This window comes from Neopsephotus bourkii, unplaced genomic scaffold (genome assembly GCF_033783945.1).
Source record: "Neopsephotus bourkii isolate Nb327-2 ecotype Australia unplaced genomic scaffold, CSIRO-AGI_Nbou_v1 NB_678, whole genome shotgun sequence".
Taxonomy (NCBI): Eukaryota; Metazoa; Chordata; class Aves; order Psittaciformes; family Psittacidae; genus Neopsephotus; species Neopsephotus bourkii.
The window spans coordinates 1,969,830-2,112,863 of record NW_026901177.1 but is presented as its reverse complement, the minus strand read 5'-3'; the positions used below and the strand labels follow the sequence as shown (position 1 = coordinate 2,112,863).

At 40.1% G+C, this 143,034-nt stretch overlaps 5 protein-coding genes across 22 annotated transcripts; 3 read left to right on the top strand and 2 right to left on the bottom strand.

Moving 5' to 3' along the window:
• Positions 1–11,335: 11,335 nt before the first annotated feature.
• ZMAT3 (zinc finger matrin-type 3) lies at positions 11,336–22,156 on the bottom strand. Of its 3 annotated transcripts, none has more exons than XM_061353547.1 (6): positions 21,991–22,156; positions 17,241–17,566; positions 15,610–15,729; positions 13,668–13,834; positions 13,451–13,551; positions 11,336–12,467 (listed from the first exon to the last, which is right to left on the bottom strand). In XM_061353547.1, the coding sequence occupies exons 2-6, from the start codon at positions 17,508–17,510 to the stop codon at positions 12,256–12,258; spliced, it is 870 nt and encodes a 289-aa protein (XP_061209531.1). In that variant the 5' UTR covers positions 17,511–17,566; positions 21,991–22,156; the 3' UTR covers positions 11,336–12,255. The 3 variants fall into 3 exon arrangements, with proteins under 3 accessions (XP_061209531.1, XP_061209532.1, XP_061209530.1); XM_061353548.1 differs by having other exon boundaries at positions 21,998–22,156; XM_061353546.1 differs by having other exon boundaries at positions 21,995–22,154.
• Positions 22,157–24,186: 2,030 nt separating this feature from the next.
• On the top strand, positions 24,187–66,227 carry PIK3CA (phosphatidylinositol-4,5-bisphosphate 3-kinase catalytic subunit alpha). Of its 10 annotated transcripts, none has more exons than XM_061353533.1 (24): positions 28,686–32,173; positions 33,011–33,111; positions 33,405–33,529; positions 35,794–35,949; positions 41,232–41,645; positions 43,172–43,381; positions 44,130–44,380; positions 45,980–46,225; positions 47,092–47,177; positions 49,126–49,231; positions 50,305–50,457; positions 50,560–50,694; positions 54,334–54,458; positions 54,852–54,933; positions 55,394–55,558; positions 56,114–56,217; positions 57,412–57,583; positions 57,910–58,016; positions 58,487–58,608; positions 59,145–59,223; positions 62,193–62,363; positions 62,874–62,991; positions 63,158–63,309; positions 64,475–66,227. In XM_061353533.1, exons 5-24 carry the CDS (start codon positions 41,294–41,296, stop codon positions 64,743–64,745), a joined length of 3,207 nt encoding a protein of 1,068 aa, XP_061209517.1. In that variant the 5' UTR covers positions 28,686–32,173; positions 33,011–33,111; positions 33,405–33,529; positions 35,794–35,949; positions 41,232–41,293; the 3' UTR covers positions 64,746–66,227. The 10 variants fall into 10 exon arrangements, with proteins under 10 accessions (XP_061209520.1, XP_061209519.1, XP_061209517.1 ...); XM_061353531.1 differs by having other exon boundaries at positions 33,405–33,754; XM_061353534.1 differs by lacking the exon at positions 35,794–35,949.
• An 8,371-nt stretch (positions 66,228–74,598) lies between these two features.
• On the top strand, positions 74,599–79,255 carry ZNF639 (zinc finger protein 639). Of its 5 annotated transcripts, none has more exons than XM_061353542.1 (7): positions 74,599–74,693; positions 75,879–75,983; positions 76,073–76,151; positions 76,346–76,413; positions 76,661–76,768; positions 77,613–77,747; positions 78,021–79,255. In XM_061353542.1, the coding sequence occupies exons 3-7, from the start codon at positions 76,120–76,122 to the stop codon at positions 79,166–79,168; spliced, it is 1,491 nt and encodes a 496-aa protein (XP_061209526.1). In that variant the 5' UTR covers positions 74,599–74,693; positions 75,879–75,983; positions 76,073–76,119; the 3' UTR covers positions 79,169–79,255. The 5 variants fall into 5 exon arrangements, with proteins under 5 accessions (XP_061209526.1, XP_061209528.1, XP_061209529.1 ...); XM_061353541.1 differs by lacking the exon at positions 74,599–74,693 and adding an exon at positions 75,112–75,225; XM_061353544.1 differs by lacking the exon at positions 76,073–76,151.
• Positions 79,256–82,737: 3,482 nt separating this feature from the next.
• On the top strand, positions 82,738–106,993 carry MFN1 (mitofusin 1). Of its 2 annotated transcripts, XM_061353529.1 has the most exons (18): positions 82,738–82,872; positions 83,386–83,507; positions 84,296–84,431; positions 87,295–87,457; positions 87,869–87,993; positions 89,621–89,729; positions 92,782–92,889; positions 93,607–93,760; positions 93,889–93,956; positions 98,452–98,573; positions 100,075–100,201; positions 100,485–100,589; positions 101,536–101,638; positions 102,910–103,139; positions 103,641–103,796; positions 104,306–104,502; positions 105,757–105,891; positions 106,898–106,993. In XM_061353529.1, exons 2-18 carry the CDS (start codon positions 83,390–83,392, stop codon positions 106,965–106,967), a joined length of 2,226 nt encoding a protein of 741 aa, XP_061209513.1. In that variant the 5' UTR covers positions 82,738–82,872; positions 83,386–83,389; the 3' UTR covers positions 106,968–106,993. The 2 variants fall into 2 exon arrangements, with proteins under 2 accessions (XP_061209513.1, XP_061209512.1); XM_061353528.1 differs by lacking the exons at positions 104,306–104,502; positions 105,757–105,891; positions 106,898–106,993 and having other exon boundaries at positions 93,607–93,757; positions 103,641–104,214.
• Positions 106,994–109,117: 2,124 nt separating this feature from the next.
• On the bottom strand, positions 109,118–142,181 carry GNB4 (G protein subunit beta 4). 2 transcript variants are annotated; one of them, XM_061353526.1, is made up of 10 exons: positions 142,070–142,181; positions 124,735–124,831; positions 120,214–120,252; positions 119,385–119,491; positions 118,345–118,408; positions 117,378–117,540; positions 117,113–117,179; positions 116,750–116,951; positions 115,317–115,533; positions 109,118–114,079 (listed from the first exon to the last, which is right to left on the bottom strand). In XM_061353526.1, exons 2-10 carry the CDS (start codon positions 124,789–124,791, stop codon positions 113,973–113,975), a joined length of 1,023 nt encoding a protein of 340 aa, XP_061209510.1. In that variant the 5' UTR covers positions 124,792–124,831; positions 142,070–142,181; the 3' UTR covers positions 109,118–113,972. The 2 variants fall into 2 exon arrangements, with proteins under 2 accessions (XP_061209510.1, XP_061209511.1); XM_061353527.1 differs by lacking the exons at positions 118,345–118,408; positions 120,214–120,252; positions 124,735–124,831; positions 142,070–142,181.
• Between the last annotated feature and the right edge of the window lie 853 nt (positions 142,182–143,034).

Below are 143,034 nucleotides of genomic sequence, written 5' to 3'. Positions count from 1 at the left end.
GAATACTGTGCTATTTTTATTCATTCATGAAAAAAAACAGCAGCCCTTTCGTCTGGATGTGAGCAACTGCTGTTTCATTCTCAAAAACAGTCAATGCACTCTCTATTTGTCAAAAAAGAGCTGCCCTCTTCTGTTTCCAAGGGGATATTGCCACCTCTCAGATCCTAATGGGTGTGCTGTTGAAATCAAAATAAAAGACCATCACTTCGCCTGCCTCAGAACAACAAACCAATACCAATAAAGCACTGCCACCTTTCTTAAATCCTCTGACAATGGGGCAATATTAAATAAGAGCTTGAATTATGGGTCTAAGAAGGAAATGGTTTGGGATTCCTAAAAGTATGTCTGCAGTGCCATCAGGAGGTGTGAGCACAGCATAAGAAAGCTTGCCTGAGCTGCAGCTGAGCCGGTGTGATTAGGCAGTACACCTGGCAGGACAGACTGACACTGGTGTATGGATGTGGGGACAGGCATCCCACACACATCTTTCAAGGGACAACTGCATCTTGGTAACTCCAGGCACCCATAAGAGCCACTGCAAGGTACCAGCCACCTCTGCAACCACCACTCCGGCTGCAGCCAGGACTTCAGAGCCTCTGTCCGGCTGAAGACCGACAGGATTTCTGCAACCAGAAGGCTCAACCACATGAAAACATGTAGCTTCTAAGGGCTTTTGAAGATTTCACTCTTGATTTTGTGTGTAGCCCATGTGGAAAACATGGGCTGAATCTGCAACAGGCATGAAGTTGGCTGATGCTTACCAAGCAGCATATCGCAGCCTGCATCAAAGCTGCTGGACCAGAAGTTAGGTGGCAAGAAACGGAGCCCAGGGAAGTGGATATTAACTAATGTGAGTTATTTTGGAATTATGAGTTACTGTGACCCATCTTCTCCAAAACTGAGTCATCTCAGTACTCTACTGTTCTCAATTTTTCAGTTAGTAAAGCCATTCCTCCAAGGAATAAAGATTAAATGGTTGTTAGACCATTTCAGGAGGGAGACTTCTGATCTCACAACATGATTGCTCACTTGTTTCCTCTTCCTCATAAAATCAATCAGAAAAATACCTGAACTGCCCAGTAAAAGTCCTTAGAAGACAGACCAAGTGCAGCACTGCATTTTCATAAACATTAGGCACAGTCAGATTTGCCACTCATATATTACACCTTGTATGTTATTTATATCCTTATGAAATAGCAATGAATCCAGTCACCCCGCACTTGCTCTTTCCCCAGAGGGACAGGCAAGATTCCCCTGTGATACAGAAATGTCACAGCTTCACCAAGATTCCATTAAAGACAGAAGAGTGGCTCAAATAGGTGAAGATGGAGCAAAAGCTGCTCCCCAGTCTCTGTGCTGAAGGAAGTCTGGGCATGTCGATGCTGATTAAAACTGGCCTCATGCTGTCTATGTGGAAATCTGATTGGACTCAGGGCACCTGGCTTTGTATATGTGCTGCAAATGAACAGGCACAATAAATACTACATTTTATTACCAGTTTAGCTTCATAACAAGAACCTCCACTGCAGGTGGTGATTCAAGTTTAAAAAAGGTAGTAACATAAAGGTACTAAAAAAGAGGAGTGAAGCTAAGTGGATGTACCCATCCTCAGCTTGGCTCTGAACTGACGCAAGCCTAATAATTCATCTCACAGCTTCCATTTTGCTTTTTCTTCCACAGACTTTCCATGTGCACCACTTGACTTTCACCATTTCCTGCAATCTCAGCAATAGATTAAGCCCTTCAAAGGCTGAATTTTTGCAATTTTGCAGAAATCAGCAGCAAAATCTAACAGTTTTCTTTGATCAAACAGTAACTCCATGGAAGCAAAATGCTACAGCCATGATTTTTCCACAGTGCTGTAGATGGAACCAGCAGTATTGAGTTAAAGGCAGCACTTCCAACATAGATAAGTAATTTCTAATACACAGAAATTGGAAAAGCCTCCAGCATGAAAACAATATTAAAGATTGAATCCTTCTGGGAAAGACACGTGGTATTTGTCTGGTAAAACTGCTGCCAGCTATCCAACACTATAATTGTAGAACATTAAGTTTTATCCCAAATGCCAAGCATAAGTGATGCTCCTGTATGATGTGACACAGCTTCCTTTCCTTCTGGAGGAAACCTAGATCATCTTCAGCAGCACCTGCGAGCACAGGGTGACCTCAACCAGCCTCCAGGAAGACATTCAAATGTTTATAATTTGACTGTGGCACTGCAGCATTGAGATGATGGGTTTCCATATAGAAAGTAGCTTGACACTGGAAACCAGTAACGCAACCTAGCAAAGGCAGGGGTCTGTAGTCTTTAATATAGGCAGTTCAGGCAACCCCAGCTATGTGCAGGTGGTTGTCTTGTATAGCTCTAGCTAGGCTTAAAGGCTGCACCCACTGCAGTTGCACAACCACATGTTAATGACTCTCCTTGTAGGGTTAAAGTTTGTAAAAGACTAACTTACTTGGGGGTTTAAGCCTTGTTTTCAAAGACAACTTGCAATCAGATTTACAAAAATGCTCCAGACATTTAAAATGTCTACTGGGATTTATAAAAACACCCAAGCAGATAGCAGATTAAGGTGCTAAATGTTTTTAAATGTAACCCATGACCTATGTCAGACCTGTGTCCAAGGTTTGCCAGAATCACCCAAGGGAACCTCAAATTTTCTCTCACTTTCTATTCTCATTTCTTCCACTGAGTATTACTTTTCCCTCTGGGACACGTACATTATATTCTCTTTAAGTATTACAGCCTGAGATCTGGACCATGTGTCTTTGGGTTCTGATATTTTAAGGAAGCGTGCTCTGATTTGGAACACCTGGACTGTATTCGCTATGGGAATATTAAGTTGTATGCCAATGACAATAAATGCTGGTTGGCATTTTTGTAACTTCAAACCTCTCATGAACCGTTTCAGAGAGCTTGGCTGCTCATCCATTTACCATGCAGTTTGTTAAGTGGGCAGCCTGACAGTCACAGTAACACAGCTCCACTTTTTCCTAACAGCTTTAGGACACCATTTCTTAAATCAAGACAATGCCTTTGAAGTTAGTGAGAGAAGAACACAACGCTGGCTTTGTTACTGCAATCAGAAATGCAAGATAAAAGTATGCATGCTAATTGTCAAGACTGTTACCAGATAATTAGCATACATAGTCTGTACCCAAATTAAGAACTCCCTTGGAAGCTTATTATGTCCTAATATATACCCAGCACATATATACATATAGTTGTGCTCTGATCCATACTTGCATTTCTTAGCAGCAGTGAGAAGGTGCATGAAGATTAATGCTAATCTAGATAAACAATGCGTCTTCAGAAATCTGTTCCACATATTAGACAGTAGGCGATGCATGAAAGGACTCCAGGCTGATGTGAGTGTCCTTCTACCGAGAAACCTTTCAAGAGGAGAGATACTGCTCCGTGCATCCACATCCACCCTGAACTTCTAGAGCTTCTCTTCACACTCTCTTCACCCACAACCTTCAATGTTTCCTTCAAAGCTTCAGGTATGTGTCTACAGCTTATGTTTTAACAATTGTCATGTCTTCTGTGCTGGTATCAGGCTAACACACAACCCACGCTAATGACAAGGGCTTAACCCAGCTCTGCTGCATTTTCCCTCTGTGGAGAGAGGGTGCAGGGGAGGTGCAGTGTGCTCAGCCACATGTAATGATCCCTGAGCTTTCTGCATCCTGCCTGTGGGTCGGGACTGCAGTAGATCAAGGAAGGCTAATACAAATAGTCAGCATTGCAACTCAGATTTATCAGACATTATTTCAAGGGTATAATTGCAAATACAGCAGCTGAACATCCCGCATGTGTCTTGGGACCGTGGGATAAGCAAAAAGGAGACTGACACTATCCACTGCTGCCTCCCATTTTTAACTCCTCAGTTTTGTGTGCCTGGGGCCACCACAACCTTGAAATATCTGCCTTATTTTTATTAGTATTCTTCTGTTAGCACTTTTCTTTGTATTTTTCAATAACATTCATTAGAAATTACTTGGACTTTGTGAAAGAAAAGTCTGTGCTTCACGCAAGTAAACAAACCTTTATTAAAAGCTGTTCCATTAATTATACTTCTGTGACTGTGACAAGGTAAACCAAAAACAGAGTAGTGAAAAACAGAACCTCGAAGGCACAGTCACTGGGACCAGTCATAAGATGAGGCATGAGAAACATTTGGCTCTAATGCCTGGGTACTTTGGTGATAGCTACCAGATAGACCAGCAGAATGTACAACAAACAGCCCATAATCCCACCTGACATAAATCAATGTGATATACTGGAGATGAATTGCATTGTTCCTCTTTCTGAATTTGGACCTGCTAATCTAAACATCCCCACAGCATCACTGTTACACAAGTAACAGGTGCTCACCAGCTTTTACAAACAGAAGCTACTTGTCTGAGGCTCCCAAAGAATTCAGTAGCTGTCCATTTCCTAATTAAACCAAACATGATGCTGCCGAGATACTGCAAAAGTATTAGAGATAGCTGCATTAAAGAGCTACTAGAAAGGAATCTCCTATAAAAAGTGGGAAATACCAAGGAGGAAGAGTCCTTTAAGGGACTGCTTCACATGCATGCACACATGAACGTGGTAGGTCAGAGGGGAGAAGGATGAACCCATCAAGGCTATTGAGACAACAGCCACTCTTTCCTTATACAATCCCCATCTATACAAGTTCACACACAGCAAAACCAAGCCATTGTCATAAATGACATCTCGGCTAACGAGCTCTGTAGTCACCACAACCAAAGATTTTTGCCATCATGTTGTTATCAAGTCCCTTAAGTGTGAAGTGTTCTTTACAGACTCCTCAAAATACTAGGTGTTAACCCATATGTCTTCATCTCTTCTGGTGCACAGTGATTTTGCCATTTGACTGTTCACATTCCTTTTTTTTAAACTACAAATCATCTTCAAAAACCCAGGCTAATACTCACACTCACAGTGTTTTTCAGACTGTTGGTCTCATTGCATTTAGTTAAGCATGTAGTCTGCCTTTTTCAGGTAAACACTGCACTCCTACAAAAAAGTCCAGAGATGCAACAAACGCAGCATATTATTCAACTATGCTAATTTCTTAGAACTTTATACCTTGCTCTTTCATTGTTCTTTCTCTTTATAACTTGGTATGAAGAAACAAGGCATAGCTTAATACTTTTTTTAACATCTTTATATGTACAGCAAATGCCAAAGACACTCTCTAGTCCCACGTAATACACTGTAATCTTCCTATCTCTCTTTACCCGTGTGTAATTCCACTGACTTTAAATAGATCTGCTCTTGTTTCATGCAGGTAGAGAAGTGAAGCAACTGCAGTGGAAGAAAGCCAATTGGAAATGTCATTCATTGAAGGATTAGGCCAATGAATTCCAGGTATTATCTGTTACAGCAGCTCATTACTATTCCAAAACAGACAAGCAGCATTCAAATGCTTTAGGAGAAGCAGAAGTACGAATAAAGAGAATTTATGTGAAGTGGTCATAAATGGATACAAAAGAGCCTCCGGAACCTGTACTTCACAAACATGCACCTGCTACAATCCTCCTCCTAAAAGCTGTTGTTTTTTTCCACCTCTCCACTAAAATTTAACGGCAGAAGCAATATTGAGAGATCTCTCTGCCAAATTTCATTCCTTCTAAATCACGCGCTAGAGTCCATTTCCTAATGCATTGTAAAGTCATCATATAAACAATGAAAATCCAACATTATTAATCAAATGGTTTATAAAATCCAGCCATTTTCATCACCCTGTAAACAGGGAGGCTAAATGGAGATATGGCAGGGTCAGCAGCCTGGTATTGAGAGGCCTTGGGTTCAATCTTCCTTTTGAGACATAGACTTTCAGGACAAATCACACACTTCCTCCCCAAACTTCACTTTCTCAATTGTAAAATGTTGAAAGAAAATTAAGTGAGATCCTTAGACATCAGCATAAGAGAAGAAGCAGCAGGACTGTCCATGCTTTCAAATAACACAATTAGTCTTAGATTTTCATCTGTTTTTTATACCATTTTATTTGCTGCCTAATTTAATAAATGCCTGTGACTCTGGATTAGGTTGCCCAGGTATCTCTGCATGACACTATGGTTTGGCTGTACCAAACTGCTATAGAATTAATATAGAATACAATTACCACATGTAATATTAAAAAAGGCAGTGTTTTAACATCCAGTAACAGGGAAACAATGCTCAATATAGGTTTGCTCCTCTCTGGTTCCCAGGATGGCTGAAAGTATCTTTATCTGTATGGGCATAAGACAACAAAGGGCTGCACTTACAGGCTTTGACAACTCTACTATACGTGAGAACACGTAAAGCCTCCTGCATGTTATTGTTAACACAGAAGCAGCACTAAGGCAGCTCTCAGCCCATCAAAAAGGTAAATCAGAATAACTCCATCACAGTGTCATTATTCTCTGTAATGGTTTGATGCGCTAAGTAACAGAGGACAGGCGAGCACAGGGACAAATCCCTGTTCACAATTCCTTATACACTCAAAGCTGTGCCTCAACAGCACACCCTGAACATCTTACCTCTGCCACCAGGATACTGCCCTTGAGGTCAGCAGCTCAGTGCACTTACAGCATGGCTACAGCACCAAGGAAGAGCAAAGTTTTTCTCTTACCTGGGTCAAACACAGCATACCCCAGATTTTGCTGTTTTAAGGGTCCAGTTCAGAATGTCCTTTCTGTTTGGAAAGTCATTTATGTTGCATAAGCATACGCTGCTTTGGTGCCCTCGAGTAATGAAAGAGTGGAAAAGCACACTGGCAAAAAATGTATAAACACAAGTATTGGGCTCAGCTTGTCGCCACCTTTTTACAGCTAGAGTTGAAAGTCAGTCCATGGTTCAGCCTGGGGCTGTCACAGAGCTTGTGATGTCTACTCAAGAGGAAAGAGCAGCAGAAAGAGCCCTTCCTGTACCTTTTGGTTCCCATCCCATCAGATGCCAAGCAGTCCCAACCCCTCCTGAAGCCAAGACAGCTCAGAGGGAGAACTCATCCATCTTTCAGTAATAGCTGAAAACACACTGACCCCTCTCCAGAATAATAAATTCTACAGTGGACAACAGTCCTTTATCAGTGTATTAAAACATATTATTCATGTAATTGCACTTAATGCTAGGATAAAATAAGTTCAGGCATGCCTAGTCCACCCATACCAAAAGCAGTATCAATACCAAACACTAAGGCTGTACAATGATAACAACAAGATGATTTATTATATACTGAAGAAGAAAAACAAAAATAAAAAGCAACCTCCCTCACAGGGATTAATACAATATAAAGAAAATAAGGACAAATGTACAAAACCAACCTGACAAGAAGGCTCTAGATGAAACATGTTCAAAGCACTTGCAAATGTCACTGGACAGATGCAGAAGGAAATTAAATCAAGTCATTTTTCCCCTGCAAAACACAAACTGAAAAACTGATTTTGTTTCTTAAAATCCACAGTCCTGCCTTTACCTGCAGATACTTCACATAAAACACACCATTTTAGTTGTGACACATTTTTTAAAGGACACATTCCCAGAACTATTGTTTGACCACATTTATTTCAAAGTGGATTTTAGTTTCACTTCCAGCTTTATACATGAGGCAAAGAAGCCAGATCAGCTCAAAACAACAGGAGCTAAGCCGTCTCATCCAGAGCAACCTTGTATATATGGTTGTAAAATTTAAAAAACATACCACAAACCAAAAACCACATATATGAGAAAACAACTTCATTATGAAATTCCTGAAGGGTTTCAAGGCTTGCTCCTACTCAACTGAAGTCAATGCACTTGAAATGATTTCAGATGGAACAAGATCAAATTCTTACCTAACCAAATACACATTCCTCAAAAAGCAAAACCTTAAGAGTGTTGTAACCCAAACACAGAAATAAAAGACAAATTTTAGCCACGTACCTTGCCTGGCACTAGCCAACATAACATATTTACCTATGGTATTTCATTTACTCCTGACCTGGGCAAGATTCCTACTGGTTACAGTGCATATTACTTAAATAACGTAGCAAAAGGACACCATGCATTAGTAAGGTAAAATATGAACCCGTGCTTACAGCAATAGCTTTCCCTTCTAATGCCCTATAATGAGCATCTAGAAAAGGAAAAGACAAGAAGCTTTACAGAAAAAAATCTGCACTTAGTTACACTGATGACCATCCTAAGCAACTCCACAGAAGTTTTCAGGGTTCATTTTGATGTACATGAAGAAAGCAGAAAGTCAAAAATTGACCAGTGTTGGGCAAGATTATAGCACATCTACTATTAGTGCAGAATGCAAAATAACAGCTAATGCTTAATACAAACAAAATAGTATCACTTTCAAACTCCTCAGAAATACATGGATTCCACATAGTTTACTTCCTCGCCTTAAAACAAATGCTTAAATGTAGTATGAATTTCATATGCATCTAAAAATGTCATCCCATATCAAAGGAACGGGAGGGGAAAAAAACAAGAAAAAGAAATGGACATTTAAGAGAGAGAGATGCAAGGAAATTCCCAGTTTGTTTGGTATGAAAAGAAACAAAGAAGATCCCCTGACTGGATTTGGGGTTTTAATTCATTTGTTTTGGGGTGGGTTTTGTTGTTTTAGATTTGTTTTTTATTAAGGGAAAGAAAACAATACATATGTGGGAGGGAAACCATTTTCACAAATATAATAAATACCAGTTCTGATCCAAAAGCAAAGTGCGACATTGAGTTTTCCATTTAAACAAAAACAACCTACAGAATAATGCCTTAAATATTAACAAATCTATTAGTGGTCAGCACAGTAAAATAAATATGAACATGATTTATATTTTATTTCTAGCAGCAACGGTCATTAACCTACTGGCCAATGTGACAGCTTCACAAAAGTCCTGTTTCTTGGGTTTGGTACTTTGTTTAACATGAAAAAAGATTAATTGGGGAAAATGGTACTACAACTGTATGGTATTGTCCCCAGCCCATCTATGTCAAATAGGGTTTGGTCAGGACATGTTTTCAATATGTGTTTTCAACACTGATTTATAGAACAGCTTTGCATTTCACAAAAAACCCAAAAACCAAAGAAGTCAGGATCCCCCCAGTTTTTCCATCTGACAGTAGGAGTTTGGATTGTCCTGAACCCTAAAGATATCAGTGAAGTGGGGTGTTTTCTCTTTGCAGTCAACAATTTTCTATGCTAGAGGGACAGTAGGAAAATAGCAAACTGTTAACGCTGAGAAGGAAAGCTTTGTCACTTGTAGGGAAAGGCTGCAAAAGAGTTTTGGGGCAAAGCGAGTCAGCTGCTTCTCCCAGCAAGAAAGACCTTTCCTCCCATGTAGAAAACCTGTCCTACACTTGTCACTTGAGTCACGCTGTCTGCTTTATGCCTGTTATACAACCCACTACTTTGGAATTCTCAAGATGACATTCACTTGTTGCACTCCCTTGCACGAAAGCAGATACAGACCTCTCTGTTCAGGGTAGACTCAAGCCATTCCTCAAAATCAGATGTGGCCCCATGCAAAGAGGAGCCTGGAGAGCTTCACACCTCATTCGCACACCATCCCAAATGCACTAGCACTGGCAGGTTTGCACCAGTTGTTACTAGGAGGTAACAGCATGCGGAGCAATCTGAGTTTTCACACCTCTGGCAGTCACTGGAAATGCCAAATGTGGAGCAGATCACTGGGCTGGGAGCAGGGGCAGCAACCAAAGCACAGTGGTGAACAGCTGATTTTTGGGACACATGAAAACAAGAAAAAATGCCTTCCTGGCCCTAGCAACACGCTTGACAACATTAGTACCTACAGCTCCTCCAGCTCATATTTCACAGTGTTGCTGTTCTGCTACTAATTGCAGCCTGTGGGAAATGCCACACTGTAATTTGCAGCAAGGGGGATGTTTAACCGTAATGCAGGAATCAGTCTGGTGAAGCACAGTGTGGTAAGGCTCATCCAGTTCCCTCTGCCCCTGTACAGTGGTGTTAGACTGGCAACACAAAAGGCAGAACACAAAGAGAAAACCAGAGCCCTTGTTTGACTGCAGAAGATGAGGGGAAAAAGCTGATGAGAGATTTTTGCAAGGGGAATGTTCTTCAATGCTGCACAGAGGATGAGCCATGAGCAGGAAAGCACAGAAGAAACAGACTTACAGGCTGTCAAAACTGCTCAATTAGTGCTTTGCAACTTGAACACGTGTCCTCCTACCTTCTAATGTGCTCCAGTGCACAAACCCTTGGGCTTTGCACAAAAGAGGGGAAGGAATCCCAGTCAAGAAGATGCCCATTGCTATGCCTGTATCTGCAGGGCAACGATCACCATGGAATCATGCAGAGGGGTGCTTCTGTCTACTATGCAAGAGTTCACTTTGACTGGATTTAGGAAGACTGCATAAAGGTTGTACCTGATGCTCTCAGGTAGCTAAAGATAACAATACTCAATCTCTGAGGAGCAGCCAAGTCCAAGAAACCTTTCTGAGGTGAACTAGGAAGATGAAAAAAAATTATCTGGATTTTTGGTTAGTTTATTCATTATTCATTTTTTTTAAGGCAAGCAGAAAATCCTCCTTCAATGCAAGAGGCAGGATCAGAATGGCAAAAAGGAGAAAAAAAAGGTGGTTGCTGGGGAGCTATCTTCACCATTACAAAGTAGATAGAATTTATCCCTGGTAAAATGCTACTGAAACCAATGGAACTGCATTTAATTTAATGTAATGCCTAAAGAAGAATGAGAGACAAGCCATGATGCTTCATTTACCCCTGCTGTGCACCTGCCACTGAAGTCAATGAAGCTTTACCGGTGTACAGCTATAGCAGCACAGTGGTGAATCAGGTCCAACAGGGGTTACCTACATTCTGCACTTGCCACTGAAGCCAGTGTTTTAGAAACATTGTGAACTGGATTCCAAGCACAGCTCCTCACATCTACCCAAATAAGCAGAAAAATAAATGTCAGCCCTACTTCTGCTCCTTATCCCCTTTCTACTTTTGCTAAGGAAAATCAAAGCAGACACACCTTTGGGCTTGTCTATCCTTAAAAAAGGTGCTTAACAAATTTCATGAATACTTCTGTATGGCCAAAAAGCTGTTACTCAAACAATCATCACCCCTGACATTTACATTCTACCTAACTTTGGATTTTTTATGGTCCCTAAAACAGTGAAGTTTACATCAAGGAATGGAATTAAAGCCCATTCTGAGATGGGAAAAGATAGAGGGGAAAAAATTCATCCAATATTGGTAGCTCTAATGCAAAGGAGTATTTCAGCTCTCCTCTATAACACCTATTGGGCTTTTTCCAGGGAATGACATGAAAGTGAGACACACCAGTATCTGCTCCCCAGAGCAATAGAGCTGTGGGCCACAGACCAACACTTGCAAAAAAATTACAGCTGACAGCTCCTTTCAGCCGATTCTCAACCCTACTCAGTCTAAGGCAGAATCAGAGCAGAGCACGTATCACCTGAGCAGGTTTGCTTTCCAATTCACTTCATTGCGCCACTGAGATCCCCACATACTCTCTTCAGGGAGATGAGGTACAGCCATGGTGTATTAAGGTGACCAGTCAACAACATTGAGAATCTTTTTTCACTGTTAACTGGTAGAATAGAGTATTTCTGAATCGAGCTAATCAGCTGATATCCAATGTCAGATGTTCAAATGAAATCTGCATCACGGAGGAAGCGGTAAGAGGCAAGACTCTCCAATGTCTTACACAGCTTTTCTACAGCGATGTGGAAAGAATCTACTCTGGGCTGCTAATGGGAGCCACAAGCAGCAATTCATGGGCAAGTACACCACCTAATTCATTCATTCACAGACCCCATTGCTGCCTCTCTTTTACAAGCTGCCCAGAGATTCAGTCTGCATTCTGGAGCACTGCTCTCTGGTATGCGAACAGGGGAGTAGGCTTTGCACATGGTCCACCTGTGTGGTAGAACCACAGAAGTTCCCAGCACTTCTGGGCTTTGCATATTCATGCAGAAGGCTGAGGAGCAGACAAAGTCCTCCCCGCCACTCAATACAACGAAGAGCCTTAGATAATTAGCAAACAAACATCAAAAACACTCATGTCCTGCACAGCATCATCCTGCCAACTATGATAGAAAAAAAATCTAACCATACCATTACGTTTGCAGGTGTTACATGTACAGCTCGAGAGCATACTCCTATCAAAGGGAGCACAAAGCAGGGCATGTGGCAAACAGCAGGCAAGAGACAAGCTGCTCTATTTGCAAATTACTACCAAGGGTGGCGCATCATTGTACATAGCCTAGGTTCTCCATCTCATTCCTATACCGCTGTTCGGACACCTTGCTTTTATGCTGTTTGCTTTCTAAGTGCTGTCTGAACTCCATCTCCTCACTGGCCCCGGCGTTGCACATGGAGCAGTAGAACTGGCCACTGGGGGTGACACACATGGCCAGATCCCGAGGAATCCTCTGGCGTGAGCGGGGATTGAAGTAGGGACCTGAGGAGTCAACAGAAAAGTCTATTTTACCTATAAGAAAAAAAGCTTGAGGCAGCTCAGTGACAACTTCTAAACCCAACAAACTATTAAAAAATAGTTAAAAGATTAGCTTCCTCAGCTGACCCTGAACTTTATTTTCCTATGACTATTCCACCGAGATCCATATTTACAGGGATATACAACACCAGGGAGCAGTACTTGCTGGTATTTTCTAAAGCAGTAGAGTAGGCTTAGTGCCCCAGTCTTATTAAGAATCAGTAGGAATTTGAAAATCAGAGATAATTTAAGTGATGAATCGGTTCTTTATTTCTTAACCTTCCCATTCCAGAATTAGAACAATCTTTGATTAAATTGCCTCACTTTAAAATTATCACAAAATAATATTTAATAGAACTTCAGAAGATTTCTCTTTTCCACATGACAGTGATTAGAATGACACAATTAAACCAGGCTTCACAAGGAATCAGGATTTAAACTAATATATGCTCCTAACACAAAATAAAAAAGATGCTGGGCTGGACACTACAAAACATGCTTTAAATCATAGTAAAGAGGCAAAGTTGGTCTCTAATACCTGAAGAAGGACTTCACTCTAGGAACAGATGGTCCTGGAGGGAGGCTAACATGCTTTCTCATTCTGATCATGAGAGTGCAAGTACAGGTTGATGTGCTACAGCAGGAGTTAAAGCACCTGGCCACTTGCCAAGAAAATAAAGCAGGAAAGTTGTTACCACTTAGAGTGGCCTTAGAGACAGGCAGATGGCAAATTACATACATACAAAGAAAATGAACCAAGAAGTAGGCTGAAAAAACAAAGCAACTCCAGTAGCTGGGAAAACACAGGCAGACATGAAGGATAAGCAGAGCTAGGACCAGCTCCTTTCACATCTGTCTTTGCTAAAACAGATCTCAGCAAAGAAGAAAAACAAGTCTGCTTATTATTCATTATTATTCCAACTATAGAACAGATGCAACTCAGTTACCTGTGTTGTTTTGAACCGTATACATATTTCTTCTGTTCTGCATCATTTTATATTCATTCCCTTCTTTCCTTGCCCTTCGTTTGCCTAGCTCTGATGCATCCCTGAAGATAAAACAAATGAACAGCTGTAATTCAGTTTTCTGAGGAAAAAAAAAAGAAAAGCCAGAGACACTGCCACATGCTTTCACAGCCTGAGCGTGAAGTTGAACAATACCTACGAGAATGAGTTACTCTGTGCTTCTGCAAGACGCAGCCGCTTGGCATGATTTTTCCCCTGGTAGTGAGCCTGTGCAACAGCTGGAGAACTAAACGAGGCATCACAAAGCTTGCAGTAATCATTCTCTGTTGCCAAGATCACTCGGCCACCTGGTTTACTGGATCCCATCTAGCAGCAAAGGGAAAGAGAGCATATGAAATGCAAGAAGGTTAAGTTGTTGAAATATCTGAATCACAGGGACTGAAATCAGTATCATCATCAGGCAGCAAGAGAGCTAGAATTAGAGCATATGGATTAGGGCACTCTCAAGTAACTCCCCAAAGTGTTCTTACACAAACTTTTTTTCCCTGCCTCAGCCTCCAGGAGAATCTGCAAAATCGAGATCTAGGCAAATCCCTAGCCTCATACGGAGAGGAAAGCACTCTGAACAAACACCCTGTACCTTTGCCATAGCTACAGAGGCTTGTTTACTCCACAGCAATGATTTATTTCCTCTACTCCCGATTGCTGAGAACTGATGAACAGTAACATTCACACTAAGGAAGACCCACCAAAACGTAAAGGTGCTCCTCTCTCCTATTTACAGTGTACCTGATCTCTGTGCAGTATTCTGTCCATACACAGCTCCCTGATCACATGAAAAGATAAAAGAACACCAACAAAACAGTAGCAGACATGACAAACCTCTGACCCTTACCCTTCAGATAGGAGGGCACCAGGATCAAGACTTCAGAGGAAGAACCCAGCCTCACATGGGTAGCTCCTGCCATATGAAGGATACCTTGCGTGTCTAGTCAGACCACACACTGACTGGGGCAGCAACCACGTCTCCTCAATGTGTATCATCCAGAAAAAAGTGCTTTGTGAACAGTGCAGCAGCAGTGATTCATACAGCCATGTCACTGCAGCATTTGCCAAGTCAAGTTTCTTTCACATCTGCTTTGATACTGTTCAAGCTTCTAGATATAAACACACAAGTCTGACTTTCACATTACATGAATGCTCATGTAGTCCCAGAGCAGTCCTTTTATTACCATGGACCATTTCCTCCATCAAAACCCATATCAGATACCCTGGCAGGTACAGAACCCACATCCCACTAACTAGACTGGACCTCATGTCATCCCAATTAAGTTCTGTGAGTTCTGAATGGTTAGGGTTAGAAAGAACCTTAGGATCATCTAGTTCCAACCCCGCTGCCATGGGTAAGGGCACCTCACACTAGATCATGTCCATTTACATGGAACCAGTTCTCCCTTTGGCAGCTCCAGCAACATGTTTATCTGCCACTTACAGCAGATGCTCTTTGCTTTTCTACAGACAAAAATGGCCTATGCTTTGGAAAACAACAGGCGCAGCTTTGATCTCTGCAGCTGAGCTTCTAGAAGAAGAAAGCAAAAATTATCTCTTTTGCCTCTAATGTGCCCAAGACAGAATTAATCTGGATCACTGAGAGAACACTGTTTACCCTACACACAGGAACGATCACCTCAAAAGGAACAATGTAAGAGGAATTAGCCAACAGCCCTGGGCAATGGGTGTAGGAGCACCTAAGCACTTTTTCTTTGCAGGCTTCCCTCATGCAATGAAGGGATGATTGTGCAGAGCAGATGCCACACCCTCCTGTCCAAACCCAGCTCCGGCAATGCTGTTTTATACCTGCCCTTAAGCATACTCAGCAGCACATCAGATTTACCTAGCAATCAATGTATTTGCCATGCAGAAATAGAATACTTCAAGTCCAATATTCTGCTGCGACAGCAGATCAATACCTGCATCTTCAAAAGAAAGCAAACAGCTCACAACAGGATGTTTCTATCGTCCTGTGCCATCAACACATCCCAACTCCTGTGGTAACCCTCAGAACATGAGATCTAGTTATCCTTACTGGGGGTTAAGTGACAAGTAAGCAGCACGATCTCAATCACCCTCCCCTGCCTTACCTGAGTTGGAAGGGAGACAATCTGAGGTGGGGCAGGCTCAACCAAATTACTCATTCTGGCAGATGCCGGACAGCTATTGGCAGCATAGTAATTTCGGAGTTTTTTACTGTGGTTTTTACCCTGGAACGAGAACCCAGATTAATCACTGTTCTAGTAATAGCATCTTACATTGAAAGGAAAAGGATCCAAAGACCAAAATAATAGCCATGAAAATGGCAACTCAGGTAAACGAGCTATCACTTAGAAAATAACTCTGAACTTGAGAGATGCTGGAATCTCCCCCTTTCTCCCAAATGCTAATCACCCAGCATGACTTGGCCTCATTTTCAACTAATTTTCCCAAATCAGTAAGGTTACAATTAGTTCATATTCTGTTTGCATTTCACATAAACCCAGTATTTCACATTTTAAACATGAAACACTACTTTGCATAGTTTTAGCCTGAACACATACAATTCTTCATGACAGTGCAAGTATTAGTTAAAACATGAGATTGAATATAAAAACCCCTATTTCATGTTTTACTTTTTCTTGGAAAACACATGCTATACACTATTTTTTGGTGGCCTGACAGAGTTCCATGAGACTATGTATATGCATTGTCGATACATAGTAAGGCATATGTGTAAATGCAAGTTATGTAGGATAAACGCACTTCTGTCCCCCCTCATGGCAGATACACTCCATAAATTAGTGTAACACTAACTCATCCTACCCCTTCACTAGCAGGATACCACTTTTTCAGGGCCAACAGCAAATCTGCGATCCAGGTATGGTGCCCAAAGGATATGGACAACCAGTCTTTTGGATTCACTGGTAGAGAAGGTCGCCATATCGCACACAAGTATAGCACTAGGCAGAGAGGGCACTAATAAAAAGGGGTAATGTAAGACAGTGACATATTCAGTCTCTCAGCAAAGAAGTATAGGCAAATAGTCCCCAACCTATTTCAGACAAATCAACCAGATCAGCTTGAACAAAATTTATTTGATCTGAGCTGACCCAGCTGATGAGAGTGTTTGCATAAATGGCCCCACCACATCAGTGCTGTGCATAATCTCAGCAAGGAGACGGGAATAAACACCTGGCAGCAGCCCCCCTTCCTAGTGAACAGCTGGATCCAGCAGAAAACATCTGTTCAGGCCCTACAAAATCATGTCTGTGGAATGAGAAGTTCAAGTTTATTGGAAGAGGTGAAAAATGAGTTGCATAAAACAAAGGAGACATCAGTATCTGCTTTTTTACCCATGCCATCTTGGTACTACTTCTCTGTCTCTGTGAACAAAGTTTTTGCAAAATGCTCCAGTGATGACACCTTAAATAAAATCACTGCAGCACATCCGGATGATCAGCAAATTCAAATAGGGTGAAGACATGTCTACAGAGCAGCCTTAGTCCATTAAATGGTGCAGAGGTAGCTCCAGGTGAGCTAATTCAAATGCTGCTGCTGGTGTGCAGTCACCTTACACTCAAAACCCCTTTGAGGGGGGTTCATCCTTGTGCATTAGCCCATGCTTAGCTCTGTGCTACCGCAGCAATGTTACTGGAAATGAACATGGTGGCACAGGTACTTCTACACAAGCTGCAGATGCAGCAGCCCTGAAAGCTGTGCCTTCTGCTACTCTCCTTACCTGGTAATGAGCCTGGGCTTGTTGTGCTGAATTCAGAGTGACATTGCAAAGCTTACAGCACAGAGGCTTACATAGTTCCTCCAGTATAGGGTCCTGCTCCACCACCTTTGCAAGCTCTTCTTCTTGTGTGTGATGAAAGGAAGGCCCCAGTCCAAGAGATTTTGGTGGGGACAATGGTGAGGTGGCTTTTGGCCTTGTAGCCACTGACATAGGAAGAGATGAAGGCTTCTCACAATGAGGAAGAAGTCCTGCTTGCTGTAGAAGAATCATTGGCCAGGAAGACTGTGGGCATGCAACTTCTGAAGGATAAGGAGTCGTCTTCAGATCTAGACCAGAGACACACAAATGATGAAATAAGCAGTGCTAACAGGAAGACTGACCATCCTGGGGACAAATTCTGAAACTTCATTGCCTCTACCTTATGACTTTTCACAATGCCAAACAGGATGAAGTCAGTTTATAACACTTTATCCCACAGGAACAGCAGCACCCCAGACAAGCAAAGACAGATTAAAAGATACACGTGTTAGTGGGCTGAATCCAAAACGTGGTTGTTAGTACCCCATGGCACCCTCCTGGGGTACTAACCACCCATAGTACTCAACCAACAGCATGCACATCTCACTGCTCTGTAACCATAAGATGTGACATACAACCCACACAGCACATAAAGCTGTGTTAATGGGAATAAGAGGCATACAGCTGTTAGCCACATCCTCTTTTGGCAGCTCAAGGTCAAGCTCAGACTCCAAAACTTAAACAAGTATTACAGGAACTTGCCAATGATGTACTGATGTACAAAGTTTTACAAGTATAAGCCAACAATGACTTAAAATGAAAATGAACCCAAATATTTCAAAACAGATTTATTATATATAGGTATATATAAAATGCATACCCACATACACATCATCCCTCAATTACTCCTTCCTGAGGAAAGATATTCTACAGTTAACTTTTCTCGAGCAAGTCAACAAATGTGGACAAGTGGGAATCAACTTGAGCATACCTTGCTGTTCACAGTCAAGACCCAAGGGCTCTTTGACATGGTCTTGTTGAATGACCTTGAGCTATTTCTCATGTTTCCTTTGCTAACTATAACCGATGCAACATTTAGAGCCACATCTTCTGCAAAATGGACAGCTTATCCCATATTAACCTTTATGCAATTATTGCTCAGTTAATGCAAGTTCTTAGAACTAAGCTTGCACTTCCAATAAGTAGTTCTGAGAGGCTTATAAAATTAAAAGTCTATAAATCACATTTAAAGCCCCAATGAATATTCCTAGAATAATGCAGAATAGTGATATTATGAATCAAGGCACAGATACTTTTGTTAATGTCTTATTAGCTTCTTATCATAACAAATCCTATTCACTGCTACACTGGGATCAAGAGAAGCATTATCTTGGCCTTTGCAGATCACTTCCAGTTAGGGCTGCATTGGTAGCAACTATGTTTATGCTATAGGCTTTGTTCATTTGTTTAAGCAAACAGTAAGTCACATCTACATTTTAAAATAACACTTCTGGAAAATTAGGGGAAGGTAAACAAAATGCCACCTAGGAACTCTGCTCCCGAGTCACTTTTGAAAACAGAGTTCAAATTCAGACACATTTAGGAACCTGGAGAAGAGGATAGTATTTATCTGGGATAACTTCTGGAGTTTTCAATGTACTAAAATTAACAGGAGATAAATACCTTACTATATCCAAGCTATGTAAAATCCTAGCTGATGCCTGCATTTTTAGGTACTCTATTACCTTTGAAAATCTGGACAGAATCTTTTGTATTAGCAAAAATAAAAAATAAAAAATAAAAAACAATAAAATCAGTGGGACCAAAGTGCTTAAGTAACAAAAGCATTTCTGAAATGTTTACCGCTAAAAATGGACTTCCAAATATTACAAGACTGGAGGCAGTTATTACTAGAAACTAAAGGTAAGAAAAAAAAATAAAAGGGAAAAAAGAAACCAAAACAAAAAAATAAGCCAGCATGCACTGCCCTGGGGACAGACTTTTAAGACAGCAGTAGAGCCACCAAGAGTTTTTATGGTTTTGAACAGCCCATCACTACCAAAGCTGTGTGAAATTCCAGGAGAACTATACCTAATGTGGTGTCACCATAAAGACAAAATCAAAACCTCTACCATGAAAACTAACTGAAACAAGATAAAATGGAATCCACCACAAAGAAGGAAGGGGGCACACAGGAATGGAGTGGTGCCAACCACCCACCAGCACTCTAAATTCTGTAGTGTGACCTGACTTCTCTCCAACTTTCAGCATATGTGTTCCTGTTTAAACAGAACCATGGAAGATTTTGCTGTCTTTAGTTTCCTCAAGTAGTACTCTGTAGATCGTCTAACTCATTTCAATGGGGCTACAGATGGAATATGTTCAGGCTCATGACAGTTAAATGTATCATAATGCAGGCCTATTGTGGTAGTTTAGATGAACTATGCATGCAGGTAAGCATGTCATCCAATTTCACAGTTTTATTACACCAGCATATTGGGCCTCCTGCCTTAAAATGGGAGTAAATGATAGCTAAATACTTCACAGAGCAATATAAAGAGATCTGCAGTAAATGGCAGTTGGGATCCATCTGCTTAATTTTGCATGAGTGTTTGTTGTACTTAGTCTTCCATATGCAACTGTCACTGACGGGATCTGCCATACACAAGAGAGGATACAGTACTTAGAGGATCTGCACACACAGGGGAAAAGGTATAATGTAATATTGTTAGAAAATCTTTAATTGTAAAGTCATTTACTGATTCTTACTGTAAGCAGTAATTTGAAGGTAAAATTAACGCTATATGGGCAACTTTAAAATTAGAACCTCTTGACTTGGCACAGGCAACTGATTTACTTCTAACAGTGACCTTTCACCACTGAAATTGTTCAGATTATGTTGATTTCTTTCTTATAGATACTATTTAAGAGGGGAAATTAAAAAAAAAAAAATCTTATTCAGTTTATTTACATGCCTTTTTAACCCTCCACTGCTGGGTGTCACAGATACCCTGTCCAGGAGAAGGTAACAGGACATTTTTGACTCCTCCTTTCCTTTTACATGAGAAGCTGCAAAATCTTTACACTGCAAAACAGCAAGAGAATCTCTGCCACAAAGGACTCGTAACAGTACAGCCTGAGGCAGGGTAAGGATCTGCAGCTCTCCAGGGTGAGCTGAGGAGACATAACGCTCAGGACAGCATCTCTCAGATCTCAGCATGCCTTCTCCTACAAGCTGTACAGGTGAGAATATACTTCCACTCTGTGCCAGTTGTCCTCAGGTGGATACAAGGGAAACAGGGGCACAAGCTCTCCACGTTACATTCAGGTTGGGGCACCCCAAGGGCAGCACTGAAGGAGAAGACCCAGTCTCCATGCCCCAAGTACCACAGCCTGGTAGTAGCCAGGCACTGCTGGTGGCACAGGCAACAGGGAACAACCTCACGAGCTGTCAACAGCACATTTCTGGAAAAGGAACTGGAATAGCCTCAAATCACCATTTGATGGGGAAGGCATATATACACAACATGACCATCCTTGGCTGTAAGCGTAAACCACAGTGAAACATCTATATGTCATATGTTCCCATCAAAATTAAATTTTAAATGCAGTTAAGGCAACTAATAACAGTGACAGAAATCTATACAAGTGATGAACAAGTTGTAGGTTTTGTGGTGGTTTTTTTTTTTCAAGACCAGAAACTTCTCAAGACCCCTTTTATCTCAGACTATTGACACCACTTAACCTAACTTTGTTAGAAAGTTTCTGTTTGGCCATAGACTAGGCCTACAGAACTTCACCATGAAGGGCAAGGTCATTTTATAATGCTGTAGTGATGGAAAACAGCACACAAAACAAATACACATCATACACAATTCTGCATCAAGGTATAAGCCCACTAACCCTCTGCTGATGAGGATACACATTTAGTAACCCAGAAACAAGAGAGCATTTAGCAGCTCTTACATCAGCATCAGAAACCACAGTGTAAACCTTGACATCCTGGGCAGACATTTCATAGAGTCAGAGAACAGTTACGATTGAAAGAGACCTTAAAGATAATCTAATTCAAACTTCCCTGCCATGGGCAGGGACACTTCCCACTAGACCAGATTGTTCAAAGCCCTGTCCAACCTGGCCTTGAACACTGACAGGGATGGGGCAGCCACAGCTTCTCTGGGCAACCGGTGCCGGTGTCTCACCACCCCCAAAGTAAAGAGCTTCTTTCTAATGTCTAATCTAAATCTTCCCTCTTCAGTTTAAAGCCATTCCCCCTTGTCCTATTCCTACACGCCCTTGTAAGTCCCTCTCCAGCTTTCTTGTAGCCCCTTTAGGCCCTGAAAGGCTGCTCTAAGGTCTCCCCAGACATCTTATTTTTGTAAAGCTTCATGCCTTTCAGAAAGGGCGATGGGGTGTAAGGAAGAAAGCAAGCCCGGGTATGTACTACCTTATGATACCTTGTAAAAACGCAACTTAAGTAACTATTCACCGTACCAACGCACGATTTGGAAACGCAGAAATGAAAACCAGCGTAGAGCAGAGGCAGATGCAGAAATCCGCATCACCGAAGCGGCGTAAGCACTCCCGAGCAGGGCAGGGCACTGCGAGCCCCCGCAATGCCGTACCGACCGGCAAAGCCGACCCCAACCCCGCTAAAACAACGGCGCCAGGCGCTGAGGCCACGCCGTGTGCCCGCCGCGCACACCCCGGCCCCCCACTAACCCTGCCGCACCTACCACCGGGCGGGGGCTAAGGGCGACTGCCCCAGCCCCCAGCGGCACCGCAGCCCCGTACGGCTGCACACAGCGCTCGAGGCCGCAGAAGGAGCCGGGACCGGCAGCGCGGCCGGGACCAGCTGCAGGAAGTGACGGCAGCGCGGCGGGGAGGGCCCTGAGGCGGGCGCGGAACGTCACGCGCACCCACCGGCAGTGCCAATAGGGTTTGTTCCGCCGTGGGTCGGCGGTGTTGCAGGAAGCGAGTCTCGAAGCCTTTGCACCGACGACTTTAGGTGGGGTGCGACCCTGTCGTGCTGTGGCCTGTGTTTTCTCCTCCGGTCCCAAGTAGCTGCTGGTATTTCCCGTCTGACTTCTTGCGAAGTGAGCTTACAGAGCCGCACGGCCGTTGAAACACGGTATTTGGCATTGCAGGCTATAACGTAGTATAAAAGTTGCTCCAAATACTGAACTGTTCGGTCAGATCACAGAATCATAGAACGGTTTGGGTTGGAAAGGACCTTAAAGCTCTTCTAGTTCCAACCACCCTGCCATGGGCAGGGACACTGGTTGGTCAAAGCCCCCTCCAGCCTGGCCTTGAACACTGCCAGGGATGGGGCAGTCACAGTTTCTTAGGCAGCCTGTCCCTGTGTCTCACTATCCTCAAAGTAAAGAGCTTCTTTCTAATGTCTAATCTAAATCTTCCCTCTTCAGTTAAATCCATTTCCCCTTCTCCTATTCCTACATGCCCTTCTGAAAAAACCCTCTCCCACCTTTTTGTAGGCCCCTTTAGGCATTAGAAGGCTATTGTAAGCTCTCCCTAGAGCCTTCTACAGGCTGAACAAAACAAATCCTAAGCTGAGGTTTTGTATAAGGTCATGTAGTGGTCTTTCTTTATTTTTTTTTTTATAGCACCTTTTGTTTATGACAGCAGAAATTGCCATTAACCTATATTTGCATAGGTAAACATCTTCAGCTTACTCCCGCTAATCGTAGCCAGGGTTGAGTTAATTTCCCCTGAACCACGGAGGGCGGCAGCGTTGGTCTCACCGTCCCAGCTGGGCGGCCCTGCCCCAAAGCACAACAGCATCTGCTGATTTTCGTTCATTGCCCTGGAACAGGAAAGCACCGAGCAATCTCTGCAAGCTGAAACCATCACCAAGACTTCCCGGTAGCAATCAGGCAACCTACCCAAGAACCCATTAGTTAGCCACACGCACTAATTTTTGTGAGATCTTAGAAAAATTCCCATTTATCGGATAAATCACTACAGGTGGGAATCACAAGCCGCGGCAGCTTCCAGCAAGAGCAGCAAACGGGCGTTTCACAGCCGGTGTATTAACGGGTGACATCGCTGCCGCACGCTGCGCTTTGCTGTCACCGGCGAGGCTGGTGCTCCATCATCAGTCATCTGCAGCAGCTCAGACTGGCCACGGCGGCGAGTTGAATCTGTGGTGGCCCCGGGCAACGCTTCAAGAAAGAGAATTCTGCGGTGATAAATACCCCTTGGAAAACATGGTGACTGGCCGAGATGCCTCACTCGTCAACCACTCGGGCCACCCCCGCCACTGCCTCCACACCAGCCCCACTTGTTGCGCCTAACGTTGGCTCCCCCCGAGCCCAGCTGTCTCTGCACCCCGAACCCCCAGCCAGCACGGGCCGACGCTTTGAACGCTGCCTGACTGCTTTCCCAAGGGTGAGGGTACTCGCTTGGAAACCGCTCTCCATTAAAGGGATGCCGGAACCGCTTACAGTGACTGCATCCCGGTAGCGGCTCAGGTTTTAAGGAAAACTGGGCGTTGCTGGCGATCGCCTGGGAACAGGGACCGGGTGGACAAACCCGTCCTTAATCCTTTTCCGTAGTGCAGCGTAACCGCCATGAGGCGCTTTAAATAAGCTTGCAGCAGTAGGTGGGATAGGCGCCAGTTCGGGGTAGCACAAGCCCGCTGTTCTGAACGCTGGCTTCCAGCCAGGCCACCTCCGGGGCCCCGGTGCCGTAACCGTTCGCACGGGCAGCTGCTGCCTGTGCCTGAGCAGGCCTCGCCGCCCCGCTAGGTGGCGCAGCGGGACATACGCGAGCAACCCCAGGACACCGCCTCACTGCGCGGTGTTGTGACATCACCCGGCGCCCCCTCTCCGGCACTCAAGACGCGACCCTAACCATACCCCTTCTCAGCCGCGCACGCGTGTTGCTTCCACCTACGCTCTGCAGTTGCACTTCCGGCGGGAGACACCATCCCCATCCGGGGTCAGGGCCCCGCTCCCTTCCTGTTATTGCCCGTGCGGGAGGCGGTTCTTTGGGATTGGGGTGGTGGCTGTCGGTGTTGTTTCCGTTCGTGCTCGGGGGCACGGTGGCCAAAGCTTAGGGGGTGCAGTGGCGACTGCAACGTGTCTCAGGTATTGTGAGTGCTGCGGAGTGCTGCCCGGCCCAGCCCTGCCCAGTGGGGCGGTGGCTGCGGGCCGGCTCGGAGGCGGAGAAGCCGTGTCTGTGAGGTGAGTGAGACGAGGGTCGGGGCCGCCTGGCTCTTTCGCAGCACGGCAGTACTCTCTGGGGCGTCCCGGCCGGCGGACGGGGCTGCCCAGCAATTTGGCTGGGTGGCGGCTGAGGGGAGCGCCGCTTTTCATTGACTGTAAGGAGTCTCGCTGGTCTTCGGTAGCTGGAGAGGCAAGCGCGGCCCTCGGGTGGCTGGGGCGAACGGTGGGGTTTTCCTCGGCTGGCACTCTTCTGCCACATCATGCTTTATGGGTCTTCTCTCCTAGAGTTGTAACTTGGAAGAGGAAAAACCAGTAGCTTGTCGCTCTTGAGCGCGGCTCCCTCCACCCCTGAAATGTAGCTATTTTCTGTAAATATGTTTCAACAGACCTTGTGATGGGAGTGCATTTGGGGTCACGGTTCGGCTAGTTACTGGCACTGGCAGGAGAGGCTCTTCCCACTCCGTGTGTGTGTTTCGAGCTGCAACCGACTTGCTGTAGTAGTGTCCCATCTCTGCTACCTGTAAAAAAGTCTTACTTAATACTATGCAGAGATCTGTCTTTATTGAAATCAAATATGAAACTGCTATTTCTTACTAGTCCTTATGTATTTTCTAGTAGGCTGAATGCTTACAAAACTTTGACCAAGCTAATACGAACTGCATGCTTGTTTTTCTTTAGGGATTTTGTTGGTGGTTTTGATATTCCTGAGGTTAAGGGATTAGACCTATTGCTTCTGCTGTTGCTACTTACATGTTTCTGTATGGTTTTTTTTCTTTCGAATTTTTACTAACTTTAAGACCATGATTGAACATAAGTTATTTATAAACAGTGTTTGTTCAGAGCAAGCACAAGGAAAATGTACATTTAAAAGTGGGCAGTATGGACTATAAATCTTTGCTTAAGTTAATTCTGCAGTCATGAGCATTCTGCAGCAAACTTATAGAAGAGTGGAAAACTGGTGTCTGAATCTGAATTCTGTAGTACTTAATAGAAGAAATCTGGACTCTGTTCTGTCAGTTACCTATACTCTTACATCCCTCCTTTGAGCTATAGCAGGCTTTGAAATTCATCACATTGGATAAAATTAGAACTTTCCCATCATAATTTGAATCATTCCTTGATTTATTGCACATCACAATTAATTTATAGAGCTGTTCTCATGCTTGTTGCTTCAGTTGCTTCCATGCTGCAATTCTGTAATGCAGTATACTAATCAAAGTCCAGCTCTTGTTGTATGTAAGTATTGTTAGTTCCTAGTAATATTTCAGTACTTGGGATGGCGGACTTTAATGGTTTGTCTGCTGTGGGAAACTGGATAAGCCGTACTGAAATAAATCTCCATGTGAACCTAAAGTTTCACAGTAAGTTACTTTATTCTCAAAAAGTAACATTGGCAAACTTTTCCGTAGTGGTTAGTTATTTGGAAGCATATTTTGGCCAATGTCATCATGTAGGCAAACAAGGCATTAGCCAAGCTGGTAGTGCTTACAGAGGAATTTATGAAACCACACAATTCCTTATGTGATCCATGAAATATTCTGCCTTTTTATTAAGACAATGAATACAGTGATTTCAGAGCTGCAGTCGAAATTTGATTGGAGCAGATACCCTGCATTTCATGGGTGTTAACTTGATGCCAATCTGGAGACAGTTTTGTGTTGTTCTCCAAAGTATGCTAAGCCTAACGTATAAATCCATACCTTCAGTTGTTCAGCTGCTTCAGATTTTTATTGTGTTAGGCCAAATTTGTTTTGCTGCCTGTTGCAACTTACTTGTGTGAATAATGACACTGTTGTGTGTTTTGGTTTTTTTTTTTCTGGACTATTCTTTGGGAAAGGTGGTGTAGCTGGGCTGTTTACAAAGCAATTTTGCTTTATTGGAAGTCATAAAGTAGTTCAATACTTAGTTAACTGTTTCTTTGACCATCAGGTCATTCCTGCTTTCTGGAAGCAAATGAAGGATATTTATTATTGGCTAAATCACTTTTTAAAAGTTGCTTCAGAATAGGAATTCCAACAACAAGCAGAGGGTTCACACTTTATCATCATGCTGCCTCACAAGACCAAGTATATAATAAGAGGTTTCCAGTTATTGGAAGAAAAATCACACCTTTTAAAGATGTTATTGCATAAAGAATGACTCTGCTCACACTAGCTCCCTCAGATTCAAATGTGAGTTGTGCTTTTTAATAGCTTGGTCATATATTATATAACTTTGAGAAGGCTTGATTATCATCATAATTTTAACTCTGTAAGAAATTCAAGTTACCTGTGAATGGATAGACAAGAAGCCTAAGGCTGATATTTGGTCTGCAAAACAGTATTTTCTTAAAAGTTTTGCACACAGCAGGTCAATCCGTTATGTAGCCTCCAGGACTTATGGTACAGATTCTCTGGGAAGCAGGAAAATGCAGGTATCTGAACACCTTGCAGGTATTCCCAATAAAAAATGGTTGCTATTGCTTTTCTTGCCTTTTCTGGGGGAAAGGAAGTCTGGGGGATGATACATTAATTCCACATCATGCAAGAAATACTGGATCTTGTAGATGGTTATCGTACATGGGTTTGCTTTGTCTTGTTGAGTACGTTAATGAAGACAAAGACTGCAGTTAATAGGAAACTAAAAAAATGTTGTATTTGGGCTAGGGGAGGCTAATGGGATTTTTAACATTGATACTCATAAGGAAGCTGATTCTTATGATTTATAATTGGAACGGGAATAATCCTGCAAAACTAAGCTTTCCAGTTTAGTTATAGAATACCATTATAAAGTTTTGTGATTACTGAAAACTGTGGGATTTCATAAATCTCTCAGTTGAAGAAAAATGGGCCATTTGCGCATTTGCTTGTGTGTGTGTGTGTGATTGAGTTGAAGTGGCAGCATGAGAGAAAGAAGAGTTTGTACTTTGACTAACTGAAGAAATGGGCTTGTGGCTTGGAGTGTAAGCTAAGGTGGAGTTTGTTGTTGGTTTGTTTTGTTTGGGGTTTTTGCAGCTTTTTATGCATTGTTCTTGTTTGTGGGAGCTTTGTCTCATCCTTTTAAACAGCCAGACATCAGCTGCTCCAAGTGATGATGTCTGTCTGAAACTGTAGCTGTGGCTAGAAGAGGCCAAAAAAATATTTATGCTAAAACTGGATGGAAAATTTAATTTGCTGTTTAAGTTGAATATGTTAAATGAAGGAAAAATAATACCCTGAAGTATTAACTATTTTTTCCTGAGCACTGCCATAGTATTAACTTAAGAAAACCCACCAAAAACAAAAAAAACAACAACAACCAAAAACAAGCCACAAAACAAACAAAACAAAAAATCCCCCACACACCAAAATGGCAAACCAACAAAAAAACCCAAAACCAAAGTGGGCCCCCCCCAAACTAACAAACAAAAAAACTGAGCACAAAACCAAGCCCACCTGAGGGATAGAGGGGGTTAAACTGTTTTAAAAAGGCTAAGAAAATAAAAAGGGGGGTTGGATGGGAAATGACCCTTTTATAAATCCTGTAATGTAACTTGTGGGCAAATGGAAATGCAGTAGACTGAGTACAGATTTTGTAATTCTAGATCTCTCTTCACAGTCTAAGCAGTAGTTAATGTCTTTGCAGCCACTGTGTTTTATTTTATATAGCATGCTTTTACACTTCAATTCTAGAGAATGTGGGGTTTTAGTTAATTCTGGATGCAGGGGTTTCAAAACGCAATTTAAAAAGCTTGTGTATTTCAAATAAGGAATGTGAGGGATGGTGGACACCATCACTTGTTTGAGAGTTCCCTTAAGTGTTCCCATTTGTTAAGGCCTGTGAAACAGAATAAAAGCACTTAAGTCAATTATACCTGCTAAGTACACTTGCTGGAGATGTTTAGAGTCCCTTTTCTTTTAAACAAACAACCAAAACAAAAAACCTGGAAAAAACCTAAAGAAAACTAACAAAAAAAAACAACAACAACAACAACAAAAAAAACCAAAACAAACCAACCCTGTGTTCAGATACCTCTAGAAATGTAAAAACAAAATTCAAAGAAACCAGCTTACCATTGTGAAATTGAAGGGGAGAGAATGATGGTGTACTGGTGAACCTTTCATGTCCCTGGCATGTTGCTAACTTGGAGCAATAGAAGTAAATTACTACTTCAATCTAATTTAAGAAATTTGGGTCAAACATAGAACTTAAGGTTCATTGGTCTCTTGTTTCATGTGCCATTGCTTTTTACCAGTAGATTAGATATACCTTGATGATTGTGTTCTGTTGAGTTTTTTGTCTACCTATTAACACAATTTCTTTAACTTATGTAGGGAAATTTTTGTAGTTTTGCTTACAGCTTCTGATTGTAGAAATGCTTATAAATGTAGCTTTTGAGGATTGTGAACTACAAAGCACATTTCCTGAATACAGGAGACTTACTGAATTGACTAAGACTTACTGTAAAGTTCCCTGGAATTTTGAGGCATCTGAGTCACACTATTGGCTGTACATTATGACCCTCTTTGGCAAAGGAACATAAAGAAGAAGCAAAACTGGAAGGTTGTCTCCAAGATTGTACATGTCAAACTTATCTGTCATTGAGACTTAACTGGTTTTGTTATTTCCATTCTAATTAGTCTTTTGCCAGTCCTTAATGTGGCAGTTAATGGTGATGAATGACTCTTGCCCAATATTTTCTAAGACTGTTCCTGACTTTTAACTCTTGCTGTTAACTTGAGTTATGTTTTTTCCAGAAGCATGTTTTTTTTTTCTGCTGAGATTGATTTTATTGTATCTTAAACTATTAGCTCCTTAGCTGTGGATCCTTGCAGAGGATACTAAATCTGTTCAGCAAAAAATTACCCCTTGTTGCAACCATATTCCTTCTTTTAGCTGTTAGTAGTCACCGAAGAAACAAGCTCTTGAAAATCCTCAAAATGCAAGAAGTCTTGCACATTACTGAAAATACTCAGGATTCAGCATTTCATCTGAGTCTTATCAACCATAAGAAGAAATATTTGGCTGTTCTGCAATATCAGTTGACTAGAACAAAATTTTCTTTACCTTGGGACTTTGACATCTGACTTGCTAGAAAAGTGATGAGACTGATCTCTGCAAAGATCAGTAGGCAAACTAAACACTGAACACTTGAAAATGCAACCACAAAGACAATAAGAATGATCAGAGTAAAGACTGGCTTGCCAAGCAAGTAGAGTGGAGATTTTGTTCTCAGACTCAACAAATATGCTTTGTGTGATGAGGTATGTTATGATACAGCTTTGGTGCTTGTGCCGTTAAGTTACTTTTCATTAAGGCTGGGAAACACTAATATGACTCTTGACTACAGGCATAGTTTAAAAGATTAAAGTTAATAGTGGTAACATAAGGAGAAGTTTCTAAATAGAGCTAGCTCCCTTTGGGAAAAGGGAAGTAAAAACTTCCATTCCAAATACTCTAAAATATGCTTGTTGTGGTCATTGAGCTGCTCGTATTTTAAAGCATACCACTTCATTGTTGTCTTAATGTTCCCAGCTGTTAACAGAATAATCAGCAAATGTAGCTGGATTTTGAAAATGAAAGTGATACTATCGAATTGTTTTTCTGCCTTCTGAAAAGTTTATATGGATGTTGGACAATGAGTTCCGCTTATCAGTTTATCAAAGTAGTCTCCACTGGTGGGAGGAAAGCAATTAATGTAGTTATTTTATCATCTTGCAATTTCATGCTGTTGCCTCTGAAACCTCCTTCAGTTCTAACGTTGAGTGCTGTAGAAGAGCACTTGTCCCAAAAAAAGAGCTAATGTTTAAAGAACTTCCAGACATCTTGGATAGTCTTGATTTTGGTGTATAATTGAGGATGTGTCCAAATAGGGTGCCTGTGAGTGCCACTTTAAGTCTAGAAAGTTTGTTACAAAAAATTATTTACAATTAATTATGTTTGTGTTTTGGTGTAAAATAGTAATATGTGAAATTGAAATGCTGTCATTGTAGATGATAAACGTAATCACTTTTGTGACTTTTTATAAGTGGTAGCTAGGTAAAAGAAAGCACTTAAGGTTTACCCTCTCAATTAAAATGTTAAAATTTAACTGGTTTTCTCATGTTTACCAAGGTTGTGATTAGTAAAATTCTAATAACTTGTTTTCCTCTTCAATTTCCTCTGAAATGGAGGATAGAGCCCTGATGTCGTTATCACTGCTTAGCAGCACTCCCTTGATCTTAAATACCTCCGACTTGGAATGGTTTGACATGTGGGGAAAGATGGCATAACTACTGCCAAGAGATAAAGGATGAAAGCGGAAGCCAATGAGCAACAAACAGCAGAGATGATGCATAAACAAAAGGGTGGCAAAACCTACTACTGCTTGTGGAAACTCTTTGTAAATGTGTTGTCAGGTTACTTAGCAATTCAGCCCTTGAACTCCTCTTTAATCACCTGTTTCCAAGCCTTTCATTGTACATCAGCAGATAGGATAGCACCACAAGTAACTTCAAGGCAATATGAGAAGTAACCATTACTGTTGCTTCTCATCTCTTTCCGTCCTTGTCTACGGGCGGGTTATTTTAACAACAAAAAGGTGATTTGCAGTATAGTCACCCTGCCCTAACTGGTGGGTTTTATGGATTGAAATTAAATCCAAAACACTTAAGCTTTTGTGGTCTTCTGTCCCAGAACAGACTTAAAAGTGATTTCAGTCTTTTGGAACATACATACGTAGAAAACATGAACAGAATGTTTCCAGAGGACTATTAAAATGGAAATGTATTAAAAATACTTCCTTGTTTGTGCAGATGTGTAAAGTTCTCTTAATAGCAGTGACTGACTACTGCTGGTATCTTTCTGACCTTTTTTTAAAATAAAGGTCATCTTAACATATCCCTTTTACAGAGCTCTGATTGTAGTAGTAGGCAGCATGTGTCTCTAGTCTCAGTGTTTAATCTGGATATGAAAGTGACTTTCCAACCTGGGAAACTATTGTAGAGATGTTGCTGTTATTCACTGTTTAAATACTTATGAGCTTATGTCACTTTCTTCTTTGGAAAGTTCATGTTAATTACAAACATTACCCGTTTAGGCAAATATTAGCCATTTCTTTCAGATGTAGTCAACATAATTGCTGGTACTCTGACCTCATTAGAGAAACAATTTGGGTAACAGCTTGAAGTACAGGAAAAAGAGATGCACTAACAACAAGCTTAATATCTGGGTAGCCCCACGCTAGAAATGGTGCATTTGTGTTTGCACAACATAAGTTTTGCAAAGCAGATTCTTCTAACAGATACGTAGTAAAATGATAAACATTTCATTAAACATGCTGAAGAATCATTTGTCACAGTTTACCATAGCTGTTTTTATACTTCAGGCTGAAGCATGCAGTACCTAATGACATACATAGTCACAGTGAATCATGTTTGTTTGCACTTCTTGAACACAAATGCAAATATGGTAGTGTCTTAAGTCATGATTATTGCTTTGGCATTCAGCTATAAATGCAGAGAAAAGTCCTACTCAACCAGAGTCAATAGCTAGAACAAGAATAAATCTATATACCTTAAGGTTTCAGAGGAACTTTGTGTGTTTTGTGATGTTTACGCTTGCTTTTGTAACAGTTACGTATGCTTACAAAATCAGTAACTCATTCAACAGTATTGTTTCACATAGAAGGCTGGGTTTCTGATGGCTTGGGAGCAATACAGCTGAGTGATGTGTGACCTTCAGGGTGGTGAAGCCTGATGGGAGCATGTAGTGGTGCTAAATGTTTTGCAGGTGAGTAGTATCCCACTGTGCTGCTCTGTTAACTTGGTGTGCAGGGTAGGCAGGATGGGGGAAGATGAAGGTCTTTATATTTTATGGAAAACTGTTGGTGCTTAACTTTCAGCAGGTTATAATCTGCTAAATGAATATTTAGTTAATCACTATTGACTGTATCACAGACAAGTCTGCTAGGAAGTGGTACTTCATTATTTCTGACTGACTCTTGAAAAGCCATGGTATTTTCTTGTTGCAATTACAGCTCATGTAGAAGTAGGACTTGTTTGCCTGCTATCTTATTCCATGTGTCTTTGCATAGGAAAACTTGCTAAGAACATTAACTTCACCTCTTTATAGGGCAAGAGTATTTAGCTGCCAGATTGAAATTTTTCATTATGGTGGCTGTGCCTTTATGTTAACTCCACCACAAACTTCTTTCACCAAATGGTTTAAAAAGGGAGTTGAAATAAAAGGAAAAACAAAACACCCTAGAATTGCTTCCACACTGCTTTCGTGGGTTTTGCTGAGGGATGTGGTTCTTTACAAAAGCTCTATCAAAAGTGAAGTTGCATCCCATCCTCTGTTTACCAGTAAATAGAAGAGAATGGTTTTTGCTAATGGAATTCAGTACGTCTATGCAGACTAAACCTGTACATCTATTCTGTTTGGCTACAGAAGTCAGTTAAGGTAGAATAAACGGAAAGTGAATTCATATTGAAACTATGGAATAGAAACTCTGTCTTTCAGTTCACTGTTTTATACTTAATATTGAAAATCTGCAAAACTGTAAAAATACTGCTATCCACTGCCGCTCAAACTTCTTTTGTTTTTACACACACTAACTGCTTTCAGGATCTGAAGTAATTTGGTACCGAAGAAACCTTTTGTTTCAATTTAAAGTTGCTGTCAGACTCCATCCTAAGAAATGTTCTGTGGGAAGTACACAGTATGCTGTAAGTCAGAGTTTGATGTCTTACCTGTTTCAAAAAAAAGGGAAGGGCTGGCAGGAGTGGGTCTTTTAAGTAAAGATGGATATAAATTAGTAAACAGAAGTGGGCCTAATCTCAGCCATATTTTCTTAATGAACACATTTCTCTGTGTGCCTTCCATCCAGAGGAGCTGGTCAAGTTTATGCTGTAGATTGAACCCTCTTGTTACTGTTTGTTGTGGTAGAGAGGCAAGCATAGAAGTGTGAGGACTGCAGTGCCTCCTGTGTTTCATTGCAGTTCTTTCCCTGCCCTTCTAGGTATGGACAGTAGGAGAGGAAATCTCTGCTCTTTTTCAGTAGAACTGAAGATTGATCTTGCTGCAGCAGAGAGTTACTTCTGAAAGCCAAGGTGACATGCCTGGGGGAGATCAGCACCAGGAAAGGTCCAATATCTGTCTGAATTAAAGATCTGCTACACAACTGCTCATGTTAGATGAAGATTCAGACTAGACCAGAGTGCGGAACACCTGGATTCATTCTGCTCAGGCTCCTTGTCTGTGTGCCAGCCCTTCCTGTTTTTAAAGATCCTGTTTACTGTCTGTGTTCCAAATATCCCAGGGAGATGGCAGGATGGGAAGAAACAAGGAAAGAAAACAACATTATTTAAGGTGGAAATTTATTTTTATATATAGTCAGCATTTGTTACCTATCTAATCTAATTTCATGAATAACATTCTATGGTAATTTTTTTTTAATATATAATCTTACACTAATTTCCAAAAGCAGACTATTTTCATGTGAAAATTGACACAAGCTCTTAGTATTTGTAGCAAGGAGCAAATATGGTTTGTGGTGTGTTTTTTTTTTTTTACTTCACATTCTTTCTTATGTTCACATAAAAAATGCTTATCATCCATATAAAATAGAGTATGTAATCAGAGGAAAACCTTCTATTGGTATGAAATATTATTCTGAATTTTGCTAAACTTTAAAGGTTTCCAAGAGCTTGAAAGAATTCTGAGTTCTGTGCAGTATGTTTCAGAGTGCACACTTAGCTGTGGAGGAGCAGCTCCAGCAAGAGCCAGGCAGGAGAGTAATTTTCATCCTGCTACACAGCAAACCAAGCTAATCGTTGAAATAATGAGTAAGCAGATACGTGAAGTGTAAAGAGAAAATATGTTGGGTTTGTAATTTTGTTGTGCTTCATGACTACTAGTCTTTTAGAAATAATAAAATCCTATGTAAGATGAAGCTAGAAATAGAATTATGGAATGTTTTAGAACTAAAGGGAAGATTTAATTCCAGGGTTTCCTTTGTTAACAAAGGGGAAAAAAAATCCGCCTTTAAGTCGAAGAAAATGTTCTAGGACAGGCATTCTGCTCTTGATATGTCATGAGATCCCTGGGGAAAAAGCACCATCACAGTGGGAGTTGTAGAGGTCACCAGCAACTTGCAAATGTTTCTTTCTCGTGATCCTGTTTTCATGGTTCCCAGATAGTGAGTGAAGCTATAAACATTATGCCTGCATGGATGGGGGAGGGCAAGCAAGGGGATTTGGAAACAGGAATTTACAAAGGTCTTTTGGTTTTCTTGGATAAAAAAAATAAACGAATAAAAAAATCCAGCAATAGTAAATCTTTTTAGTTTGTTCAACTTGGTTTTGGTTTAGCTGTTTGATTCTGTGTTCTTTTCAGCAATAAGTAACATAGAATTGCCCAAGAGGTTTTTTATGTATATATATATAGTGCATTTTTTTTTTCTTTTCAGGATGACCACACCATTAATTTTATTCATGATTGTCTGAAAGTCACTACAACCAGAATCCAAGAATATTATATTTTGAAACAAACAAAAAAGTCTGCTTGTAAGATAACTTCAAAGAAAACAGCATTGAAACATAGCTAACTCATGTTCCCATGTCTAATAAAACTGAAATTTCTTTTCACTGCTTTCCACTGAGGTTTAATATTCACAGGGAAGAATAATTTTAAATTTTTGGTGTACTAGAATTCTATGGATGCTACCAGTAATGTTGTTGGTTTTTTGCTCTGTGTAGAAGACAAAGCTACTCAGCACTGTTTTGCAGGGGGGGAAGAAGTAGGTAACTACAAATAAAATAGATTGTGTTTGGAATACTTGCCTGTTTCAGAAGGAAGCTAAATGCTATTAAGATGTGTTTTTGACAGTGGTAAGTCCTTCTGTTTGTTTTGGTTGAGCTGCTGTTTGTGGTCAGATAAGCAATTCCATGTATCTGAGCCTTTTCTGTGAAATGACAGTAACACATAAGAAATAAGATGACAAAACTGCAGTACAAGAGTCTCCTGTTTCTGTTCTAAACAAAGCAGTATTTCTGCTTTTTAAATCTGTGTGTAGTAATGTTTTCATAGAGGACAATTTCAGACCTCTTTGTATCCACTTCCTGTGTTTTGGCAAATTGCCAGCTTGGCAATCAGGAAGAACAAAAGGGCAGTACTGAAAATATCTAGTCCGGGGCAGTCTTACTGTCACCACACAGCAGGTTTGGACAGCAGCAAAATTAGGCAGTTCTGTCCAGTTTTCTTTGTGGCAAGTTTTGGAGTGCATGGTATGTCTGAAGATGAGAATAAAACATTTTGCTCTTTAGAAAAGTTTCAGTGTATCTTTCATTCTGAAGTGTTACTCTTGTCCCAAGAATCTTTTTATCTCCTCCCTCTCCCTTTTGTTTCAGGAGTTGCACAGAAGTTTAAAAAAAGCTTATTTGGGGATATACCTGTGCCTGATACTGTTGGTTTGATAGAGCATAGATAACCTACACGAGTGCTCAGTAAATTAAAATCCATAAACACAGCTGGATTGTTTATTGAGTAGAAGGCATTTTCTTAAGGTAATGCTAAGAGTCTAGAGTAAACTTCTACATGGAAAAGAAATCAAATCTAGACAAAAATCCTCATGACCAGCTCTTTGGTACCAAAGATACAGCAAATTATAAAACATTGCTACATCCTGCCTATAAAAGCAATGTAATGGTATTTGTGCTGTGACTGGAGAAAGTAATAGACTTCAGTTAAACTGTTATAGTTTACTGAATGACTAATTCAGTTTCAGATACGGACTGATAAAACTGAGTGTTTAGTCTATCATTTTGAATTGATTTTGAAACACTAGCTGATGTTTATAGCAATGCAAAATTATTCAGCTATCAGTCACTGAAATGCTTACCTCTTTACATAAGCAATGCCACACTTTATACATGTAACACAGCATTACAGCACAGTACACTTCTGCTTCTTGCGTCCTTCTGTGCTTGCTAGATTTCTTGCTAGTTGGCACATTACAGATGGAGGAATTTGCTTTTTGCAGAGCCTGCCCAGTAACCGTAGGTGCTTGTGCTTATGACAGACAACTGTAACAATGTCTCATAAATTGGATAAATTTTTTTCCCTCTGGACTGGCCCACAGACTTTCACTATGGGTGTTTACCTGCTTTATAAGCTTTATAATGCTAGATGGAGTTCCTCTCTTTGGCGAACATGCTCAGAGGTAATTGACAAAACAGGGTAAAAAGCTGTATCAGTTAACTGTGGTTTTAATATATAATATGTTAGTGATGGAGAATGTGCTGAATGGATCAGGAAGGCTGAAAAGAATGTGGATTTAACCAGTGAGGTTTTTTGAGTTTGGCCTTTCTGATCATCTTGTGATATCAACAGAATCATAGTATGTTTTGGGTTGGAACCCAAAGATCACCTCGTTCCAATCCCCTCTTCTGTGGGCAGGGATGCTTCCCACTAGACCAGATTGTTCAAAGCCCCATCCAGCCTGGCTTTGAACACTGCCAGGGATGGGGCAGCCACAGCTTCTCTGGGCAACCTGTTCCAGGTCTCACCACTCCCAGCAAAGAATTTCTGCCTAATACCTAGTATAGATCTTCCCTCTTTTAGTGTAAATTGATTCCCCTTTGTTCTATCCCTACATACTCTTGTAAAAGGTCCCTCTCCCAGCTTTCTTGTTGGCCCCCTTTAGGTATTGGAAGGCTGCTCTAAGGCCTCCCAGAGCCTTCTCTTCTGCAGGCTGAACAAACCCAACTTCTGCAGCCTGTCACCTTGGGAGAGGTGCTCCAGCCCTCTGGTCGCCTTTGTGGCCTCTTCTGTACTTGCTTAAATAGGTCCATGTCCTTCGTGGTGGCAGCTTTAGAGCTGGATGCAGTGATCCAGTTGGGATATCATGAGTGGAGTAAAGGAAGAGAATCCCCTCCTTTGATCTGCTGGCTATGCTCCTTTTGATGCAGCCCAGCATAGGGTTGGCTTTCTGGGCTGCGAGCGCACATTGCCAAGTCATGTTGAACTTCTTGTTAACCAGCACCCCCAAGTAAACACACCGCTTGGTGTCACTGGCAAACCTGTGAAGGTACACTCAATCCCAGTCTCTGCATTGCTGACAAAGATGTCAAACAGTGCTGGTCCCAATACCAACCCCTGAGGCATGCAGTTGGCACTGATCTCCACCTGGACATCAAGCCGTTGATCGCAGCTCTTTGAGTGCAACCATGTCTCACCAATTTAGAAACGTGGATGTTGCATGGGGCAGTGTCAAATGCTTTGTACAAATCCAGGTATCCCAAAGCTTTTGGCAGAGGAAAACAGTTTAAGGTGGTTTTGGAAGGTATGGGATTGTAGGTGTGGTGTAGTATTCATTTGAAGTGTTTGGATGTACTCTTAGTGGGATTTAAATAACATTTCTCTTGAATTCTCTTACAGTCCTTTTACTGTCGAAGAACATAATTGATTCTGTTTATTCCAGGCAGCCTTCCAGATTTGAAAGTGTACACAGAAACACAAGCTGCCAACTATACTTCAGAGCAGTTTCTGTTTACATTTTTGCTTTCCAAATCCAAACCCTGGAGGCGTGCTTACATGTGCAAGTAAAATGAATGTGCACACAGAATGACTATATACACCATTCCGGCATGTCTGTACCCCAGTTCAAAACAAGAGCTACTGTTTTGTTGCAGTTGCTCTAAAAAGATTGTAGGTTTTGGACCGTTTACAAGTCTTTAAGTGAATGGTATTGAGTTGTCATTTAATGTTTGAAATACTTAAAAAGCCAAGGTTGACATTTATTTTGAAAAGATACTTGCCTAAAAGGATTTAATACACGTGTGTGTCACCTAGTCCTGCCTCTGGTTTTTTTTGTTCGCAATTATTCGTGGGAATGGAGGAAAAACTTGCAGTGGCTCAGACTACCATTGCTAAAGCTGAACTAGCTCAGGACTACTGCAGTCATGCTCACTCTCCTGTGCAGACTGTGGCATTCATCTGACTCCATGGTGATCTCACTAAGGCAGCTAAAACAGCAGAAGCTAGTCCAGAAGGGAGGAGTAGTTTTCTGCCACTTTAATCCATTGGACCCTCTAACAAGCTGGCTCCAATGCCAGCATGATGAAGAATGAGAATGCATGCCTTGGGCAGGGAGAAGATGGGTTCTTAAAACTGTCAGTTCAGAGGAGCCTCAACAGGATTGTAGAACCGAACTTAAAAGACTGCTGGTATAAACTAGTCTGTGTTGTGACTATTTAATTTGATTGTGGTCCATCTATATTATCATTGTTTGTATGTCTAGACAGAAAAGTTCTTATAACTGTATGGTCTTGTTTTGTTGTTTTGGGGGTTTTATGCTGGTATATGTCTTAACAGTAATGTGTTTCTGCCAATGCTTGTAATTAAGAAATAGAAATAAGCATGTGATTCAGCAGAATTAAGAGGGAGTTGTGTTCATGCTTTGCCTGATCAAAAAGATGTGATTTAATCCTCTGTGTATTTCTTTCTGTCTGTAAACTGAGGATAGTTATTGGTAATTCAGAATTCTCCTAAGTTACTCTAAATGATGTTATTTGGGTTCATTTGAAGAGTTTTGTAATTGATAAGCTTTCTAATTTTTTCTCTTTACATGCACCGTGAGTGTGCTTGGAACTTTCAGTTTCAGCTTGGAGATTTCAGTTTCCGCTCACTAGAACTATTAGAATAATGAGGAATATTAAATAGCTTCTTTAAGCTCTTGTTAAAAAAGTCAGTTGCAAAGACCTTGTAAATATGCATGAAGTGTTGGTGGAACAGCACTTTTCTAAACTTGCAGTGGCACTTCAGTACTCTTGTTGATGTTTTTAAAAGCCCCAAATCCAACTATAAAGGGGGTTTAATAAAGACAAACCTGTTGCTATTCAGAGTTGCTTAAGAAGCAGTAGACACTTTCATTCTAATGTTTGGGGTTTTTCAAGAACCAAAATGGGGCAAAATCATGTACTGGATGTACTTGGAAGAAAATTCAGAAAATAAGCACAAAGGCATAGAAGTGCAGAAATGAGGATAATTTTTTTTTTTTTTTTTACATATAGACAATGTTTAGACATTTATAATTTTATTTATATATACATTATATGTTTTTAAAAATTGTTCAGCAAAGGGCAAACAGCATTCATTGTCTTTCCGCAGTGAGGGTTTACAGAAAGTTGATGAAACAGAAAAGATGTGAAGCTTTGGATTTGGATTTTTTCCTCATTTCTTTTACTACAAAAAGAAATAAGGCAGAGCAGAAGTCCTAAGAGGGTTCTTGATTGAAAAGGTGACTAAGAATGGCTTTAGTATAATAGTCTGGTATAGCCCTGTGTTTTCGGGACACTTGCTTAATGGAGGAGGCATAATGGATAAAGGACTGTTCTTTACAGGTCTGTTGTTATTATCCTCTCATAATGTACATGCTAAAGTTAATGAAATTATTGTCTAAGTGTAAGTAATGCACTGTTTGAGATTTGCTTAATGTATAATGGTAACTTTGTGGTAACTTATTCTGCAATGGGAGCTTAAATATATGGTATGCAGTTCAGCAGAAATGTCACTGAGCAGCAACTGCTTATTTGGAAAGTGACAAAAAATATGACACTGCGTAAATGTGTGCTCAGTTTGTACCTTGAATGTGGCATGGAGATATGGTTGTTCCCAATCTGCATTGCAAAAAAGGGCATGGTAAATATGGAAGAGGTACAAAGAAGGTAACAAAGATTAACAAAAATATAAAATGACTTTTGGGCAGAGGAGGGCTAAATAATCTGGGACTATTGTGGAAAAGAGGTAGTGGGGAAGACTTAATGGATTGCAATAAGATTAAGAGCAATGGATGCAAAGATAAGGAGCTTGGTTTCTTTACAAGGTATTTTGGATATCAGGTGAAAGTAACAGGCTTCAAAACAATGAAAAGCAAATACATTGTAACATGGAATGTTAGTCACTTTTGTCACAGGATGCCACAGTTTGTGTGTGAAAACTTCATGATCAAACTCAGGAATTCCTGATGGATTTCTTTCACAAATACATACATATTGTCTCTGGTTAAGGAAATGAAGAATACATAGTGATTAGGAGAGTTTACTGATGCAGTATCACTGTGTTCCTGCCTAGTTGTTCTGCTCTTTGTTTGGCATCTGCTCTTGGCTGCTGGTCTATAAGACCTCTCTGCTCTGTCCAGATACAGTTTTCTTGTACCTGCTCTAGGCTGGCATAAGGCAGCACTGCTAGAAGGTCAGCCACGTGTTCCACTCATTTCCTTTGGCTTCATAAAGACATTCATGTGGCTGCCAAAGGGAACTAGAACAGGGAATTGATCCTAAATAAAACAAGTTCAACCAAAAAGTGTTAATGGAGTTCAGTTCTTCTGTCTCATTCATGGAAAAATGGTTTTTTTGCTGGTGTAAGTAGTTTATACTCATCATTCCAAAATAAAAATGTGAAGAATTTAGTTTGAGTTCTGCTTAAAATTTGCTGTAATAATAATGTGAATATTTGACATTTTCATCCTCCATGCTATGTAAGCGTTCTACTTACAAATTATAAAATTCAGTTTAAAAAAAATCTTTTTTGAGACCATATGAATATTGGCTTTTTTTTTTTTTACAAACTAATGTGATCCTGCTGTTAACTCTTTTATTTGAGTAGATATTTACATCAAATATACGTTCCTTAGAAATCAGTTTTATCAAGTACTCTTCCTTATGAATGTAAAATATAGCTATGAATATTCGTCTACAATTATAAGTGGTGTTTGAATAATATTATCTGAAATGCCTTGTGATGTTAATATTTTAAATTTTAATATTTAAATATTATTTTTACTTAGGTTTATGCCTATGAATCACTGCTTGAAAAACTTCCCATACGAAGTTATCTAGAGACTTCAAAATGCCTCCACGACCATCATCTGGTGAACTATGGGGCATCCACTTGATGCCACCGCGGATCCTTGTGGAGTGTCTTCTCCCAAATGGAATGATAGTGACTCTAGAATGCCTCCGTGAGGCCACCTTACTAACTATTAAACACGAACTCTTTAAGGAAGCAAGAAAATACCCCCTCTATCAGCTCCTTCAAGATGAATCATCTTATATTTTTGTAAGTGTTACACAAGAAGCAGAAAGAGAAGAATTTTTTGATGAAACACGGAGACTTTGTGACCTGCGACTGTTTCAGCCTTTTCTAAAGGTTATTGAACCAGTAGGTAACAGAGAAGAAAAGATTCTCAATAGAGAAATAGGTGAGACTATCTTTAAACATAGCTAATCTGTTTAACTGGCTTTTCCTCTTCAACATACAAAATGAAGAGTTGAAATGGGCTGTGTTTGTCACTTGTGTCTGTCAATTTGCATTTCGTAGCTGTCAGTTGTTGCATCAGATTTCCAAGGGTGCTGATCATAGTAAAGCTGACATTCATAAACTGTGAATTAAGCTAATTTTTACTGTTCTGTTTCATTCACATGTAGTGTCATTGCTTTGTATTTTTTGTAATTGTATCTGGGTTAGGGGACATTTCTTGCTTGTCTCTTATTAGCAGGGTTTTGTATTACTGCAGAGCAAAGCTTGTTTTGTCATTTGGGAAGTCCATCTTCAATTTGTTTTGAAGTTTACAGAGCTGTAAATTTTGGTTTAACTACAAATATAAAGCTAGATTTGCAGTAGCACATGCTTAATACTGCTCTATCTTGCTTAGGAAGTAAAGTTTCAGAAATGTGGTGTTTCTCCCTCCTGCCTTCTAACATGGGGAGGGGAAATAAACAAAAACACCTGAAGTTGGAGGGCAGAATGGAGGAAAATTGTCATACTTTGAGTCATTGAGTCATCTCTGGAGTAACTTAGGATTTTCCATATCCACTGAGAAAGCAGAGGGAGGCTAGCATGTGTTTGAGCTAGGTTAAGTATCTAAACTTGGGCAGGACAAACATACCCCCACACATTTAGTCGCTAACAGATGTATATGGCAATGGTAAAGACTTGTCAACTGGGAATACTTGTTCTGGGGTGCTTCTAATTGTTAAATTATTTAATTGGTATGAATTCATTGTATGTAAACTACTTCTGTTTTGGAAAGCTTAACCTGTTCAGGACTTAAGGAGAACACTGGTTAGCTAACCATGCAACAGGACAGTTGAAAGTTTCCATTTGAACATTCATGCATAAATAATTATTTATGCAAGTAATCTTATTAAAGTAAATGGAATTACATCTGAGACTGAGGACCTGAGAGAAATGTGCTCCTACTGCATGAATCTGTGCCAAAGAGCTTAAGTTCAGTGTCCCTTGGAGTGCTTGTCACATTTTTTAAAACAGTGTAGCTCATTAAAATAAACTGAATAGCTGTCATTCAGTTGTAAGCAAAGTTGATTATGGTCCTAATAGCTACCAGTAATCCTTCTAGGATTTTAGGAAGAAAAACTGGACCTCTCTTGTCCACTTAAGAAACTTCAGGCTGACTTCAGAGGAAATTTATTAGTGATTCTTTTCCTCCAGGAGTGTTAGCTGTGAGAGTGCTGATTTAAGGATCTTCCTTCAGTGTGAATGTACACCTGTTTTCTAACCCTTTGTGACTAAGTGCACTAACTGTAGAACCTTTTATTTTCCTTTAATGACAGGAAACAATTATGTGTAAAAGTAGAAGCCAATAGTTAACACAAATATTTTAGGTTATGTTTTGCTTAAAGCATGCTTTTTGTGTCACTGATGGAAAGAATCTTTAGCTTTAATTATCAGTTCCCATTATTTCCTCATGCTGCTTCAATGCTGTAGGTTTTGCTATTGGAATGCCTGTCTGTGAATTTGACATGGTTAAGGATCCAGAAGTACAAGACTTCAGAAGAAATATTCTTAACGTTTGTAAGGAAGCAGTGGATCTTCGAGATGCCAATGCACCGCATAGTAGAGCATTATATGTCTGTCCTCCAAATGTAGAGTCTTCACCTGAACTACCCAAACATATATACAATAAACTAGATAAAGGTAAGATAAATATTTACAGTAGAAACATAATGGGTTATTTTCAGTGATTGAAGTAAGAGTACAGCTGGTTACCTAGGTAACTTCAGTAAATCACTTTTATATAGACTTCACCAGTCTTACACCTTAAGTTATTCAGAGTAACTTTCTTGATACAGTGTAGTTTCAAAAGGGAGGCAACATTTAAAATTGCATTTTTGCTATTATGACAAAACTTCATAGAATCATAGAATAGTTTGATTTGGAAGGGACCTTAAAGATCACCTAGTTCCAGCCCGCATGCCATGGGTAAATAGAGGTGATTTTTTCTTTGTAATGGACAGAAAGCTTGTTGGCTTTGCTTTTTTTTTTTTCTATGACATTCAGAAATCTGGAATTAAATGATGCTAAATCACTAAGTTATCTTGCAGTCCTCAAATATGAAAGTTACTGCTGTTTTCTTGAAGATTTAGTCAAGTGTATTTGGTTAATTAAGGTATACTTAACCTCAAGGAGTAAAAGTTTGAATTTACAGTAGAGTCAAAAATGAACTGAGTGTAGTTCCTTGCATATTAGAAACCCTCTGTCAGTTTGTGCTATGAATCCTGTTCACATCTTTAATATTGCAAGCAATTCTCTGTGTTGGGGAGGGGTGAGAGATTGTTTGGTTTGGGTTTTTAAGATTATTTTGTGGGTTTGGGGTTGTTTGGTTTGTTTTGTTTGAAACTACACTGAAAATTATAGGCCTGACATTATTTTACATTTATCCTAGGGCAAATTATAGTGGTGATATGGGTAATAGTCTCACCAAACAATGATAAGCAGAAATACACCTTAAAAATCAATCATGACTGTGTGCCTGAGCAAGTTATTGCTGAAGCAATTAGGAAGAAAACGCGAAGTATGTTGCTGTCATCAGAACAACTGAAACTTTGTGTCTTGGAGTACCAAGGCAAATACATTCTAAAAGTGTGTGGCTGTGATGAATACTTGCTAGAAAAATATCCACTGAGCCAGTATAAGGTGAGTAACATGATGGATTTATTTTGAACTATGCTAACGTAATCCAAATCTGTGGTGGAGAAAAGTGATCAGTTTGATGACTGGCTTTCTCTTTCATCACATTAATACAAAACATAATAAATTAAAGTGTATGCTCTTGTAACTGGCTAATGCATGTGAGTAGTGTGCATATTTGTTGCTGTATGTGCTTCAAAAGAGAGAGGGGGAGAAGAGGTAATTTAAACTAGAATTTTTATCACTAGTCTTTTGTCCTTGAATGGCGTAGTTTACTCCTAACACTGATGGCAAAACAGTGGTAGGTACTCTCAGAAATATCCTAGGTTTCTGGTGGTAAGAGATGACTTACGCTTGAATGGGCTGATATAACACAAAAGGCAATTCAGTCAGGTGTTAAATTGAGACAACCATTGCTACTATGAATCTTCTTCCTTCCCCCTTTAGGGGTGGAAAAAAATCTAAACTACTTGTTTGCCTTTTACTTGTAATTTTTTTTTCCCCTTTTTCTTACATCTTATTAAAGGAGTGATAAACTTCCAGCACTGTGCAAACTATTCTTAAGTCTTCCTTGTGGCTGACTGTCCTTCATTTTCTGGGTTTTGTTAGTGCTGTGAGTGTGAGGCAGAACTGCTGACAGAAGAGCATCTGAGCAGTCCCCTCTCTGGAGCAGACAATGTTCCCCTGTAGATTTCCTGACAGACTGCTGCTGCTTCCTCTTTCAGGAATGTATTGTTGTAATAAACAGCTTCCATTCCTTTATCTAAAATGGTTGACAGTCTGCTTTCCAGAGCAATGGGGGAAAGAAGGGGGATAGGGAATCCTGATTAATGGGAAAAGCAGCTCTGTTCTTTGGGAGCTGGGGAACAAGTGCAGGCATACAGAAAAATACTGCACAGACATCTAAAGATCAAACACCAGACCTATTTGATCTAGTATGGTTTCTTCAGATGTATCTGGTGTGCCTTTACTGTGCTCCAAAAGAGCTTGCTAATTATGCTCCAGGGCTGGGCCTGTCTGAAGGCATTGTATTTTATGGTACTGTTGCTAGACTAAATGCTCTCAGCACTCAATCCTGAATGGACACCATACAGCCTTACAGCTGGAGTCAGCATCAGTGCTGAGCATAAGATAATAAGCACAACTGAACCAAAAATGACTGTCTGCCATTTGCCTTGGGCTTTCTGCCTATGGCTAGCTCTGCACACCAGGTTAGTACAACACCTTGGTATTGAAAAACAGCTCAAGCTCTAATCTGGAAGCAGTCTGATTTGTGCTACACTGTGATGGAGCTAAGGAGCTCTACAAGAAACCTCTCATCGTGTTGTCAGCTCTGTTCTCTAGCTCTTCCAATTCAACCTTCCACTTTGTAGATGCTATTCATATCTCAAAATCTGTACGAAGTGCTGCTGTGCAATCTTACCCTATGTTTTTAAGCTGTTGGATGTTAAAACTTTAAACACAGTAAAGGTTGTACATACAGGGACAATGATAAGCTCTTTAAATATGCTTTTACTTTTATATTTTCCTGAATATTTTTAAGTATAGATGATCAAGAGTATGAACTTTGAAAACATAATGAATTTTGGTTTGGTTTTCTTGCAGTATATAAGAAGCTGTATAATGCTTGGTCGCATGCCCAATCTGATGCTGATGGCTAAGGAAAGCCTATATACCCAGCTGCCACTGGACACCTTTACAATGCCATCTTATTCCAGGCGTATCTCTACAGCTACACCCTACATGAATGGAGAAGCTACAGCCAAATCCCTCTGGACTATAAACAGTGCTCTCAGAATAAGAATCCTCTGTGCAACCTATGTAAATGTGAACATTAGAGACATAGACAAGGTAAGGCAAATGCTGTGCAGGTTTTTGGCAACTCAGTTTCTTTCCTCAGTTTTCTATTATCTGTTTACATTGGAAAACTAGTGTTATTTAACATTTTAGAAAATTAGACTGCTCTGTTATGTAAGTACTCAGCTCCATTAAAGAAAATAGAAGTACGGCCGTATTTTAGCATCTGACACCTTTTGTATACTACTTCAGAAGTGAGTTGTAGTACTTAGATAAATATCCTGCCCGATAGGAGCAGGACTTAGTTTGCATAGTTCACTTCAGCTACGTATGTAATAGAAAAACAAACCCTATGTTATCTCTATTCTAAATAATAGTTATATTATGTTTAAGAATGTATTACGGTAATTAACAGTACTTCTGATGAGAGGATGCTGGATAGTGTGCTGCCGTCTTTGTTTTTGGAAAGGGAGGTGTGGAGAGATCAAAAAGACAAGGCAGATAGGGTTCAGTCCTATTGAACTGCAAGCCTGGCATGCTCTCTCGTAATTTCTTCAGTCTTTAACTATACCTTGACAGGGGAGGAATTGAGAATGATTTCAAGGGTTTTTTTTAGTGTTCATTTCAAGGTTATTACTGCATTTTTAAAGAACTAGTTTTGCAATTGAAAAGGGAAAAGACCAAAGCATTTTTTTCTAGAAAGGTATGTTTATATACTGTGCTTCCCACCTTACAGAGCATGAAATAATTGGGGTTGGGGAGTGATGGAGCTGTTAGGTTCTCAGATTTCTTTTTTTGTTTCTTTTTAAGTGATGAAAATGAAAGGATCATATGTTATAATTGTAGTTATGTTGATAGGATTGAAAAAAAATTATAGTAAAATTTCAAAGGCAGTACTAATATCAACATTTGCTTTTCAGATCTATGTAAGAACAGGTATCTACCATGGAGGGGAACCTCTGTGTGACAATGTGAATACGCAAAGGGTACCTTGTTCTAATCCCAGGTAAACTAAATAATTGAGTGACTGCTGAAAACCTGACTTCCAGGGCATCATAACTGAAGGAGTAAAGGCTTGCCTTAGCTGTTATTTAAGTAGTGCTCCTTTCTGGGAATTCCTTACCTTAAGCTTTATAAAAAAAATTATACATATCCCTATATTTATAAACAGAAGTAATTTAATTAAAACACAAGTATTTTATCTCACATCTGTTCAGTAAAGAAACTATACTATCTGTTTTACATGTGAATTTACAGTTGCCACTGAAACTCCAATATAATTACTTATTGATGACTTGGTGTTCAGAATGCCTGGGTAAAGGTCTTCCCGAATCTTCGTTAGTGAAGACAGGCGTTCCCCATAGGAGAAGGAACTACTTATTAGCACTGTGAAATCAGCATAGCTCTGGGTAGCTGAGCTCTCTTTTTCACTGTGAATCAACAGCAGGTGTTCCAGTTGCAGGTTCAGATTTTACTTTGAGCATGGGGCAATGTGATGTCATGTAACCTACAGATCTGTTTCAGTGAGGTTGCATGGTGTGTTCTAAAACAGAACCACCGAGTGTGGAGAGGTGGGTATCATTTGTTAACATGGAAGTGATTTCCAGATCTGGGCTGACTATTTTCGGGATATTTGACCTACCATCAATATTATCTGGAAAAATAACATGCATGAATTTAAAAGTGCACGTGAACTAAAGAAGCTTATATGCACTTTTAGGATATATTCAGAACAAGTATCTAAAAGATGTTCCTGTAACTTTGACTGAGGAGGTGTGAAATTTCAGCATCTGCTAGGATTAGAGGCAAAGTATGTGTTCAGAAGTAATTATTGATTTGCATTTTCTTTCTGACTTCATGTCTTTATGAATACATTTTGAAACTTATTTTTGTCTCTTTTCTATAAATATGGTTAGGCCGTATAGAGGGCTTACTAATACATATAGTTGTTGAAAAATAGCTCTCCTTCTGGGTTGCCCCAAATATAGCTATACTTGAACTGATATTTTGACTGGTTTACACACAAAATCTTGGAAAGGTGATGATGGGTATGGCTTGAAAACATGGGTTTAGTCACACAAATCTGTGTTATGAAATGAACAGATAAGAAAAGTGAATTAAGATTTATCTGCTAATTTCTTAATTCTTAGAGCAGGGTTTGGACAGTTATTTCTTTATAAAACTCTGCTTTTAGTAGCTACAGAGACATTGAAAAATTAATGCTGTCCTTGGAATCTGCTGCCTTTTCCAACTGAGAAAATTCACCATGGCAATTGGTTTAGGAAAAGAAACTACTCAGAAGTTCCTCTTCAAAAGCATGGTTCCACCAAGTGGGAAGTCTACTTAGAGAAGTTAACAAAAGCAAAATACATATTCCTGAAGAACAAATCTGTGCTCTTATTACTATGATAAATAGAATAATATTTGTATTAGGAATACTGGTTTGGATTTGTGTCATATTTCTGTTATATTCCCACCTTGCAGTTACCCTTTTATTTTCCAGTAGTTCAGATTCAGTTGCATTCTGAAAGCTCTGCCACATTTTTTCCCACTTGCTTTATTCCTGAAGTGAAAAATATTTTGCTAACTAAAAGTTATATTAGTGTAGTACATATGCAAATCCATTACTTCAGATTATGCCTACGCTGACAGTTGCAGTCAGTAGGTTTGCAAGACTGGAAATGAATGAACCTATTACTAAGTTTGCAGAAATTGAGCCTACCATGACTTTTTAAACAGTATTGGTGCTAGGATGCTACCTGGGGAAGTTTCCATTCCCAAAAGGAACGTGGGTAAATGCATGTAGGAGTACCCTTTTCCAGTGCGAAAGTGTACTTTTTGTACATGTATATAGTTTATGGAGGGATATAACAAATACCTGTTTAGTATAACTTTGATTTAATACAGTTGTCTGTCCCTTAACCTGGTTTTATTTTGCTTTTTAAATCTTATAGATGGAACGAATGGCTATTGTATGACATGTACATTCTTGATCTTCCACGTGCTGCTCGTCTGTGCCTTTCTATCTGTTCTGTTAAAGGCCGGAAGGGTGCGAAAGAGGTAAAATACTTCATGTCTTTAGTACAGTAATGAACAAAAACAACTGAAGTCAAGTTTGGGAAGATACTTGATAAATGCTGTACTGGCAACGAGTATTAGGACAATATTTGATTTTAATCTTATTTAAAAAAAGGGATTTTCTTTTCTTGTACCTTACTCAGACTACCACTGATGTTGTGATCAGAAGTTAACATGGAAAAAAGCTTACCTGATCAACAGTGAAAATAGCATCTACACTGTATTGCCAAGCTCAAAGATCAGTTGTTGGTGTTTTGAGGTGCAAGTGCCTTTAAACTCAAATTTCTAAACCCATATGTTACTTGCCTGTTAACTAAAAATGGCGATATTTATACTTGTATTTAGAATTGATCTTTAAAGAAAACTTGTATTACTTTAGTATTTGATGCAAGATCTCAGGTAGTCTTTTTTAAGAATCTGCGTATGGCATCTGATCTAGCCACAGCATCATTACATTATGCATTTGACTGTTACAGGTACTATACAGTTACTTTTGTCTACAATCAGATTTACAAATCTTACAGAATTGTAGGATGTTTGGGTTGGAAGGGACCTTTAAAGATCTCTGCCCATGGCAGGGATATCTTTCACTAGACCAGGTTGCTGAAAAGCTTCACCCATCTTGACCTTCAGTGTTCCCAATGATGGGGAATCCACAGCTTCTCTGGGCAACCTGTTTAAGTGTCTGACCACCTGTATCATTAAAAAAACCAAAAACTTGTCCAATCTAAACTTATTGTATGGGAGTTTAAAACTGTTACTCCTTATTATATTACTACAGACCTTGGTAAAATTTCTCTCTTTGTCAAAAAAACTTTGCATCATCTTGAGTTACTTTTGATGTGGGAAGATGTTAGCATGTGTTTGAAAGTGGTTTGATACCATTTTGCAAAATGACTGCCATGACAGTCATTCATGGTACAGCTTCCACAACCTGCTTTTCTGCTAATCTGGGAGTGTAGCAACTTGCTTTGGGGTGGAAATGTTATTTCTCCTGACTCACTCTACAGTAATTACTAGATGACACTAAAAAAAAATCCTTTAATCTCTTTAAGGAGCACTGTCCATTGGCTTGGGGAAATATAAACATGTTTGATTACACAGACACTCTTGTATCTGGGAAAATGGCTTTGAATCTTTGGGCAGTACCTCATGGCCTGGAGGATTTACTAAATCCTATTGGTGTTACTGGATCAAATCCAAATAAGGTAAATATTTGCATGCCAGCTTCCTCCTTAGTAGTTCAAAATATGTCATATTATAATTAGCATCATTCAATAGAAAAAGTAATTTGAATTCCCTTTACATAGGAAACTCCATGTCTGGAGCTGGAATTTGATTGGTTTAGCAATCCTGTGAAGTTTCCAGATATGACAGTGATTGAAGAGCATGCCAATTGGACTATATCACGTGAACTGGGGTTTAACTACAGCTATGCGGGGCTGGTAAGGCAAACTCCCCTTCTGATATTAGCTACTAAAATATGAAAGTAGTATTTACTACTTTGTTTATTTTACTCAGTATATTAGCAACAAAGAGGTTTTTTTCTTACATCCTGATTTAAAATCAATAAATGAATTTTTTGTTTTGTTTAGCAAAGTGAGTAATACATTCTCCTTTAAACTGACCTAATGCTTCACTGACCAACCAAAACACCTGAAAAGAGTAACTGTTTTACTGTGCGAACTGTTAAAGCATTTTTGACATTTTTATATTGCCAATGCAAATGTCTAAACTACCTGAACTTTTCAAAAGTTGCAGTTCTCCTTCAATGATGCTGTTTTAATTTGTTGCAGTTCTGTGTTTATAGGTAGACATTCTTGTGTATCCCAGAGGTGGTTATAACTCTTCACTGGATGCTTGATGGGTTAGTTATGAGCCGAAGTACAGGGAATTTTGAGGGAATTGACTGGCATACATGAGTGTAGCCCTTAATCTTCCCTCTTCCATGAAGAGAACCTGCACCTGGCTTTTTGGTGAGGTTTGGCACTTTCTTAGGAGCACTTGTTGGATGATTAGAAGGAGAAAAAAGGAAGTCAGTAAAGCTAAAAATATTATGTATTCAAAGACAAGGCTGTGAAATTACTTGGTATGTTTTACATTTTATTTTGGAGGCTGGTTCAAAGACTTGAGAATTTCCCCAAGAAAACTTTGTGGTCTGAGTGAAGAAGAGTCTCAGGGTGGAAAGTTTTGCTGTGCCAAAAAGTGTGTAGGTGTAAGCTTCCAGTCTGGGAGTTCTAGTGATATTTATAACAGACTCATCTCAGCGTATCTTGAACAAAGAGTTATAGGCATTTATTTCTCTTGTGACACCACAGGAAGTCCATCATAGAGTGGTATATCTGCTTATGGTATATATTGTAAGTGAGCAGTGCTGAGGGGCTCTTAATAAATGTTTAAAAACAGCTAGCTCCTTCGTAAATAACATTCCTTAGCTATAGCACAGCCTGTTACCTGCCCTTACATATGCTCAACTTGTTGTTTTCTATGATAATATGACCTGTATGCAAAACCAGAAAATGGTGAGGAGAATAAGCTCTCACTTCAGTGACGAAGTAATGATTATCTTAAACTTAAAATACAAGGTCAAATAAAGTCACAAATTACTGTCTTTCTTGTCATAATCCTTACAATATTGTAGAAGGTGGTCACAGTGGTTAAATATGGAGAAAGCCTATTTACACCAGTGAGTAAGTTGACAGGGAAACAGTCAGTATATCACTGCTTTGGTCTCACTTTCTCATTCATGCTGCTTTTCTTTCAACTCTTCTTGTGGTCTGCCAAAATCCTCTTACGTACTGTGCATATTCATAGCTGTTTGTAATATTAACCATATTTAGGGATTTAAAATGCAGCATGTTGTTACTCATTTAAAAATTGGATACTTGATTACTGTGTAGCATTGTCCATATCTGAAGGAGGTAAAAAATGCTTGTCTGAAATGGTCAAAATCAGCAAAGCAGTCACTGAGGTATGATTTCTAGCTAAATGTTTTTACTATGATACAAAGAGCATAACTTCCTTCGGTAAGCTTGAAATGCATTACACTGCATTTACAATCAATTAATACATATTGATAAGAGATCATTTATAGGTCCATTACTATCTCAAATATGAAAGAATTCTCAAATATGAAATCTAATTTACTGTCCCACAATTCATAGAATTTCAAGTTTTTGGTGTTGACCGCAACAGGATAAATGCATTTTCCTTCTGGGCTTGACCTAAACTATGATCTTTCTGACCCACTATGCAGGTACATTTTATACTTTCTTGACTTTCACTTACTATTTAGGATGACTCTTTCAGAATAAAGATGAATATGTGCAATTACTTGTTCTATTGAACAATATGAACTGTTTGATCTTATGTCAGGAATAGGGTGATTAAGTCACTTATCCAATAACTTCCTTGCATAATGACTCTCTTAACTGCTTTCACTGTATCCAATACCATAATATTTAAAAATGTGTTCTAAAAATTTTCCCATACCACATTGAGCGTAGTCCTGAATAATTTATCTCAACTTTTAAGTCCAATCCATGTGCTTCAGAACGATAGTAAAAAAAACCAAACATGTTGGTACATGTTCTTGCACTAGATCACACTACTAGTTCAAGATCTTGCACTGTCGTACTACTAACAGGGCAAGATGCTAAAAATCCTGTGAGACCTTAATATTGGTGGATGTAACATTGAAGGCCAGGATATTCCCACATAGTAGTAGTGAGCCCATCATGAGAACACATACTTCATGTAATTAAAGATAAATGTAAAATAAAGAACTTTCAGTCTGAAATAGATATTATATCATGTGGTATAACCTGACAGCTGTGTCTGTATTTGTGCACATTCTTAGAAAACACCACCTTTTAAAGGGTGCCTTGATCTCCTACCTGGAAATTTCAGATTGTTATTTTCTTCATCTTTTTTAAAGCTAGATGCGTTGTAAAGACCTTCTGTAAAAGCCATGTGGGTATTTGTGTTTCAAAGTACTAGTTCAGCCAGTTGACAACTTCCATTGTCACAACTGACAGACAAAGCTCACTCCATTCTTGTTTATTATCTTGTTTAATGTGCTGAGTAGAAATTGCCTAGGGAAAAAGCAGAATAAGAGGCCGAATACTGTGGTTCTACAGTTTAAACATTTTGAATTTGGAAGAGTGTTGATCTTATTCTTTTGTAGTGGTAGGTATCATGCAGATGTGAAAACAGGAGTTCACTACGAAAAACTCAGTTCTTGTGGAACTGTGGTAACTTCATCTTAAGTGTCAATCTTGTTTATTGCACTTGTATTTTATACTGAACACAGTAATATAAGTTTATTCAGATTTTTTGGTTTTTGCAGTGCAATTGATTGTGTAGCTGAAACCTCAAACTGCATGACTTTGTATGTTGCTTTGTAAAAAAAAAATCCACATTAAATGAACTGAGAAATGGAAAGTATAGGAAAAAAACGGAACTTGCCATATGAGGTGTGAAATATCTCATCGTAGTAGTTTCAATACCTCTGCCACTGGTCTAAGCTGGTTCTAATAAATGAAGTCTTATATAAAATTAATTTCCACATATACCAGTTCTGTTTTCTATACTCTTTGGGAAATATATTATGCTAATTCTGGTTAATGTTTTCTAGTCCTCCTGTTACTCTGGCTTTCCTGCAGCGTTCTGACTTTTGTTTACCTAGCTTCACACCCCATATTCTGTTTTTCCAGTTCTGTTTTTTTTCACTCCTTTCAGCAGCTTCTAGCTAATCTCAAAACTGGAGATGGAAATGACCAGTTTCATTTCATGCTGCATTATGTTGTTCATCAGGTGCAACTGCTGCTATTTCTCCACACATCTTAGTTGAAATGTCACTCTTCTTGTCCCAATAGTGGCTAGAAGTGGTTGTAGAAATCAAAGGCCTAGTCTTTCATCTCTCTGTTTTTAAATTTTAAGTCCTCAGTTACAACAAAAGAAAACAAGATAGTACTGCATGACATAGGCTGTTAAGTATTAAGTGCTCTTAAAGTACTTCATGTATGTTGTATGACAACAGAAGGAAATTTGTGGAGGGTTAATGGACTGCTTTCTCTCTGCAGAGTAACAGAATAGCTAGAGATAACGAATTAAGAGAAAGTGACAAGGAGCAACTTCGAGCTATATGTACACGAGATCCTTTGTCTGAAATCACTGAGCAAGAGAAGGACTTCCTCTGGAGCCACAGGTATTTAAGACCAAAAACTAAAGTAAGGAAAAGCCCTTGTTGGCACAGTCAGCTTTACCCCATTCACTCCAAATTTGTCATGACTGTCTTGGATTTTGCTCCCTTTTCTATGGTCTGTATTGGTTGGGTTAGTGTTTTAGAAAAGGCTTTTAAAGCATTCTGAATCATATCTCTTAATTCATAAGCCCATGGGGAAAAATAAGTTATTGAATTAGTTTACATTTTCCCCATTACTGCAGTCTTACTTTCATGCATGGATCCTAACACCACCATATGGTATTGATTGTTTTCTGCTGACAAAGGAAGAAAACGCGCAAGACCGAGGGGAACATAGTAGCTGGTTGTCAAAGCAAAAAGGGCAATTTGTACATACATCTTTTTTCTCTTTCACAGACACTATTGCGTGAATACTCCAGAAATTCTGCCCAAATTACTTCTGTCTGTTAAATGGAATTCTAGAGATGAAGTGGCCCAGGTAACATATAGCACTGAAGAAATTTTAAGTTTTGAAGAAGCTTTAAAATATGGTATTTAGGGAAACTTATGGAAGTTTAAAACATTTTATACATGTGTATGATACATTGAATGAAAACCTGTCCAAGTTGCCACTATAATTGATCGATCAGTCTGGTCCATAGTTTTTGTTCTTTAGCTCAGTCTGAGTCTTAAAATTTCCTCTTGTGGCAAAACTTGAATCCCTGTTACGTTGCTGATTTGTCAATTAGTCATATGTGAGGTTTTGTTTTCATTGTGTTTATAGTGGATAAAACGTCAGCTGGCAACTAATACCAAATTGTTTGTTGAGAGAGGGCTGGCAAGTAAATAGCTTCTGCTTGGATGCAGTTCATGTCTGACAATACCTTCCAGTAGCTGTGTATTACAGCTTCTTTGTAATCAATGCAAATACATAACGTGCTTGGGCTTCTTTTCCACAGATGTACTGTTTGGTAAAAGATTGGCCTCCAATCAAGCCAGAGCAAGCAATGGAGCTTTTGGACTGTAATTATCCAGATCCAATGGTGCGAGCTTTTGCAGTTCGGTGTCTAGAGAAGTACTTGACAGATGACAAACTGTCTCAGTACTTAATCCAGCTAGTACAGGTATATAACATGTTTTGGTATACTTATCTCTTGTGTATATCTAATAATCACAGAGGCTTAAATACAACAAAAGTTAAGGTGGTGTGAAAAACAGGTCATCAACAGTATGTTTCTATTGTGGATTATTTAGGAGGAGAAGATTAAATGTAGTTAATTTTCTGCAGTGCTGGGGTTTTGCATGTTGATACTAAATGCCAGGATTTTACAGAGATGCAGAACTGTTCTACCAGCTGGAACAGGCAGCTCTTTCGGCTGTTGTAACATATGGGAAAGCATGAGCAGAAGCATCTTCTCAAAATTTCAAGCTAGTTGAGGCCAAAATATTTTGTAATAGTGAAGGGAGCATCAGATGGTAAGTTCCTGAAACAGGCAGCCAATGCACTGTTAGTAAATACTGTTCAAATTCAAACACATGCAAGTGTTAATACCAGATCAGTCATTCTACAGAAATTCATGTAAAACATAGATTTATTTTTATATAACTTCCTTTAATCTGTATTTTATTCATAGAAGTAACTGCAGCAGATTATTTTTATTCTCTTTATCCTTAACTAGGTTCTAAAATATGAACAGTACTTGGATAATCAGCTTGTGAGATTTTTACTCAAGAAGGCACTGACCAATCAAAGGATAGGACACTTCTTCTTCTGGCATTTAAAGTAAGCTTAATATGTTAAGGGGTAGTGGGTTTCCTGTTAGCTGTAAACAATTTATTGTTCTAAAGGCTTGGCATACTAAAATGTCTTCTTTTTTTTTTTTTAAGGGAAGTATTACCACTTTGTTTCACACTGGTTAAAAGTTTGAGTGTAGAGTTTGGTAATAGGAGTCATCCTTTGTAGTTTCAAAAGCTAGTTAATCATAGATACTTGGTCTTCTACTTCTTTTTACATAATGATAATTATGCTGAAAGCAGGGTAGTCTGATTGCTGGAGGCCTCCTATCCTGTCAACCATTTACAACTTTGACAGATTACTGATGTTTGAACTTTATTTTTTTTATCACTCACCAGTCTTCCAGAAAATTTTACAAATAGTTGAGGTCTAAAGAGAGACACCCAATTTGACCAGATAAGACTTTGAAAAAATAACCCTTTGCACATGCTTATTAAAGACTTTATACAGCTTGATTGATAGCTTAAATATCTATGTTCTTCCTTACTAAGTGCACCAATGGCTTTTGTAATTTCTGGTGTTGAGAAGGCTGAGCATAGATCAGCCTACAGTATAATGGATTGTAGCTAGGTCTACCTAAAAATGCTGTTCTAAGACAGTGTGATCAAACACAGAAATAGAAGAAGCAAGGAATCTTTTTTATGCTTTGTTTTCTATTTCCCTTGGTAATCATCAAAGATAATGGAATAAATTCTCTGATTAACTTGTTTGAGGGATGTATTTAAGAGCTGCAAAGAATGAGAGGAGGTAAGAACATGGAAACTTGAGGGGGCACAGCCTGGGATTGTTTCGTTTTCTCCTTGTCTTATTTGGCCAGATTAGCTTTCCTCTTGGCAAAGAAACCTGGAATGTGAATAGAAAGCTCGAGTTTCTGGGAAGCATGGGTTTTGAATAAAGGCAAGGAATAGTGGTAGAGAGGACAGAAAAATCAAGAAGGAATTGGGGGAAAAGCCTATGAACTCTGTGCCAAATTAGTTGTAAAAGGTACTGAAGTTGGATCAGTCTAGTCAAAATGAGATGAGCTGTGGGAGATTAATAGAAGTTATTTACCTGAAAAGGATGGATCTATAAGCAGCTCTCAGGAAGATGTGCCATTGGGATGATGTTACAGCTATAGTTTCATTTTTGGCACCTCTAAGTGGTCTTGTCTTTAAGCTATAACTGTTCTTCCTCTCTGTGTAGGTCTGAAATGCACAATAAAACTGTAAGTCAGAGGTTTGGTTTACTTCTGGAGTCCTATTGTCGGGCATGTGGAATGTACCTAAAACATCTGAGCAGGCAGGTGGAGGCTATGGAGAAGTTGATTAACCTCACTGATATTCTCAAGCAGGAAAAAAAAGATGAGACCCAGAAGGTATTATGTCTGCATCCCTAGACTATTGCTGTTGAGTCACAGGAATTACTCTGAACTGTGTATTAACTGATTAACTAGAAAAGTATTAAAGATAACTTGAGTATATAGTATGTTATTCTAGAAGCTGCTATATTTTCTATGTGCATTGCCATTGTCTACCTCTTAAGGCAATAGATGTAAGGGTTTTAATTTGTACAGTGTGCGGCTAAGTAGAGTTGCTTACACTGGAACTGTGCAAAACTATAGAAACAAAGCTAAAAATCTGAAACTTACTTTCACTTACATATAATTAGTGTTATCAAAATGTGAATGTGATTATTTATCAGGTACAGATGAAGTTTCTTGTTGAACAAATGAGGCGGCCAGATTTTATGGATGCTTTACAGGGTTTTATCTCTCCTCTTAATCCTGCGCATCAACTGGGAAATCTTCGGTATTGTATTCAGTTTTTAAATTTATCTAGATATTTAAGTAAATGCTTAGTAATGTTAAGGTTAAATGTTAACATACTGAAAAATGTTAGTATCTTCAAAGTTCATTGAAAAAAATTTGTAGCAGAGTAACTCATGAAAAGTGAAGTAGTTTCAGCCTAATGGTTTACCAATTTAGGGAACAACATGACAGCTGTTCCTTTAAGGTGACAGGAAGCGCAGACCTTTTTTCATTTGTAAGGAACACACACTGCCAAAGGGAAATTACGATACAGCCGGCTCTTCTGTTGGGCCTAGCAAATGGGTAACATTGCACTTACTAATTTAAGTTTGATTGTCAGTTAACCCGTGCATCTTTAACTTGATACTATTACAAAGAGTTTGATGAAAATAGGGAGAACTTAATGTTATGGAAATATTAAATGAAAATCTGTATGTGCCTGTTTCATAGAAATCTTACCTCTTTTTTTAGGCTTGAGGAGTGCAGGATAATGTCGTCTGCAAAAAGGCCACTGTGGTTGAACTGGGAAAACCCAGATATTATGTCTGAATTGTTATTTCAGAACAATGAAATAATCTTTAAAAATGGAGACGGTAAGGAAAAGCAAGTGTAATCCAAAAGCTACATATCTGTTTATTTTCCTAACCTACTGTTCAGTATTTTTTTTAAGTATATAAAATGCAGGGGGGGGGGGGGGGGGGAAGGAGTGGGAGGAAAGCAGTTTTCCAGAAAAATTAAGCATGTACAAGTAAGAGTTGTGCAAATTTTGTAGGTTCCAAGCTGCTCAGTCTGTTGAGGTGGAACATGGTTCTATCTCAGTACTTTGTTCTTTTTACTTGAAAATGTCTTCCAAGATATTACAGAAGTGTGATCTGTAGTTCCATTGTCATGATTTTAGTGTATATTTTTTAAACAGCTTTGAAATTGCCACCATAAATTTATATTCACTCTTAACTACTTAACACATGTTTCTCTTTATTGAGAGAACAAAACCTCCACTGAACTCTGCAAGCCTCATTTCCTTTAGGCATACTTTTGGGGGGAAAAGTAAGATGTATAAAGTGCTCTGGTGTTACGAAATTTGTATTCTCTATGTATTTGCAAATCTTTATGTATTTGACTATTCCAGACTTGCGTCAGGACATGCTGACACTTCAGATAATTAGAATTATGGAAAACATCTGGCAAAATCAGGGTCTGGATCTTCGGTAAGCGTTAGAGGTCATTCTCAAGCAATCCTGTTCTTAATGGTTTTTGCATTAGTTTGTTACCAGAGATTGCTTCTCTTTTCCCAAGGGTAATAAATGCTATAAATAGGCATGTCTGTATATGTAAGAGCAATTTTCAATTTTTTTAATGACCTTCAGTTAACTAAACTACTGAATTCTGTAGAGATAACATTGTATTTGAAAAATACTTAAGTCATTCAGATGGGTGCCAGGGGTATACATGCAGGAATGGATACAAGAGCTAACACACACAGTAGCCAGCCTATGGTGTGCTAATTTGTATCTGTAGGATTTGCTTTGAACAAGTTGCCAAACTTGCAGCCCAGTTGAGTGATGACTCTTTGTAGTGAGTATCCTCATTTCAGTACACAAAGTAGGTATTGCCCAGTTTTGATACATGTACAGCTTCTCCACCTTTAAATAGTCTGTGATTACAGTAACTTCTGCAGAATGCCATTTAGTATAAACTATTCTACTTCTAGAAAACTGATACTAGACAGGTTATGCTTCCAAATTCACATTTGCTGTTTGGTAGATTTTTCTTTTTTAGGTGGTGGCATAATAGGGCTGCCTCTGCGCTGTCAAGCAAAGTATGTTCTTTGCACCCCCAGTTCTCATTTTCTCATTACCTAGATAAAAGAACCTACTGGTCTACATCATCTCTAATGTGTCCGGGAAACTATTGTGCTCTAGTACTGTAATGAGGAACAGAATCATGGCGTTGTCTAAGAATGGTTTGCAGAGTTACAGTTCACAGTCCCCACATCTTGAAGAGTGCCAGTTATGGAAACCTGCATAAATATACCTGTCGCACCTCTTGCCACCATTATTCTTTAAACAGGTGGCATGAAGCTTTAGAAGAGAAGTGGAATAAGCACGATGTGACAGGCTGATTAAAAAAAAATCAGAAAAATTGTAACTGGCCCTCTGCTGTACTGAAAGACTGAAACGAGCATGCAGGATGAGGCACCTGATGGGCCCTGAATCTTGAGCAAGCTGCACATTACACTAATGGACAAAGATAAAATCTTTTGAGGATCTAGAAATTGCAACTCATCCCACTAAGGCCATTAAACTGTATCTCTCTATGGCACAGAAAGTCTAACAGTCTTTAAGAAAACAGATGGGTTGCACTGTTTTCCTTTGACCTTCAGATCAGATTTTTATCTAAAAATGCAAGTGCAATTAGGTATAAATATTTTTTTTAGTAACTGCAAATAAGTGCTGTTAATCCATAAAGGAGAAGCTCACCTCCACAGCAACACCAGCAACCAGCTCTGCCACTGGCTGTGCATTGCAGTGGTGCCTCTCGGATTCTTACGTCTAATACAAAGCCATGATAGTTGTGTTTGGTGTTTTTTTTCCCACCATGGCATCACTAAGAACTTCTGATGCCCCAGTGTTCCTAAAAGGCTGGTTTACTCTACAGGTGTGACACTTTCACTCCAGAAAGGAAACTTCAGGAGAGAAAAAGGCTGCTTTTAGGTACATGACCGTCACTCCCAAATATTTTAACAGGATATTAAGCATGGTAATAGCCATGTTTCTTTCGGTCTTTGAGCAAAGGACTGGTTTTGACTTATTTTTTGCAGATAAAATGTTTTGAGCATAACAGAAGAAATACAAATTTTAAAGGCAGGGTGAGGAAAGAGACCTGTGAAAGGCAAGGCAATGGAATTAATTTCATTTACTTATAAAGAGAAAAAATGGGCTACTCAGATCATAGAATCATAGAATCAACTAGGTTGAAAAAGACCTTTAAGATCACCAAGTCCAACCGTTACCCCAGTACTGCCAAACCCACCACTAAACCATGTCACTAAGGGCAAACTTACCTCCCCCAAAGATCTCCCGTTATGGTTGCCCCTCATGATATCCACTCACAGACATCTCTCATCTAGCCCCCTTAGTGGCCCACAGTGTTTAGCTGCTGCCCTTACCCACCATGGCCACACCTCACACCCCATGGCAGCCCCTGCTTCTCCCCTCATGATCTTTCCTCGTGACTGTCCCTTACCCCTCATGGCCACCCCCCACTTCCCACAGCTGCCCTTGCTCTCCCCTCACGATCTTTCCTCATGGCCATCCCTCCTCTTCTCCCCTCACAGTCTCCCTTCATGGCTGCTGCTCCTCTCCCCTCACGATCTTCCCTCATGGCCACCCCTTCTTTCCCTTCATGATCTTCCCTGAGGGCTGCCCTTCCTCTCCCTTCATGATCTCCCCTCACCACTGCCCTTCAGCCCTTATAGCCACCCTTCATCCCCCTCATGTTCAGCAGTTTTTGAATTAATATCATCCTTTGAGTTTCACTTTGTGGTCCTGTGGATTACAAAAAGTTGATTTTATGATTTTCTTTGAAGAGTCCATTAATAAGTATCCATTTACAGTTCACTAACATCTGGGTAACATCAGTCTGGTTGACTGTAGAGTCCAGTTTAGAATTTGTAATATGGTCAGATACTATTAAGAAACTCATTTTGAAGGTCCTGTGCTGGTTTTACATACAAACTATTACCTGCTGCTTGCTTACCCATGGAGTAAGGGTAAGCCCATGGAATCTTAACACATATTTTCTGACTGCATAGATTCTATCTCTAATAATTCACTTTGAATATCATTGAATAGATATTATTAAATTATGCTGAATGCCTTTTAAAGGGTTTTTCCAGTGTATTCCCTAAGGCCTCCAGGAACACGTTACTAAACTTTTGCCTCAACCTTTTGTCCTGATATAAAACGGAAGAATGACATTGGTGGACACAGCAGCTGGCATGTTACTGTACTAATATCTGGTACATTTTTTCCACAAGACTAGTGTTAATAAAACATTAAAACAGGTTTTCGTATCCTAAAGTAAGTGACAGGACATACTTGATAAAGCTTATCAAACATACCTGTTGCTTGCTGTCTTAAAACTTAACTTTAAAAAAAAAACCTTCTTCTTTTAGGATGTTGCCTTATGGTTGTTTGTCTATTGGTGACTGTGTGGGACTCATCGAGGTAGTCAGGAGCTCTCATACCATCATGCAGATTCAGTGTAAAGGAGGCTTGAAAGGAGCATTGCAGTTCAACAGCCATACATTGCATCAGTGGCTCAAGGACAAGAACAAAGGAGAAATGTGAGATTTCCTGTTGCTTGTTTTTCTTGTTCATATGCTCTTTGATGAAAACTTCCAGAGAACTAAAGCTGATCAAGTGTGGAATTATGTCCATCTGGTTTTGGTTGGTTTATTTTCTTCCCCTTGGCTTGTTTGCCTAGGATTCCTGGTTGTAGCTCTTTTAATGGGTTCAGTTGTGTGGCTTCTCTCAATGATAAAGCTTAAGTTGGAAGTAGAGCTATGAAAATATGGCTTAGGTCTCTATTTTAACACTAGCTCATCAAAATGAAAACTGCTGGACTTCAAAAGAGTCAATTTAATAGCTAATTTACTGTTCCGTGATCTAACAAAATACTACTGTTCTCAAGAGTATGCTGAATTTCTGCCTTACTGTGATAAGGTCCAGAAGCTCTGCTTCATTGATAGAGGATAGTAGAAGTTGGCTTGTCCTCAATGGAGGGAGGGAAGGTGGAAATCTACACTTCTGTGTCTTTAGAACACCTGTATGAAAGTATCTCCTGTTTTCAATAGGTATGATGCAGCTATTGACTTGTTTACACGTTCTTGTGCTGGCTACTGTGTTGCTACCTTTATACTGGGCATTGGTGATCGCCACAATAGTAACATCATGGTGAAAGATGATGGACAAGTAAGATATGTTTTTCTAAAAACATAGCATGATGTCATATGTCACCTTGATATGAGTTGGTTTAAAAAGAAAAATCCATCTGAACTAGAAGTAAATGATCAGTTTTACTATGACATACTTTATACAAAGAATTACTAATCTTAAAATACCATTCTGTTTTTCCAAGCTGTTTCACATTGACTTTGGGCACTTCCTGGATCACAAGAAGAAAAAATTTGGTTATAAAAGGGAGCGTGTGCCATTTGTCTTAACACAGGACTTCTTAATAGTGATTAGTAAAGGAGCCCAAGAATGCACTAAAACAAGGGAGTTTGAAAGGTGAGCCTTTGCAGCATTTAACTTCCAGAGTATTTTGTACCTAAAATACCTACTTAGTACATTTTATCTTTAATTATTAGACCTTTTAACTGAAAAGTAGTATTTTAATTGGCTTGCAGCGGGAATGTTCTAATCCTGTAGCTGAAGATCAGCTGTCCACTTATCACTCAGTAGGTGATAGCTCATATATGGACTTGGGTTCATGAAACTTCACTTTAGTTTTTCAGGATCAGGACAGATGTGAATAAAGGTAAAATTTTAAATATCTGAAATTCTTTTGATAACACTTAAAATCCTCTTAGCATTGTGAAACTGCAAAACAAGAATTCTCAAATATCAGGTGTAATGTGCATCAGAGGCTTGCCGGTTACTCAGCAATGCTTCTCTCTCCTATAGCTGCTGTGATATCAGCTCTTCAGCTGGCCTGTGTAGTTTATGACATCCTGCAGAACCTGCTAAGAAAAGATAACTTTAAAATAATAAATACCTGATGTGTCTTTCCAGAGATCCAGTCTTTGAGAGGTTTCAATTTTAATCTTTATTTCATTATTAGGCAGAGACAGATTTTAAATTATAGTGTCTGTCTCAATGCTGCAGTGAAGATTTTTTTTGCCTTTTTTTTTTTTCCTTAACCTGGCTTAAATTAGTGGCTTCAGCATAAATGTGCATTTCTCACACAGTGTTGTGATACAGCAGATTCCCCTGTCTTCAGTGCCTTCTGTAGAGTTATCTAAGGAGCAACAGCTACTGCCCTTTTAAAACTACAGGAGAAGTGCATCTCTGATAACCAGAAAAGCATTTTTTTGCAGCTGTGTATCAGGAAATGTGCTTTGAAATCTGAAATACCAGTAGCAATGAGTGAAATGGCTGTGTGAACACCCATAAACTTGTGTTAAATACTTGCATGAATTGCAAATGAGGTTAAAGGCTAGAAATCCTGTCTTCAGTCTGGCTATTTTATTAGTCTGACCACTACTAATTCTTACTGAAATTAAGATAAACCTAAGTAGGAAGATGAGTATATTTTCTCAGCAACATTATGGTGTTCTTATTGGACTGTCTACTTCTTTAGTGTCCAGTTACCTGAAAACTGGTTTGGAAGTGCAAAAGTAATACCCATCTAACAGGGAAATACACTGACTTTATTTTCCCCTGTCTCTTACAGGTTCCAGGAGATGTGTTATAAGGCTTATCTAGCAATTCGGCAGCATGCCAATCTCTTCATAAATCTTTTCTCCATGATGCTTGGCTCAGGAATGCCAGAACTGCAGTCCTTTGATGATATTGCATACATTCGAAAGACCCTTGCATTGGACAAAACTGAGCAGGAAGCTCTGGAGTACTTCATGAAGCAAATGAATGATGCTCACCATGGTGGCTGGACAACAAAAATGGACTGGATCTTTCACACAATAAAACAACATGCTTTGAACTGAAATGAAAGCAAAGAAAACAAGAACTGATAGCCCACTTTGTGGGTACTGCACTGTTAATACCCATTAGCAGCAAAGACTGGTTGCATAGGAATTGCACAAACCATGAAGAACATCTGAATTTATGGCAAGAAAGGAGATGAACTGCTCAGACAACTGTTGAAAAATAATGTAAAACAGGGTTTCAGATAGCACGAAAATTGTACACTTCAAAAATTAAGCTTTAGTATGATGTGTGACTTCATGTTATGCCTTAAGCCCAAAAAGGTAAACTTGGAAGAACGTTTCCTTTTTTCTTTTGATAGGATAAATTAGAAGGAGAAAGAAAATAGTGCTAGCATGAACATAGAGTCCATCACATATTACCTTAGATCTGGTACAACAGGTGGAGCCTATGCTGGATTGACAAGGGTGGAAAGAGAATTCAAGTGATAGCAAATATTTAAAATCAGCATAGGTTGAAGGAAAGGAGTCTTAAGCTCAAAGATCTAAAAACAATAGTGAGAGGACAGTGCCTTTTAAATGTGCTCAGAGGCATTAACAGTTACGGGGTTTAGATGACCCTTTGATTTCTGGGTCAGTCACATGCACAGTTTCTGAAAGCAGTAGGAAATAGGCCCCCTTGGTATGGTGTTTCTTCTGCTCAGTATTTCTAGAGGTGCAATTCATACCTTCACAAAGAAACTCCCTGTCATCCCCCAAAACTGACTAACCTGGAAATTGAATGGTCAAATTGGGTTTAGTGCAACAGAGAGTTGTATTGTTCATCTTAGGTTTGGTTTAATCTAACTTGAACTGAATAGATTTTTTTCATACATGTTTTCCAGAACCTAAAGAAAGGTGAGTTATTAAAATTATTGAAAGATTATTTTTTTATAAAGGCTATTTATATAACAGGAACTATTATTAATATATATTCTTTATTTACATGATTTGTCCAATATTCACTCTTTTAATTTTGCAGCCCAGTTCTATCTGTCCAAGGCTCCCGTTTCCATTAACGTCACTGAAGGTGACCAGATATACTCCTAGGACCAAATTCAACCCTGGTGAAAGAGGACACAAGTACCATTAAAGCAGTGGGACATACACCCACTAATGCCAGAGGTGAACTTGGCCTAAGTCTCTTCAAAAATTTTTTGGCATCACTCATCACATTACTGAAGTGATATGCTGGCTATTTAAGGAATGTCCATTTAAGCCCTCAGTCTTTGGGTCCACCATTTCTCCTCTTTCTTCTTCCTTTGGAAGTGGTTGTTTAATCCAGATAACATCAGTAACACATACATCAGAAAGAGAAATTTAGGTTTTTCAATATGATCAGTAATAAGCAGTTCAACATACAGCAGATGCGTTGGCTAGCTCAAAGCATGTGGAGTTACCAAACATTTTATAGCTTTGTCTGTTTTGTGTGTGTGTGTAATATATATTTGTAAATGTAGTTGTTGTCCTCTTAACACAATACAATGTGTGCAATCAGTTAAATTGGCACCACTTTTTGAAACTGTTCAGAAGTACTGAGGATTTCAGATTGCCCTTACGCACAGCTTCAGGTAGGAGTGTTTTTCTGTTTATTAAACAGGTTTTTTAATTAGTGAAGCCCACAGTTCTGAGGGTGATGTTCACCCTAGTATTTTAACTTGCTGGATTTGCAGCACTTGGAGTGAATTGCGAAGGTCTGGGGTTTTCAGGAATTCAGCTAGTTCACTGGCAAACATGCACCAGGGCGCCACTCAGAAAGTGCAATACCCCATGTGATATAAAATATGCTGACAGTTGGTGTTAGATTAGAATATAAGTATATAAATAAACTGTGCAGGCTGTACTGATGAGGTAATGAGTGGTTGGCTTGATTTAGAAAATTGTAATATATTAAAAATGTGCAATCAATTACATTATGAAAGACTTCGGGGATTGTAAAGTGAAGACTTTGGTCTTTCAAGACACTTTCATAGTCAAGATCCTGCAGTCGATTACTGCACACACGGATACTTGATGCTGTGGGGGGGAAACCTGTTTTTGTGAAAACTACAGAAGTTCCAAGAATAGTATCGGGAATGTGAAGTTGTATTTCCTTTGTTCTGCTGAATATTTTGGAGTAGTCCAATACTCTTTTTATTGACTGTTACATCATCCTTTTTGTTCATATGAATATTTTAATGCCTGCTGACCTTGGTCTTACGTTCTAGAGCAAAATTACCCTTGTATGTATTACTTAGCAGTCAACACACTCTGAAGGTTCAGCTCTCTTAAATATGGCTTGTATTCAATTTAAATTTAGCTCACAATCTGAAACCCTGTTAGCTATAACTCTTAATTTAACTGAGTGAAACTGTTGCACAAATGCCACATTAGGTGCTATATTATCCATATTTATCTGGTATTGAAACAATGCTTTACCTCATTTATCTAAGAGATGGTCAGCCTTTTCCAGCCTGAATGAAAATATCAACTCAAATTTATTGGATGAGCCCAACTTCTTTTGTACTTTGTTCCTTCCTAGCCATTTATTTCTGTAAATACAAGTATAGATGTCTTTCAGTTCAAGCACAGTGTTCTGCACCCTTTTTGCACGAACAGAAAGGTATGAGGAATTAGGCTCTGTTTCCAAAACGTACTGCAAGTAAATGCCATGCACATGCTGTATAAGTTTTGAATATCAAGTAGTAAAAGAAAGGTTTTCATTATCCCAAGTCATACCATCATTATATAAGACTTTAAAGAAAAAAATACAAAACTAGAAGCTCACGCGCTTTAAGTAGTTCTTACCGTAATCAGAAAGGGTGTTTGAAAAATGTTCTGCCAGTGTTTCAAAACAAATTAATAAATCCTTTTAGCTTCAAAGTGTTTAACCCTAATTACCTTATCCTGTTGTGCCAGTCTTGTGCTGATATAACTTAAGTTAGTGGAGGTACTGTTTACTTACATTGACATAAGAGGATGGCATCTTTTCTCAGTATCAGAAATAAGATCTGCTTATAGACTGTAAAAACACCTTTGACTGAGCTTTAGATTTTTACAGAGATGGCTTGGAATTTTTATTTTATTTTTTAACTATTCGCACATCATGGAGATTCAAAAATGTTCCCTTTGTTCTGGGAATCAGTTGCACAAAACACTAAGTAGCTTATTTTGAGCTTGAATTGAATCTGAACACCTTACTTCTGCAGAACTTTGTAGGAGGACTACAACAGCAAGGAGCCCAAGACTGGGCATGTGTTTTATTACAAAGCATTAGGAAATGGTGATTTAGGGAAATACAAATTTAAAAACAGTAACTTTTTCAACTGTGAAATATATTTGATTTAATGACAGAACATGCGCTGATAATTAATTTTTCTTAAAAATACGTTCTTTGCTTTCCTAAAAGTAGCAGAAGAAGCACCTGTACTGATTTATACATGCACTCTTTTCTGTTCCAAAAGGGTGCATGAGTAGTTTTTTTAATAAGCAAAATGGATTTGCAGTATATATATATATTTTTTAATTAAAAGCATTTAAATAAAACCAAAATTGTCAGTATCTTGCGGAGAAGATATAAGCCTGCATATTAAGGGTAATATAGAGTTTACCAAGCTTGTAGATAACTTTGTATGTGATGACCCTGCTGTTAGTGGGTTTGGAAGGACGTTTTTGGCTTTTTCCAGCTTTCTTTTTTATGTAAAATACTAAATGCTCTTCAGGTGATCAGTAGCCCATGGTTGTTGACAGTTTGAAGGTATTTTCTTTGCTTTGTCATTTTTGTAACTGGCATGTTCCAACATTTGTACTTCAGAATAATTGTGAATTGCTCCTTTCTTGCATGTCTGTACAGGTTGCAGACCTGGGCTGGACCCATTCAAAAAACAAGTATCAGAAAAGCCACTTGAAATTACTGTTTTGTTGATGTCTTTGACATCTTGAAAATGCTTCAAGTTAGTGAAAATGGTGTGGTATTACAGAAAGAACTGTAACTTGCTGCTTCGAAGATATTTTTTTTTATTGTAACTTTTTCCTCATTTAGTTTTACTTGAATGGAAGAAGAACCACACTTTGGTTTAGGTTTTTTTTGTTTTTTTTTTGTTTTTTTTTATTTGTTTTGCTTTTTCTTTTTAAATATTACACACTGTGGATGTTGAGAGTTGATGAATCCCAATTTAATTTTGCATTACATATTTCATACATATAATGAATTTGTATCTTTTTTTCATGCTGAAAGTTGTCTCAGTTTCAGTAGGGCTCTGTCTGTCCAAAATGATGTGTAGCTCACCACCTCTGCTGTTGCTTGTGGGTGTTTTGGGTTGGTTTTTTTGTTTTGTTGTTTTTTTACATCTGCGTTAATGAAGGGAAGCCAACTGGAAACTGAAAGTTCTCTATTAGTATACATTAGCCAAATCTGTAGGTGCTCTGGTCTTTGAGGAAATTCTGATTTCATTTTATGCTCATATAACACTGATTTCATCAGAATCACTCTGGGTTCACAGTAGCATATGAAATCAGAATTAGACTATATGTATATTAAAGTTCCAGATTGTTTATTCATATGATGCAGTGTGAAGTGTTCTTGTAATGAGAGGAATGTTTGCTAGCAGCCCACTTAAACACTTGACAATTTTATTTTGAAATAGTCTTTTATTAACTAGCCTTTTCAGCTCTCCATAACTACTGTGACGATGTCTATAGTTATTTTGTTCCTGAGACTTTCAGGATTTTTATTGTTTGCTAGCTTAAATGTTTCCTCTTCCTGCTCTTTCATAGTATAAAGACTTGTAGAATCCGCACTCAGGAAAAATAGTTGTTCTTAATTGGCAGTACAGTATTCTTGACTTCTGAACTTCATGGGAAAGACTCTTGAAAGGATAAGGTCTTGCTGTATTAGCACTCCTGACTGAAAACCAGAGGTGGATCCCTCCATCCCTGTCTCTTCCCTTCCCTCTCCAACACCCCTCTCCCCTAAAAAGGGATATGCCCATAGCATATCCTTTTAAGAACAACATAAAATATTTGTAAGGTAAGATCAACTGAAGCAATGGTCTGCCTGTACTTTGAAGCTAGTCCGCTTTGGTTTTTATAAATGTGTTGTAAGTTTAAGTGTCCTTACTGTCACTTCTGTATGTGATGCAGTATTCCTTTGGCATTAGGAAGGCCAAAAATACACTATTCTATCTTGATTCTTTCTGAAATTCTGGTGCCAGATCCCCACTAGCTATTAAATTGGTTTAGGAACCATTTAGTTGAGTGTAACTGCATAAATTTTGTTAGGAACCTGTTCTAGTAATAAAATTAATCGCAGTTAAACCTGACTTAATTGTATTGCTGAAGTTACAGAAAGCCTAATTTGGGCAGAAGCTGTTTCTCCTAAGAATCTTGTCTGTTGTAGTTTAATCCTTGTGGGCCAAAACAAGGATATTCATGGCTGCAATCTCATTCGGCTTTGTTTTTTTGGTTTAACTACTTTTCAACCATTTCCAGGCTTTAGTAATAGTGTTCTGTTCCCTGAATTATCAACTGCCCTAGGCTGTCCAATGTTGTCTTAAGGTTTCATTAGGGGCAAGAGAAAGAAAAGATGGAGATGAATCCTCCTCTTACCTTGCAGGCACTGTGGTCCAAATTCTTCATCTTCTCTTGTAAAGATAGATCTATAACTCATGATTTGGGATTATCATCCCTTCCCGTTGCCCCCTTGCACCTCTGCAAGTTCTAACTGAATATCCACATACTTTCTCCAACAGAAAAGTGTATTTTGATAAGGATTAAAAATGTATACAGCTGCAGGCTGAGGTCTGGGTTCTCAGGCTTGAAAATTTAAACTGCAAGGATTCCTAGAATCACACAGAATTGCTGAGGTTGGCAGAGACTTTTGGAGATCGTCTAGTCCAGCCACCTAGTTTGAAGCAGGGTCACCAAGAGCAGGTTGCCCAGGACATTGTCCATTCGGGTTTAGAGTCTGTCCAAGAAAGAGTTTACAATAAAAGCTTTCCCTTAATGTTTATATAATATTTCTTCTATTTCATTGCCCAATGTCCTTTCAGTGGACAGCACTGAGAAAAGTCCTGCCTTTTGCTGCTTTCCATCAAGTATTTATATATATTGACAAGGTGCCCTTTGAGCTTTCCCTAAGCTCAGGCTAAACAATCCCAGCTCTGTCAGCCTCACCTCTGTCTTCACAGCCTTTTGCTGTTCCTTTACACCCATGTTTAGCTCATGCTGGAGAGCTCAGCAGTAGACCCAGCAACCCAGGTGTGGCCATGCCAGCACTTAGCAGAGGAGGAGGATGAAGGCTAACCTGCCTGCCTGGCAATGCTCTTCCTAAGGCAGTCCAGGATCCTGTTAGCATTTTTGATGAATAGAGCTCAGGAGGGTGTAATCTCTTAATGCTTATGTGTAACTTTGTGGAAGCTGGTAGCAGTTACATGTCTGCATCAAAAGCAGAGTACAAACACCCACCAGTGCTTTAAATACCTTTTAAAATGAGACAACTATCTTTGAAATAACCACTACTGGGGGGTGGGGAAGGGGGGGGTGTGTTGCCATGTTTTTGTCATTCTGTGATAAAGGTCCTGTGATAAAGTAGTTAGAAAGCAAGACATTTTTAGTGGGCCAAAAAAGTATTTAAGATGCAGCAAGATGCATGTGCTGTCATACTGAGAATAGTCTTGCAGTACTTACGAAAAACAAAAACCCACAATCCCTTTTCTCCCCCTTCTGCTGTGCTACTCAAGTAACAAAAGTTTGGCCTATGATAATTACTGTAGTTCATGTTCATGGAAAACTGTAAAAAGTCTGCTTTTTATTTATCTTCTCGGTCTGTATCACATGCTGTTTATTAAAAAAAACCTACTTTGTTTTTTATCACACTTTTGAGTGTTAATGTATATACACTAACTAAATTAAAATAATGTGGTTGATACACTTGTGAATTCTGAAGTGAGAATTTAGGGAATCTCAAGTCTTGAAGGTGTGATTTGGTGTTGCAGCTCTGCTTTCAAAAAAGGCTAGAAGAAAGGACATAGAGATTCTGTACATCAGTTAATCGGGGGGGTAACATGGAATTTGCGTTACTTACAGATGGGCTGTCCTAAATACATGTGGCATTTGGTTTTTGTACTTGTTGATCTTCAAAATGAGTAATTTAGATGTGGGTTGTCAAAGTTATGATACGAGAGCAGATGTTATTGAAGTGTTCCAGCTGGAAGAAAGTCCATGCTACATAAGTCTGGTTTTGAAAAACATTCTTCATGCTTTCATTATTGAAACTGTATTAAAAAAAAAAAAAAACAACCAAAAAACTAGGCAGTATTTTTTGATCCAGTGCCAATTTTGAAAGAGTAAAAAACCTGTTTGGGAAATTAGTCACTGGTGCACGTAAGAGCATGGGGTTGCAGTGGAATTGGCTCTGTGGACATGTTGGTCTGCTTTGGACTTCAGTTGCTAACAGTTACCATGGGAGGCATTTGAGCTCTCTTGCTGAGAATTCCACTTTTTTGGAGGGACAAGGGAAGTGTTAGTGCTTTTAATCAGGTCACTTCTGCACATCTTTGTCCCCAGTAACCTTTGACCTTTGTGTGCTGGTCAGCTGTTTCCAGTCACTGCTGCCTAGCTTTGAAAACGGCTATGTTCTAGTAGGTTCTCCGCCTGCACTGGATCAAACTCCATAAAAAAAGGTGGACATCATTATCCTTACCTTTATTTTGAAGCTCAAGCTGAGCTCTGGACTGGGGAGAGTATATCAAAGAATGGCTGGTGATTTTTGAAGTAGCTAGTTCAGTAACCTGAACTATCAGATTAAACTTCTATTACAGCAAAAGGTGAGTTTTAAATTTCCTGGTAACTGAAATGGTTATGAGTGGTTAGTACCTTGTTTTGAATGCACGGGACGGTTCGGGGGAAATTTTAGATAGTTCAGATGCAAATTTTAGACTTTATTGCCATTACTATTTGGGGTAGTTCTGAGTCTTGACCCTAAAGCATAAGAAGATTGTGAAAAACTTGCAAAATTATGTGGTGAAACAAGAAAGACTTGCAATATGAGCAGTTTGCTTTAGCATGGGAATCTCAATGAGCCCTCCTGACTTTATGCTCAGAAATCAATCTGGTTTCCAACCTGCACTGGAAAAACTTGAATCAAAATCTGAACCTATGTAGCAAAAGAGCAAGAAATCTGATGCTAGACAAGATAGCTCAGATAACCCCCCCCACACACACATGTCCTTTTAAACATTAATATTCTTCAGCAAAGATTATTATTGTGAGCTGAGATTACTACTTTCATTGAAGAAAGGACTTACTCCATCCTTATTTCAGAAAGGATGAATCCCTGCTAATTAAAATGAGCATCATTTGTGGTACTCATTTAAAAAATAAGGTGAATATGACATGGGCTTTTCTACATTTCAATTGGGATAGGTTCTGAGTGATGAAAACCTAATCCAGAGTTGCCTGAATACCCCAAGCACGTGGTGGTTTAGAAAATGAGACTTTCCTGAAGCACTGATATCCCTGTTTGATGCCTGTGACTTTGAACTGGTTAAGTGGCTTCAAAGGGGATACTCCTCAATGCTCTCACCAATTTAGCTTTTCACTGGGACATAGGTGGTATTGGGCTGTGCTGCTTTGTGTGGAGAAGAGATCAATCAAAAGGTACAGATGGTGTATTGAGCTTTGCTTAGCCAAAGTCTGTCTCACTGAGCAGGACTGAATTCAAAGAAAAGTTGGGGTTTTAGTGTTTCGATTTTGTGGGGTTTTCAGGGTTTTTTCCCCCTTTCTCTTGGCAAATTACAGATTTTAAATTCTCATTACTGCCCTCCTCTGGGAACTGGAGAAAGTGGGGTTTTCAGAATATTTACAAGAAAAACATTATGGTGAGTAGAGGGAGAAATATGTGGGCATCCACCCACTGGGGTGGCTATAGCCAATTTATGACAACTTTAACACAAGGTGTCCTGGAAAAACCTCAGCTTCTATGGCTGGAATAAACAGCAGAGAACAAAACAAACTGGGATGCCAGGATCTTGTCTGGTAATTCATCTCAGGAGATAATGAATACAACACACTCACACTGCTTGAGCCCTCAGAAATTAAGTGCCTTCAAAAGGACACCTTTACTTATATTCATGCTGTTTGCCATCAAAACTTATGTATAACCACAGGATGAAGTTCTTTCACATCTCCCTAAAGAGATGTCTCCAAGGTGCAGGAAGGACAAAGGCTAGAGGTAGGATTTTATAAACAGCATAAGTCTGATCTCAACTTCCAACCAGTGAATAAAACTGGGGCCAGAAGCAGGGTGTAATTTTTACTTTTACTGATCAGTGGAGCAAGAACATTGGGCATGTTGTGAATTTTCTGCTAATAAAAAGCTTTACCTTAAAATTAGGCAATTTCGGGCTCAGCCAGAGCCAGAATAGCACCATGAATGAAATGCTTGGTGAAATTCCATCATCTGAGTCCTCAAACTAAGTGACTGTACTGGTCTCCCTTCGCTCTTCAAAACAAACTTCTTATTTTTCAAAATAATAAGATGCTGTTTGAAATGTTCTGCTTGTTGGAGAAGTATAAGTTACTGAGATTTCCTATGGCATTAAAAGAGTGAAGGCAGAGCGAGCGAAAAGGGGGAATTATTTTTGTTTTGTATTTGTTTTTTGTGATTATAACTTTGGAAAACCTTGAGATGAGGGAAATTGATTATTTCAATTCTCCAAACCTTATTTCATGTTTATTTTAAGCCTTAAGGGTCAGGTTCCGCAATGATACAAAAATCACGACCGTGGGTACCTAAACGACACAGTTTTAGCTTGCCTCCTCCCTCGCCCCCCCCCCCCCCCCCCGCTGCGATAGGGACTGGCGGGGGTCAGAATGCGGCCGCTCCGCCGCCAGGCGGCGCCCTCCCGCCGCGGCCTTGGAGCGGCCCGCCCGTTCCCCCGCGGCACACGGGAGGCGGCATCGGCCCCGTGGCTGGGCGCGGAGCGGAAGGTGAGTCCCGGCGGCGAGACAAGAGGGGAGCGGCCACCAGCGTCGCCCGCGGCTCGGGGGCGCCCCGCGGCTAAACCGGCGCCCGCCTCCCTCCAGCTTTTTACCACGCCGGGTGCGGCCTGCGTGCCGCTGACCACTGCCTCGCGCTCTCCCCATCTTACCTCTCGTCCCGGCGCCATTTGAAGAGTGAGTCCGCACCCGGCGCCCCACGGTGGCGGCTGCTCTCCGGGCCCTCTCTCTACCCGAGGGTTCGCCCCTGCCTGCGGCTTCCCCGCCACTGCCTGCGGGGCGGGGCGGTATGATGCCACGCTCCCGCCCGGGGTTCCCCGCTGCGGCCTCCGGCTCCGGGCTCCGAGCAGGCCGCTGCGGGGGGTGCAGGGATCTCTATGTTTAGGGCCTTGTTTAGCCTTTCCCATAGCCGCGCCAAACCGCCGGAAGGTTTACCGGGAAAAACCGCTGGAGAAGAACAGGCGCTACCGTCCCTCTACCCGATCCGTGGGTAAAAGGTTAACAGGGATGAAGATTAGCCGCGGTAATTGGGATAAAACGTGTTGCCTCAGTATACTGTAGGTGCTTCCCTCGCAGTCAAAAGTGCTGCGGGTACTCGATGCTTCCAGAAGGCAACAAAACATAAACCCACCACCAAACCCCAAACTATTTTTCCCATGTAATTCTCTCCTTAAAATAAAATTTGAATTCAGACAAATTACTGTATCTCATGAGAATTGCATTTGCTTGACGAGGGGCTGTTTCTCCCTGCTTTCATCCCTGGGTGGATGGCATTGGCTTCAGAAGATCCTAGGCCCCTGAGTGCTTTAGTACAAACCACATCAGGTTCCATGCTTGCAGCCCTTTCTTCTTCAAAATTATTTAGACCTAAATGTCATAGGTCCAAATACAAAACACAAAACTACATAGCTCAAGTATATTTGGTGTTGTCTTGCAAGTATTTTCTGTTGTCAGGAGCTGCCAAATGCAGCGAAAACAGACTAAGCTGGGACCAAAGTAAAATAAATAGTGCCTCTATCTTTCTTATTGATACTCTAAAGTTAATACTAACTTTTAATGTTGTTTTCTAGCTTCAATTTACATAGCTTCATTCTTTGTAATGCTTGTGCATCTGATTGTGTTTTGTAATTTATCTTGTGCTGAAGTTTTAACATGTTTTAAAATGTCACTTCATAGATGAAAATCTTCTCAAGCTGATCTGTTTGCTACTTTTGGAAGCTGTACAGCCATCAGCTACTTGGCTGTTCTGCATGCTGCTACTGAAGAGTCTAGGATATTTTGGTAAGAGAGCAGGACTTTTTGGATGTTGTCAACATTAAAGTTTTATCTGAAAGACTCTGCCCCAGAATAAGCTGCTCTCTGACAAAAAGCAGCAGGGTGTTGGAGAACTGCCTTATAAGTTACACTGAGTTCTTGAATGCCCAGAGTCCTGACCAGTCTGGCTTTATGGTGAACCTTCTTTTGTTTCAGGGTAGAAATACAAAATTAGACTTGCATTCTTAACTTTAAAAAGATGGAGGGGGAGTAGGAACAAAGTTCTTGTATTTAATATGCAGGATTTCAAAAGTATCGTTTAATGAAATCGTGAAAGATAATACAAACAAGCCTAACTCTTGAGTATTTTTACTTTACAGTCCATTTAGGCCATTCAAAATGAATGAACATCCTAAAAAGAGGAAAAGGAAGACTCTACATCCTTCTCGATATTCAGGTCAGTCTAGAGCTTGAGTTATGTAGGATTTTCTCACACTACTTATTTAATGAGAATGGACCACATGTGCTAATACATGGAGAATCAGTAACATAAAGGGTGGGACAAGAAGCTGTGGTCCAGATATATTGACTTTACCCAACTTGGTAGAAGATGTGTGGCTGATGAAGAGAATTTTGCTGAACGTTCAATACATATGTATCTACATCAGTGCATTAGCATTAAAACATTTTTTTGTTTGTTTTAGATTCTTCGGGTGCACCCAAATACATAGACAACAGTGGCATTTTTTCTGACCACTGCTATAGTGTCTGTTCTATAAAACAGCCAGATATAAAGTTTTCTGAAAACAGAGGTAAGACTATGTTTTGGGGGTTTATTATACAATTATTCACTAAGTGAGTGGCACTCCTATTCTGTAGAAGTTCACAGAATACAAAATGCATAGTGGGTGACTTCTGAGCATTGTTGTGATGAGATATGCCTCAGATTAGGGGAAGTCTGTTTAATCATTCTAATGGAAGTAAAATTTTCAAAGTCGAATCAGTGATGACAAAAAAGATTCTTCAATGTTAGATCTATAATGATGATTAGACTACTTTGTCTAACTATCCACTAGCTAGGTAATGTAAAGCTGAATGAAAATAATCTTGAGAGTCCAGGTGGAATTTACCACCCGTTGCATTTAACTGTACTTGTACTTACAGAAAACCAAATACCTTTTTATAAGATGTCCACTGGTGGATGTAAAGTTTAGCACAGCAAATGGGAGGATAAATTTTATTATATTTATTTTTAGTCTTACCATTTAGTGAGCAAGTCTCCAGAGGTCTTAAAGTACTATATTTTAAAATGTCCAGAAATATTTAATAATACGCTTTTTAAATTGTGTCTCAAATGTGAAGTTTCATTTAAGGATTTTCAGTTTTTTCCAGTATAATCAACTGTTTTTTGATGAAATGTTAAAGACAGAGTTGCCACCTTTTGATTTTTTTTTTTGCTACATTATGTACATACGGAAATAATTTCTAAGGTTTTTATTGTTACTTTCTTTAATGTAGGTTATGATGTGATCTGTATACAAACTTATGCAACTAAAATGTATAAATAGCAAATGAGATCTGTGGTTAAATCAGAGAATCATGATGATGCTCGTATGGGCAAATGATGTCAAGAAGACTCTTCTTTTATGTTTGCAGGTAGATTCCACAGTCCAGCGCAGAGTGTGGACACAGATGATGATGGGAGTCCAGTGCATGCTGGAACTTCTCAATGGAGTGGGTCACATCCAAATGTGGGGTTCCACTATACAGACCCTAAAAAGAAGGATAAAGGTAAAGGTTGATGTGTATTTGCAGCTTAGATGCTGGGAATCTGGAGAGCACATCTGCTGGCTTTTACTGTGACGTTTTTGCTTTACCAGAAGAGGTGAAGGATTTGTAGTTTCCACTATTTACTTGTTAAACATAAAACATTGTGGGAGCTGGGGAAAAGTAACTGCTTCTTGCATTTGTAAGCTGCTACAACTAACTGGAAAGTTAAGTATGGACTTAGGTGTTCTGCAGTTTTTTTAACCTTTTGCTTTTATTATGTGTTTCATCCTGCAGATAAAGGTACTAATAATGGAATGTGCAGAGACTTATGTGATTCACCTATATTCAGTGACAGCCCTACAGATGAAGAGAAACCTCTAGATATTCAAACTGTAGAAATTTCTACAACAGAAGTGAATGCTGTAGAAGTTCATGATATAGAAACACAAACTGTGTCACCTGAAAAACTAGAAGCTGAGGATCTAGAGGAGATCCCTCTGGAAACCTGTAAAATATTTGAGAAGAACCAGGCTTTGAATATCACAGCTCAACAGAAATGGCCTTTGCTGAGAGCCAACAGCAGTGGCTTATATAAATGTGAGCTCTGTGAGTTTAATAGCAAGTATTTCTCTGATTTAAAGCAGCACATGATCCTAAAGCATAAGACTTGTACAGACACTCATGTCTGTAAAGTTTGTAAAGAAAGCTTCTCCAGCAAAGTGCAGCTCATTGAACACGTAAAACTCCATGAGGAGGATCCATACATCTGTAAATACTGTGATTACAAAACAGTGATATTTGAGAATCTGAGTCAGCACATCGCGGACACTCACTTCAGTGATCACCTTTATTGGTGTGAGCAGTGTGACATGCAGTTCTCCTCGAGCAGTGAGTTGTACCTGCACTTCCAGGAGCACAGCTGTGACGAGCAGTATTTGTGTCAGTTCTGTGAGCATGAAACAAATGACCCGGAGGATCTGCATAGCCATGTGGTGAATGAACATGCGTGTCGACTGATAGAGTTAAGTGACAGCTATAATAACAAGGAGCGTGGGCAGTACAGCCTCATAAACAAGATCAGTTTTGACAAATGCAAGAACTTCTTTGTATGCCAAGTCTGTGGCTTTAGGAGCAGGCTGCATACCAATGTCAACAGGCATGTAGCTATTGAACACACCAAAATATTCCCTCATGTTTGTGATGACTGTGGGAAGGGCTTTTCAGGTATGTTGGAATATTGCAAGCATTTAAGCACTCATTTATCTGAAGGGATTTATTTGTGTCAATACTGTGAATATTCAACAGGACAGATTGAAGACCTCAAAACTCATTTGGATTTCAGGCATTCAGCAGATTTGCCCCATAAATGTACTGATTGTTTAATGAGGTTTGGAAACGAGAAAGATCTCTTAAGTCATCTTCAGATACATGAGACAGTGTAATTGCTTTCTTTCCCTGTAATCAGTTTTTTAGAACTCAGATTAATTTCCAGTCACTGAAATGTTATATTAAATACAATTTTAACAGCAGTTCTAACATTTTCATCTTTATGTCAGCGAAGCATGCAGAACAGCTTGGTGTTGTGAATTTCTTTATGTAGGGGTTTCAGTAGGATTAATCACACAGTGTGACGGATCAGACTCTGGGGGCAGGGACAGTGGAAGTAGGTGCATGTTGTGATAGCAGTTCTGATGGTCATCCCATGCTTCCATATGTAATTTAGAAGATCATTTTTTCCAAGTTTAAAATGACACAAAGAGGCAACATCCATTTCCATGCTTAAGTAACGCCTTACTGATCTCAACTGCATGTCCATCTCATGTTACCCTCTGCAGCAGCAGGTCATTGTGCTGACGTTCAGCAAATTACACCAGCATGCCAAAGATAAGGGTGTTCCAAAAATTCTGAGGCATGGACATCTCGAAGTTCATATGCAAGGCTGCATTTCCCACCATGTATTCTTGTTAAGCTTTGAAAATTGACCTGTTTTTCTCCTGTGGTACCTATCCGATACAGTCATTCAGTTCAGTGTTTAATTTCAACTACTGTCACTGGAACTATCCAACAATCTTCTCTTTGACACATTTGCTACAGACCTCCTACCTGCATGATTTTTGTCTCCTTTATCTACCTTCAGTTTCTATCTTTTAATGCACCTAGGAGGCACACATTGCTTTTGTGCAGATTGGGTCATGTTTTAAGGAGTAATTGCAAGGGAATTTGCAAAGTTACCCAGCTGAGTATGTACAAAGTGTGATTTTATTATCTAAAAATACTAAATTAGCTCCTACAGTGAAATGATGTATGTCACCAACCTCATTTAGAGCAAGCTTCTATTAGTCTGTATTATAATTCTGTATAATTACCTTGCCACTGCTAGTAATTTGAGGACCATTATTTTAATTCTGTAGGTTTTAAACATCCGCATACTGGCTTAAAACACTGGTGCAGTACTTACTAAGTTTAATCACTTTCAAATGGTTTCATACCTTTGTTCAGATTAGATAGTGCTGTCCTGCCATTATAATCATTAGAAGCAAATCTTTACAATTCATTCTGTAGCTGTATTTCTGAGCGGATGCTTGGGCAGATAAAAGCAAGGGTGAGGTCATTTGATTGTGCTAGTTACCAGGGTGGAATTACTCAGAAGTTAGCGGTGGAGTTTACATTTCTTCCTGCACTTATTGTAAATTTGTAATGTAAGATTTGTCTAATGCAAGCTTTGTATAGATTTAATGAATGTATAAAACATTTCTTATTCAGTAAGATTTGGTGTTACCAGCTTCAAGGCATGCAAGGTTGTGTTTGAATTTTAAAGTTAGGGATAAAAATTGGCTGAATCTAGTCACGTTATGGAAGTTCTAATTTCTAGAGGAAGTATTTCTGGAAAGCCTACAATGAACTAGTTAGCGTGTATTTCTTTGCAAGAGGCAAGTCCATTTTCATCACTTTGAAATGCTGATTTACTACTAAATCTTCGGTGTAGTTGTTGCAGAGGGCAACCTGATGGTGTCCTGACTGTATTTTATTAGTCCATTGTACAGAGAATGACTATGTCTGTAGTAGAATTGCCAATTTCCTGTTTTGAACACATCCTGACTGGCTTAAAATAGTAGCAATAATATAGCTAACAAAGCACTAATAAGAATTATTTTTTATATGGAAAGTTAAGTTTGTTCATATGGGTATAATTGGGGGAGGTTCTTGTAAACCCCTGCCCTTAGTGGTGAAATATGAGTGGAATCATAGAATGGCTTGGGTTGGAAAGGACCTTAAGATCACCTAGTTCCAACCCCCAATGCCACAGTTGAGCTCTGGAGAGAAAGCTGCTCCAGGGGATGGTAATAACAAGGGGGTGGGGGGAGCGTTAAGGAAGGGCATTAAAAAAAAAAACAGAAGTGAGCACATGTGTTTGTATAGACCAGCAGTGTGTTCTGTACATAAAGGTAGCCTCTAATAAAAGCAGAGTGCCCCATGATAGAGAAAAGTTGTTGCTAACTCCTGAATGACTATGTCATGTCTATCTTTGAGTTGTGTTACTGCTAATCTCTAAACTGGGAATGATAGAACATCCTGTAGGAATGTTATGAAGCCAAATCATTCCTAATTAAAATGCACCTCACTGTGTCAAATTAGGAAATATATTCAAGTTTGTCTTAGGTTGGATTTTATAAATAAGGGACTAATGTTAGTGTTTTCTTTTTAATATCTACCAGAAAGTAAATGGAAATGTACGGGAGTAGGTTCTTATTTTACCTCAGTAGGAACACAAGTAGGGTATTTGCTTCCACATGATCATGATCAGCATGCTAAAACAAAAAATATATTAAGTAATAGAAAAAATAGGTAATGAGTGGAGTCTGTCTAGAAGTTGGAAGGCCAAAAAGAATGACTGTACATGCCAGCAGCAGTATGTTGTTGCCACTGAAGGGAAGACAGGAGTTCGGCTTATTTGCGTGATGCAGGTTAGTGGAAGGTCAGTGCTCTGACATTGCTGCACCGAGGTGAACTGAGAGCACGTGAAAGCAGCTGGTCTGACACTGCTGGGGACTTGTTGGTTTTAACCCTGTAGCTCCATCAATTCATCAGTCTTGAATGAGAAAAATTAGCTGTAAGAATTAGTAGAGCATGCCAGTATGATTGTTTTTTCTCCGGGACACTGAGTATATCAAATCCAGTTGTTTGTTACATGGATGCCCACAAACTTAATCTACTCCAAGCACAGCATTCTACCTAGCAGCTATATGAAATTACAAGAGTGGGTTTGAAAGTATTTTGTATCTGCAAGTAATTTGTATTTGAGTCTTTTTTTTCCCTTTTTTTTTTTTTTTTCCCCACTTTGGAGCCTTCAGGCTATATGTGTATCATGTATTTCAGCTTCTCAGACTGTGTTTATGAATAAAGTAACTTTATATGAAATATTGTTGGCTTTAAAACACAATTTAAATCTCACCCGTTATTGTGAATACTTGAAATACAGCAAGCTTGTAATTCTCAAATAATGTGTTCTTTATAATGCTTATTGTGTTGGTGATTGTCATTGTGGTTGTTCTCATTCTCTTATGCTCTGTGTATCGCATGTGTAAGTTATTGGTGCTTTTTAACTCTTGAAAGTACTTAGTCATTTTAGCCGACTTTGATTAAACCATGGTGCTGACAGTACACAGGAGTCCGAAGTTATGCTTCGTGTCTTTGTGTTAGGTCCCCGTGCAAACGCTGAGGGGCCAGCAGCCCGCGTTCACCGTACCCGGTGAGGCGGGGCCGCCACTGGTTACACGTTCCTGCGCCTCCCGCCGGGCAGCCAGGCAGCCGTGCGCGGAGCTACTGCGAGCCCCCCGTAGATGGGTTGTCCATCTGCTATCCGAGGACCAGCGGCCAGTTCCCGGTCCTCCATTTCGCCTGTCGTTGCTCCTCCGCTGCCCTCGCTGAAGATGGCGGCCACCCGCCCCCTCAGCCGTCGGTAAAAATGGCGGCTCCCCTCCCCTGCCAGGCGGATGCGGGAGCAGTTGAGGCGGAAGCGGAAGTGATGTGCGCCCCCGTCCCGGCGGCGGTGGTGGTGAGGAGCAGGAGGAGGCGGTGGCAGTGGGGAGGGCCCCGCGAGTGGCGCGGCGGTTGCCGAGTAACGGTGGAAACCAGCTGGAGCTCTGTAAGTGACCGCGAGCCGCCCGCTGCCCCTGTGACCCGAGGCGGCCTCTCAGCGGCGGGTGTCACCCCTCGTCGTGGCGGGGGCAGGGTCTGCCTGGGTGGCCTCGGGGCTCCGCGGGCCTGGCCTCGCTGGGCTTACAGGACAGCGCTGACCTCCGAGCGGTGAGGAGAGCGTGAGCCGCGGTTTAGGAGACGAAAACCTCGTATTTCGGGGACAGGCCTCACCAAATCGTTGAGCTTCGTGAGCCGCTGTCGGCGCGTGTAGTGAGAGTTTGTTAGGGTAATAAAACCAACGTGATCTAAATTTAGTGGCGTTCGTTGTTGTTTAGGGGTTTGGGTTTCTTTTTTTATGGGCTTCTTTTTGTTGTTGATTTGTTTGTTTGTTTATTGGTGGTTTTGGTGTTTGTTGGGGGGGCTTTTTTTTTTTAATGACTGGGTGGGTAAGAAGCTGTGACTTCTCACGTAGATGGGTGTACTGAGCATTTTGGTCACTTTCATGTAACTTTCCTTGCAGTTGCATGATGGCAGAAGCTACCGTCTCTCCCCTGAAGCACTTTGTGCTTGCTAAAAAGACCATCACTGCCATTTTCGACCAGCTGCTGGACTATGTCACCGAGGGAGCAACTTTTGTGGAAGGTTGGCTTTCATCTTAAACGCAAGGGTCTTGTCTGTTGCTTTGAATGTATTTTAAACTAGAACAGTGTACATCATGATACAGGCTGTTTATGTAAACGTACACCTTCAGAAGCAGTCACATTTTTCATTTAACATTTATGATTTTTTTTTTTTCCAACTCAGGCCAGCAGGAATGCCTTGGATGGTTACATATATGAGAGGCTGATTGCATTGCTTGGGCTAGTAGCCAGCCTTCTTTCCATGAGGAAAGCTTAACAACTCCCAGTGTTTATAGTCCTGTTGCATTTTATCTTAAGTACAAGAAAGGACAAACAGGTTCTCCCATTATTAAGCTGGAAAGTAGATCAACATGATGTAATGCAGAGAACCACCGGTTGATGTTTTACCAACATGCAGGTGTGTGTGTCATCACATGGAGTTGGTTCATCACCTTAATGATGCAGGGAGAGGATGGTCCAGCCTAGCTGCTCTATCCTTGAGAGGTCCTGGCTTTCCTTTCTGAAGGAAGCAGGTGTTGCAGAGAGTGGGGCACATCAGCACAGCAGGCTGTGTTCACAGGGTTATCAAATCCAGCAGTTAGATTAGTGATTAATCTGGAATGATGGCATGAGTGCTTTTGGTGGAGCTGGCAGATGACAAAGACTAATATCAGTGTCCATAATGGGGTTTTGTCTTGTTTTCTTACCATTTCATCATTAAAATTTGCACAGATCTTTATTGGCATGTGAAGTAGTGATAATCTATGTCTGTATATGATTACTTTTATGTTATTCTTTTTCTATGTGTAGCCACATACAAGAACCCAGAGCTTGAGCATGTAGCAACAGAAGACGAACTAGCAAAAATACAGGCATATAAAAACAAGTTAGCAGTCATCGGTGAGGTGCTTTCACGGAGACACATGAAAGTGGCTTTTTTTGGCAGGTAATGAATGGAATTACCAGAACTTAAATTGATTTTTTTTGTTGTTGTTTTTTTCTCTCTTGTAGCGCCTAATGTCCATCTTTGTAACTTAAATGCACTGGAGTCAGTGCTTCATCGTTTTCATCGTTATTGTTGCTTGAAATGTAATACATAAAAACAAGTTCACTCTTACCTAATTGATACTGAATGTTTCTTTGATGTTCTTCTTGCTTTGTGACTGCAGATCAATTATTTATCGTTACATGCATTTCATTGATAAACTTTGTAAAATAATCATCCTGTATAGATCAGTTACTTGGCTTGGGAAGGTCCGAGTTTGTCACCATTTTCTCCAGAATGGCTTTTTCTTTTTTTTCTTTTTTTTTTTTTTAATGCAGTGGTTTTGTTTCATATCTTTGGTTTACATCTTTGTTTTACTGAACTGTTACTGTGGCGTACCAACTGTCTTGGTTGTACTTGATCACAGGTACTGAAAAAGTAAACTTTGGGCTTCTTATGTTTCTGTGTATAAGCAGCTGAAGAAAAATGGAGAGTTAAAGATGGTTGCCTCATTGGTTCTGCTTTCTTGAATCAGTAATTAGGAAAAGTTCTAGTTCGCAGGTGTTGGTGGTATTACCACAAATCAGGTGTCAAACCTTTTGCATATTTAGGTAGCATATTTAGTCATGGGTGATTTAATTTCACTTTTGTTTTAGGTGTGTATATATATATGTATAAAAATACATGTATCTATATAAATTATAAATTATTTTCAGTATTAGAAAACTTTTCATTTTGGTCAGCCTGAGATCATCTCAGCTATTTTTATTTTTGTCTTTATCTTTTATTTTTTAATTTGCAGCAGGAAGAAAGGGAGTTAAAAAGAAAGGTATTTGTTGCACTTCAAATGTATTACTATGTAAGAAGCATTCTGAAGAGGTGCTGTGATGTCAGATGTATAAACCCAGAGCGCTTAGGTTTTATGTGTCTCTGCTTGTCTGTATTTTGTTTTGCATTTGAGTCTCATTTTAGTGGAAAAGTTGTAAATTTTCAGTAAGAAATTGTGATAGGGCCTTAACATTTCCAGTAAATTTCTGCATTCCAAACATTGTGCCATTCTATTCCTATAGAATTTGGAAGGTGTCGGAAGATGATGAAAATCTGCCTTCCTGAATGTAAAGTCAGATACAAAATAGAGAAGTCATTGTAAAAGACTAGTACTTTCAAATGCTTTTATGTGCCTGCTAAGTCTGGGGTCTGTTAGTCCACTTTGCTTCAGGAAGACTGGTTTTTCTGTGCTTAAATTTAAGCATGTGTTTACATATTTGTTTTCCAGGAGTGTAAATCTTCAGGCTTTAGTTGTAAAAATTCTCTAAGAGTATTGGAAAAAAATGGATGGGACAGTGGTCTTAGTTTTATATTGCTAAAAATAGTTCAGCTATTTAAAGAAAACCGATGAAAGGATCTAAGATAAGGAAATTAATTGTAACTTAGCTTTGATATTTCCCAAAGTTAAAAGCAGAATACATTTGCGAGCTGTGATGTGTGATAAAAGTTGGTTTTTCCAAGGGCAGACGTTAAGAGCAGGGAAAAGCAAATTCCACTCTTCCTCTGACATTTTGAATAAATTTGTAAACTGTTGTGCAGTGAGCACTGAACTTTTTCTAGAAATAGCTCAAAAATAGCTCAAAAAGTCTCTGTAACTTCATACTGTTGTGTAATAGTTAGACTTTGGATATTTATGGGTGAAGGGTGAGGGTTACTGTGAAGTAGGACATTGCTGAGATTTCCCAAGTTTTTGAGTTGCTGACCAGTTAATTTTAATCAACAGGGTTTTGGTTAACTTAGCTACCTCAGCCTTCTAAAAGAAGGGCAAGACTAAGTTCTGTAATTAAACAACACAAGCATTAAAAGGATTATGCACAAGAAAAAAATTGAGGATGTTTTGCACATTTTTTCATGTCTTGCCCTAGAAATCTTCATTCAGTTCAGATTAACATGCATTAAATTGTTCTGGGTTGTCGTTGCTGGCTGTGGTAAGAATTTCCAGACAGCAGTGCTTTGAAACTTACCTGAAGGCAGTAGTACACTGACTCTCCTTTTGTACCTCATCTTATGCCTAGAAGACTCCACCAGAAGTAGCAGCTCCTTTCTGACTTGTAAAGATGAGGTGTTTCTCCAAAGGCACCTTAAGTTGCTGAGGTGGTAATTTCATGAACATTTTAAGGAGTTGCTGTTGATTGCCACCATAGACGGTAGTCCTTGGTCATGTGGCATTCTCATGGCCTCCTCCCTCCAGCGTCCCTGGAATTCCGTTAGCCTTGCTGTGAGAAAGAATGTGGAGTTGTCTGGTCAAAACATGATTTTGCCCAAGATGTTACATATATTTTTGATTGGTCCTTTTCTCAGGAATGCCGAGGCTGGCACAGACAAGAGGGAGACTGCCCCTTGTGTGATTTAGTAATTGTTTTAGATTGATGTGAGGTATTTTTTTATGCTAGATGCTTTTTCTGGTGTAGCAGATTTGAGCCAGGATCTTTTTCTAATTCCTTACACATGTTGAAGTATACCAGATAAATCACTTTTGCCAGTCCAAGTTGGGCTAGTTAAGCTAGTGTGTGTTAATGCAAATGAAAACTGGTTTTCTTGGTTGGATAGGCAATGTTGATAGCAAGGAAGACTTTTAAAATTGCTATCCAGGTAAACTTTTCATGCACTCCCTATTTTCTGGCAAGCTGTGCTGTACTGGCTTGAAGCTTTGTCACCCCAAACAGCTTGCAGTATGTGGGTCTGATTAATTAATAGGGTGTATTCTGTTCAGGACAAAGGTATGTTTAATGCTACTGTACTGTGCTCAAAGTGCTGTGATTTTCTATCCCTCTAGAACGAGCAGTGGGAAAAGTTCGGTTATTAATGCAATGCTGTGGGATAAGGTACTTCCTAGTGGGATTGGCCATACAACTAACTGCTTCCTCAGTGTGGAAGGGACAGATGGAGATAAGGCTTATCTCATGACAGAAGGGTCAGATGAAAAGAAGAGTGTCAAGGTACGTTTTTTGAATGATTAATGCTGATTTTCCCAGTAATCTCTTGTTAAGGATTTGGAATGTGCTTGTCATTTGGCCTCATGGTGCTTAGCTTATTCAACTGCTTGCATTGATGTGTTAAACCTCTAAGAGAAACTCACGATGGTGCTCAGTATCACACACTCTAGCCCTGTAGAGAATACCACTCGCTCCAAAGAAACTTCTGAGTTTCAAGGCACAACTTGTTCTTTAGATGCTGGTGAGTCTTAAGAGCTTCTAAAAAAGTAACATCACAAATACTCACCAGAAGGATGTATGAATTCTCTTATTCTGTTCAAGATAGGTTCTGACCAGGTTTGCTTGAGAACTAAGTTAGACTGGTTTACAGAATTGTTCATGTTTATGTTTGCCTTCTCTTTTTGTTCTTTATAGACAGTCAATCAGCTTGCTCATGCACTTCACATGGATAAAGATTTGAAAGCTGGCTGTCTGGTCCATGTCTTCTGGCCCAAGTCAAAATGTGCTCTGCTGAGAGATGATTTGGTTTTAGTGGACAGGTATTTTTCTGTTTTAGTAAATGTTTTCTTAAATTACTTATTATATTATTTAGAAGAGAGATTGATTTACTGATAGTTTGTGTTTTGGTTGTTAGGTTGCAAAGTTATTGAAAAGCAGAATTTATTCGAGAGGGAGAGATTACAGAGTTTGTTCTTTTGTTTATACTGCTGCCTGTGATCAGCCCGCTGATTTTGGCCTTGTAACAGTTGAAACAGACAAGTGTCTTATGATTTAGTTTAACAAGGGACTACCTTTTGTCTAAGGATACTTCTACCTTTAAAACAAACAGTATGGGAGCGTGACTAGGGTTGATGCAACAGCAACCTCTTGTCTATCTGCTGTCTTTGAACAATTCACTGATCATGTGATGTGTAGGCAATCTGGACTTCATTTTTAAGAGCTTCTGATAAGACTTACATTACCTACATACCAAAGTAATGGGTGACCTCAAAATGTAATTGTGACTACATGGGCTGTGTGTGCCTGTGTGTTGGACTACCATTTCTCAGTTTGTGTATTTGAAGAATTCTGAAAGCTGTCGCTTTGTCTGTGTCAAATGCCAATATTCCTGGCCACTGAGGGTATGACTTGATTTGTAAATCAGTATAGATTGAATTTGAGAGTAATTCACTTGAGTATGAGTGAATTTATAACTATGATTATTTTCATATCCAGCATAACAATACCCAGCGTGTATTCTGATAAATTGTAGTGAGTTTTTTGTTGCATCTCTAGTCTTGCACCTTTGAAATCACTAGGAGTTTGTTGTTTTCTTGGGTGCAAACTCAGGTCCTGTGTTAGTCATAGAGAAAGCCAGCCTGACTGGCACAGGGAGCTGGTTGTTTTGAGGCACTGCTGGGCTTCTGAGCTTATGCACATATGCTGTTTCCTGGGGACATGTGCGTAGCACAGGTATGCGGGAAACCCAGAAGGGATCCTTGCATAGATAAGATACAAGGCACGATTTGGTCTGCAAAGTCTGCTAAAGTCTGCTAAAGGTGAAATGTGAAAGGAAGAGAAAATAGTCTGGATTCTGAGAACAGGTACTTGGAAGGAGAGCATCATCTTTTTACTGTTAAACTGAGAAAATTTGAACCAGCAATAATTGAGGAGTTGCAAATATGACTTAATGTCATATTCCACTTACATTTTAAAAAAACTGAGAGCACTATGGTTTTAACTTCATTTTAGTTTCTTATTAAATCTGTACACAGCTTTGTAGCATTTCACTTTAAAGTAAGCCTTTATTAATGGAAAAAAACATCATATGAACAGCTGTCCTTTTTGATTGAAATCTAAAACTTGAGATATGGGGGACTGTTCTATGAGACTGCCTGCATTTCTGATGGACTGCCTGTCACTTTTCTTGCCAGTTGTGGTCTGCCTACTTATACAATGGAAACTGTATTTTTGAATAAGTAGATGGTCCAATGAACAAGTGACTGATAACTCTTAAAAATAGTAATTGGCTTTTGCTGTGTTTGCCTTAAGCATCACCCTAAAGGTAAAAGCTTTGTACGTTCTTACAAGGCCGTGAGGCAATCCCACTCTATTTTTTTCCGTTGATAAAGATCAAATGCTCCTTTTCTGGGTAAATATGAGTTTGTGGCTTTTTATTCTCAACAGCCCTGGCACAGATGTCACTACAGAACTGGACAGCTGGATTGACAAATTCTGCTTAGATGCTGATGTGTTTGTCTTGGTTGCCAATTCTGAATCAACTCTCATGAACACGGTATGTTATGCAATGATTGTATGTTAGCTCTTCATTTAAGTATTCAGCAGTTTCACAGCTGAAATGATTTCTCTTAGGCCTTTACTGAAGCTCCCGTGAATTATTGCACTGAGATGCTGAGAATAGCTCTTGAGGATGGGAAGCGAGAAATGATGCATATCTCTCACAAGGGAAAGGAGAACCAAGTTTCTTACCAGTTTTGCTTATTCTGACTTAAGCATCATATTTGTCCTTCCTATCTCAGTTTCTTTTTTGATAAATGGGTGATGTAGTGCTTGTCTTGCCTTACAGTTTGTTGATTCTTGTCAGCTCAAGGCACTTGTATTATCAAAGAAATAAATTACAGAGTATTTCATGTCCAGAAGTTCAGGAAAATACACGAAGTAGGTGAAGGAAGTTAGAATTTGTGTCTTGTTCCTCGTGTTGTTGTCTCAGAAGAGGGTGAATTCCCTTGATGCACCTTCTGCTGAGGACAAGTGTTACCCATTCACCTCATTGGACGGTACTTCTGAAGAAAATGCTAGCAATAAGCATTCATGTTGCACAGTTCTGTGCAACTTGGAGAGCTGAAGACATGTTAACACCTTTATTCTATAAAGAGCCTTGTTTCAAGAGAGAAGACTCCTGTATACCTTGCAGCCTAGATATTGTACGACTTGTAGAAGGAGAGAGTGCAAGGTGACCAAAGGAGCTGTTATGATACTCAAAATACAAAACCAGAGATTTGGTTCAGTTTTGTAGTGATCTTCAGTTTTCACTAAACTAAGTATCGTGAATGCAGGCAATGTCAATATCAGGTTTCCAAATTATTGGAACTGTGACTGCCAAAATGTAGTATAATGCTACTGAGAAATTTCTTGAAGACTGTTATTGAGCCTATTGTAGACAAATAAAATTCTCTGATTGTTCTGAGCACAGTTCTGACATGCAGTGTCTGAACTTTCTAATTATTGAGGTATTTTTTAATACAGTAGAAAACTGAATGTACAAAGGCAGTATCTCTTTGCATTCTAGCAAATGAGAATAGTTTGGTAGATATGAGAAGAACGAGTTTAAAAACATTACATTCCATCTTCTGAGCCTAATCATCAAAGATTGTGATACCAAAGAGATGTGATTTAGAAGGGGGGGTGAGGGGTAAAGAAAATTCTTACAACATCCAAGGTAAAGAGAGAGGATTTGGCACAGCTCTTTCTTTATCTTCTCCATTATCTCACATGAGGCACACTTCGAAGTTTTTAGTATGAACAGTGTAGAGGTTGCTTGTACTGTGTGCATACCATAGTTGGCTTGGGGTTTTTAATTAAAAAAGGGAAGAAAAAAAAAAGATTGTGTTTCAGTGAACATCTCATTACTATATAAACACAGAAACAATAGGCGTCTGTGTGCCAGATTTCAGTTTGGTGTAATAAAGTAGCAGAGAAAAGTCCAGATTTTATTTGGGCTTCTCGTTTACTCAGGAAAAATAACCATTAAAACCAATCTGACCAATATAATAAATGTATAGCCTATTTGTCTTTCCAACATATCTGCTGGAAGATTCTGTTGATTTTGTATTTGTCTGATCCTAAACACCCAGTGACAGAAATGATCCTGTGCTTTTTGATGAGATTTTCTGGCCAACCTTTATTCCTTGTCAGGCATGGCTGGAAGCTGCTAAATAGAAAAAGGTTAGTCTTGCAATTTGTTTCAAGCATTAAAGTCTTGCTGAGGTTTTTTGGTTGCTGCGCTTATAAATCCTCACTTAATACTGAGCATCTTGTAATTACTGGAATCTGGAAACACCAGTGTCCAGGGTGCATATTAGAGGGAAAGGAGGTGCATCTTAGTTGTGATTGAGGCTTTGGCTCAGTAAACAGCTCTCTTACTCTTCCTTTTATTTAGTTTTTCAGTGTGGTAGATGCAAATGAAGTTGCCTTTAACAATTATATAACTGCTTTAAAGCATTTCTGTTTTGCTTTGCATTGTGGCAAATGGTAATTTCTTCATCTACACAAGCTTGTCCTTCAGGTAAAGCATATGATAACTATGTTCTCATCCTCCTTAGGCATTATTTTTACCTCTTACCATAACAGGTCTGAGAGAATACTTGGCAGCTTCTTCATGGCAGTTGCTACACATGCACAGCTTTTTTGCAGAAACATGATTTTTCTAATATTCCCTCATAAGTTCTCTTCAGACAAAGTTTTTATTTCTGCAGCAGTCATCTTGTTTTCACATGCTTACTCCCTGGATGACGGAAACTAATGTATCTCCAGTGTTGTGTCCAGAATGTACAGTGGTGTCCTGCTGCAGATTCAAAAAGCTTATGGAAGCCCAGGGATCTCTTCTGTTTCAGCTGTGCTGAGCAGAAATTCGCTCCGTCACAACTTACCCATTACGACTATGAAAACAGCAATGATGGGTGTTAGGTACGGGCAAAGGACCTAAATACATTTTTCAGGCACATGCCTTCTTATTTTTAAAAGGAAAACGTTCAGCAGTGATATAGAATCCAGGTTTGACAGAGTGAACAGGAGTACTTTTGTACTTTTCAGATAAGGAAGACTTCACAGTTTTAGCCAGGCATCTTATTTTAAAAAGGAAATGAGCTGCATCTTGTGTGTTCCTTTTCCCTTTTTCTCTTCCCCAGCTATATTTTGAGTGTCACAGAATTGCAACAGATTTCCTACAGGACTAGAAGTGTCAAAGGAAATGAAGTTCTCTGAGGGGAAAAAAAAAAAAAAAAGCAAACCAGTGAATAACATGATAGATTTATAGCAAAATAGACTTTATTTTCCAGTGTTTTCTAAACTATCTGTTTTCTTAATTTGTATTTGTACCTATTTTTAGAGAAGCTTCTTTGACTTTTACTGCTGGTGTCGGTCTTAAGACGTTTAATGATTATCATGAGCCCTTTTTTTTGTGTTAGATGTATGTGGGGTTTAATACTAATTAATTATTTTTAATAACCTTTTAAAAAGACTGCAGTAACTTCAGAATCTCTTACAGAAGATTACGTGACTCTTGTTTGGATGTCTGGGGAGTTTTCTGTTTGTGCTTTAATTCTTAGGAAAAGCATTTTTTCCATAAAGTGAACGAACGACTTTCCAAGCCAAATATCTTCATCTTGAATAACAGATGGGATGCCTCTGCATCAGAACCAGAATACATGGAAGATGTGAGTGACTTGATGGCTCTTATTTGGGTTGATTTAAAAAAAAAACAACATACATGTATAAAGAAAAGTCCCCCACATGCATAAAGACATGCTAAATTGCCTACGTAATACAGTTATTAATATGAAAACACCAGCTTTGTTTTATTAATAAAAGGATAAGTTACTTGGTCAGAAAATGGAAATAATTTATTCCTTGTTCAGAGCAAAATGCAACCTGCAATTCAGACATTCAAACTGCAACATATCCAGGCAGGTAATACAGTGAGAAGCTTGTTTAGAACCTTTTTCCTCCACAGTTAAGTAAGTTTTCTTTGTGTTATTAATTTCTGTAATAGTAATGCAGTGTGAGGGTTAAGATTATACATGCATACATGCAGAGAGCAGCTGGCAAGGTACGGTGTTAAATGGTAACAGTTTGGTGTGCTCTTCAGATGTTTCCAGCAGCAGCTAGCTTGCAGAGGTGGTTATTTCTCTGTATGTGGGGAATGAAGTGGTTACGCCAGTAACTGACTGATATTTCTGACTTACTTTCTTCTACCTGTCGGAAACATATTGTTGCTTCCAGATCTGTTTAAATGGTTAAAAGCTGCGTCAGTAGGATTAGAAGGCATCTGCTATCTAAGGGTTGGTTCAGTATCTGTTTCTGACTCTGATGTTCTGATTTGATGATGACTCAGTTTTTGCCTTGCTCTCACGAGCTTTTTACCTTTCCCGTAGGTGCGCAGGCAGCACATGGAGCGCTGTCTGACTTTCCTAGTTGATGAGCTCAAAGTTATTGATCCTGTAGAAGCGAGGAATCGCATCTTTTTTGTTTCTGCAAAAGAAGTTCTGAGTGCCAGGAGACAGAAGGCCCAAGGAATGCCAGAGGGTGGTGTGTGGGAGCTCTTGCTTTCCTCAAATACAGAAAAATATCATAAAACCTGATAAACGAAAATATTTAAGGTACAGTCACTGCTGCGAGGTATTGCTCTTTCCCTTACGGTCTGTTATATTTTACAGGTGCAGCACTTGCCGAAGGGTTTCAAACAAGATTCCAGGAATTTCAACATTTTGAGCAGATATTTGAGGTATTTATGATGGGCTTTTCAGACTGTCTGTTTTTTAATGCAAAGGTAACTTCTGCTTCGCTTCATTTTACTGAACATTACCCATGTTAGCAAGTGGAGTAGCATAAGGTATTCAAACCATCTGACAGCTTTGCCTTATCTGTGGGTTCTGTACATCTCCTCACCTTGAGTAGCAGGTAGTTGTTGGAAAGAAGTATTGTTCTGTGAGGAAAGGGACCAAAACTCCTAGCTCATGTTTTGAGATCTCTGTAGTGGTATAGTCTATATAAAAAGAGCTGGTGCTCTTAGGAAGTGTGTATCACTTATAACCATGAGCTGGTGAGATGTTTTCTCTACAATAAGCCTTGTTTTGTTCTGAAGTTGTGATCAAGCCTTGCAAGTAATGTAAGCCTTGCAATCAATCGCTGTAATTCAGGACACCACTAGTAAGAAATTCTCTTTCACCAGTGTAAATCTAAGTATTTACTTGCATTTTTAAAGCCAGAGTCCTGAAATTATCACCATTATCCACTGCTTAGCTCTCATGCTCTGAACATTAATACTGTTTTTGCATCTTTCTTGTTATAAGTATTCCATTCTTCAACATCAGTTTAGCTGTATCCATAGATGGAGTTTACAGTTTCTTCAGAAGTAGGACTGGCTAGACAGTGAGTGATTTCTTTCTGATAGAATCCATTTGCCTTGCTGAATTCGTAACTCTAAAGCCATTCTTGCATATCTTAAGGAGGCATCTTGGGTATGCCTTCATGGTTTTGTGTGGTGTGGATCAGCACATCTCATGCACCATAAGCCTGAGCTCAGTGACTGTAGTTTGCATACAGTAGATGCTCAGGATGCCTCTTGTGTGCCAGAACTGGTAACTCCTTTGGTTTATTTTGAAAAATTAAACTGCCTTTGAAAAGTGTTTCTTCTCACATCACAGCAAACCTATTTGACTTTAGCAAAACCAAGTTATCTGCAATGTGTGTAGATCAAAAAAGGTGTTAAAATGATAGCTTTATTTAGTCCTGCATAAGCAAGAAAATGTCAGACTGAAGTTTTAATTTATTTCTTATCCACACTCTTACGCTAGGGGACTGAATTGTTGAAATGATTGATTCATACTACTGACAGGACCTGAGCCCGTGAGGCATGAAATCTGTTGCTTGTGCCACAAGTTGTAGCCAAACATGCATTTTTACTTGTAACTTTTGTCCTTGAATTACAGTAAGAAATTTTCAACCGGTAGGAAGGAAGTGGAAATTCAGCTACCAAGTCAGTTACTGTTCTTTAACATATTTTGCCAGGTGCTGTACCCAAAGCTTTTTTGACAAAATCTCTTATAATCGCAGTTGAGCACTCAACGGTTAGGATATTTTAAGATTAAGATGGATGTCTGACTTAATAAATGATGTGATGCTGTGAGTGCGCAGTACATGTGTAAATCAGACGTCACGGTCTCAAGCTGGCCACCAAAATGAGAAGCATCCTTCATGAGATCACAACCTCATGACAAGCTTATCTGGCAGAGTCTGGGACAAAAAAAAACATTCTGTGGTAGCATGGTAAGGCCTTAAAGCAACTTTTTTCTTCTTTCACATTACATGTTTCGTTTGCAGCACACCTTCCAACTCCAACAGTGAGAGTTGGTTCTGTAATGCTTTTCCCTGCTCATCCATGTTTCATCCTGAAATCACAATGAAGGGTTTTGAATACAAGTGTGATCACATCACTTAAAGAGATTGACAATGTGCTAAATTAAGATTGACAAACCAACTTAAACATTTGAGTGTCTGGTGTCACAGCCTCTTTCAGGTTCATGTTTTGTGACCAATTTCCGAAGTTATAATGGCTTTTTATTTGCTTTTAAAGTGAAGCTGATACTTAAATGTGTCACCAGGTCTGAAATCTTCAGACCTAGTACTCAGAGTACTGTCATTTAAGCTGATAAAGCAGCTATCATCAGCATACTATTGTCATTAGTTGTGTTTAGCAGCACTAGGCTATACCACCTCATTTACTAATGAAGAATATCATACATCAGGTAGAATTTTCTGTGTTCAGTCTGGAAACAAAATCCTGCTTGATACTGTGCCTTATGCACTGCTGCCTAAATTCAGATGCTGTATAGCCGTGAGTACAGCTTAAGCACTTCTGGCTCAAGGACTTTGCATTTGCTCTGTTTCCTGACAGAGGAGCTGCAGGTCCCACAACCTTTGGATTACACTCCAGTCTGTGAAAAGGAAGGGAGGAGAGCACAGATGCTTTTATCTGTCTTCAGCAAACACTTCCCAGCCGCAGTCTGTGTGTCTTTGCCTTTAGCTCCTAGTTCTGACTTGCCAAACATCTCTTGCACTCTTTTTGCATCCACATGTTCCATGTTCTCACTAGCTATATCTGTTGGTTTTGCTCCTCCTAGATTCTTTCCTGCTTGTATCTTCATTAAAATTGGATGCCTTCTTCCTCTTCTCCACATGGGCTGAGAAGAGGAACTGTTACTTCTCTAATACTTCCACACTACTGATTTTAGTATCAGTTCCCTGGTGGGAAAGCTTGTTCATTCAGGATTGATAGGAGCTTATGTAGCTAGAATCTTAAAATCTAGAAACAACGCATCAGTGTTAGTTCTGAAAAATTTGTGCCATTCTGAAAGGTTTGTAACTGCAGTTATGTAGACTTTTGTGTGAGAAAGAGATATAAGCATGTTTTTTGCAAAGTGCAGGGTGGTTAAAGTTATGAAAAGAAAAACTGGTCCAGGCATTACTAGAAACGCAAGCCATGGTGAAATTATGATTTTGGAAATAAATGTAGTGGCTTTAAAAAGCAATGTTACTGTGTCTGTCAGCTGTGTTACAACAAAGGAAGAAAGACAGTCTTAAAGCAAAGGGTTGAATTCAGTTCTGAATTTTTATATTGTGGAATAACAGTGGTCTGTGTATCTGTCTTCTGAAATTTTACAGTGAGATACAAAGAAAAGTCTTATCAAAACAGCAAAGAAGTGCCTGCATAGTGTATTGTGTGCAGTAATCCTTAGTGGATATTCTGTGTAAAACCAAACCTCACTATGCCTCAGGTTGTAGTCCCAAGTTTGTTCAAAAAGCGAGTAACAGAAATGGTGTGGGGAGGAGTGGAGGAGGGAGGCAGGGTAGAATAATAATTCTGGCTGTAAATTGGAGTGAATAACTGAGTGAATTAGTAAATACTGCAGAGTCCTTCCCTAACACTGCACAGGAATGTAAATAAGCAGTGTGTTTAAAGACTGTCTTGATATACTGCAAGTGGGCTGGAAGGCAGCTGGTTTTGGTTATGCTGTTAAAACATAACTTTTCTCTTTGTTTTGGTAAACACTTACTTGACAGCAAAATTGCTGCTGTCCCATTCTTATCTTTCCCAGTCATTTAACTAACCTTTGTGTTTTTCCTAGTGCTCTAACTTGGATTTTCTGATTGTGTTGTGAGTGACTGTCAACCTTTTATCTACTGCATACTAATGTTGGGAAGATTCTTTCCACCATGACACATAGTCTAGCTCTTACAATGTGCTGATATTTATGAAACTCTGGCCTTTCATTGCTGATTTCTAGATCTGCTTCATCGAGGAACAGAGATTATAATTTATACGTTATTATTATTATTTTGTTTTGATCTGTTATTTTTAGATAGCTGAAATTTGTTATTACAGAGTATACTAAGGTCATAGGCAAGTCTTTCAAAAGCAGCCTAAACCTGTTTGGGCTAGGAAAGGTGCATCCACAGACTGAGAACAATTTAAAAACCCTAAAAGATCTGGTATAAGAAAACTTAACTGCTTGCTTTCGTCTCCTCAACCACAGAAGACAAGGCTACCTTTTGGTGACTTAGTGCAGATCTTAATGTATGGCTTACTACAACTGATTTGCTTTTGCCCAAATTGATCAGTTTTACGTCTTTTCAGTTAGTGTCCTATAAGTAAATGAGTGAATAATATTCAAGATGGATAACAATTAGAAATTGTATCTTTAGAGCATTGTCTGCTGATTTTAATCCTTCTTATTGCTAATTGTATGTTCCTGGATGGTCAGTGTTGACATGAGCGTGTCACGTTTTGTCAACAGAACTGCTTCTTGAAACTAAGAGCATGTATTGCAACGAAGAAAACTCAAGGGAGGCGATCTTACCCGCATGCATATTAGATGTTTGTAATTCCCAAGAGCTAGTTTGGAAAATTCTCTGAAGAGCTAGATTTATCTTACTTGTTCATCTGAGTTTTCTTTTTTCTTTACGTTATTGATTTATTTTGACAGACTAAAAACCTATGCACATTACTGTGAATGAACACAAAGGTACAGATTTGCTGCTATAGACTCATTTGAGATTTCAGTTCTGTTGTCTTTTAATTTCTGTATACTTTTTCCCTTTTATTTCCCATTGGTTTAAGTTCATAGTAAAATTAGCAGCATGTGCTTTCTGACAGTGAAATTCCTTGAACATGTTGGCATGGAATTGCAGTAATGTGTTGTGGCTTGGGCCCCTCGCAGGAGTGTATCTCGCAGTCAGCCGTGAAAACCAAGTTTGAACAGCACACTATCAGAGCTAAACAGATAATAGATACTGTGAAAAACATTATGGACGCCATAAACGTAGCAGCAGCAGAGAAAAGGTAGGTTGAATGGAGGGCTGGTTAGCTTTGTTTTATCCAGATCCTCTGAGGAACCTTTTCTATGCTGGTGATTTTCTTGGGCCATTATGGACTTTAAAACTCACTTTTCTCACTTGGTAAGAAACAGAGAATTTCTCTGGTGTGTCAGTCTTACTGCTGTTCACTTGCACCACACAGTCTTATGCCTGATCTGTGACACTTGTATAGGGATTTTGGTATACTTTGTTATTCTTCATTACTGACTTACAATTACAGAGGCAGTCTGTAGGTTTTCAGATACTTTTTAAAAATGTTTGAAATAGTAAGGTTTTTTTAGCTGTGTCTAGCATTTCAGAAGTGATGCTTGCGCCTGATTTAATGAAGTTTTTTGTTAACAGTAACACTGAGAAAATAAATGGGAGGATGTAGACACTTAATTGCAAGTGGTTAGAATATTGCTAACTGCTGAGAAGGGCCCAGGCCAACAGAGGCTTGGCCTCTGGCCCTTTCCAGATTGTATCGTTAAATATCTTTATTCTCTCTTTGCTCATGCAGTCCTTTTAGTGCTTATGGTAGCAGCTCATCTATTCTGTTCTTTGAGGTTTGCATATGTCTGGGTTTTTTTCCTTACTTGTGTGGCTGCCTCCTGTCTCTGTTGTACACAGTGTCACATTTAATCTTCTCCGTCTCCTTTCCATGTCTGTTAATAGTGTGTCTTTATGTTTCAGCAGACTCCACTGTGCCTGTCAAACACACTTATCTTCCTGAATATGTCAGCTTTTGCAAACCTGTTTACGTACTGACTTGTCTCACATTGTCAGATCCTATGAAAACATACTGTGCAATGTCTGAACATACTACTCTGCTTCTTTCTGTCAGCTGACCGGCTAAAACCTGTGTAGTGACCCTTCTTAATCAGAATCATTGTTTGATGTTTCTGCTGGCCCTTCAAGCCATAATTGTTTTAGATAGTAAGCAATTTTTACATAAATGGTAGGTCAAGGACTTCTGAAGAGAGCTGTTTGTGACAAGGTTGGTTTCTGCCACCTCCCCTTTGCTTGGCAGGGTCATCAGACCCATGTCACTATTAGGGAATAGTTGAGTGGTGCAGGTGAGCAGCAGTAGGACAGTTTAATTAGATTTATCCTTTTTATTTTTAAATCAGGACAGGTGACGTATTAAAGGCTTCTGATCCCCCACAGCTTTTTTGAGTTGTAACTATGTACAGTGGTAACAATCCCAAATGCAAATGCTGTTTTTTGTAACTACATCAAAACCCAGTAATTCGGCTTATGTACAGTCAGTGCAGCTTTTAACTGCACCTGTAAATTTAATACCTGTATTGCAGTCATTCTGGAGTAGTGCCTCTGCTTTGTTCAGTTTGTGTTACTTTGAATTCTTTTTGGCTGCTCTGTAAACTCAGTAAAACCATCGGCTAGGTGGTCCGTGCCTGGTGATGGGGGTTATTTCATTGCTGGGAGAGTATCTGCTGGTGATGGTGATTTGCTTTTTGCTATGTTAGAGTCCAGTCAATGGAAGAGCGAGAAGATCAGAAGGATAGACTGGACTTTGTTCGAAACCAGCTGAACATTTTGACAGAAGATACTAAGGAAAAAATCAAACGTGTTACCGAGGAAGTAGAAAATAAAGTAAGTAACAACAGTGTGAGCAATCTCTCAAGATTCAAGTGTTGCCCCTTCTGGAAGGCAGCTTCTTTAGGTGCCCACCCATTTCATGAAGTACATTTGAAATGTCTGGTATATTCCTTTGCCAATATTAAGAAAAAAAAGAATAAAACTCCCTTAAAATGGCAATCCTTCTTGACTGTCAGGTAATGATATCATTCCTTGTAACAGTTAATGCAGTTGTTTGGTTTCACTCTGGCTGGAAAAGGTAGGAGAAATATTTCATGTATTTGCTGCATTCTTCCAGGTCTCTTCTGCCATGACTGATGAGATTTGCAGACTTTCGGTTTTAGTTGATGAATTTTATTCAGATTTTCACCCTTCTCCTCAAGTACTGAAGCTGTATAAGACAGTAAGTTTTTTTTCCATGTTTGAAGCCAGGGTCCTTGTCTTGCCTTGAATTTCTACTCCTGTTTTTATAATTTGAGTAGCATTTTATGTGACACTTTAAGCATAGCAGGTTTTTTACTTTCTGACATATGCATATCTCTGCCTAAAACTAGAAAAGGTTGAGAGTATTTCCTGCTTTGTTTTATGACAGAAATGTTTCAGCCACCATTTTTACCAGAGTGGTTACTGAAACTGACACCCTGATCCATAGTCTTCACTTCTAGTAAATAAAGACCTTACATAAACAATTTTCACTGCACCTAAAGGAAACTGATGTAAAAATGAAATGATCTTGCAAATGCCCAACACTTTTTTGGGGGGGGGGTAACTTTTTAAGGAAAAAAAAATAAAAATAATTAAACCTTTGTAGATTCCTCAGCCTCAGTGTTTTAAAGGAGCAGACATACACCTCTGCTGCTGATGAATGACTGCCATAACTCCCACCTGCTTCAGCCTTGTTGATCAGCTCTATACTGCTGTGTTTTCAGGCCAGTCTGTGGTGTCCTCTGTGGCGTGTTCTCTGCAAAATGCCCAGAGCAGACCCCCATGGGAGTTGAAGGGATCAGTTTATCTTTGTGCAGAGCAATGAAATCGGCTCTCATCAGTGACAGTAGAGGCTTTGCAGGGCAGTATAGCAATGGTATGCTTTTTAGTGTCATGGTTTATTCAAAATACAGCCTTTTCCATATACCTCTAATGATTACAGCCCTGGAGAAATCTTTCCTGTGTCACTTCAGTTAAGTTTTCATTCACAATGTGCAGTTTAAGAGCATGGTATTTCCATGGTAACATGCTGTTCTTCCCACCGTAAATAACAACACTTAGTGTTTAATGTATCTCTGCTTTGTATAATATAATTGATGAGTTAAATATAAATTGATGAGCATATATCCTTTATAAAACTTCAGGAGCTAAACAAGCATATAGAAGATGGTTTGGGAAGGAACCTGGCTGATCGCTGTTCCAATGAAGTCAATGAGTCAATGCATCAGTCGCAGCAGGAGATGATTGGTAAGATGAGGGAGGAGGAATGTTAAGACTTTTTGTGTATAGAAACATAGAATAGTTTGGGCTGGAAGGGACCTTCAAAGATCATCTAGTTCATGCTGCCCTGCAGTGAGCAGGGACATCTTCAACTAGATCAGGTTGCCCAGAACCCCATCCAGCCTGGCCTTGGTTGTCTCCAGGCATCCACCACCTCTATGGGCAACCTGTGCCAGTATTTTACCACCTTTGCTGTAAAAAATTTCTTGCTGGCATCCAGCCTCTTTTAGTTTAAAACCATCACCCCTTGCCCTATCGCAATAGGCCCTGATAAAAAGTCTCTCTCCATCTTTTGCCCTCTTAAGAACCAAAAGGCCACAATAAGGTCTCTAGAGTCTTCTCTGGGCTGAGGAGAGAAAAAAATTGTTTTCGTTGTTTAGAGGAAGACAATTTAAGGAAACTTGCTTTTAAAATAATTTTCTTTCTGATAAGGGTTTACCATTATAAAATGATAAAGGAAAAGCCATCCTAGACCAAGACTATTGTCTGTCCAGCTTAGTATCCTGTCTCTGCAATGAACTAGTAGCAGATGCTTGGGGAGATGAAGCAGGGTAAATACAGCAATCCGTCCTCAGTTCAGGGACCTCTGAGCCAAGATACTGCATCTGGATTAATGGCTTAAGGGAGTAGTAATGGACCTTTCCTCTTGGAACTTGTCTAATCCTTTTATAAATGCATTTAAACTTTGGCTTCCACAACAGATACATAAAATATACTAGTTAGATAATGTTTCTGCAGTATAATCCTCTCCCTGGGTCTCTCCAGATTCTGAGTGCAAAACAGGATAGTTTCATAAAGTATTTGTACACTCCCTTTTATTATTACCCTTTTTTAAATAAGTGGTAACTTATCCAACACATCCATCTGTGGTGATCTGCTTCTGGTAATAAAAGCTTGAGCAAGATTCTTACACAATACTATAGCCTTTTCTGTATGGCACTGCTGGATAAACCAACTTTTTCTTAGTCTGTCCTTATCTTTTGACTATTGCTAGAGGTCTTTTAGTTACTTTGACCATTTTTTCCAGAAGTGCTTCCTCTGAGCTGGTTTTGTGTGACTGTTTTATTTTATCAGAGTAATAAATTGCCTATTCTGTTAGGATCAGTACTGCTAAAATGCCCAATCAGTTTGCGTTCTGGTAGTTGACAGAGCCGGCCAGCAGTGCAAGGATGTTACGTGTGAAGATGCTGTGAAGCTTTCCATACTAACTCACCTTTACTGTTTGGTTTTATTTCTAGAAAATCTGAAACCGTTGTTGCCTTCTGGTGCCCAGAGTCAGCTCCACTTGCTAGTTCCTTGCAGGAGGTTTGACCTTAGCTATGATCTAAACTGTCATAGTCTGTGTGCAGATTTTCAAGAGGATATCATGTTCCACTTTTCCTTGGGATGGACTTCACTTGTAAACCGTTTCGTGGGTGCTAAACAAGCTCAGAAAGTGCTGTTGGGACTAGCAGATCCAAACTTACAAGTGAGTGCGTCAGAGGTTAGGCTGACATTAAGTGCTTTGTTTTACCTTGATGAGAATATACTTGGTTTTGCTATATTTGCCTATATTATTTACATGCTGTCTGCTACTTTCCCCTAGTCCCTTTGTGTGAAACATTTTTGGTGAGGATTATTGGATTATATTCAGGGTTAGAATGGAACAAAAAAACCTTTCCTAAACTTTCTGCAGCTGTTACCTGAGTTTTGTTTTTCTTTGGATTGAACCCTTTTGGATAACCTTTTTATTTGTAACTTCTGGATCCTTATGGCAGGGACAGTCCTATGCAGAACCCTTATTCTGTCCCAGTCCCCACTGGGCAAAGAACTATTAAAACCTCCACTGCTTATCAGGAGTGTTGTTCACGTTTCTGTGCTGAAGAGTTTCCTTTCAGTAAATCAATCCCTGAATATATGAAAATAAAACCAATCTGCTGTGTAGTTCCTTAATGCTTTTTACTCAGGCTGCCATATTCCACTCTTCTAGATCCCTCGTCCTTTAGCTACCACCCCATCTACTGCCAGTCTTCCTGCCATGACTCCAGAGAATGTATCGCAGGATGATTTTATGGTTCCTTTGGTAATGAGTTTAGCTTCACTGACATCGCGGACCTCTATGAGCATCATCGTTGTTGGCGGAGTGGCAAGTAGTATTAGCAACATTCACTGTACTAGAAGTGTTGGCAGTGATTAAGTTGATCTTTCCTGTTCTGGGTGCAACATGAAACATGTAGTGGACTTAATAACAATGGGCTGGATGAGTGTGTGCAGTATGCTGATGCCTGCAATGAGGTTGTAGTGAGAAAATTGGTCTAATTATTCTGAAGATGGTTGGACATATTCTCTATGCCTTATGTCTGGGCTCAGCGTTTGAATTGAAGGATGATTTGATGGTGCCTCATTCAGTTTGGATTTAGGGGAAGCTTTGCTTTCTCCTTCATGGAAAAGCAGCAAGGCTTCTGTAACCTGCATATTCTCCATGCTGCTGGGTACCAGCTGTTCTGAATGCGGCTGCAATAATAATACAGATATAATACTTTTTTTTAAACTAATGTGGTGAAAGGGCTGTGAAGAGGATTTAAAAAATGGTGGAAATTAGACTTTATTCTGCATGGCAATTTACTTAAGCTAATGAAGATTCCTCTCTTTCAGATTTGGAGAACGGTAGGCTGGAAACTCATCTCTCTTTCCTTAAGTATGTATGGGTTGTTATATCTATACGAGAGACTAACTTGGACCACTAAAGCAAAAGAGAGAGCCTTTAAACAGCAGTTTGTAAACTATGCTACTGAAAAGCTGCAGATGATCGTCAGTCTCACAAGTGCTAATTGCAGCCATCAGGTGCAACAGTAAGTACCATGCTGGTGTTCCGTCCCTGTCAGTGCTGTACTGTCCTGGAGCAGAGACTGGCTGTATGTGATATGGGAAGGCAGCTTTAGTGTCCCTTGGCATTTACCATAAGGGATTTTTAAGAGTTAGAAATTACCACCTGGAAAGGTCAATAGCCTTTGTGTATGTACATGCAGTGCAAGAGTTAGTCTTAAGTTGCAGACTCTCTGTGCAGCACCTTACTGTGAACATGTGAGGTGGCTCAGATCTAGTGGGGAGGCTGAACTGGTCTGCTTATAGATGAGCACTGAGTTACTTCAGGGGTGAGCATTTGTTCTGCTTCAGGGGTTGCTACGGGTGAGATCTACACGGCCAGTCCTGGCCATTCAGCACTGTGGAAGAAGAGCTCAGCAGCCTTTCTGAACAGTTCCATTGGTTTTGTGTGTATCTTTCCCAAATAGTTTTTCACCTGTCTCTGCAAAGTAACATCTGGGTGACTGTGTTCTCAGCCTCTCCTGCTGAAACTGCTTGTTTTGATTAAATTATTTCAGAAAATTAGGCCTGCTAAATGAGACCTCTAACCCTCAGGCTGCAGAACACCTCTCCTGTGTAGCCCAGGGAATACTTTACTAATAGAGAGTTCAGCTTCTGCAGAGGAAGGAGAATCATCCCCGTGTCCAGCAGCTGTGTGTCTCTGTGAGGACATGGAAGAGCTGGACTCAAACCAGTGCTCCAGTGAGGTGAAGTAGAGAGGAGAGGACATGTCTCCTCTCCTGTGGGAGGGCCTGCTTGCTGGCTCAGCATGGTAACTGGTTTTCCATTTGTGTAAGGAGGAGTCTTGGAACTCAGGTTGGGAGCACATGGCTGAGGAGGCAGCTAGGACCTCACCCTGCAAAGTGCCCATATTCCCGGTGTTCAGGGCACTTGGTGTGGCATAGAGCACTTCCGAAGGGGCACTCAGCTGATCCAGCATGTGCTGCTGCCAGAGTCCCCATCTCAGGCTTGTACATATTAATGCTCAGTGGAAAGTGGCCAGACATGACGGGGGCATAGGCATTTTGCATATTTAAAGTTTCTTTTTGAATTTAAAAAATACACAGTTTTCCTGCTTTCTGCTATTTTGTAGTCTTTTTAACAGCAGGAGACTCGGATCACTGTGTCCTATTGCACACTGCAATGCCATCAGATTTAAAAAACTTCATTTAATTTCTTAAGATTTTTATTTCGTACCACAGACTTCTGTAACCATGATTACAACCTTGCTTTTCCTTTAGGGAAATGGCCACTACCTTTGCTCGGCTCTGTCAGCAGGTGGATATTACCCAGAAAAACCTGGAAGAAGAAATTGCTAGGCTTTCCAAAGAAATAGATCAGCTGGAGAACATACAGAGCAGCTCCAAGCAGCTGAGGTAAGTCTGGTTGTGACTGGCCATGAGCAGATTCCCAGCCCTGCTGACGTAAAGTGGGATTAGCGCTTGCTGTTAGTTCAGGGTGAAATGAGGTAGGTGCAGGTGCAGCAGGGTACACAGCAATGCCTGTTTCGTTTAGTTGTAACTGAACAGCTCTGGTTAGGTTAAATCAATGTAGGCTTCTACCTAGGTGAATGAGCAAAGCTCCCAGAATGCTCTTCCTGAGCTTGTTTTTACCTTTGTCTCTATTGTATGGGAGAGATGAGTTTCTCATATTAACCTTGAGCAATCTGGTCTAGTGGGAGGTGCCGCTGCCCATGGCAGGGGGTTGGAACTCGGTGATCTTTAAGGTCTCTTCTAACCCAAACTATTCTATGATTCTGTAGCTAAGTTAGTTCTACCCAAAGAGCCTTCCCCATAGGAGAACACGAGAGAGCTGCATTGTACACCATTCAGTACAACACTGTTTTCCAGTACCAGGAGTAGGTATTTAGACAGAAGAAAAACTTGCAGTAATTGGTAGTTTAGGTTCTTAGAGGCAGCTTCAGCCCTAGTTCCCATGTTCTTTTCTCCCTGCCCTAAGCCTGCCCTGGCCAGGGGCTGTCTCTTGGCCTCAGGCATTCCAGACCAGCATCGCGTGAAGCCCAGCTCTGTGGCGCACCCCTGTGGCATGGTGTGCCGCATGAATGGCCTGCGTGAGGAGCCAGCCCTCTGCCTCCTTCCAATTGCAGAGCTCTCCCAAGGTGAAGATGGTAAAGAAAGGCCAGAACTGGGGAAGACCCACGTGGGCCTGGCCCAGCCTTTCGGGAGGAGGACATGTGGAGCAGGCTGCTGGCAGCCCTCTGCTGCCAGGCCAGGCCCCATGCTCATGAGATCCCGGGCTCTGACCAGGCAGCACATTTAGGTTTTCTCAGTGCCGTGGGTTTCAGGAATAGAGGAGCAGAAATTAAGCACTGATGCTGGTTACTGCAGTGAAGTAAAGCCACCCCTTTTGTTTGTTTTGCAGGAATAAAGCCATTCACCTTGAGAATGAACTAGACGGCTTCACCAAGCACTTTCTTCAAAAGAGCAAATAAAACATTGTTGCCAACTTTCCCAGTGATCCTTTGTAGGACAAGGTAGAATTTTTACAAATGACACTTCTCCTGTGTGGAGTCACATGAAATGATTTCTATTTTAGATGTTCCTTTCATTAAGTTTGTTAATCATTCTAAAAGGTTGACGGTAAATCAGACTGAAGAGCAGTGGTTCTCGAGTGTCTTGTTTGGCAGATTTGGGGTTAAAAAATATATTAAACACTAAATTTCTTGGGGCACTTGACAATAAAAACACAAATCATCACTGGTTTCCATTAGTACTTAACAGTGGCAAGTCTCGCTTCCTGGCATCCAGGAGTTTATGCAGGGAGAGAGAGCTTATCATGGTTACCACTATCTCCTAGTTTGGGTTGTTTAGGAATTACCTGGGGATGGAGGATGCTGCTTTTTCATGAGTGTGTTTAAGGATGGAAGATACAAACTCTAGCATGGAGAAGGACTTTTGACTTGTTTTGAAAGGAAATGAAATTGTGTTGGGCAGCAGTTCTCTTCTGTAAATGGAAGTGAAAAGTGATAGTAAAGCACAGAGCCTTCACTAATGAAATGCAGTAGGCTCTAGTTTCCCTTCTGGATAACTCATTTAGACAAGATGGTGTTGCTTAAGTAAAAATAAACCAATTTCAACAAGTCTGTCTTGCAGCTGGTGAAGCAGTGAAATGGTCATTTGCACATGAGAGCATCCCTTGGGGGGAGCTGCAGGTACCTGTTGACGCCACCCAGCTCGTGTCCCGGCAAAGAGAACTCGCTAAGCAGGTGTTTCATGTTGGGGGAGAAAGCTGGGGATGTGGGCCTCCACCTTGAGCTCCTGCTGCTGGATTAACGGCACAGGAAGCAGCTGGGTTGGAGAGTTTGTACTTACGCACCATCCTGCAGTTCCTTGGTTGGGCTGTAGCCCAGCTCTTTCCTGGGTTAGCCACAAGGCAGGTGGGCTGCAGTATCCACCTTTGCTCATACCCAGAAATACAAAGCCTCTTTAAAAAAAAAAAGACACATTTTCGCTGTTGCATCTGCACTCATTTAATGTTTTCTAACTAGACTTTTTAAAATAACTTATTTTAAGAGAGAAATCCTTTTCAGAATATTTATATATTTTTATGCAACTGTTAACGTGACTAAATGACATTCAACTTTAAAGTCGAGATGTAGGGATTTGCTGTTTTCCAGTAAATAAGGGCTATCTTAAGGAAACAGATTTAAAATCTAATGCTAGGGACAGGTGGTTGTTGGCAAGCAAAGCACGCCCCTTTCACCATGCTGTATCTTGTTGTTTATGTCTGTGCTAGCACAAGCGCGGCTCTCCTGGAACTGTCAGTAGCAGCAAGTGTGAGGAGCCTCCAGGCTTTCAACAGAACATGAACTACAGCACTGAATGACAGCCCAGCCTTGTTGTGTGTAAGGTTACAGCTGTGTGTTAATGCTCTTTTCCTGGAGCGTTTAATGGATGTTGTATGAAGATAAAACTTGACATGCATGTGTTCTATAGAGGTATTTATTAAAAACAGTACTACCCCTTTGCTGTAGTCAGTTATTTGACAGCTGTATCCAAGGTGAAAACCCAGACGGTAGTGCTCTGGCAGCTCTGTACATACCCAGTACAGGGCAAAGCTGCTGAGGTTGAGTTAAAAAAGCTGTTTCCTGCAGCCAGCTGGGCATTTCATACAGCTTACTGCCCACTTCAGTGTGCTGGAGAAAAGCAGTACTGATACAGACCTAACAATGGGGGGCTGTGACAGTGTCTGCCCCTGGTGGGAGTGTGGTGGAGTGAGCAGGGATTCTAACACCAAGGATGAATGAGTATTGTAAAACCTGGGTTTGTTTCCACTCTGGGATTGGTGGGTAACTTCCAGCTCACCACACTGGAGCATAAACATGCCTCTCACCTTCCTCAGGCAGAACACACTCTGCAGGCAGAACACCCTTCTGCTCTGGGGAAGAAAAAGCTGTCTCAGCATCTGTTCTAGGGCATTTACTTGCGCAGCATGTTGCTGTTGCCATTGCGGATGCATAGGCTTCAGCTTGGCTCACTGTGCCCAGGTAACTGGGTGCAAGAGTTAGGTGTGGCTCTGTCCACGTGCAGTGTTAACAGGAACAATGTGGATGCTGCAATAAAAGAGCCACAGGTGCAAGAGTCTGGTTAAAAGCACTTGTTTATTGGTTACAATATCAACTCATGGCAACATCTTTCACTGAGCCACTGTACAAATACAAAGAAAAAGATCCATCGTGGAAAAAAAAAGAAGCTATAAACAGAGTTCATAGCAAGTGATTTTTTTTTTTTTCACAGGGAAGTCTTTTTACAACAGCACTGTTAAAGAACAAATGGCACAAGTCCCTGGTTTTTTTTTAATAGCTTAAATAAAAGCTTTTAAGACTGTTTCTGAATACATACACAATCCAAAGGCAGTGCAGAATCACTTCATAATTGGTAACATTACTGAAGTTTTCCAAAGTAGTCAGCAACAAGATAAAAAATGAAACAAAACAAACAGAAACCAAGCTGGTGAGAAGTGCTGGAAACTAAAGGCAAATTAAAACCAAGCGTGTTCAGAAGCACTTTTTTTGGACTCCTTTGGACGTAATATGTACTACAAGGGTTCAGATGCTTTTTGTTTTTTAAAATAAAAAAGGAGAAAAAACACAAAGAGAGCACCATTGTGTAAGTAAAACAAAGGCTTGAAATACCTAAGACTATTCCACTGAAGTCCGTATTAGTTAAAACCTAAACATACTGTGTGGTATAAGAATGTCAGGCACATGTAATCTGTTATCAGTTATTATATCAATTAGTAACACTGTTCACACATTTACCATAACAACACTGCATTAACATTCTGCATGTATTTTACATAACCAGCAATTGGATAAAAAGGCTTGTGGTGCCTCCGAAGTGTAGGAAGTAGTTTTACCAGCATGCATGCCAGATTACGGTATACAAAGTGCACCATCAACCCATGCTTAAGTACTTGTACAGGAAATGCTATCTCAAAATCAGTCATTCTGCTACACGACCATTTATACCAACTAGTTTAATTAGCCAATACTCTCACCAACATCTTAAAGCACAGCACTAAACCTAGTGGAGGTGACAGTGTCCTCAAATAGGAAAGACTAAGCACTCTTGGAATGTTTTCACAATGGTTTCATTCCACCTTAAAGTAATGTGAACTTCATCGTGGGACAAGCGGTTACACGAACTGAATTAAAGAGTAACTAGTTCCAACCCATGCATTACAGTAAGCACACTAGGACCAGCTGTTAACAGCAGTTCAGCTTTGCCAGGTCAAGGTCAGGCCCTCTCCTGTGGCAGGGGGAAAAGCCCATTTAATCTGAGTTCCATTTGAAATGGACTGTGTTGCTGTCAATACACTGAACTATCATTTCTGCCAGATACTGCGATGTACCTGCAATTTAGCAAGGCAGAGGATAGCGATGTTTGGAAGAAAAAAGGTCTGGAGACAGAAACAGGCCCACGGTATTGGAGGAAGCAAGTACACGTCAGCATAATGCCACGGAGAAGCTTCTTGTGGTTTCCAGAATGTAAACCAGTATCTCTACCGACAAACCCATGTCTGAGTCTACACGGGAACAAGCCTGGGCTGGGAGCTTGCCAGATGAGTATTTGCTATTGCAAAGATACATCAACACTAGAAAATGCTGACAAAAATACTGTACCTGAATAAAACACATCTTGTTACCCAAAGCACATAGCTCCACTTTCCAAGCCATAGACAAGAGGCTGGGTACGAGTTACGGCACCACCGTTTGGGCACAGTGGTCTTAGTTCCTCCATTGCTGTAATTACACAAGTTGCGTGACATTCAGGTAATGATGTGGTTTGGCAACAAACCATTACAGATGGGTTCCAATGGACCCGCTAGTGCTGCAAAACCTCCAGTGTAAGAAGGTTGTGGTGTACAGGCAGAAATCACACAAGACACATACCTGAACCAACGTTAAACTATAGGCACACTCCCTTTGTTTGAGATTCAAAACTGGGAGTAAAACCTTTGAAGTAAAACTGAAGAAGGGTCAATTTATTACCTTCCTCATTTTAGGAGGAGTTTGAGCTTCTACCATAAAAGCCCCATCCATTTTAGTAAAGGCATCAATCTTGAAAGGCCACTGATCACTGTGGAAAGAAGGAAATAACCCAGCCTGTGCAAGTTCGTTATTTGGCCTCATATGATAGCAATGCCTTACACTGAATCTGTAGGCTTTAAACAAAAAACAACCAAAATCTAAGCTCTATCCAGGTCAGTAACTCAGCAGCACACGTCACCTTGGTGGGATCTACCACCAGTTTCCTACAAGCTCCCCAGAAGCGTGAATATCCTTTTTCCTCCCATTGTGCATGGGCTCCTTCCAGGTTTCCTTGTTCACCAGCACAGAAGGAGCCACCTTGGGACCCACGATGCTACAGACACTGGTTAACTGGATGGCAGAAGCCGGCAGATACCTGCATGATGCTTTTGGAAACCTCATCAGCATGTAGTTGGCATTCCTTCTTTTAAAAGCAGCTGAATCCAACAGACAGTTGCCCATCAAACGATGACAGTGAAATTATTTGTGGCAATCCCTGCTCAAGAACCATGACCACGTTACAGTCTACCTGAACTGCTGAGAAAAGTTATATACATCTGTAAAATCTTATTGGAGTTTTGCAAGTAGAAACTAGTTCTTAATACCAGAATAATGTAAAAATGGCACCTGTCTTCTCGAAGGTGTTCATTAGGAAATTGGTTCAAAACACTTCTACGGAAAACCACTTTTTAGAAAAAGAAGATTTTCTTAAAATGCCTTAGTAACAAATTTCCAGAATGATTCGCTCAAGGCAGCTGTGAATTAAAAACAACAAGTGCACCACTGAAAAAATAACCCATGTCTGCAAGATCCCGAAGAGCTGCTCGCTTGGAAGAGTAACAGCAATTCCGTAATAGTTCTGTTAATGCAGACATCATAAAGCAAAATGCTCAGGCATCCCTGTGACATACAATACAGTGTGATTTTGGTCCTACACCGCAGTCTGCTGTCAGGAAATGTTTCCTTCTAAAGCACAAGGTGCGCCTTTTTCTAAAGGTGAATTTACTGTGATTGACTGGTAGGTTTCTTGGCACCTTCACCATTACAGACATGGCAGGTTTACAGGCACAGTCTGGAAGTACCAAAGTTTAGGATTTAAAAATGGCAGAAACTTGACAAGAAGTCATCTTGGCCACAAATCTGCTGTGGTGTATTACAAGATACCAGGCCCTTTTATTTCCTACCTGACCCCAAGATACCCAGGCTCCCCCATAGCTTCAGATGAGGGCAGATCAACATTACCTTCCAACCTGATGATCTAAAATTTGCATTATCTTAAAAAAAAGCCACTTCCGAGAAGCCAACAGGACTTGATTCCCTTTTCTGAAAATGCCACAGACGTCCAGGTTCCAAGAGAACATCCACTGCAAGTGCAGGAGTGCTGCCAGGCACCAAGAAGTTAACTGATCTCGGGTCACTTCAAACAGGCATCAGTCCCTTGATTTTCCTACAGCTACATTCACCTGTACTTTATCAGAACCTATCATTATAAGCAGCTGACATCAAAACCAGAATAAAATCAGGAACGGGGGAGGAAATGGCTATTTACAGTGTCAGAGCTGCAGAACAATTAGCATCTAATAAGCCCCCACAGCACAGAGCTCTGTGACCACAGGAGAAGAAGCAAGTCACAAAGTTGACAGGGTGAAGTTTTAAAGGGTCACACAGGTAAGCAACGTTATTTGGTTTGTTGCAAGTTACGCAATTCCTTTTAGACTTCACACTGCACATAACTGACAAGCGCTTTTGGTTGCGGTATGCTTTGGCAAGCCCCTAACTTCGAGGGGGATTAACTGCACATTTAAATCTATGTTAAGAATTTAAGCAAAGTCCTCCTGAATTTCTCAGCTAATTGTGGTAATTGAGCACACTTTGCAAACACACAGCTCCCTGCACTGAGCAGCATGCCCAGTCAGTCTGGGAGTGCAGGTCAGACAGAGTTTGGGATGGGCTGAAACAACCTCATTACTTAGAGCTGAACTGTTGGAAGGAAAAGCACTCGGCCACTTAACAACAGCAATGGAGGGCACTGGGCTTCCATACCCGAGGACTGCGTGGAGTAACTGACGTGAAAAGCTGCAGTAAGGAAGCTCTAATAGTTCTGATTTATAAAATGTTATTATTTTATAATTATTTTTTGCTGTTGTTGCAGGTCTTCCTGGCGTTAACTCCTTGGTGTTTGGAGGCCATGATTGACAATGGATGAACCAGGAACCACTAGCTTGGAGAAGGAACCCCCAGGATTAAAAACAGGCAAGCAGGTCAAGAAGTGAGTGTGTAAGGCGGTAGGTATTAACTGGGAGTCTCCAGGGCCTTTAAAAAAACAAAAGTTCAAATGCCTTCCATTATAAAAACACATACATACCATTGGCTTCACTTTATCTACAGTAAATTCACAAAAACATTTAAAACAGCAATCTAGTTCATCCACTACAAAACTCGGAAGTGACATCTTGGGTTAAAAGCAAAGCTATAAATGTAGTTCCTTAAAAAATGCAAACATATTTCTTTACATACAGACACATGTTACATGATTGGCCGCTATAACGTGTATATTCTGTTATGTACAGAAAAAAAAGTACAGGATTAGCAGACTGAGCACAAGCAAAAACCCTTCAAGGACAATCTAACCAAACCACCAAAAACAAAAAGACTGGCTCTTAGTTTGTCGGTCACCATGATTATGTGTGCTGGCCCCTTTTAAAAAGTCAGTGATTTCTTCCCCCCTCCCTATTTCTTCACTTGATTTTTTTTTCTAGTTTACAGAAAGCCTTTTTGTGTAATAATCAGTGAATAGAAAAACTTCACCTGCAAATACAAGGTAGAAATGTTATTTCACAGCTATAGGCTGCAGCATTGATCTCTCCAGATCTCAAATGGAGAATGTACATGTTTGGATCCCAGTTAATTCCAGATTCTGAGAAAACTGTCCCAAGACCCTGTAGCTACAGCCATGCCATCATCAGTAACACCTAAACAGCTCACACGGTTGTCATGGCCAGCAAGGACACCTGCAAAAGAAGAAGCAACAGAAGTTAGCATCCACAGAATGCCAAGGACTTCAGCTGTTCCTCTGCTCGCCCAGAGAAATCTTCAGATTTGCTAAGAACAATGTACTGCAAGTTCTAATCATCCTTTTTCTCCTTCCCCTGAAGAACTCTGTACATACAACAGCCGTAAAGAAACCCAAGGAGGTTTTTAACAAACGTGGAAGCACACTATTCCCTCCATTTTTCTTGCCCTCATTTTTCCTTTCTGCCCCATCTCCCTGCCCCCCAAGACCTCCTCATCCCTATTCAGTCTCTCTATGTTCTTCCCTTGCTTTCAACAACGCTGTCCACATTTCTGGCCATCAAGCGCTTCTGAAAACAAATGTGATTATCTCCTGACAGTGCCCTGGATACAGGAGCTACCTTGAGATTCTCATGTTTGCAAACCATAAGGATCAAAAATCCCCCATGTACTTGTGTGAGACTATAGGAAAGTCAGCACTGTACCCTGCCTCCTCCTGCTTTCTTTTTGGTTTCCTTCTATTTGCACTTGTCTGCTCTCCTGAGGTACCACATCCAGGTCTATTAAAACTCAGCCTGTCCATGTCCCTTAAGGAAAAGGACAGATTTTCAGTCTGAGCACAAAATCAAGGTTCAGAGCTTAACCAGGCCCCATCATTTGATTTACTGTACAAAGCAAGAATGATGCAGCTATGCTGCCTATCCTGACAGAAGTGACTAACTCAAAGACTAAAAATGTCCACTTCCCCTCTTCTCCCAACAGCAGGAAATTATTGTCCCCAGAGCAAAAGGACCAGTGTAATTTACTATAATCCAAGTTATGTCCTGCAAACGTGTAATTTTGTATTACTTCATTTCACACACTTGAGTCAAATAAATTTCCTGTAGACATAATTGTGGAGGCTGTTCCTTAGCCTCAAGAGCTGGTATCTTCCAGCACAGATATATAATAGGCAATATCCAAGAACAAGACTATTTCACTAACTGAAGCATTTACTTCACACATCATACAGATGAAACTATAATGCAGTGTAACAACTGGAGGATATAACCAAATGCAAAAAAATAAAAGGATGCCATTCCAAAAGAACATGGCATTTAAACAAAGCAAGCAGGTTCCATATCATCAGCAATAGCACTGGCAAGGAGCTGGTTCAGTGTTCTGCACAGATTCTGAATATCCATCTTCTGCTAAGGAAATGGAAAAGCTCAGCTCATTGCAGTTATGTGTCCTCACCTGCTCTCTCCCCTTTCAGAGTATCCCACACGTTGCAGTTGAAGTCATCATAACCTGCTAGCAAGAGGCGGCCGCTTTTCGAGAAGGCTACAGAAGTGATCCCACAGATGATGTTGTCGTGAGAGTACAGCATTAATTCCTGGTCGGCACGTAGGTCAAAGAGTCGGCAAGTGGCATCATCAGATCCAGTGGCAAATGCATGTCCATTAGGGAAAAACTGGAAGTTTTAATTAAGAGACACGAGTTTGACACCAGAAAGATACATTGCCCATGCATTCTTTCAAGAACATCACAGGATTATTTTGCCAGGGTGACAAGGTAAAGGCACAATCATTTATTTAAAACACAAACCCCAAACCAATCTGCATGTTAAAAAAATCTACACAACAGAACGCTTCTAGAATAGTATTGGTGACACCTGAACGACTGAAGTTTTACCCAGACAATTCCTACAAGTGGTATTAACAGGAATCAAAGGAGATGCAACTAACTCGTACAAAACGAAGCAAAAGGCAGTTATGTGGATCCTGGCTGTGGGCCAGGAAGACCTGGGTGGAATGAGCGCAATGTTCCATCTTGAGCTGGCCATCCTGATTTGCTCAGCCAGGAGACTGGATTGCAAGCAATTCAGTTTCCAAAAAACCTACTCCAGATCAGAGTCATTCTTACAACAGCCATATTGACTGAAATGGGAATTAAGAGAGCTCAACATAGCTCAGGATTCAGGTCTAAGTATAGGAACTGCATTTTTCTACTGGTCATGCTTTTGGTATTTTCTCAGCCTTTATAATGTCTCATGTTTATCAAAACCAGATGCAGCTTAGCCTTAAATTTCATTCCCTATTTATCGGAGTGTGTATCTTGCAGATCAGAACATAGTGTTACTATGACAGAAAGGAAATCCAGTTTATAAATATTACAAAATTATTCCAGGGATGAATATTCAACATATGTACTGATTTAAACTTTGCCTTCCAGAGTATTTTGTCAAAAGCTCTTTTCAACAAAATACATCAAGTACTTTTGTTCAACACAGAACTTTAAGATGAAGATGCCTGGCTATTTTGCTCCCTGTCAGCATATTGCGTTTATCTACAATTTTCAGTTTCAAATACATCACCACACTGCAAAAAAGTTTCACTCCTCCATTCTTTGCTTCTTAATAAAAGTTCTCAGTTACTGAACAAAAACAGCCAAAACTATTCCAAGAACACCTCAACACATCACAGACAACAGTAATAATAATTCATTTATAAACTAGATTATAAGTTTATCAGACAACCTTCTTCATTACATACAGTTTTAGTCACCACCCTAACAAAGTACTTTATTTTTAAATCAAGGTAACCCAGTAGAAAATAAGCTGAATTCATGTAACTACAGCTTTTATCCTCCCCCTTTCTTCCCATGTGGAAATATAAATGATCACTTACACAAACTGCATTAATATCTGACACATGCCCTGTGAATGACTGCCTGCACATTCCATCTCGAATATCCCAAAGCTTCGAGGAGGCATCACAGGCACCCGAAACAAAAGTCCTCATATCTGGACTTAGGGAGAGACTCATCACATCGCCAGTATGCCCAGTGAATGTGGTGGTCTGTTGACCAGTTTCAATATCCCACAAAGCGCTGCAGGTAAAGTGACAATATTAATACAATGTATGTGGTTTATCTGAGAGTTTTAAGTTTCAAATACAAACTAAGGCATTGGAGAGGATGGGTGAGGGGATGAAGGAAATAAAGAAGTGAGGGAAATAGAGGGGAAAGGGGGCAACAGCTCAAAAACTCACCAAGTGGTGTCTCCTGAGCTAGTGACAATTTGGTTGTCATCCAGAAAGCGACAACAGGACAAGTAACCTGAAAACAAAACCTTTATGTTAGTTTCAGAGGCAGGAGTAACAACTGAAGTTTAAATCCAAGAGCAGTGATTATAAAGCTCTCCCACAGCTAGTCTTTAACCAACAAAACTAATTCACAGTTCACAACGCACTTCAAAGTGAGACTGATTCATTCAGTACAATAAAAAAGCAAAGCTGAAGCAAGAATACGGCTGACCTGTATGCCCTGGCAGCTCTCGGCTCACTCTCACATTGCCCTCTCTGGTTTTTAAGTTGTATATGGAACAGATGTTGTCCAATCCACCACAAGCAACGTAGTTTCCAGACGGTGCGTATGCGCAAGTCATCACCCAGGAGGATCTCAAAGGAATGGCATGCATCTGCAGAAAGACAGAGCTCATGAATGCCACATTACACGTCAGCTTTCATTTTTCACGGAGCTCATTCATATCAGTTTGTGAATTAGAGCAGACTAGACAAAGTGTGTATCTTAAGTTTCAGTATTTTGATTTTACAACATATTACAACCCATTTCATATCTAAACAAACATACACACTAGGATGAAAAAGTGCCAGTAGGCTCCAAAGCAGATGTACAGAACTTCAGTACAACATTATTTAATAGGAAAGCTATTCTAAACATAAACATTTTCAACATTTGTTTATTCTACTTAAATTCCTTTGTCCAATTCTTCTACAGAACTATAGGTTATAAAGTGGGATGGTTGTACCCATGGAGAGCAGACAGTTCACAAAAACAGGTCACCACTCCACACTCCACCTAGGCTTCTCTTATTTAACAGGTTTTTCTTTCGTCTTTCCCCCCGCTTTCTCTGCCCTCCAAAGATCTCTTGTAAATTCTGAGGTTGTGTATTTCTACAATTTAAAACCAAATGACTTTCAGAAGCAACACCACACAGGCAGAGAGCAACTGCTACAAGCTACCGCACTAGCAAGTTAGAAAGAAACTGTGATGTGTTACCTACAACTATTGCTTCCGAAACACAACCTACAACGTATCACTAGTAACCAGCTATTCATGAAAGGAAAAAGGTTATGTCTGGATTAGAAAAAGACTGCCTCTTTTCATTTTTGCCTTGCAACTGTAGAAGAAAATAGACACAAGCCCCCTCAGTCACACACAGTGTCCATGAATTATTGATATCAATGATAAATAACTCTACCTTATTTGTTGTATAACTATCCCAAATAATTAATTTTCCATCTTGAGAAGCACTGACTAGTAGCCTGAAAGTAAAATAAAATAAATTATGTTAATATAAAACAAACTGCCCAAAAGGCTCAAACCAGACATACATCCTGCACGATAACCAAGTGATTCAGAAATGTCATCATTTCTTTATTACCCTCCTTCTTTGGAGGTTGGAGATTGGGGAGATCGTGTTTGAAAAAAATAAATAAATGTGCAAAAGTCTACACATTACCTGACCAAAGAATCACATGTCCACAGGGACTCATGATTAACAATGGACAAAAGCAAACTTACTGAAAACACATTTTATGAACTCTCTCCGCTGCTTTTATTTTTCAGATACTATTTTATCTACACAGTGACACAAAAATGAACAAGAAATTCAAGGGGAAATAAATACTGGTTTGAGAGCAGCTTCTATATGTATTTCCTTCCGGAAGCGTTTCTTTCTGAACTACAAAACAGTATCAACCATGAGGCACCGTTACCAACTGACCATCAGGTGCTCTAAAGGCAGCACAACAAAACTCCTTCCTAGAAGCTAAGTAACTTTTTGCACTGTGTACAAAAGGATCTTTTTTTCAATGAAATAAAATTTGTAAAGTTTGTAAATCTCCATTATCACAGAAATTACAGGATTAGTCAACATCATGGAAAATGCAATATCCATCATTCCCAAAACATGCCCTACCACATACACTCCTCTGCTTAAGACTCAAAGAACATAGTTAACACTAAAAGAAGGAAAGGGCAAAATCTCTGTGGTAAGAACACACAAAATACCTCTCTTTTCAGTCAAGGCTCCTCTGTTACCACTAGGCAATCCTCACTGGCTATAAAAAGGTGAACTATAACTAAAGACAAAAACCCCACTACAGCTGTGGTCTGTGACCCCCCCTGTAAGAGGACCAACACCATAGCACACGGCTCCCAAAACCTGGTATTAACTCTGAAATCAACATTCTGATTTCTAGCCCTTAAGCTGCAGGTTTAAGGGTCACTTGTACAAACCTTGAGTCCGATCCCCAGTGCATAGCATAGATTTTGGCTAAGTGACCTCTAAGCGTACGCCTTGTTCGCATTTGAATTCGACCCACTGAGTCCAGACTTGTTGTGATCTAAAAATAAGTAAAACAAACCCTTGAGATACTTAGAACTATTTTTAATACACAAGATAACAAAATACATTTGAACTCTGATAGAAAATAATCTATCTTGGCATGCAACGTAAAACTAAACATAAAGGACACTAGCGTACAGCACAGGATTAGTTAGGGCCATGCAATGCTAAGGAAAAACTTTACAGAATACAGACTAACAACTTCACTACTGGTGTACCTAAAACTTCAGAAGGCTTTCAAAATATACTGCCCTGTAATACTGAAGCTATTTCATGTTATTAAATATAAAAGTTTTCAGTTAAAACCAATGGAAGAAAACACTCCAGTATTTGCTGCATTGCTACTTTTCAAAGCATGGCAGAACTTTAAATGCAAAATACTTCTGTTTCCAGAACAGAGCTAGAAGACATTTAAGTCTTTCTAAATATACTGAACTCAATAAACATCCTCTGTTTGTAAACTGGAAGCGGGACTCATTATGATGGTGGTGGGTTTTGACCAGTTGGGGCTTTTTGCTGTTTTACTTGGTTTGGGTTTTTTCAGTGAGGTTGTTTTGTATTGGTTTTAAGTAACTGTAAAAATACACAGGACATCTCCAAAGGCTTATTTCACTTTATTCTGTCAGTTACTAAGTACAAACATGATAGAGACATAAACTGTATGGATTTTTATTTATACGTCAAGTACAGCCTATGCACAGAATCAAGAACATAACATACCTGAGCAAGAGTTGTGTCGCTACATGCTTTTCTTGCATCCTGAAACAAAATAATGGGACAATTTCAATCTAAAAGGCAACACTGAGCAACAACTGAAGGCACCTAAAGGAAAAATAACTCTTAAGATAGACTTTACTACACTCAAAATGCCTCAAGCAAACATCAGCTTACATGCCAATATGCCTTCTGTCACCCTGATGTTTTATTGTCCAAGGAATCTAAGCTGGTGGTAGCAGAGTGAAAGGGACTTAAGGAGGGCCATGCCCTTCTCTGGTGTCCCTTTCTATGGAATATGTGATTCAAAGGCATCTGGACCCATCCTGAAGTCCCACAGCCTATCCTCTTCCCCGTACTCCTTCCCTGCTGTGGATGTGCTTGCTCAGGGTGTGCTGAGCACCAAGGGAAAAAGCAATCCACCTGAAAAAAGCAACTATAGATATATATATATGTATATATAATTAGCAAGCTTTGTGCTACAGGAGACTCTTGCATTAACCCCCTTATGAGCACAGCTGTGATGATGCTAGTTATGAGAGGCAGGTTGAAAATTAACAGGCAGACCTGGAGAGCAGGACAGACAGCAGGTTTAACTGAAGCTTAAGCTGCTGAAGCACTTCATACAAAATCAAGATAAAAACAGTCAACTAACACCCTCATTCATTTCATGGAATGGATTGTGCTCATGTCTCCATGAAAATCCTCCTGTCTTTCATTATTTCAGACTTTATGGGTATATGACATACTTCTGCACATTATTCAATCTTACCTAGAAAACAGACTTCACTTTTGTTTGTATAATCAGAGTAACAGATGAGATTCCTGACAAAGGCAACACCCTGATTTTGCGAAGCCTGGTTTCAGTTGCAATTGTGACTACAGCACACCCTGACAACTCAGCTCCAGAAAAACAAATAAATAGGCACACAGTCAGCAACCACTTCTGAGAAGCATGGTTTAAAATAACTACTTAATATTAAAGACAGGGACTTTATAGCACAAATTAAAGATAAAATTATCAACAGTAGTATTGAAGGATTATGTTGATAATAAAATTATCAACAGCAGTATTGAAAGATTAGCACTCTCTAACAAGATCCTCTAACTCCCTGTAATTTCCCCAAATACCTTCCAACTGCTGTAAGCAGTGAAGCAGGCCCCTCACAAATGACAGATGGATGGCCACCTTCGCTACTAATCTCTTTGTCCTGCCCAGTCCCAGGATAGCATGCAATCTGTGCACTGATGGCAATGCCCTCTTTGAGAGGAAGAACGGAAACATTTACTCAACCCATTTTGGAACTGCACCAACACTTTCAGACTGGGATCTTAAAGTTTTTCAAGCTCCTGCTTGAGAGTTACTTGACACTGCAACTTTAGCAATTTTTAGTGCATGTTTTTTTGACCACCCTTTATAGCTTTCCTCCCAGAGCACAAGCCTTAGAGTGGATTAAACCATCTCAACTTCTTTTAAAACGTCTGAACTGTAAAAATATTTATAAAATGTTGACGTCTGGAATCAGGAGGGGTTTAAAATACCAAGGCAGCAAATCCCCTAGCGCTCAGGACTTATTTCATCCACAGGAAGAAACACACTGCATTTTAAACAACTTTGTTTAGTTTAGCTGAAATACTTGAACACGTTCAACATCAAATGAATTCTGAATGCAGACTGAACAAAACAAAGCAATTTTTCTAAAGAAAGAGCTATTAGCAACACCTATACTTAGGGCTGTCTAATTACTTGCCATGCGATTGGCAAAGCTGGAGCGAAAGCAAAGTTTCAGCAGGCTATTTTAATTCTCCAATTTTAACTGTCATTTCTACATATGAATCATCGTAACAGAATCATTAATATCCCAGAACAGTTTGGGTTGGAAGGGACCTTAAAGATGGTCTAGTTCCAACCTCCTGCCAGGGAGAGGGACACATTAGTTTCATAACATAAACACCTTCCTCTATACAGTTGTAGCTTTTTCTCAGTTCATACAGTAGACAACGCAGAATTTGTGAGAAAAATCTATGCACTCCATGCGGATTGTGCAGCTCCCACAACTTCCCAGCACACACACATAGGATTTCATTTTTCTCTAAAAAAAAACCCTCTATGTGTTTTTCTAAATATAGTGTCTTTATTTGTTCAAAATGTCATTCAATTTCAAATGACACTGTACCAAGTATACAACACCTCCAGACATCATAACCCGGTTTTCAATTCTGAAAGTGAGGACATGCATCACATGAGAATTTTATTATGCTTTATATTTATTTTTTTTATTACAGACAGAACTGGGGATCATAAAGCCATCTGCTATCTAATGGTTCATTATTCACTGACATTTCAAACTTCCTGCACTAAAACTTCATGCAGCCTTACTTTATCCCTCCAGCATAGTGTGTCTGTGTACAGAGCTAGAGCTGTAATAACAGCATGGAGAGGCAAAGGTACTGCATCACCTAGGTATTGTAAAGAAAAAAAATAATCATTAAACATACCTAAAACACAGACTAATGGGAAACTGAAAGCTACGCATTAGAGTTTATTCTACTTCAGGAAGCTGCAGGTACAATCTTATCTGGGCCTCACTCTTAAGCAAAAAGCTGATTTTTTGTGATTATATTGTTCGTTAAAACATCAGGCAAAACCCAAGAGTTGTAAAGAGCTACAACAGCAAACTGCTATCTGTAAAACATCAAGTGCTGTTGCTAACCTCATCTCTTTTCAGGAGTGCATCAACAATAATTTCTGAAAATTCCCACCCCACCCCCTATTCTAGACAATTGCAATTTTATTATTTTTTAAGATCCTGTATCTGTCCTGGTACCCATCCCACACAACACACCAATTCATAAAGAAAACTGTGCGAAGATAAGCACACTAAGCAAGATAAATAATCACCTATACAAATATGAAACTGAATTATTTGGTCGGAAAGTTTCTTGACTATTAAATCATCAGGAGCCTGCACTCAGGTCCAAAGAGGCAAACACTGATTACCAATGCTGAGCCAAAGGACTCCAATAGCAATAATCATGATTAGTCATCTACATCTGTCTAGATCCAGTTACAACTTTCAGTGACAGAGTTACAAGTTGAATCCATCCAAAGCCACAAAACTAAATACTTATACAAAGAGACACTCAGATTTTTATGACCTAAAACTTAAACCCAAATGTTCCTGCAACACAGTCTAGCTCTCTTACTTGCCTGGTACCTCTTTCTTCACACAACATAATTTCACATAGACTGATTGATTACTAAGACTGAATTAAGGCTAACTGGCTCACCTCAACATAGTATAATGAGAAAGTCTCTACATATCAGGGAGAGGAATAATTGAAAAATTATGTATATCTTTTATTTGGACAATGACCTAATAAAGCCAAAATTTAAGAAAAAGTATTTAAAACTAAAATTTATTTGCATTCCTCTACAGAGCTGCTAAAAGGGGTACCCAGTGCCACAACACTGACCGATCCCTGCTTATCTTTCATCAGTGTATTAAGTGAAAACAGGACCCAGAGCACTCCTTGGATGATACTGAGTGAGCAGACAGGAAAACATTTGTCCCCAGTAGTACAACTACTACCACACAAAGTACTGTTTACCATGTGGCTGATGCTAACAAGCAGCTTGACATCCACTGTACTAAGCAGCAAACCACCACAAAAACAACTGCTGCCAGCAGATGCCATGCTGAAAAAGTCAGCGTGCATGCAACATATTCTAGGAAACCTGTAGCCTGAGCTGATAGAAATGCTCGCAAATATGGCATTCCCATATAAACCAGATTTATGAATGCTTCATGTTTAGGAAAAGGAAATCTTGATGAGGCATAAACAGGCCTTGAAGATCCTTATTATACTCTGTACTTTTCTCCCTACAGAAAACCGTATCACAGAAATACAGAGGCGTGCAATAGATTTCTGGTAAACTGAGAGCTCATACTTGGTTTATCTTCAATGAGTAATTTCAACAAAAAATGAGCACATATGGGGGGGAATCTACATTTTCAAAAAAAAAAAAAAAAAAGAAATCAACAGGAAGCAAAGAAATCAGGCTTGTAGAAATGACATCCACCCCTTGAAGGTTTTCCCTCGCACTCCATATGCTTTGACCTGCATGTTTACCAAGTGTGGCAGCACAGTAGTCACTTTTAGCCAGAATAAGCTTTTGTAATACCCTTAGCCCCTACTTGTCATGCCTGGGTTCTGGCAGTTTCCTGCTCCATTTTGGGGTTGTTTTATTTTTTTTAATGCAAAATAAAAAAATTTGCAGACACAAATATCCCTAGTACCAAACAACAGCAAACTTCTTAGCAAATAAAACACTTTGTTCAAGACACATCACAAATGCATTTCATCAGATCAACGGCTTACTTTTCCAATTTTTAAAGAAATACTCCCAAAATATTTCAAGCTCTGTACAACTTGAACAAAAGCAAGTAATAGATGCGATCTTCACATTTTACTCCTTTAAAGGGGGAACTTTATCATGAAGAATAAGCAATTAGCAATTCTTACTCTGATTTGATTTCGCAGCTGTTCTGCCTCCTGCCGTAACTGTTCCAGCTCACTCATCTTCAGCCTCTACTTCTTATACTCCACTGGTGAAGAAAACCTGCCAGGGGGCAGAAAAGTAAGTTTCAGTATCATTTTCTCCTCTTCAAAAAAATAAAACCAAACCCGAAGTCACCATGAACTTATACTTGCTCTGCCTTTAGAGAGGCTTCCCTTTAGTGCACTGCCCAATTTGGCAATACGAAGGTACTTTAATTCCTGAACAAGCCTGAAAAGCAGAATTAAATGGAGTTGAGCTCGAATACAGAAGCAACTGTCGACAGAAACACCCACTGTACTTCAAAATACTTATTGAATGCATTTGTAGCACCACTCTGCTCACCCTCCTCCCGGAAACCCCTGTAAATCTTCACCCCAAGATGGCAACAGAGAGCAAAGACTGTAGTGGTCGCCTTAAACCTTTCTTAACCTTTGAGCTCAACAGTACTACAATACAAAAAGCACCTTCGCATATGACATCCAAACGTTTGGGTTTTTTTCTTAATTGAAGATGAAAATGTTGAACCCTGGACTACGGCTGAAATAGCAGCTTCCTACTTGGGTATATCATCCCTCCCTCCCCCCATATTTTCCTTGGGCAAGGCACAATAACGTTTTTATTTCAAGGCACCCACACAGTGAAAATGGATAGTGAAAACCACGCCATCCCTAAAAGCATTCTCATGCTGGTATAGCCCACAGCAGCCTAAAGCAGCTCTCATCTGAACAAGGACTCAACGCAACCTTAATAAAAAGATCAAGAAACAGACCAATTTCAAGGTAGCAATTTTTTCAATCAGATTTTGCATCTGATTTTTTCAATGTTAAACAGTTTTCTCAGTGCATTTTTCCTCTTTATCCCCAGAGCAGTAGTACAGCCAACACCACTACAAAAACCTTTTGCTTTATTCACATACATGCAGACTTCAACACCCTTGCAATGAAAATAAGCTAGTAGGGTGGCTCACGAACACACCAGGCACTTCTCTGTATGTTTTTAATGACAGAAAAACCACACCAGAAAGGTGGCGGTGGTGGTCCCATGACATTATCTAAAAAGCCCAAAACACTTCTCGCTCATAGAAAAACAAAGACAAAAGTCAAACTGCTTACAAAATTAAAATTGAGGGAGGAAGGAAAAGAAGCAGGGAGAAGAACCAATTTAAAGCATTATTATTAGCCTTTTACTGAAATATGAGACACAATACAGTAGCGTCCCTCCAATTTAGTCCACTGAAAAATGCACAAAAAACAGGGGAAGAAAGGTCACAGCATCTGGCAAGTTGTACACCTCTAGCAAAACCCCTTGTCTGCTCTGGCTCCTGATTCCCTGTAGTTCAGTAGTGACTTGCTCTAAAAGACAGACTCTGGAAAGCTTTTCTCCATCTATAAAACACGACACTCCACAGATGTAAACAGTGAACAGTTCTGGTTCAAAGTAACTTACTAACAAGATGATTAACCTTGGACTAAACAGCTTAAGCAAGTGCTTGAGAACTACAAAACATCTCGCTCAAGAAAAGTCCATCTTCATTAATTACCCACCTACTCTTTTTTTCAATCTGAAACTCCATGTTTTCCACAGATATCACTATAAAGTCCATTTCAGAATCAACTCACATACACAAACTGGATCATCTCCAAATCAAAATACATCCTAACCAGTGGTGACTTAGAAGGTCTAACTTGTATTTTTAGCTACACATAAGCAAATTAAGTTCAGACCTTTCTCTTCCTCAAACCTACACTCAACTACAAAGACATTATAGTTTGTATGCAAATACTCTAGGAAACTACTTTATTTACTACCATCTTCCTATTTCAGAAGGCCAGACTATTTAATACTGCCTAATGCACATCAGGCACAAACCAGAAGCCATCAACTCTACTGTCCGATTTTTAAAAGAAATAATCAAGCATTAAAAATATCACTTTAGCATGCATGCTAATCACATGCCTTTATAGTCTATCAAGCTTAATTACAATCTTAATACATTTTACTGAAATAGTATACCTCTATGAAATATAGCCCCATTTTCAGCTTGAAGAATGTCAAATTAGCCTTTTCAGCACGTTTTCCCTTTTTCATTCTAGAACCTACACAAAGGTTAACTCAGACAAAACAATGAATTCAAAGGTCTAAAGCAAGCCAGCCGTGATGCCTGCCAACATTTCAGAAGTCTTGCCTGCTATTTTTAACAGAAGATAAAGATTCCTAACACAGAAGTTGATGTATCTCTGATTTTCTGAGAAGGGAAGTCAGCTTCTGCCCTGTGATGTGCCACACACTTCACAGTGCTCTGTAAACAGTAACATCAACACAGAGAGGAACTGACCATAAAGAAAGTGCCATTACTATTTAACTAGAAGCACACATGGCTCTTCACAAGTAGCTAAAGTCAGGGCATTTTCTTATTGCTAAGTAAAAATGCAAGCATATTAGAAAATTAGCTGTAACATCGCACTGGCATTCAAAGACCATCAATGACCATACTGCACTTCAGCTGTATACAAAGTCAGTCTTAATGACCTTGTCATTCATAGCAGTACTGTTCATCATTAATGCCATTTCTGTATCAAGAAGCACCAGCAGCTAAACAGCTGTTAAGCTTAACATCTTCAAATTGTGTTACATCTGTACAAGCTCCTACATGGACAAAATCCAGCTCCAGAAGCCCTTCCCATCCACCCACCTTTAGCTTAAAAATCAACTCCTAAGCAAATTTTAAAAGCAAATTAAAGGACAATGATCTTGCATACTTTTTTGAAAGAATTCTTTTTTGTATTTGAAAAGTCCTAGCAACATCAGTATGTTCTAAATTTGCAAGGTCACTGGCATTACTGCTTAGCAGAAACATTATCAGTGGTTCAAGGTCAAGCTATACCACAATGAACATAATGGCCTCCAAGCCAGTACGTATTTTTACAAGATCTAGATTCACTTTAGAACTAGATTATTTTAGCTTTAAAGTGTTAAAGTCCCTTTCCAGTACACAGCAGCTGAACAGCAAACTCTCAGATATTATTAAGCTATATATAAACACTGGGATAGTGTAAACAAACACAGTAAGCAAACTAAGTGCACAGTTTAACTATTAAACTGAAGTCTATCCAACACTCTCTGCTATACTGGCTGGCTGTGGCTCCCAGTGCAACTACTTGTGTGTTCAGATGATCATCCACCAGTACGTATTTAGCAGAACCATGAGCAAACTGCTTCCATTGGGGATTTTATATTTTTTAAGCACTATTTTGAGGTACCCAAAGAAAATCACAGAAACGGAGTGGGTAGGGAGGAAACTCTAATGGATGCCTTTCCTGACTGACAATAACTCTGCAAGCAGCATCTCTGAACTCATTATGTCAGACTCGCTTGCTGATTCCATACGACAGCAACCCAAGAAGATAAGCACTTGCTTGGAACTTGCATACGCAGACACATCTGGGTCTGTTTTAGTGCTTCTAATGCTACAATGGTATGGTTAAAGAGAGGAAGCCACAGTCAAGATGGAGACACTTGCTGTAATACTGTTTCTAGTTAAATGTATCAGTGAGGTAGACGCTTGCTGTAATACTGTTTCTAGTTAAGTGTACCAGTGAGGTGACCAGTGAAGCAGAGCAAGAACACAGAACTGAGACGGCTGGCAGCAGCAGAGGCTGCATCCTACAAACACGTCCTCAGTGAGAAGCAGGTCAAAACCACAACCTTGAAGTGTGCTATTTCCCAATGCTACCAGTCATCAGATAAAAAACCCTCTTGTTTCTTATCTGATTAAGTGCTGGGACTGCTTTTGCAGGGCTTATGGATTCACCTCCAACCCGTACTACATTACAAAGGCCACTTAACCTGTCTATTCTCCCCTCCAGAAAGACCAAATACTACAGAGCCAGGAAGAAGCATTGCTCCACATCCTGGAAAATTCTTTATTCTGAACATGAACTTCCCCAGGAGCCCAGCTGTATCGTACTCAGCTGTGACCACAGCAAGGCCATCACCTCTTGCACTTCTATGGGCAGCCAGGGTGCCTCCTACCACCTGAGGAGACTGGGGTTAATGTAATGCCTACCTCCCGGACTTATTAATATTTTTAATAAACATTTAGTCAGAGAAAAAATACTAGAGTTACCTTAGATGTGGAATACTATTGGCATCTGCTTTTCAGCATTCACAGGTAGAAACCCTGATGAAGCCACCAGATGCTTCTCTCCAAATGCAATTGATGATGTGCAAGATGTGCTATGAATAATATAAGCTGCTATGGCAAAAAGGCCTCAAGGGGATGAGCAACAGGAAGAGGAAGAAATTTTTAATACCACTGGTAGCCCGAGGGTGTACCACTGCAGGACACCCAAGTGCTTCGGAAATGGGATCAAGGACATGAGATGCTTCCCATCAGGAGCAACAACATGGGAGCTCATTGGGAGCAATAACTATTGTGTAACAAAGGCAGCACATCTTTGCCTTCGTAAAAGTAATATCATTTGTAGGTTGAACTGTACCTCAGTGCAATTTTTCCTCAGTGGACTTGTACAAGTGAATTTGCTGATACCAAAATAAAGTGCCTCCCAAGGCAAAATAATTAACTAAGATTCCACAGCTATCTAGTGTCAAGAAAGACACTGGCAGGCTTGAGTGCTCCACATATAAATTACCCCTTACACTATGCCTGATTCAGTAGCAGCATAATTTGCTAAGTTTAATTCTTCATTATACAGGCAGGCAGTGACAAATTAGCACAGGTTCTTGTCTCCAAAGTACTTTTGCTGCAACCTGTGGACGCCAGCACTGTGGCTGCAAATGTTGGAGCAAATTTCTTTTCTCTGGAAAAAAAAAAAAATATTAAAAAAAATAAAATCACTCCAAAAGCACTTGAGGACACACTGTAAAAAGATTCACCAAGCCCAGGATCTCTGTGACACCCTGGACAGCAGCAGAGCAGGACACAGTGCCTACACAAGCTGGGATGCAGGAGTTCATCAGGCAGGGATCTGCTGACCCCACAGCACTGAGCAGAAGGCTGGTGCAGGGACCAAGAGCCAACACAGCTCTGCAGAGCCAGGAAATAGTCTGATATTTGCAGGTTACTCAAAGCAGAATAGTCAGGCTTCTAGTGATGGGAACCTTTCGTTCTGAAAAGCAGAGCTATTTCTGTCTCAGAGAAGATAACAGTTTACAAACTAAGATGCTAAGAAATCTGGTTTCTTTAAAAAAATATATATTAAAAAAAAAAGGGGGGGGGGGGAACATTTGTACTTGCCTCAGCAAGCCCAGCTTATTCCCACGTAAAAATCACCATACAGGCAAGAGCAAAAAAAACCAAAACCAATGACTAGATAAGTGTCAATATACCCTCCCCACAACAAAGCACTGCTGGTTTTGTGCCAAATACATAGAGATTAAAGAGACTGCAGATAGTTTGCCTGTCTGGATTATTCAGAGCTATAGACTAAGAATTATTTAGTCAAGAATTTCATTTTGTATTAAAAAAAAAACAAAAAAAAAAAAAAAAAAACCAAAACAAAAAAAACACACCAGTCCTTTAGAACAAAGTGATTACCTATACATATCAACCTCAGCTTTTTGACTCGTATAAGCAGTAACATCTCCCAAGTGATCAACACACAGCAGCCGAAAGTAAGAAGTGGTTTCACTCCTACTAGTGATCACACAGGTGGGTAAACATAAGGAACTATAAGGCTTTACTAATTACAGGAAGACGACAGGAGGACATACTCCAGATACCTCTCTAGTGGGCTGTATTGTAACTCACATTCAGGCTTCAGTCCACAAAACCTTTATATGCTGAAGTCACCTGTGTAAAGTTACCTTGAGTAACTGCTGACAGTGTACACAGGCTTTGCTGTCTCAACAGTGGTGGACAATGGGATTCAGGCTCTGAAGCTGACCTCCAGCGCATACACAAATCGAATACTTTCTGTGTTCAGGGTGTGCCAAAGAAAACGTTGATAAAACATTTTTTCTTATTTAGTGACATTAACCAAGACTTCAACAACTTTTCTCGCTCATTTATGTCTTCTCAGAGTCATGACTAGAGAAGAAAAACATGAAAGAGGTTTTATATCTCACAGCCTGAAGGAAACGGATTTGCAATATTCAAGAACAGTTCAAAATCTACAAACTCTGACACAGTGGACAAAGCCTTGCATAAAGTGGAACTGCTGCCTGCACAACAGCCACTTGAAATAAATGCATTAATGCTATGCTGGAGTTACATACCTTCATATATAAACAGTATTTCAGTTGGAATTTTACGTAATATATTTACTATAGCAGAGCTGTTTGAAGACCACACACACACACACCCCCAGCTCTCCACACAAGAAAATTAAACACAATGCCTTTCCCCCCCCCCCCGTACCTTGGCCCTAAGTTGTCTCTCCTCCCTTTCTCACAGAGCTTACAAGCTATTTATTTTCCCAAGAATTCTTTGTTCTGATTTGTAGCTATCCTGCATCAATAAACAAAGACAACAAAGCAAGAAGCTTTTATACTGGTCAACTAATACTTAAATCTGAACAGAGAGGCATAAATTGGAGTAACAGTATATAAGGGTTCTAATTGTGCCACTGCATATCCTGCTCTTTCTTTCTCTCCTCTCAAACCTTGCCAGTTCATCTCCTTCCTTGCTATTTCTTTTACGTATACTTTTGAGGAGTGTATTTATGTTGCAGAACACAGACATTTTAGTAAAGAAAGAGAATAACGGTAAATTTTTTAAGAAAACTGTTATAATTTAAAAAATAAGATGAGAAATCCTAACTAAATCTTTTTCTTAAGATTTTTAAATTTTCATTTTGTAAGACAGAATTAATTGTCACTCCGATTTCTGAGCCCCCAGGGCACATATATAGAAGGGTTCTCCCGTATTCAGGGCCTCTGGTCTACCCAAGAAGAAAACAGGAAGCAGCCTGGGTGTGACCTCACTCGCTGAGGTCAGCGCTATTGTTGCACTTCTGCACACTTTGGAAGTGTTTTAAAGTGATATGTCTCCATTATAGCTTTGGTACAAAAACAGGAAATAATCAACCAACGCCTCTCAAGAGGAAGGATATTAACAGAACTTACTCAAAACACCCATTTCTCTAACAGATACCATCCCCAATTTTAAGGAACTGATGAATGTATGTGCCTAAAATTGCATGGACAGCTAGAAAGGAGAGGTTGCAGAAGAGACCCACAAGCAAACAAGAGATCAGTGGGATATGGAGAGAGTCTTGCTTCGTGTGCCAACATGCCCCACACACTTACATCACAAATACAACCCCACCCACAAACTGTGTGGCAGAAGCAGTTTCAAGCCAACAGTATTGCTCCTCCCTTCCTCCACAAAACACATCATACCTCCCTACACATCATAAAGTAGTATGTGCCATTTATACACACATAGCTATTTAGCTTGTGATTTTCATACAACTTTGAAATAAAGCCTGCCACACAAAAATGTTTGTATTTCCTGCAATAACTATTTGGAGTTACTAAGAGAAGTAATTTCAGCCAGATGAATGTAAATATCCGTGTTCACCTTCAGAATTCAGTATGGTAAGTATCAACCTTTAGTATTTTTCACTAACAGAGGAAAGCAGAGGCATCTTGCAGGAGTGCTGCTGGGTTTAGAAGCCAATGCCACTTTATCAGTGCTGCTGCCACTGAGCACACAGCTTGTCAAACAGAGAGCAAACCCTCACCACAACCAGTCTTAACAGATCACAACATGTCTCTGTCTGATGACTGGTTTGATTATGGTTTCCATGGAAGACAAAACAGACCAATAAATATCGACCTTCTTAACAGCAGTTACAAAACAGACAAAGAAAATCACTGCTTTGAAATTATGAGTGAAAGAATTCTATTACGTTTACTAGGAAAAATGATCAGTGACTTTAGACTTCTACTCTTTTTTTTTTTAATACAGTAAGTTGACAGCTTACTAGATGAGTGTTTGGTGCTTAGAGATATCAGAGTTTATTTCTAAAGCACAGACAAGTACATTCATAAAACATGCACAGAAAGCCCCTACTCTTCTTTGCCCACACACTAGATTCTAAGAAAAACCCAAGAAATTCAGTGTCAAGCACAAGACTGAAAAAAACAGAGGAAGCAAGGAATTTTAAAAGTCATGAATATTTCACAGTCCAAAAGTAACATTCTCACATCTTATATTCATTATGTTCATTTCCAGGTCAAAATATTTCGGTATGCAAGCACAGGTTTATTTTTATCACACTCCCTGCAAACAGAACTTCCTGTGAAATTCAAATTGTGTTGTCTTTAGTGACTGTAATGACAATTCTCCAGTGAAAATTTGGATCACTGACCACAGGACAGTCCATCACTGAACAAATTATTACTGGTTTTACAATTCAAAACAAGTAAGAAATGACAAGAAAGCTTAATTAAGCCAAAAAGATACAACCCCAAGTAACAAGACAGAGATGGTTCCAGTCCATTTTTTTTCCTTGAGGACATACAGAGCAAGCTAACACACTGTTATATTTCTCTTCAAATACCTAGCTATACCCAGAAGCTATTCTAAGAAGTTTTCCTACGAAGAGCGTAGAGGGACAATTCAAAGTCATTTTGAAAGACCACTTATATTTAAATCCATCTCTAAACAAGTTTGATTTTGGAATTTCCTAAGGGTCTAACACATTGATATTTACTGCAGTGGCAGAGTACCCTTGCATCTTGTAGGGCCAAGCAGTGTTATGCATACAAAATCTGGTCTGGCACCTACATGCATAAAAGATTGCTTAAGCAGCCTCCTGTTTTCTGACAGTGTGCAGACTGAATGGTATGCATAAAATTCATGAAGTACACAGAAAAAAAGCAAGTTTAAAGTCAGTGGAGAAGACACACATTAACAAACATTAATACCTTCTACAGGACAAGTGCCTCAATTCAACTGAGATGACTATTCGCTTGACTGAAATAATTCCTGACTGACAGTTTTCTGAAGTGGGGCATTCTTACACACTTCAGGAGAAGAGACCCCAGCAGTACCAGTTACACACACATTGCACCCTTTCTAATGTTTCACCAGCTTGGGGGGAAAAAAAAAATGCATTTGATCTATACATAGTCTTCAGCACCCTTCCCTCCTCCTCACCATTCAGCACCACACACACTCCCTTGGTACCAAAGTTACAGCGAGGCATTATGCAGTTCACATAATCATGCAGCTGTAACATTTAGCATACAGCTGTAGTCTTTCATAAGAAAACAAGGGAATAAAAACCTTTGGGTTTTTTTATACTAATTATCCAAAGAGCAGATAAAACTATTACCCTCAGGTCTAATTTTAATTTTGCTTTTGATTCACAACACATTTCTGGTCAATTATTTGTGATTCAAGCCACAAATATCAAGTCCTCTTCTAGACTGGAGTTCAGTCTGCTTTAGTAGGTTTCTCTCTCTTCTCTTCTTCTTTGAGATACATACTATCATAGGCCTGTAAAAGAAAATAATCTATCAGCAACCTCACTTTACAGAGGGACACTGAATTAGAAATCTCAAGAGCAGAAAGTGAGAACCCCAAGTACTGTTTTTCACTCCTACTAACCCAAGTACAGGATTAGGAGTACACAGGCTGTGTAACTACCACAGGTACCACTTCTGATGAGATTGATATATCTGATCCATACTCTTTTGAATTGCTTTTAATGTTTCTCATGCAGTATTTCCAGTTTTCAAATGGCCACCTACTAAAAAATAAAAGTATTTAAGAAAGATACTATATTGAAGCAGGATGTACCACCGTGTTCCTATGTTCATACTTGCAGGGTTCTCAAAATCAAGGCTGTCTTTACAGTAGGAATATCTTAAGCATACTGATTATATCTAGACAAAAAAGAACACAAAAACTTTTAGGCAAGATAAAAACCTCTCATAAAAAAAAACCTATCTAGATAAAACTGGCATTATTTAAAAATAAGTTGTAAATTAAACTTGTGATTATTTTTCACACCTTTACAATGCATTAAAATCCAAATATATTTGTAGAGTTCACAGCCCAAAAAGAATAAAAAGACATTCAGGTCACATGAACTGTATACAAACTGTAAGTGCCCAAAAGTCAGAAATTACCCACCTGGCTATTAGAAGGAAAATTACTCTAGATAAGGTTTCCAACATAAAAGGATGGAAAAGAACATGCTGAAGGAAATAATTACAATATTCCCACTAGAATCAATCTTCTCTAATGTGTCACTTTGGGATTTTTTATTATTTTTTTTTAATACAATAACTTTTCCATGAAAATGTGACACTCACTGGGTTATAAATAGCAAAATTCTCCTGCGGAGACAAAGCCCCAGGTTATAGACAGGAATGTATCTGACAGGCACTGTGGCCACAAGAGAGCCTGTGGCTCCACAACCTGCTTTGCTGAAGGTTATATTTCCAACCCACTGAAACTTCTGTTCTTGTAAATATTTTCTACATATCTCGGTCAAAGTGAGCTGGGTCAAAAGTAGCCTAGCCAAGTACATCATCTCTGCTTCTACCCTTCACCAAAGAGCTGACACTGTTCTTGTAAGGCTTTTAACCTTTGGCATATGCATACTACTAGTTTAGCATTTTTCTCATCAATTGTCTGAAAGATTACTAAGCCAAGTGTAAAGCAAAACGATACCTGTCTCAACAAAAAGGCAAACATTAGCCATACCAACGAAACTCTCAATCAATTTAACTATTTGCTTAAGGAGTTAAGCTCTCAGCTGTCATCTTGTCAAAAGTTACTATGAAAGTCTCCAATTCAGGGCTATAAGGCTTCTGTAGAGATTGAGAAGAGAAAATTGCTCAAACCTCTGAAGCAACACCATTAGGAAAAATCAATTTTCCTCATTTCATCCCTTTTCAAAGTGCATGTTTGGCTTTTGATGCACATCTATTTGCATTTATAACGAACTATAAGAGATGAGAGGGGGGAAAAAAGCTTCTATGACTTCCTGCCTCCAGCTACCTGACCTTCCCAATTTGCTGCTTTTTCCTAAAGCCTAACAGCAACACAGTGCTGACACCATCACACACTCATTACCAGCATTTTTCCTTTGGACTTGTATTACATTTTTATCCTGCTGTACAAAAATAAAAATATCCAACTCCTTCTTTTAGGCTGCTTTTAGGACAACAGAGGAGTTTCCCCTTTCTGTTGTGTATTTTAAGAGTGTTTTACTTCCTGGCCACCTCATTATCCATACTTCAGATCGCTTTTTTTGCTTAGACACCTTGTATTCAAACTACTAGAAAGAGCAACCGCAATAGAGAAGTTTCTTGTCCTTCAAGTGTCAGTCACTAAGATTTAAAAGGGACAGTTAACATCCTATGAAATACTGCAACACTTTCCTGTGGACCGTTGCCCTTCTCCCCCAAGATGGTTAGGAGCACCCAAACATTCCTACTGTGTCCTTCCTACCGATCCAATGGAAGGAAAATGGTATTATCATCATTATTTGAAGCAGCTGGACTTAGTGTTTTCGTGAAAACTCTGCTGTGTCATTTTTTTAACTCTGCCTGTTGTACCTCATGCTTAGATTGCTACAAAACTTGATGAGCTCTTGTACTTCCTTTCCTTCCCATCACCAACATGCACACATAAAGTACTCCAGTTCGCATTCTGACACAGCAGCACAAGATAAATACATTTGTTTAAACCTAATTTATAATTTGAAGGGGAGAGAAGAGCTTTTCTAGAACAAACCTACCCAAAACCTAATATACTACAGATACATTAATTTTTTAGGAGACTTGACATTACACTGCGCTGCCAAAATCTTTAAGTCAAATCACCAAGACTGACCAGAGTCACTAGATACATACTGAGGCTCTAAATTCATGCTGTCTTAAATCAGTTTTTGACAAGTGTAGCAGCTATATATGCCACCTGAGTATTTCCTTCAGCCCAGTAACAACTAAGCTCAATCTAAATCAAGAATCTGAAGGAAGGAACATGTCTTCCATTTCCAAGCTTAGGATAAAATTGGTTTACATGAACAATCACTTAAAGTGATCAGCCAAGATAGAAAGGGTCACCAGAAAAACACTCAGATCAAGTATTTCTTTTTATCAGAGCAATTTTAAATATGTGTTTTAACAACAGATCATGAATAAACACCTTTAAGACTTTAAAGATGTACAAATGCACAAACTGCATTTTAGTATGTAAATTTAAATTTACATAACTGCAATATATTTTAGAAATAATTACTACAGTAAAAATATATATATATAGGGCAGCAAAAACTTAAGACAAAAATTAACCCAACAAGAATCAATTTTTCAGGTTACCCTGAATCTGCTTGGGTTTCCTGTGCTAGATGAGATGCTGACAACTGAACTAATAACTGCACTATGAAAACAAACAGATCCAAGAGTCCCCACTGCTGATGGTGAGGTTATTTGTTCTTGTCAAAGATGCCAAGCCAGTCAGAAAGTGCAGCTCCAAGCTCTTCAATCTCACTTAAGAAACATATTGAATCCTGTGATTGATTTGATGGTTTTATTTTGGTTCCCTCTCTCCCATTTGAAAATTAAAATCTTATAAATTAATTTTAATCTTAATATTACTCAGCTTTTCTAGTGTTTCAAAATAGTAGGCTTCATAATGACTCAAACACTTGGCTTATGCTGAACATCCATGTTTAATACTTGTCTGAGATCTAACATAAGAAAGAGGGGATAACAACAGTTTCTGCAAATTGGCAGAACTATTTTGCCTCCAAACAACTATTTTCATATAACAGGTGGAACTTGAAACTGTCTTTTACTCTAATTTAAGTCAGACTTCTGTCTTTTCCTTCCTTTCCAGTTTAAGTCCTTTCAGAAGGCAACAGGCTGCAAGAATTACAGAAACTGAATCAGAATTTGTTTTACTGTATGTCAGCATTTACTTTCAGAAGCTGAGACACCTTAAAGGAAATGAAACTATCTTCACTGCATAACTAGTTGCTAGCCAATGTCCATTTGTACTTGCAACTCATAATAATCAGAACATCGAGCATCTGATGGCATCCAAGTTGACATCCATTCAAAACATTAAGAAGTTCACCTCTTGCTCTTTTGTTTCTGGCTTTCTGCAAAGATGGACTGTTTCATTGTTCCCACATTGCTGAACACATTAACACAATCTGAAACAATATAGATCCTTTTAAATTAAAGCTGCGGTGTTGTATATCACTGCCTCACATTATCTAGAAAGCTCTTTAAGCTTTCTGCCCTAATATCACATCAAACCACAGCCTTAAGAAAACAGTGTATGTTCACATTTTTCATGATCACTTGCTCTAGTTCTGTTTAGCATCTTTAACATAAATTCTATGACAAAAGTCCAAGTTGCAAAACACAGAGGTTTCATACAAGAACAAAACAGTAACAACTAGATTTAATTACACACTTAAAAAGATGAAATAAGTGACAGGTCTGCATCCAATTAGAGAAAAGAATTTTGGTGGAACTTGGAAAAAAAATATTTTCTTGATTGGCAATACTATGCATACTTTCTAAATAGCAAGTTCCAGGCACACGTTAACTGCATTAAGCTGAGAATTTATATTCTCAGATGGTATTAAGTACAAAGCATAATCACTGCATTATCATTGTCTCTTGGTATTTACATTCCCTGAGCATGCACTGCACATCGAGCTCAGAGATTTCTAATTTCTTACTAGTTTGATGAGACTGTTATGACTCCTGATGTTAAAAAGATAATAAAGCAAATGACCCTGTCTTCAATGACACAGTCTTTTGTCAGATGCCAGAACTCTGGCAGAGAAGACAGTAACTGAGGAAGATCTACAATATTGTAGGGTTTGGGGTTTTATTTCTTACTTCACCTTCAGAATCTCATATTCATCAATTTTGTTGCATTTTTTAAAGTTCTTCTAGGAGAGAACTATGCACAGTTCTGTATGCAAGAATAATTTTGCAAGGTTTTATAATGAGGTGCTAGGTTTTTCTTTAGAAACTGTTTGGAAAATTAAAATACCTGGACAAATTAAACACTAGATATCTTAGTACTTAAGCAACATAAAGATGTAGCTGAACCTTTCATTATCCATTATATATTTCATTACATTTGTAGCCAACAATCTTCTATTTAAGACTCAAATGACACAAGTGGTCAATCAAGACCAACTTTTTGAGACTCAGGACAGGATAAACAAGAGAGAAAGCCACCAGCCATTTGCTGTACCACTTCAACAATACAAGATACAGAAAAAGATGCCCCTGTAACCTGATCAAATTTTTCATGATTAACAGATGACAGGTATTATAGGCTTGCTTCTCACGGTATTAAATCTACACAACTCTTCTACACTGCCCACTGTAAAAACTGCTCATTTCAAAGAAATAATGTGTAATTCAATATTGCCTCTATTTTGCTATATTAAACACACAGCGAGACATATCCATGTATGTACGATCTCCCTCTTTTTCCTAGCCCCCTTCTTTCAAGATAAAAATCAGTCTGTTTTTTGGAAGCACAAATTAACTTCACCACAGCTATTGTGTTTAAGATTCACAAACAAACATTGCAAAAACCCACTGAAGATTCCCATCCCACTAAAATACTTTCAGGATTGTTGGGATTTGTCATGTGGTTTGTTTTGTTTTGATCTGTTGATACAGTTATTATTCCTGTTAACATTACTTCAGACTTTCCCCAACTTTAACCAGTAATTACATCTGTTGTATCTGTCATTTAATTGTCAAATTAGTCATCTTTTACATCACTTCCAGTATTTCTATTAGCAGTCAGAGAGCAGCTTTGGGTTTTCTTCTGCACCCTCAAATTAGTCTGAAGGCTCATGTCCCCTGATATCACCCCTACTCCCCACAAGAATGGCCAAAAATCTATGGATCCTCCATTTATGCTTAGGGAGGTATATGAAATTGTGTAAAGCTCATTAAACGCTCTTTCAGTGAACTCTGCAAGTGAAGCACTGCAACCCCTACAAATCAGAATGAGCCTGCGCTGACAACTGGCCAAAGAGGAAAAGCACCCAGCTATAACTGGGGAACCCCTTCCCCCAGACCAAGTGCTCCAAGCTCCCAGTTCACGCTGGCAGCAGAAAATGGACAAAACATTTTTCAAGCAGAGACCAAACTAGAATACAAAACTCCACTGAACACGTAAAACTCATCAGACTCAAAATGACAGTTTTCAACTCTCCCAATGCTTTTATGGTGAGTTTTAAAGGTCTCCAGAGCATTTTGCCATTTCCCCCCTTCCTTTCTTAATACTCTACCTAGCAGAGAACAGCTACTACTCTGATGTTTCAGAAACTGATTATATATAATCAAATTAAACTCTAAGCAAATTTTTCCTCAACTTGCACTTAGCTTTGAGACTTACCATGCTCCTAGCTCAGAACTGAAAACCAGCCTGGAAAATCACGTATTTTCCAAGCTACAACAATCAATTCTAATAAAAGACAACATGTCCATTCCCAAACTGCATAATTAACAAGAGGGAACAGATCAAGGCTTATTTTGCATTAGTTCAGATAATATTATGGCATAAGCTAAACTTGACTGACAGATATAAACGATGTGGATGCTTTTCACATTTTCTAACAGAAACCAAACTAAAAATTAAAGAAGCTGATAACCTCAGTAGGAAATGCAAATAAAATTAAAAAGACTTTTTTCGGGGAGAGGGGGGATGCAAATTTGGATGTGAAAGCCAGCAATACTTACTAAGAGTGACACAAAAAGCATCTAATGACTTTGCACTTTTCCTGAAGAGAGTACCTTCAGATTTACTCCTGTCGCAAAATACACGATGAACATATGACATAACCCCTGGCCACAACACAAATTTATGGAAACCCAAAAAAGTTCTAGACAGGTATAGAAATAAAAAATAAGAGTTCTCCTACATATTCCATAAACCGGGGAACTGCCTGTTGCTGCCAGTCGTACAGACTTTCAACTCCGAACTGCAGGGCTGTCTGACACTGCTGGGGTGGCAGGAGCATTCTGGACAGCCCGGCGCATAGGTCAGCCTGCCACCGACACTGCTGGTACTACTGTTTCAGCCCCGGGCCTGTTCCTGACGACCCCCAGGCACAAGATGCTACCGAGGCGAGAAGAGGCACCAAGATGATCTCTCTGCCACCAGCTCCCCAGGCGGCTGGAGCCGTCCGCTCCGCTTCTCACCGCCCAGCCTGAGGACGAACCTCTCCCTCCCTTCCTGGCCCCCCCCCGGGTCCCCTGCCCTAAGGCCACGACGCCCTGGAGACCTCACCCTGCCCCGACAACACCCTCCTCCGCGGGGGCTGGGCGCGGCGCCTCGGCATGCCCGCGCTCTGGGACGGAGGGGGACGGGATGGGACGAGAAACCGACGATGCCGCCCAACTCCGCTGCGCCCAGCCGCTCCCGACAGACCCCTGCGCCCGCAACCCCGGGGCAGGACAGCGCCCCTCACCCTCCCGCATCCTCAGGGCGGCGCCCTGGCAGGCCCCCTCCGCCCGCGGCCCCAGCCAGCGGCCCAGTGGGGAGCGCAGGGCTTTACCTGCGTCGAGGGGTCTTTACCTGCTGTGGAGGGCCGCAGCGGGGCTTCCGGCCGCCCTTGGGCCGCTGCTGGCGGCGACACCCGCAGCAGCCTCAGCGCTCACTCCCGCTGCGGCGGGGCTCTCCCCGCCGAGCACCGCCCCCTTCCCCCAGCGCTGCGGTGTGGTGGTGCCGCCCATGCTCCCCCCCTCCCACCCGCGGGATGGGGCCGCCCGCGAGGGGCGGGGGCCGGCGGGCGCGGGGCGGTAGCAGCGCTACGGCGCGGCCCCGCCGAGTACTCTGGGTGGTCCCGGGCGGCAGGGGACGCGACACGCCGGGGCTTCCCGCCGGAGCTTCCCGCCGGAGCGGCTCCATCTGCTCCGCGCTGAGGGGCGATGGGACCCAGCACATCCCCCGGCTCCGCAACCCGAGCAGCACCGCCCCAGACGGGAAGGGCGATGGAACCTTCCGCCCGGCCCCGAGCGGCCGTCGCCCGCCGGCAGCCCCTGCCCGCCCTGTGTGCGACTGAGCGCGGCGCGGGGGCGGCCGGAGCAGGAAGTGAGCCTGCAGCCCCCAGCAGCTTGCCCGTGCCAGCGGGCACCTCCCGGCTGAGGCTGCCCTGATGGCGGTGGAACGCCGCCGGCCGCCCCGCGGAACCAGCCGCCGCCCTCAAGCAGCCCTGGGGGACGGCCACTGCTGCCAACCTGGCAGAACTTCGCCCTCCGCCAGTAGTGGCCAGGTTCTGCGGGCATCCTCTGCTCCGCCGCGGCCCGGGAGGGAAATACCTGCGGGCTCGCCGCCGCCGGGTAACGGTCCGCGCGGGTGTCACCGAGCCGCCGCCTCCATGGCGCTCAGTCCCGACGGGAGGAGCTCCTCCCCCTCCCTCATGGACCCAGCCAACGTGACGGGCCGTTGCCATGGCTGCACAGTGCTGACGTCAGAGCGCTTAAAGAGATAGCGCCGCAGAGATCCCCGCGCCGAGGCTTGCCGAGCCCGCTGTAGCTCAAGGTGGCGTGGAGGGGCGAGGCCGGGCCGGGCGGGGCTCCCTCGGCCGCAGCAGGGCGGCTGCGTTCGGGGGGGGGGGCAGTGTAGCAGCGGTGTCCGCGGAAGCCTCGTGTTAGGTACCGGCCGCTGAGCGGAGAAGCCGCCCCCCCCGCAGCTGTGGGGCTGTGCGGCCGTATTGCCGAATGCCGGCAGCGGGTGGGTTTCCCGGCACGGCGGCAGGGACCCGGCTTTCTTCCGGGCGCCCGGCGGGTCTGCGGGCCCGGGTGGAGCGGAGTGCAGGGCAGGGTAGGGCTGGGCTGGGAACAGGCTGGCGGAGCAAGCGGCATCCCGCGGGGCGGCGACTGGCCCACGGGTGTCCGCCGAATCGGCATTCAGCTGCGATCAGAACGGCTCCTTCCCTTCGGCCCATGGGGAGCACACGTTTTCCATAGAGCCTTCAACCCCCCGAGCACTCAGCGGGTTGCTCTGCAGCGGCCCCCGGTACTCGGTGGCCACATCGCCTCGCTTCGCTGCAGTGACCTGGGAGGAGAGGGAGGACGTGACCTGGCCTGGCTGGGACGGGAGGTGTAGCCCGGGGCTGCAGGGACCGCGTGAGCTGCTCACCGGTGTCAGGAAGCGACACTGGCTGAGGCCCCAAACTTCACGTTTTCATTACCTCCTCGTGAGCAGCCCTCGCCTCGGTGGGCATGATCAATAAAAGTCGTATCTCGCCTTTTGTGCCCAGTAGGTCACGTGTTTCTCCTTG

Excerpts from the sequence above, each read along its gene's own strand:
- ZMAT3 (XM_061353547.1), bottom strand. The coding sequence starts at position 17,510 with ATGATTCTTCTACAGCAAGCAGGACTTCTTCCTCATTGTGAGAAGCCT. Across the intron at positions 15,730-17,240 it reads AAGCCCAGGCTCATTACCAG|GGTAAAAACCACAGTAAAAA; the intron begins GTAAGGAGAGTA and ends TTCTCGTTCCAG. Across the intron at positions 13,835-15,609 it reads TTGTCTCCCTTCCAACTCAG|ATGGGATCCAGTAAACCAGG; the intron begins GTAAGGCAGGGG and ends CTTTGCTGCTAG.
- MFN1 (XM_061353529.1), top strand. The coding sequence starts at position 83,390 with ATGATGGCAGAAGCTACCGTCTCTCCCCTGAAGCACTTTGTGCTTGCT. Across the intron at positions 93,957-98,451 it reads ATTTTGAGCAGATATTTGAG|GAGTGTATCTCGCAGTCAGC; the intron begins GTATTTATGATG and ends GGCCCCTCGCAG. Across the intron at positions 101,639-102,909 it reads GTCGCAGCAGGAGATGATTG|AAAATCTGAAACCGTTGTTG; the intron begins GTAAGATGAGGG and ends TTTTATTTCTAG.
- PIK3CA (XM_061353535.1), top strand. The coding sequence starts at position 41,294 with ATGCCTCCACGACCATCATCTGGTGAACTATGGGGCATCCACTTGATG. Across the intron at positions 44,381-45,979 it reads ATCCACTGAGCCAGTATAAG|TATATAAGAAGCTGTATAAT; the intron begins GTGAGTAACATG and ends GTTTTCTTGCAG. Across the intron at positions 58,609-59,144 it reads AATCTTTAAAAATGGAGACG|ACTTGCGTCAGGACATGCTG; the intron begins GTAAGGAAAAGC and ends TGACTATTCCAG.
- GNB4 (XM_061353526.1), bottom strand. The coding sequence starts at position 124,791 with ATGAGTGAGCTGGAACAGTTACGGCAGGAGGCAGAACAGCTGCGAAAT. Across the intron at positions 120,253-124,734 it reads AGCTGCGAAATCAAATCAGA|GATGCAAGAAAAGCATGTAG; the intron begins GTAAGAATTGCT and ends ATTTTGTTTCAG. Across the intron at positions 117,541-118,344 it reads ATAGTTATACAACAAATAAG|ATGCATGCCATTCCTTTGAG; the intron begins GTAGAGTTATTT and ends GTCTTTCTGCAG.
- ZNF639 (XM_061353542.1), top strand. The coding sequence starts at position 76,120 with ATGCCCAGAGTCCTGACCAGTCTGGCTTTATG. Across the intron at positions 76,769-77,612 it reads AAAGTTTTCTGAAAACAGAG|GTAGATTCCACAGTCCAGCG; the intron begins GTAAGACTATGT and ends TTATGTTTGCAG. Across the intron at positions 77,748-78,020 it reads CCCTAAAAAGAAGGATAAAG|ATAAAGGTACTAATAATGGA; the intron begins GTAAAGGTTGAT and ends TTCATCCTGCAG.